The sequence below is a fragment of the Felis catus genome, chromosome D2 (genome assembly GCF_018350175.1).
Source record: "Felis catus isolate Fca126 chromosome D2, F.catus_Fca126_mat1.0, whole genome shotgun sequence".
NCBI classification, from domain to species: Eukaryota; Metazoa; Chordata; class Mammalia; order Carnivora; family Felidae; genus Felis; species Felis catus.
The window spans coordinates 70,101,418-70,232,068 of NC_058378.1; the positions used below are offsets into that span (position 1 = coordinate 70,101,418).

Consider the following 130,651-nt stretch of genomic DNA (forward strand, 5'->3'; position numbering starts at 1 on the left):
CCTCGAGAGAATTAGGTTCTAGAGTCGAGCCTCCCAGGTCTCCAGCGTCCGCTGGTCCTTTCAGTTCAGATTCTACCCTGGAGAAGAGGCCGTGGCTCGTGGTGAGTTCCTCCCAGAGCTCATCCTCTAAGCTGAGGTCGGAGACATTCTAGGGGAGTTAACTTTTTTGAAAGAAGACAAGAGTAACCTTTCCAAAGGCCGTAACTTAAAAGGTATGTTAGAAACCTAGGGGAGTAACTCTCGTGCAGGCAAGTCATTAGAATTAAAAGGAGTGAAGGCACAAGTTGGGAGGGCAAAGAGAATTTATATGACTCGATCACCTACTATGTGCCAAGCCCGTCAGATTTGTTTTTTTAGTTTCAGTAATCAACACTGATCACACAAGGCAGAAATATGCAAGATGGCATTTTCTGAGTCTGCATTTACCCAGCGTACCCACCCATCTAGAATGAGATAAACCAAGTTTTCAAGGTAGGGCGGGGAAAGATAATGAATGAAAGTTAGCCACAACTCTTAACGATCACAGTCCCGAAAAGACTCGTGCTAGCGTTACAGAAGAGATGTGTCCGTCGTCCCTTCCCTGTTCCCATCCCCTGATAGTTTCTTTTTCCTTCTCTTCTCCTTCGTACCTAAAATGCTGCTTCTTCTCTCAGGAATCCCACGGCCTCCGCACCCTCCAGATATATCTCCGTATTACCCACTATCGCCCGGCACCGTAGGACAAATCCCCCATCCGCTAGGATGGTTAGTACCACAGTAAGGAGTTCCATTTTTTTAATTCCCTTTTTGTTTCTTACATGGGCATGCTTATTATTTATTCCGTGCGTGTGTATGTGTGTGCGTGTGTCTCAGAAGACGGGTTGGTGAGGGAGGGCCGCGGTGGGATAGGTTGCAAAGATGCTCCTTGAGGTGCCCTGTGGGGAAGCAGGTGAGTCAGTAGCCATTCAGATGGGTTTTGTAGGAGAAAGGTCATTGATACTTAGCATTCTGAACCCACAGTCCCCAAAGACTCTAGGCTTCTCTCTGTGAACAAAGGTGCCCTTAAGGTACTTGGGGAATTGCAAAAGGCTCTGAGGGCTTCTATCAAAGGAAGCTGATCATGGCACTTCTACCGGTGGCAGCCCACAGTGGAGTCCTGTCATTCATTGGTTTGAGGCGTCACGAGACTGGGAACAGGCATAGCGTGATTTTGGAATCCAGGGGTGAGAGTGGAGGGTTATCCTCTCAGAAACCCCTAAACCCCAACACCATCCCGACCTTTACTCCCAAGGCTGGCAATAAGAGTGGAAAGGTCTGTCTGTTGAGAAGTTCCAGTATCCAGCTAGGGTCTCCCTGGGGTTCTTGGTTCACCTGATTATGAGGGGCTGGGGTGGGGGGGGAGGGTCTGGAATCCCCACTCCAGCATGTGGGGCCTTCCTGAGTGTCAGCTGGGATTCCTGGCGGCGTGCAGGTCTGCAAACTGCCTTTTACGATTGGTCTTCCTATCACCCAGTCTTGCTTTTTTTTTTTTTTTTTTTAATTTTTTTTTTCAACGTTTATTTATTTTTGGGACAGAGAGAGACAGAGCATGAATGGGGGAGGGGCAGAGAGAGAGGGAGACACAGAATCGGAAACAGGCTCCAGGCTCTGAGCCATCAGCCCAGAGCCCGACTCGGGGCTCGAACTCACGGACCGCGAGATCGTGACCTGGCTGAAGTCAGATGTTTAACCGACTGCGCCACCCAGGCGCCCCCAGTCTTGCTTTTATAGTACCATCCACTAACCTTCCTTAGACAACTTTTAAAAATGTGTGTTTCAAAACCAGAGTAGAAAGGCCTTTAATGCATAAGCATACTGGGCGCGCGCGTGCGTGCGTGTGTGTGTGTGTGTGTGTGTGTGTGCGTGTGCATGTGGTCTCTGTTTCGTGATTGTGTTTTTGTGTATGTGTTTCTCCATGTTTATCAGTGATCTCTACTCTAGAAAGCAAGGACAATTTGTTGTCTTCACCAGAATACCTCCTGGTAAAACTCTGAACTTTGGGTCTTGGGGAAGATGCCCTTTCAAAGTTCTGGTGTAGTTACCTACCCCCCTCCTGCCCCCCGCCCCAGTCTACCCTTTTTTCTCTAGTTGAACAGACACTGCCCTGCTGTGTGAAAAGTAGCTTGTATGAGATGGTAGCCATACCAAATACCAACCATGGCTGTACTTCCTGTTTCTTTCTTTCTCCTTCGTTTTGTTTGGCAGGGTAGACATGGACGTGAGTTTGGGTCCCGTTTCTTTCTCGGAAAATGGGGCCATTCCTCCAATAGTTCTCTGTCATCGGTTGCCCTGTTCCGCTGATGGGGAGATATTTGAAGGCTAGATAAAAAGGAATAGCCAACTCAGACAACCCTCTGTCAGAAAAAGTTGTGTGTCTTTCATGAGGATGCTATTTTGCATGTTGCTGTATTTTTTAATTATTGTAATGAGGTGTGATTGTCTATTGGTTACCCACAATTCTTCTTGGGGACTCTCCCCCCGGTAACTCTTGTCAACACTTGTTAATTTGACAAAAGGCTACAAATTAAGCTCTGTTAATTTAATGTTTTCTCACCGAGATCTAAATACCGAAAGAGGCCCAAAGCGCAACTGAAGTCCTTTGATTCACTGTACTTTATTTTGGTATAAATTTACATTCATTATTGTTTTCCTTTGGATGTGTAGCCCTCAATTAGTGTGATGGCTCCATTAAAGCAAGCGAGACTTCGCCTTTAATTATTACAACAAAACACCTAGTTTCAGCTTGGGGAGAGGGTCTCTATTGACATAAGCAGAGGTTATAAAATTTAATTAGCCATTCCTATCAGATTTATGGCATTCAAATTGTTCTGTGTTTCTTCCCTTTGATCCTTCCTGTACAATCCCCAAGATTTTTGTTCTGATCAAATGAGAATAAAGCTTACTGTGCAGAGAGAACTTTCCCTTTTTCTTCTTTTTCTTTCCCCCTCCCCCCCTTGTTTGCACTCTCTTACTTTGTGCCCCCCTCTTTATAGGCAAGGTCAGCCCGTGTACCCAATCACGACAGGAGGATTCCGTCACCCCTACCCCACGGCTCTGACTGTCAACGCCTCCATGTCTAGGTGAGTTCCAAGAACGGGCGCCTCCGACCAAGTCGACCACGGGTGACTTCTCGGAAAGTTCTCTGGCTAGCTACCAGGCCATCCGGGGGCGGCTCCTTCGTGTAGTTCCAGTGGTGTAAGACCCAAAGGGCGCGTTAGGCTTTATTCCTAGGAAATACTGAGAAATTAATCTGGACTTGTAAGGTAGGTGATGTTGAAGTCTCGAGGTCGAATCTCGGACTCCATCAATGGAGCGGTTTTTCCTTAAGAACTTAAGAAGGCCAGAAGACATAGATAGGACCTCGCGGAACTTACGAAAGTGTCATTCCTCCGTTGCCCCATGCTGGGTAAGAAAGGGAAGGGTGAGGGTAATTTTATTATTGTGTAAAGGACAGTTTGAGGAAGGGTGTGCCCTTTTCAAAATCCAGACTCTTCACTGTCCACAAGCAGGGACACCCCTGCCCAAACACAGCCCTCTCTAAAGCAGCACTGTCGTGTAGAATTGTAAGGTGAGTCCCGTATGGAATTTTAAGATTTTAGTAGCCACAGTTTTTAAAAGGTTAAAGGGGGGGGGGGGGATTAAAAAAACCCCAGGTGAAATTCTTTCTAATGATGTATTTTGTTCAGCCTAATATTGTCAAAACGTTATCATTTGGACATGTTATCACTGTAAAGCAGCTACTAAAGAGATGTTACATTCTGGTTTGTACTTCGTTTCTGAAATCTGATACGGAGTTTGCACTGAACAGCACAACTCAATTTGGACCGGCCACGTTTCAAGTACTCAAAAGCCACGTGTGGCTGGTGCCTACCATATTGGCCTGTGTAGCTCTAAATTTTGGAAAGTTAAAAAAAAACAAAAAAATCACGTGTGTGCAGAGCAAGAATTTGAAGAGAACCCATCAAATAACCAGCAAAGAATTCCTACACCCTGACAAAGGACAGAACGATGTTTACTCTCCTTAAGAAGGGACCATCTTCAACTTCTAATTCAAATATTGTGGCTTAACAACCTCCACCCCGACTTCCCATACTTTGTATGAGATGTTTTGCCACGTGGACTTGGATATAAATGGTGAATTCTTCTGTTAAAAAAAAGAAAAGTCGTGTGTGTGTGTGTGTGTGTGTGCATTCGTATCTTTTTAAGGCTATCCGTATCTGTGTAACACACACACATATACCCACACATGTGTACCTAGATCTTTCGGATCCCCTGTTCTCCTTTTCCTCCCTCTAATTAATTCTGGCTAATTTTTCAGTGAGTGCTAGTTTATTTACAAACCGGTTGGCAGCAGTATGTTTAAGTAGTCACTAATTGCTCCTAATGATAGTTTTATTTTCTGTTCATCTGATTTTCAGTCAAGTTAATTAAATCGGTGGAGGTTTAGACTTTCCTGATGGGCTGCAACAAGTAATCCATTTTGATGATGGCCCATAATTAAATTAGCATGCATTACATGGCAAGGATGCTGCCCTAGCGTCTTCCCCCAGTCTCTGGAGTCAGCATGGGAACCCAAGGCCAGAGGAAGGGACTGGGGAGACAGGACAAGACAGCTCCTTTTCCTGCTTACAAGACCGTGATTTCCGGTGGGGGGGGGGGGGCGGAGTAAGGATCACTTTCGTTTAAGAAAAACAGGCCGTAGAGCCCACCTAACATTTGTCATTACACCACGGAGATCACGTAATTTTAAAGATCCCACTTCCCAAGTGTGATAAACGATCTCCGTTTCAAAATCCACCCCAGCATTGGTGAGGCGGGAAAATGCTTGTGTGTTCTCTTCTCCAGCGAGAGGAGGAAGGTTATATTCATTAAATAATGTCATCACAACCTTGCAAAAAGCATGGGAACGAATAGGGAGTCTCCCAGGAGGAGAACTGCTTCTGAGCGGCCCCTAATCCACAGCTCATCTTCCCGGCAAACCAGCATTGACGCCGCGCACCTGATTGTTTCTCATGTTTGTTTATTCGGTGCGTTCTAGAGGCTAAAAGCAGTGAAATAATCGGAGGATAGGGATTGGGGTTAAGCTTATCGATTGAATTATCATTAGGAGGTTAGTCGATGATTTAGAGGTGGGCAGGGGGGTGGAGGAAAGGAAGGAAACAGTGGGAGGAAAGGTTAGGGGCTCAAGGTGCAGGGGGGAGGCCGCCGATTCCCCAGGTAGGCCTTATGAAAGGTAGCTAGTTAAAAAGCGTATACAGCAAATTAAATACATTATTGTGGTAATGGGGCGACAGAAGTATAGGTCTATTATACTTATGGCAGTTATAGGAAATGTAGGCAGCTTGCCCTGTTCCAGAACACCCTTTGATATTCATTCTATTCAGCAGCGGGGCCAGGACTTCTCAGAATTAAGTGATGGGTCATTATACTTTAAACACCATGGAGAAGCCTAGATTGGCAATTAAACAGCTCTTGCTGACACTCACTTGTGCCACCCTGTGACCCCCTTTAGATTGAGATGTTGGAGCTCCGGGCCCTCAGCCCGCTAAATTGGTGCAAGGCTCTTCTCCTGACGAGAGCGGGCTCTGAAATCTGCCGGCTTCAAAGGGAGAGAGATCATGTATAAACCATAATGTGGGTGCACCGTGGCTCACAAAAAATAAGGCAGGAAGAGATGAAATGTTACAAGTGCAAGGGGGAAAATGAGAGAATAATGACAAACCTAATGCAACTCAAAGCAGGATTGTTGCACAGGAAAATGCATCCCACTGCTTGTGCATAAAATCAAGGCCGGCAGATGACATCCAGTTAACAGAAACGTGTCAACAGTGAAGTGAAGTGGGCGCGAGCAAGAGAGGAGCCCCTGAGACAGCCAGAAACAAAAATTAGTTGTCCTTAACAAGTTAAGGTTCATCATTATATTCTGGCTTGGAGCCATAAAAGCAGACGGGGGTATATAATGAGCTGCTTAGAATTTTTAGGGTGTTTATTGCATTTCATGAAATAGTTGTCTGCAGAAAGGAATTTCTTAAGCAAAGGTATGCATCTAGATCCGCCCCCCCCCCGCTACCCCACCGCCCCGTTTCTTTCTCCGCTATGCATTTTTCAGATATATGAGTATGTGTGTAGGCATGTGAACTTGGAAGCATTCGTTCCTCATGGCCGCGTCGGAAATTTTGCCCCACCCCAGAATGTGCTCGAACTGTGGTATCTGCCTGTGGTGTTTGCTGTGGACACACACGCACGCGCGCACACACACACGCACACACACACAGTATTTTCTCTCTCTCCCTTCTCTCACCCTTTCTATCTCTCTCCCCACCCTCCCCCTTCTCTGTCTCTCTCCCTCTCTCCCCACCTCCTCTGTTTCTCTCTGTCTCCCTCTCTCCCCACCTCCTCTTTTTCTCTCTCTCTCTCATATGTCTGTACACATATTCTCATTCAGCAAGAAGAGAACATATGTATTTGAGGAATGTCAAGCCTTTAAAATTCACAGTAAAAGCTGCCACTCTACCCACCACTTCACCCAAGGGCTTCCAAGAACACATGTTCTTAACTTATGTTTCCTCAGAGGCCCTTGCGCAGTGGGAAGGAACAGGGTGTAACATAGGAGCCCAAGTGCCTCCCGAGGGTTTGCTTTTCATTTTTTCACAGAAAGGGAATGGAGATTGTTTGGCTTTTTTGTTTCTCTCTCTCTCTCTCTCTCTCTCTCTCTCTCTCTCTTTTTCTCCCCCCCCCCCTTTTTATACCCTAAAGGATCTACATGGTTCTTATTAAAAAATCATGTCATTGTTACCAAACTCTGACACTGGCTTCCATTTGTAAAGGCAGTGGCAGGAGAGGGCCACATCAGGATGGAATTTCTGAGTCAAATGTCCTCTGTGATTCTGAGCCCCTTCAAAAATCTACATCATTCACTGGCATTTTCTCTGTTGATCGACGAAGATGCAGTTAGTACTTTAATTTTTTTGTTTTACCCTTTTGCACACTAACATTTGCTGCATTATTTGGATTAAACAGAAACTGGGTTCATCTCCAGTCCACATATGAAAAGCCCCTTGTAAATCTAGGATCCTCTTGAAATCCCATCTTGATAAACCCTTGTTACCACTCCCAGTTGCCACCGCACTTGGCTGCCTAGAGAGCAGGTGTCCGTTCTCCGGATGGTGCGTGAACTGTTCTGGCTTGGATTTATTAAGAAAGCATCAACTGCTTGACCCGGGTTCTCCTTCACCTGAATAGCACCCGGCTTGCTCACGTGTATAATCTGCCTGGATTGGAGCCTGGAGGCAGCCATTTTGGTTTCGTTCAGGGTTCTACCCCTGTGCCCCTCACCCTACTATTCTCTGTGGTAGTATTCTTTTAAAAAGGGTGGTTCTTGTAACCCAAGCATATCAGAAAATGTGAAAGCTGTTTGATCCAGTTGTTAGTTCACAGATGGGCCAAGATGAACCTTTTACAGTTAGCACGTGGGGCGCCTGGGAGGCTCAGTCGGTTAAGCGTCCGACTTCGGCTCAGGTCACAATCTCGCGGTCCGTGAGTTCGAGCCCCGCGTCGGGCTCTGGGCTGACGGCTCGGAGCCTGGAGCCTGTTTCGGATTCTGTGTCTCCCTCTGTCTCTGACCCTCCCCCGTTCATGCTCTGCCTCCCTCTGTCTCGAAAATAAATAAACATTGAAAACAATTTTTTTAATTAGCTCTTTATGTTCTGGCTAGTCTACACTGTAGGGAAATGCCAGTTCAGGGCCTAGGGGGGATTTCAAAGAACTTTCTTAAAAACGGACAGTTTTAGAGGAGAAAACAACCTCTATGCATATATTTACAATTTTGATAGTCATTTGGAAGGCCTTTGAATGCATAGGCAGTCTATTACGTAAAAGTAATTTAGGAATCCTAGAATTTTAGTGCGGGAAAGGGTATACAAATCAGAATTCAAAGCTTCATTTGTATGTGTGTATAAAATACAGATTTTTCTTTCTTTTTGTTTTGTTTTGTTTTGTTTTGTTTTGTTTTTTGTTTTGCATCTTTCCCTAAGAGGATACAAGCTAATTATTTAAAATGTCTGTGACTTACGATGAGAATCAGATGGGAAATATTTGGATTTTCCCCGTCTCTCTGCCTCACTTTCTCTCACTCCTGTCAAAACGATGGAGGCACATCGGCAAAAGAAAAAGAAAAATTTTATTGCACTCCATCCACAGAACGAGGCCCTAATGAGGCCTGCGCAGCATTGTCAAAAATGTGTGTATACTTGGACCACGTTAATATTTTATTTAGCTGTCAATATTCAACAATAGATTTCACCTTTCATTCTAGAGCTGATTAGGACTTAGGAGATTGTCTTCTTAGATGCCACTAATAATGCCTCAAAAAACAAGTACACGTGTGATTTCCAGCAGGTAGTCTAAGCCTCCTTTTCCGCCCAAGTACATCCGTTATATTTGTCTTTCGCTAAAGATGTTAAAAATCATAATGTCTCTTGTCAGTAGCAATAATGAAGGGGAAGATTGGCTTTAATGACATTATGAGAATCATTATGTTTAATTTATCGCTAATTAATGCTGACAGGTTTCATATGCCTTGGGTTGCTTTCATGTGAGTGTTACGTGCTGGGTTTTTTTTGTTTTTTTTTTTTTAATTATGTGTACACATCCCTCCCCATTCATTCATTTTGATTCTGACGATTTACACAGCTTCCTGTCTTCCAGGTTCCCTCCCCATATGGTCCCACCACATCACACTCTACACACGACCGGCATCCCCCACCCGGCCATAGTAACGCCAACCGTCAAACAGGAATCCTCCCAGAGTGACGTCGGCTCACTCCATAGCTCGTGAGTGTTGTTGATCTTTTGGCCGCTCTTTCCTTCCCCATCTTGTCTAGCCCATTTGTTGATGCGGTGGCCATTGGGTGGTAGTCCGGCCCATGGTTAGCCAATGGGGCGTGTGCCCCTGGGAAACACCCGACTTGGGTGGCCTCTGGACTCTGAGAGAGCGCAGCGCTCACGGTTGGCACCAGTGTGGGTGTACTTGCGTGCTTGGGCGGCCTGGGGTTCGCAACCACGTCCCCGTCTCTCACCCACCACGGAACGTTGAGAGGCCTGGCCTGAGAGCACGAGAAACCCCCGTCGGGAGCGAATCGGCCACGCTGTGCCTTCCCCTCTGCCTTGGGAAAATTGTGGGTCTGAGACACTTGAGGAAGTAATTACGAAATCTCTCTCTTCCCCCCACACCCTCGCTAGGATGTTTTCGTTCCGTTTTCCAGGGTGGAGAAGACTAAAAGTGGAAGCGTGCTTCTCGTTCAGGACTGCTGGGTTTGGGCGTTGAGCAGACAGGGAGACGGGTTCTCTGCTGTGGAGGAAGTTGGGCCTTGCGATCGTTTACTGGGTTGTGTCTGTCTATTCTGTCTATATCCAGAAAGCATCAGGACTCCAAAAAGGAAGAAGAAAAGAAGAAGCCCCACATAAAGAAACCTCTTAACGCGTTCATGTTGTATATGAAGGAAATGAGGGCCAAGGTCGTGGCCGAGTGCACGTTGAAAGAAAGTGCCGCCATCAACCAGATCCTGGGGCGAAGGGTAGGTAGTTCCCTCGCTGGGCAGAGGGGGACGAACGGACTGGGGCCTGGTGGGTCGCATGACACAGTGTCCCCGTCCCTTCAGTCACGTTCTGACTCCTTCAGTGGTCTTCATGGAGTCAGGACCAGAAACCCACATTCGAAGGATCTTCTGAACACCCACCGCCTTCATCCTCCCCCAGCCCCAGAGAGAGCGCAAACGAGAGCACGAGAGAGATGACCCATCAGGTTTCGTTTCAGCGCTCCCGTTAGTGCCAGGACCCTGCAGATCAGACCCGTTTCTCATCCCCGGCCGCGGTGTAGTTTGTGATGTTTTGCATGCCTCTCCCCGCCTCTGTGTCCCCTCCAGTGGCACGCGCTGTCCAGAGAAGAGCAAGCGAAATACTACGAGCTGGCCCGGAAGGAGCGACAGCTTCACATGCAGCTGTACCCTGGCTGGTCTGCGCGGGATAACTATGTAGGTGTTCGTTTTTCTCGGAACTAGAGTCTGTGGAGATGGGTCGAGTGTTCATCTGCCCAAAGGGAGCGCTCCCTGCCAACTTGAATCAGGCCCTCCAGTCTGCCCACTCCTGGGACAGTAGCGTCTTGCCCAAGCGCCAGAGTGGGGGGTGGGGGGGGGGTTGTCTTGGCTCCCAGTATGGCTCCATCAGCGTGCCATAGTTCCTAAAGGAGGAGGGAGGAGACCAGGGTTCCGTTGTTCTAGCGTGGGACCCATGGGGCTGACTCGGGGCTGTCCACACCTTCTTGCCCAGGTCTTTGAAGAGACGTAGCCCTAGGATCTTCCTGACTGGGGCTTCTGTGCTTCTCAGCACCCCAGGGGCCTTACAGGGAAGACCAGGAGGTAGGGGTGGAGAGAGAGGGCTTGGTTCCCCACACGTCTTCCAACAGTCCCTTGGCCTTTAAGAGGGAAAAACAAAAGTTGTCCGATGGCCGTGGCGCGGTACAAGTTGAAAACCTAGTTTGTCCTGAGAGGAGCATGATGGGAGGATCCCTGAAAGCAGCCAAGGGTCGTCACCCTCTGGAGGGGTAGATGAAATGCCTCAGGGCCCAGGAAAGGTAGGAAGGGGGGCTGTGCCGAGTGACGTGTCTTCCTGGGCTCAGTGCGGCCTGCAGGATTTGCCCAGTTTCCCCTCTTGGGTTTTGGAAAACACTGTAGGATTGTTTCTACTTACCACTGGGCTTGTCATACCTGTGATTCCTGTTCTCTCAGAAACTGGCTCTCCTCTGGAGACCTCTGTCCCCTCTCCCTGTTATCTCTTGATCCGAAGTTTCCCCAGTAGCGTCCTGGGTGGGCTCTCCTCTCTCAGTGGAGGAGATGTCTCTTATTTCGCCCGAGACGTTAACTCCACGGTATCAGGTTTTATAACGTGGTCTTGAACCGTCCACTCTTTGGGATGGGAAAGACAAGACTTGCCCGAATGCCAGCAGTGGTCCCTCCTCCGATTTCTTGTCAGTGGCGTGGAGCCACGGAGGATTCTTTCACCGGTCAGCACTCCCGACCTAGCTCTCCCACGGACGATGTCCGTGGTGAAGACGCTCTCCGTATGTGGGTTGAGATCAGTTCAGTAGGTGTGGGTTGTGAAGGTAACTGCGCATACAGCATCTGGGGACTCGGAGTTAAATCGGACGCGTTTACTCTCAAAGCCTACCTGCCATCAGGAAGCCACAGACATCCACGTGACTACGTGGGCCCCGAGTGGCCGCTATGTTCTGCTTGCTTTAGCTGTTTCTCCTACCTTTTGACACGTGCTTGCTGCCTGCTCTTCGAAGGGGGTGTGGAGAACACTGAATGTTGGGCTTGACCCCCACGTCTTCATCACTGCCCCCCACCCACCTCCCTCTGAGCCCCCCTGCCCTTGGCTGGCAGCCCAAGACCGCTCCCCCTGGGAGCTGAATCCGTGCCGATGCCTCTCCCTGGAATGTCGGCCGTGGTCAGGGCCCTTGTCATTCAGAGATGGTCACACACAGGGTCTTAACTGCTTGGGACCCTTTACGTTTGTCCTCAGCCTGTGTGCCGTGGGGAAGCCTTTCTTCTGGAGTAGAAAGGAAGAGGAGGAGAAGGTTCGTGCTCACCCACAGGCTTGCTGCTCACCCCCACCTGACCTCGAGGTGGAGATTTACAGCCGCAGCCTCCACATGAGCGGCCGTCTCATTCCAGGACCCCTGTTCTCCTGGTTTCTTTCGGGGCAGAAGCTCTTAAGATTTCACCTCCAGCTTCTGCCTGCTTCAGACCCAGTTCTTTGAGTGATCTAGGATGTTGGCACAGAGACAGATTCTGTTCTGCTGTCGATATCGCTTCCCCAGCAGAGATTTGGGGTCAGGGTAGGGCCTTCATGTACAGCTTTGCAGAACGCGCACTGCACAACCCTGCAGAGTGCCGTGTGCACTCTGGTCTACGTGCATGGTGCCCCCTGGAGTTGGGCAGAGGGACACCTCCACAGAGATACAAGGCCAACTTTGGGATAGCTCCCAAAGAATGCTGCTGTTGACCTCCCTGGGAGTCAGTGAGACAGGTGTTGCCCCGGGCTTTTCTTGAAGTGCTTTCTAGGTTTTAGAAGGTCCATCAGGCCCTGCCAGTGACTTCAGCTCAGCTCCGTATTCAGAAGAGGTTTAGTGTAATAAGGGAAGCCTCTGACAGGACTTGAGAGACCGTTTCATTTTTAAAATTTTGTTTGTTTATTTATTTATTTTGAGAGAGAGTGTGCGTGCAAGTTGGGGAGGGGCAGAGAGAGAGGGAGAGAGAGAGAATCTCTGTCAGCTGGGAGCTCAGAGCCCGATGTGGGGCTCAAACTCACAAACAGATCATGACCTGAGCTGGACACTCAACCGACTGAGCCACCCAGGCGCCCCAGACTTGAGAGAAAGTTTAAAGGTAGATGTAGATTTGGGGCTGAAAGAGCTTTATTTCTTGAATGGGGTACTGTGAGACTCCTGTCAACAGTGGCTCCTTACACATGGCTGTGAACACACACACACACACACACACACACACACACACACACACCCTCCTCCCTCCCTCCTGTGCCCCAGGAAACAGTCTGGAACAGAGGTCAGAGTCAAAGGTTTTACGGGTTGGACTGTGGTGGAACTTGTTAACCTGGGGAGTTGTCCTTAACTGACTTGACATAGAAGTTTCTATACGTTACTCTGGTCATTGTAAAGTCCAGAAAGTCCTGGAAAGTTTCCTGAGCCTCTTTCACGTTCCTGCTTGTCCAGTCAAGTGGTAACAGAAAGCTTTATATCACTCCTTAGCAAAAACAGGATTGAGGAAGACAGTCCCACGTGGGTCGTGGGACTGGGCACGTTCGGGGGCACAAGAGAAAACAGCGTGGTCCCGTAGTGCTCTCTAATGTGTAACCTAAACTGACAGCCTTCCATGGGGACTAGAGCCTCCGACCACCTTTCAGAATATATTGCGGGAGATTGGAACCGGGTGAGCGCTGTATTAACGGAGGTGACCGCGAAGCCCTTGGGTGTGTGGGTGCCAGCACCGCCCGGAGTTGCACCGCTTTCCTGTGCCTGCTGTTCACTCCCGGCTCCTAAATACGCTGGAACTCGCCCCTCCTGCCTGTTCCTAGATAGCCAGGCAGCACTTTGCTGCTCCCCTGGGAGGGGCCCAGACACGAAGATGGGCTGTCGAGGCTCACGAGAAGGCCCCGTGAGCTCCTCTTTTTAAAAAAAATTTTTTTTAATATTTAAGCCGCTCATCAAGGAACATGAAATGTGTCACAGTGTTTCAAACTCCAGGCCAAGACAGACTTCCCGAATGGTACGTGCCCGGAGATCTGAGAGAACAGAGGGGCTTTCTCTGAGAGAGACACTGTGGCCCTGAGCCCGTGGATGAAGCAAAAACCACGGCGTCTGCACCCTGAGGTTCTAGGGCCTCACGGGTTGCCAGGTTTACCCCCTGTGACTCGTCTTTTCTCTTCCGGACTTGCCATCAACACCCCTTGAGCACTTTTGGGCAGAGGCAACATTTAGATATTCTGAAACAGACAGAAGTGTGGGCCCGTCCTTTTACTGGTGACCTTTCAGACGTACCGGGCCTCTGACTCCAACAGATAGATCTGATTCCAGATCTACGGAATTCCTCCCTGTTCCCGTGCCACAGCCACAGCCACCAGCAGGCAGTAAAGGTCCCAGGCTGGAGACTGTGAATGATCCCATGTAACTGATCCCCTGTAATCAATGAAAACCCTTCCCCAGAGGGCACGGGATTAAATACGAAGGCAGCACAGCCCCGTAGGTAAGCGCTGTGGAACCCAGGCTGCCTGAAGTTCCCACCCTGGCACCTGCCTTGGCTAGTCATGTGAGCTCAGGAAATTCACGTAACCCCTCCGTGCCTGAGTTTCCTTACCTATGAAATTGGAAGGGGGGCGCCTGGGCGGCTCAGTCGGTTGAGCGTCCGACTTCAACTCCAGTCATGATCTCACGGTTCGTAGGTTTGGGCCCCGCATCGGGCTCTGCACTGTTAGCACAGAGCCTGGAGCCTGCTTCGGATCCCCATTCTCTCTCTCTCTCTGTCTCTCTCTGTCTCTCTCTGTCTCTCCTCTCTCTCTCTCTCTCTCTCCCTCTCTCCCTCTCTCCTCTCTCTCTCTCTCTCTCTCTCTCTCTCTCTTTCTCTGCCCCTCCCCTGCTTGCGCTCTCTTTCTCTCTCTCTCTCTCTTTCTCTCTCTCTCTCAAGCATTTTTCTGCCCCTCCCCTGCTTGCATTCTCTCTCTCAAAAATAAATAAGCATTAAAAAAAGAAGAAGAAGAATTGGGGCACTCGGATGGCTCAGTCAGTTAAGCGACGGACTTCGGCTCGGGTCGTGATCTCACAGTTTATGGGTTCGAGCCCCGTGTCAGGCTCTGTGTTGACAGCTCAGAGCCTGGAGCCTGCTTCAGATTCTGTGTCTCCCTCTCTCTCTGCCCCTCCCCAGCTCATGCTCATGCTCATGCTCTGTCTCTCTCGCTCTCTCTGGAAAATAAATAAACATTAAAAAAAATTTTTTTTAAAGAATTAAAATTGGGATGGTGCTGTAGTACCTGTTGTATAGGATGGCATGAGGGAAAAATGAGTCAATATGCATAGCGCATTTAGAATCATGCCTGGCACATAGTATGTGTTCAGTAAATGTTAGCTGCTATTACTAGTAAAGCCCCAATGAAAGCTTTTTTTTTTTTGATTTGAGTATGAGGACCTCTTGGCTTTAATAAGGAGGAGATCTGCGTGGGGCAAGGGGGCTTTCTTAGCCCACATGGCCATCTCCACATTCATCTGTCCCTTGGCTGTGCGCTCTTGGGCCGCTCCCAACCCTGTCTCTCCACACCTCCCTGAATCTTCCTTAATCCGTTCTTTTCTCCCCTGCTATGGAATCAGATGCTCTGGGTCAGGTTTGAGGATGCACATAGGTAGGTGGGGAAAGAGGTCTTTCCCTCACCCTCTGCTGACCCCTCCTCTTCCCCTTCCAGGGCGTGTGTGTCCCTCTAGGGGGTCAGAAGCATTCTGGGCGCTGTGGGTGTGGATGGAGACAGCGCTATGCTCCCCTCTTTCTGCCTGCCTTCCAGGGGAGCCCAGATGCCCTCTCCCGTCTGTTTCCTGAAATAATTGCTTGCATTTCATCTCTTCATCCAGGGGAAGAAGAAGAAGAGGAAAAGGGACAAGCAGCCAGGAGAGACCAATGGTAAGTTAGAACGAGGAGGAAGGAGGAAGGAGCGGTACTTACGAGGACCACTCTTTAACGTTAGGTTTCTCTCTGGGGGAGGCAGGAGAGACTCAAGGCCAGGAAGATGTGGGGGAACCCATCTTAGCCAGCCTTTTTTGTTTATGCATTTTAATTAATTGCTTCATGACTGCCCTTTTAAAGCTAGTAACATTCATTGTTGCATGAAAAGCACATTGTAATTCTAGTGGAATGTGTTTTAAAATAACTGGAGAGCCTGTAACAGGAGGGAGGGAGGCATGCCTATGCGGGACGTATGCAGTCTGCTTATTTTGTGTGTGTCTGTGTGTAGGGATGAGGAAGGGGCCGCGGGAGGAGGAAGGGGTGTGTGTGAGTGTTTGGTATTAACTGGGCTGTTCCTGAATGTTCTGATGCATGCCTTTACAGTGGTAAATTGCACCCGATTTAAATTAAGGAGGTTTGTCATTCTCTAGAAGAAATTAGAAATACTGCATAGGCAATCTCAGAAGGTCCCCTTGGAGAAGGCCAGGCTTTTACAAACAACAACAACAATTTTGAAGGCTTTGTATAATTTGTTCTTTTTTTTCAGAACACAGCGAATGTTTCCTAAATCCTTGCCTTTCACTTCCTCCGATTACAGGTGCTAATGTCATTTTGAGTCATTAAAATAGTCGATAAACTGTTTTTTAATTTTTCTTGCCATTATAGTTTTATTAACATTAAACACGTATGACATTTGAACATCCTTTAAAATGACCATCTACACGGTTTCGTATGTTTCGGTAGATTTTTTTTTTTTTTTTTCAGTTGCTTTTGTTGTTTTTTTTTTTTTTTTTTTGGTTTTTTTTTTTTTGAATTTAATTTAACTTTTGCTTTGTTTATTTATTTATTTTCCCCATAACAGTTGTTTAAGCAGTGATGACAGTGACTTAGTGTTGAACTAACTGTGCAAATTGAATATGCAGTATTTCTTTAAAAGAGACTGGTTAAAACAAAAACAAAAACAAAAACCAACCAAAATGGAAGGAATTCAGTAATAAACCTCCTTAATCTAATGGCATTTTCCGTTGCTCCCACTAAGTTTTCTCACGCAAGCATGCATTCGCAGTATGATTATTTTCTCCTTCGCTTTTTTTTTTTATTTTAGTTTTTTTCTTCCTTTTGCTTTTCTGCTCTTAATTTGCAAACCCACTAGCATTTTACTGACTGTACCTGCTTAAAAGCTGCTATGAGCTTCTGACTAACCCCGAACAGCTCATTCACACTGCCTGTTCACCATCATTTGTTCTTCTGTTAATAGTAATGAAAATCGGTTTAAAAAAAAAAAGAAAAAAAAAAAACCATTTCAAAAGCTGCAATATCCCAGTACCACAACCCTTTTCTTTCTTTATTTCTTTCTGTTTTGTTTCGTTTTGTTCTGTTTTTATTTGTAGTTGTTTTTTTTTTCTTTTAAACTGTTGTACTCTGAGAAGAGAAAAGCATGTTACAAACTTAATTCCCTCCTGCGCTTTATTTTCTTCTTTAAGAAAAACAAATTGAGAGAGAGCTAGAACCAAAAGAAAAAGAAACAAAGAGAAAAAAAAAAAAAGGAAAGCAGAACCAAAAGAGGAAAACTATTATTTAAAATTTAGTTTTTCAGTATCTAACTTCCCTTTATCCGTTCAAAACGAATCGGAGAGACAGTCCTTAAAGAAGGGATACTGCAGCTTTATTTGCAACAGCTAATGTCACCAGTTGAATAAGAATGTGATTTTTACCTTTTTTTTTTTTTTCTAATTAAAGAAAGTTAAAAATCGAAAGTCGATATTTTGTAATCAGTAACCAGGTCATTGATTTATTCCCTTTTTTATTTTTATTTTTTTCTTATTTGTATCTTTCTCTCCCCCCCCCCTCTTTCCCCCTCTCTCTCTCCCTCTCTCTCTCCCACGTCCTCCTCCTCTGCTCGCTTCTCTCTTGAACTCATTCAGACCTGAGCGCTCCTAAGAAATGCCGAGCGCGCTTTGGCCTTGATCAACAGAATAACTGGTGCGGCCCTTGCAGGTGTGTATAGATTTCCCAGATTCGCTGTGCTGGTTTGCAGCTGGTCTATTCGGTCCTTTTCTCCCCCCTTCTCTGGCCTGTTGCTTTGTAGCTCTGTGTGTTGGTCTTAGGAGACACGAGGGTGCGGGACACTGCTCTGTGAGGGATGTGCTTTTTCTCCCCGCTGCTGCTAGCCAAAATGCCACTGTAAAACAGCATCATTTGTGCCTCCTCGGGTCAGCGACAGCCAGCCCCAGCGCGCCCCCTCCCAGGGACTGTTGCCTGCCAGCCCCCTTCCTCATGACAGTCCAGGATGGGGCTCAGTGACATCCATCGTAATCCTGGCCTAGGTAGAAGCCAACAACGTCACCTTTTCCCCTCCTTCTCTCTCTATTTTTATTTATTTCTCCTCGTTGTTTTTTGGTTTCTGGTTGTTGTTTTCTTTTTTTTTTTTTTTTTTCCCGTGTGTGTGTTTTATCGTTTTGTTTTATTTATTTTTTTTTTTCCTTTTGACTCATAGAAGTCTTTTTCTTTCATGTCCTTGGTGAGGAAAGAATCAAATAGAACCGAGGTGCTAGAGAAGACGAGTCAGCTGTAGCTGAGATGACCCATCCAACCGAGCATGACCCACCATTGTGTTGTATTTTTTGTGTTTACCTTATGCTAACAGATGCAAATACTCCAAAGAAGTGTCGGGCACTGTTCGGGCTTGACCGACAGACTTTATGGTGCAAACCATGCAGGTATATTTACCACTGTGAGGCCTTTGGGAAAATCAAAGCATTCTGTCCTTCTGATACCTTAGTGTGTCGATATATTTTGACCTCATTCCCATCTACTTCCCCCCCTCCCCCGGCATCAATGACTAATGATCCTCATCCTTCAAAATTTCCTTGCTAATTTTATGCCGTGTCCTCTCCCCACTTCCTCCTTCTCTTTTCCCCCCACCTTGCTCTTGCAAATACCATATCCGGATCCCTGGTAGGACTGAGACCACAACCTTAACAGACCAGGACGGGCACTTACCCTTTTGCTTTGAAAGCCAGCATCCTGGAACCGGCCCGGTCCGTGGCATGTGTGCTGAGCGTAGAGAGCCACCATTTCCAGAGGTTTGAATGAGCTCACACCTGGCAGCAGTAGCATCCCCGTGCACTTGGGAGTCGAGACCCTTGCACAAGGGCTCCGGGGCAGGCGTTTTTGGTTGTGTTTTGTTTCGTTTTTCTTTTACGTTTCAAAACCACATGTCTCTGTACAGAGGAGTCTGGTTAGCTTGACATTGTTTTACAGTGCTGAAAAGAAGCGTGGCATTGAACGGCGTGCACCAGCTGAAGGGCTGCAGGCGACGAGTCATGCAGTCCCATACTGCAGCGTTGCTAGCCTGCAGAATTAAAATATATATTGTATATACTGAGAGAGAGAGAGAGAGAGAGAGAGAGAAAGAGAGAGAGAGAGAGAATATATTGCTTCCAAAATGAATTAGAAGAGTGCAAATTAAACACCGTGTTGCACCTGCAGGTTTCCACCCAAGCTGTAATTTCAGGGAAGGTGTAGGTACTTCCTTCTTGGTGGAGGGATACCAACTCGTTCCTGTCTCATTTCCTTTCCTTTACTGACCACCTTTGGTTAAATTTGTTGTTTCTTTGTTCTGATACAAGCAGTCTTTGAATTTGGAATATTATGATGGTAGGTATCTCAACTCCCCGAACACGCTTCCCTGTTTGTAGTGCCTCCTTGTCACGTGTCCCTCTCCTCCATGCCTCTGCCATGTGTTCCGTGTTTAGACATTAGATCAGACGTCCATCCCATTAACGTGCATGCCCACAAGTCTCCCGTGTCTCTTCCCCTCCCCCGATGCCTTACGAGGGACCGGCGAAGTGCCTGGAGTCGGCCAAACGTGTAGGGGAGAGAGGGCCCCGAGCATCTTTATTGAGACAGAACCTCACAGACAGCCCTGTGCCCACTGAGCGAGGATTCCAGGCCTTGAGAGAGATTCTGCAGTCACCCGTTCTGTGACATGGCAGTGTTCACAGAGGTGACAGATACCAGTCCCACGCAGTCCTGGGGTCTTCTGTGGGCAACAGAAAAGAGATTCGTGATGAAGTAGATGAAGAGAGTTAGGTATTTAAATTAGGCCTACCCAGGGAAGACAGGGCCTCTGCTTACCCTATCTAGGCAGCGAATCTGTGGCAGAATTTTATTTGTGCCGAGTAGGAAGATAATTAGCTGCGGAATCCTGTTCTGAGACGCCCTGTCATGGTGAAGGATTAGCTAATCGCGGGGCTCACTCCTGAGAGGGTTTCTCACGATCTGTAGAAACGTATGGTGAGGCCATCGTGCCCACCTCGCAATATGGTGTGTCGCCTAATTTGGGGGTGGAGGGGGGTGAGTGGCGGTTTATGAAGACGAAGAAGCCCTTTTTGGTTTCAAAAGCACTTGCTTCAAGTTAGAGGTGACATCCCCCGCGCCCCCAAAAGTTACCATTACTAGCATTGGCCCGGACGGACATCCCCTCCTCAGACACAGCCTGCACCTTGTTTCAAGCCAGGGTGTGGTTATCTTCCTCAGAGGCCAGAAGTTTCGTTGACCTTTTTACAGAAAACAGGCAAAACCCAAAATCTTTGTAGCTGCCCCATAAACACGATTTTCAAAAGTGCAGCTCTGAGGGGCCGGCTGTCGGTACGCAGGCCCCTGTCCCTCCTCATTCCTCGGGGTTCTTTCCCCCCTTGGCACACCGTTAGAACTTTCCTGCTGGCCACTTTACTTCTGGTGGGGATGTTTTCCCTAAAAGCATTAGCAGATGCGTTTTAGCTGGTTGAAAGGGCGTAATTCCAAAACAGGATAAGGAAGAACCCTTAGCTTCCTTTCCGAGTAATTCCATGAGAAGCTAGAAGTGGAATTTTAAAAGGCCACCCCCTCGACTGGAGACGGAGCCCGCGTGGGGGAGGGCAGGCGGATGGGTTTTGCCCCCTGCTCCCCCGAACTTTTCCTCTTTGCCAGGATCTGGCCCGATGCTCAATCAGTAGGACAAAATGTGCTTTCAAGAAAGAAAAGCAGTTTGCAAAATGAGGCGTTTTCTGGCCCGTCAGAAACGTGTGTGTGTTCCAACTGCCTTTTGCTCGGCCACCTGTTAGAAGGAGTGTCTCGCTGTCCTTCATGGTCTTCATGTCCCATGTTCAAAATGCTTCCACTCATCCCCTCGATGTAAACCTCCGTGTCAGAAGGAGGGCGGGAGGGTGAGGGGAGCGCCAGAACCGCTCCCAGCCAATCAGGGCTCTGCTCGCTACACAGGGTTTCTAATTTTATTTGACATTTGAGGACATTTTAACGAGATTCTGTTTTGAGCCCACCAAGTTGCTTTCCCATCTTTTTACTCTGCCCTAATATAGCATGGAATGCTGCTCGACGTCACTCCCTTGTTTCCTGTTTCTCCTTTTCTCTTCCCCCTCCTCCCTCCCCTTTGTCCTTGTTCTCTCTCACTTTTGCTTATGACCCGCCCCCCCCATCCCCACCCCGCCGTCCTCCCATTTTTTAAAATGCATGGACATCTTAGTTTTTTAAGCATGTTTTTGATCTGCAGGCTAAGGTGGTTTAAAAACTCTGAGAGGCTTAATTATTTATCTCGCTTTCTGGGATGGGAGCAGAACCCACAGTCTGTTTCCGTCTATCCCAGAGGAGAAAAGGAACCTTTCCAAACTGAAGGTGAGGGGGGCTGCCCTCGCACCCCTAGAGTTCCTTCCCACCCAGTGGGGGATCAGGTAGGCCCTGAGGCCTCCACCCAGTGGGCCTCGGCGCCCTCCGGGAGGCAGGGAAGGCCAAGCATGCTCCCTCCCACCCTCCCTTCCTCCCCACCCTCCCGCCATCTCGCTGAGTCCACACCCCACGCACTGAGGGGCATGAGCAGACACCTCTGGGGGCACAGACCCGAGGAGGAACTCATTACACCCCCTTCCTTTCAAAGGCCAGTGACATCTGACAGCGGCTGCCTTCAACCAGGCAGCGTCTTCCCGCTTTCCTGGGATGGGAAGCCGGCCGGCGCTCACACACTTGTCGTTAGAGTGTTATCAGCCACCGTTTTAACTGTGTTCAAGGGCTCCTTAGGTCAGCACCTTCCCTGTATCTGCGTTATTTTTATAGCATGAGTGGGACTGATGCCCGGGATCACGTTTCCTACCAAATATCATCCCATCGGACTGGGATTAATAGTCGGAAAAGCTTTGAGGTCACATGCTCAATTTCTTGAATCGATTTCCCCAACCTTTTGATGAGAAGCAAGAGAGGCTCTGACATTCTCATTCCGGTTTCTTATGTAAACGAGAAGCGTAGAGGGGAGATTCTGGTTTTGGTCGGGGCAAAACTAGGCTTTCCGGCTTAACTGCTAATCCCGATGACCCCCAAACCCCAGACGTTCCATGCTGTGATTCCCTGGTACTTCTTCTTCGTCGTCACTTCCTTACGACACGCTGCGCCCTCCGTCCACTGGCCTCGGCATATTGACAAGGGCAGGATGCCCCTCCGTCCCATCCTCACTGTCTCTCCTTCCAGCCTTCTCACTCTGGGTTGGGGGAGGGGAAGACCCCAAATCTTTAAAAAAAACAAACCAAAAAAAAAAAAAAAAAACCAAACAAACCCAAAAATCAACTTTGAATCATAATTTAATCCACAACCTGCAGGCCATACAACCAGTTATTCTTGTTCCTTTGGATCATTTTCTGTTTTTCTTATTCTTCCCCCTCCCCCACCTTTGTTTATCCTCTTCTACCTGTTTTTGGTGGTTTTGTTTTTGTTTTTATTTTTTTGTTTTTGTTTTTTAATTTATTTTGTTTTATTTTTGTTCCCCCCCTCCCCCTCCTCTCACCTGATTCTGACCTCTCTTGATTTGGTGTGGTTCTTAACAGACGAGCCCAAAAGCTCTCTGGGCGCCGGCAGCCTGGCGGTGGTGGCCGTGGTGGTGGCGGTGGTGGTGGCGGTGGCGGTGGTGGCGGCAGTGGTGTAAAAACGTCTAAGCCTCTTGCCTAGCACTGCCTTCCGCTCTGTGGGCTCAACAGTCAGAGTTTCATATTGATAGGAGGCGCCTGGGGAAGGAGCTCTCTTTCTCTTTTGCACACACACACACGCACACGCACACACTCAGAGCACCGGGGGTAGGGTGGTGGCGGTGGGAACGGAGGGGGAGATGCGATGGGCCAGCCAGGGGACGTCCAAGCCGAAAGAGAAAGCACACACGTGTCAGGGGAATCGCAGCGCGGATGCAGCCGGTTTTCTGGCCCACGGGCGCTGCATCATCAATCCAGTCTAGTCTGCTCAGTGGTATCTGGGCCCGGGTCGGGTCGGGTCGCGGGGGCGGGGGGGCGTTAGTGGGGGGCGAGGGGAGCAGGTAGGTAGCGGGGGGGGGGGGGGGTGGCGCTCCACCAGTAAAATGCCGTTTGCCAGAGCAGGCTCAGACGGGGGGCGGCAGTGAGGCGAGCGTGGCACCCCCCCCCGCCCCGCCCCCGGCGTAACTACCCGTCCCGCCCCCTCCCCTCCCCCCCGGCCACGGGGCTTGCTGGCTCTTGGGGCACAGGTGACTCGAACTCGGCTCTGAGCAGTAGATAACGCTCTCCCTTGGCATCTTTGCCCCCTATTCACGGAGAACTCTCTCCCCCCTGTTTCTAGGAGAAAAAAAAAGTGCGTTCGCTACATACAAGGTGAAGGCAGCTGCCTCAGTCCACCCTCTTCAGATGGAAGCTTACTAGACTCGCCTCCTCCCTCCCCCAACCTGCTAGGCTCCCCTCCCCAAGACGCCAAGTCACAGACTGAGCAGACCCAGCCTCTCTCGCTGTCCCTGAAGCCCGACCCCCTGGCCCACCTGCCCATGATGCCGCCGCCGCCCGCCCTCCTGCTTGCCGAGGCCGCCCACGGCAAGGCCCCCGCCCTCTGTCCCAACGGGGCCCTGGACCTGCCCCCCGCCGCCCTGCAGCCGCCCGTCCTGTCCGCCTCGTCTCTGGCGCAGCCGTCGACATCTTCCTTACATTCCCACAGCGCCGTGGCCGTGGCCGTGGCCGGGACGCAGCCCCAGCCGCTGTCCCTCGTGACCAAGTCTTTAGAATAGCTTTAGCCTCGTCAGCCCCGGTTGGTTTGCGTAGTGTTGCGTTCCGCTTCTGTCCACCCCCCCCCTCGCCCCCCAGCACCCCCCCCAGCACCTCCCTCCCCCCCCCCCCCGAAAGGTTTCGTTTTGTACTCTTTTAATTTTGTGCCACGTGGCTACATTAGTTGATGTTTATGGAGTTCATTGGTCAATATTTGACCCATTCTTATTTCAATTCCTCCTTTTAAATATGTAGATGAGAGAAGAACCTCATGATTCTACCAAAATTTTTATCAACAGCTGTTTAAAGTCTTTGTAGCGTTTAAAAAATATATATATATACATAACTGTTATGTAGTTCGGATAGCTTAGTTTTAAAAGACTGATTAAAAAACAAAAAGGAAAAAAAAAAAGAAGCAATTTTGAAGCAGCCCTCCAGAAGGAGTTGGTTCTGTATTATTTGTATTAAATACGAGCTTGCGAACCAATCATTTTACATCTGGTTTTTAAACCATAAGGGCACGAGGAATGCAGTGCCGTTACTCTTTTTTTTTTCTCTGTGTGAAACAACTTTAATTGTGATGTTACTTGTTATTGTTTAAATGTACAGAAACAAAGGGTTAAATGTGTTAATATACCTTGTTCCATGGTGTTGTTCTTTTGGGGGGAGGGGGATGCTACTCAACCATTAATGGAATCACAACGCTGTTGGACCAGTAGTATTTATTGCTTTAGAGATTGCTCGTCGAACCTGTATGTCGTCCCTTTTAAAATATGTTTTCCTTTTTCTTGAAACTGTATAAAGTTTTTTTCCCCTTAGCATAAGCATCTTATATATAACAACTCATTTGTACAAGGTTTTTAAGTTTATATATAAAATGTGTATATATATTTTTTTGTTTCTCTTTTTGACTTTTTTTTTTTTTTTTTTTTTGGCTGTATGAAACCCAGATGCCGCCAAACGGACATTAATAGTTGCATTTAAGGATCAGTAGCATTAACGAAAGTTGCTTTAAAAGCCATTATGTAAAACAAGACTTGAAAATTAGTGAGGGAATTTTAGCGGACGCTGTCTGAGCAGCAGCGGGAACCACCCTGTTTCTCCTTTGAACCCACAGTCGCCAGCTCTGTGCCCTTAGGACGTGGCCCGACTGTGTGCAAAACTTTATGTGCCAAAATTCTCAGTGACTTTAGCTTTCTCCCTCTTTTCGATGCTGTAATTTTTGTTCATCATGTTTTGCTGTGATGTTACATAGGTAGATTTGTATGTAGTTTTAATGTCACCTATAACAAGACGTGTTTGGTAGCAGATTGTCCAGAAAGCATTTTAAATGAAGAGGTATCAAACCCTTAGGGGCCAAAATTCTGTATATTAGATTACTCTTAAAGGAAAAACCAGCTGCCGCTTTTATGTACACGTATTCCATACGAGTAGGTGGCAAACTTTAAAAATAAGAAAAACCCTAGGCATGTTGATGTTGCAAAATGCTGTATAAAGCTGACACCTGTTCACTCAGTGCCATTGTAGTTGACATGAAGCGATTGTAAGACTGTCTCCGATTTTTCTCTGGTTTATTAAAATGCTAACTATAACATTTTTTGTGAATACTTTGAATGTTTCCTAACAGTTGTGATGTTACCGTTCCGTTTTATGCTCTTATTCCAATTTCATTTTTAATGGTTTGGAAGCCATTTTTGTAATGAATAAATGTTCATGCTGTACAATATCTGTAGCATGCCGTTCTGGATTAATAAAAGCAACTTAGTATGTGCAGATGAAGGCTGGTCACTTGTTTCTGTGATTTGGATTTTGCCTCTGGGGAGGCTGAATCTACCTTCCCCGGGACTACTGTCTTCCCAAGCCAGACCGTGACACCGGACCGCGTGGTTGGTGTGGGTGGCGGGTTGGGACTTGGGTCTCAAAAAGTGGCCTTGCACTCCTCTGATGGGTCGGGATGGTTTCCTTCCCCCACTCGTTCCCAGTGCCTCTGTGCCTTATCAGTGTCCCTGGTTGGTTCCTTCCTGAAAGCCAAGCACAGTCCCAGAGTACATGGCGCTCTTCTGGCTCTAAAACGGCCATCCTGGGGACACTTGGGTGGCTCAGTCGGTTGAGCGACTGACTCGATTTCGGCTCAAGTCGTGATCTCGCAGTTCGGGAGCTCGAGCCTCGCGTTGGGCTGTGCCTGCTTGGGATTGGGCTGTGCGCTGACAGGAGCCTGCTTGGGATTCTCTCTCTCCCTCTCTCTCTGTTCCTCCCCCACCTGTGCTCTCTCTCTTTCTCTCAAAATAAACAAACTTAAAAAAAAGATTTTTAAACAGCCGTCCTGGTATATCTTAGAGGTCCTTCTCACGGTGTCCCGCAGAAGGGATTTAATTTGGGATAATGACACGTAGTTAGTTCACCAGGAATCGATTTGAGACACCACATCATTACCACTGATGTGAAAGTGTTCTAACTTCTTTCTGCGAGTTGCATGCGGGGAGAGATGGCAGGGTGTCGGATGGCTGCGAGCCTTGTCGAGCAGGAAGGTTTCCAGAAAACTGGACCAAGACGAGTCACTCAGAGTCTTGTATGGAAGGGTCGTGCGGTCCGTGGGACTCACGTTCTGTGGCTGTGCCCTGGCGAGGGTGCAGGTTCATCATCATCATGAACCAGGGGCCGCAGTGAAGACCTGGCGGTCGTTTCTCCCGCCGGCTAGGATGGATGGACGCACAGGTAGGCCCCCCGCTACTGGAAAGTTCGTGTTAGGCTTCTTCGCTCTCACGAAAGCGCTATGTTAGCACCTGTTTTCACTAACTGAAAGAAACCCGGAGAGGACTTTGGCTTTCGCGAGAAAAAGGCGAAAAGTGAAAATAGCGACCAGTATTTGGCCGCGAGGCGTTGCAGAGGCAGCGAGAGTGGCCCCGGGAACGACAGTCAGCATCTCGGCGTCAAGCTGCCGCCACTCTGAACTGTGTCTGTGAGCACCTGTGCGCCCCTCCGTTTATTCTGTGCGTCCGGAACGAGGACGTGTCCTAAGGTATCAGACGAGGCTCAGGGAGGTCATTTGGGGGTCTGGGAATGCTCGAAATTTTCCCCTATAAATTCGTGGTAATTGCTGCTTCGCTTGACGCCTGGCTTCAGCTTTTACCCGAGGTTCCCTAAGACTGCGCTGCTCCGGACAGCGGGGGAAACCTGTGTATGTTCCACTCATCTAGGACAACTGTACCTTCCGGGGACGTGATGATTTCAATGGGCCTGGAAGCTGTTCGTGTTGCTGCCGTCGCTACTTGAGGCCACGCGGTGTTGTCATCGAGGGCTTTAAAGTTCCTGCGCTTTGCTCGAAGCTGGTTTTGTTCTGTCGCCTCTCAGTGATTTCGTTTTCGCTGTGCTTTGTATTCCCAGAGAGAAGTGATTCTCGTCGCCCTTCCCCATTTTATTTTGCGCACTGGGCCCAGAGTGACCTTTGAAAACACAAATCGGAACAATATCTGTCCTCTGCGGCCGCGTGCCAAGTCTTTATGTGTCTTTTCTCGTTTAATCCTGAACATTACCACCTGTGCTCGATATTATTTCCCCTGCCCCCCCCCGTCCCCCCACCCCGCGCTTTATTTTCTAAAACCGGGTTTAGAAGCTCTGAGTTTGTGTCTTGTCCAAGGCCACGCAGCTAGTAGGGTGGAGGGGCTGGGATTTAAATTCAGATCTGACCGCAAACTGGCGTTCTTCACTTATGCCTCCTTGTGTCGTAAGGCTGGTCCTCCTCCCAGAGTGATGGGACAGTCCTTTTGAAGGGTGTCCTTGTTTGCCCCCACTTCGTCCACGGCCCCACACACTCACCCACACCCTTTGTCCCCTCTCCTGGAAGGTTCTGCTCCGCTCCTGCAACCCCACTTCCTGCCTGGGTAACTCCTCATCTTTCAGGCCTGAGCGTAGACAAGAGTGAGCGATGTCTCCCTCCTATGTGCTCTTCCGGCTTCCTGTTTTTCCCTCCCTTTGATCCCCTCGCCCACCGTGGTGTCAGTGGATGTTGTCTAGGCCACTAATAGTGCCACCTAGCACCACTGACATCTTTGGTCGTGGGGGACTGTCCTGTGCATTGTCGGATGTTAGCATTCCTGGCCTCTTCCCCCTAGATGCCAACAGCACCCCCGGCACTAAGACGTCCAGAAACTGTCTTCAGACTCTGCCAAACATCCCCTGGGGGGCAAACTCGTGCCCCGTTGAGAACCGTGGCTCTAGAGAGCCCTCCCAAGAGGAGGAAACGTGGCTTTTAGGTTCACCGCTCTATACTAAGGTCCTGGTTCGGTGCCCGGCACATAGAGGGTGCTTTGCTACATATTTGTTGAAGGAAGGAAGAAGTGTGGTTAGCCAGCTCAACGTGCGTATCTTGAGAACCAGAGAATGGCACCTTAACAGAGTGCTTCCGAATTTTGTGTTCTTCGATCTTCCTAATCCTTCCTAATCCTTTCAGCCATGCGGGAATGAGGCTCAATGCCCTTGTTACAAAGGCAAAAAAAGAAAAAAAAAAAAATTGGGTGGAGCGGGGAGGGGATGATCCCTCTGTCTTGAGCCAGCCTGAGTGAAGATCACTTTTTAAAATTCAAAGTGTAGGGGCACCTGGATGGCTCAATCAGTTAAGCGTCTGACTCTGGGTTCTGGACTCTGGATTTTGGCTCAGGTCATGATCTCACAGTTTGTGAGTTCAAGCCCCGCATCAGGCTCTGCAATGATTGAGATTCTCTCTCTTTCTTTCTCTTCCTCTGCCCCTCCCCTGCTCTCTCTCACGCTCTCTCTCTCTCTCTCTCTCTCTCTCTCAAAATAAACAAAAATATTCAAAGATAGGTCACCCAGCTTCATGTTGACTGCCTCACAGCTTTGAACAGTAATACCCTGGGGCCCTCCTCCCCCTGACAGGGAACTTCCTTTGCCCCAAGCCTGTCTTTCTCCACAGTTTAGGTTCCAGGCTCCCAGAGGCCAGGCCAACTCCCTGACCTTTAACACTCTCTCTCCATCTGTTGGGTTTCTTCTGACCTCGGAAGTTCATTTCTCATCCGAGCATCTTTTGATTTCACCCATCTGTGGGCGTGTTGTTACTCAGAGACCCCGAGACCACTTCTAGGAGCTCATAGCCCTCTGATCTCTGAGCCACATCACCTCTGCCCTCGGATGAGACCCGACCAAAGAAGTTTGTCTGTCAGGAGAGTATATAGTTTCCTGTGGCTGCTGTAACAAATTAACACAAACTTAGTGGCTTCCAACGACAGCTCTCCCAGCGCTGGAGGCTGGAAGTCCGGAACCCAGCTGTTGGCCGGGCCTGTTCCCGTCGGAGATGCTGGAGGCTCTCCCGGCGGCTGCCTACAGCCCTGGGTGTCGCTGGGCTCGTAGCCAAATCACTCAACTCTCTGCCTCCATCTTCACACCGCTACCTTCTGTGTGTCTGTCTGGAAACTTCCTGTGCCTCTCCCCTTGAGGATGCACGTGATGGATCTAGGGCCCACTGGGATCATCCTGGCTGAGCCACTTCCTTCTAGATCCTTCACTTAATCACACCTTGGGCCAGATAAGACAATACAGGTTCTAGGATTTGGACACGGCCTGTATCTGGGGGGGGGGGGGGGGGGGGGGGGCGGGGCGGAGGGCAGCATTCAGCCCACTACGGAGGCATTTGCTGATTCTGGGAGACTACAGAGTCTTAGCACGGAAGCCTCCAGAATGGGCAGTGGTACTGCTAACTGGTGGTGGTTTGGGACAGATCCGTGTAGAAAGTGGTTTTCCGTTTTCGGTAAAGGGAGGTTTCGTTGTTTGTTCCGATGATGTGGATGCGTGGAGGGTCAGGTAGGTGCCTTTCATCCGGATCTACGATGTGAAGAGAGGACAGACCAAGGAGCAGTGCAGAGAATCTGAGCTTGGAGACTCTGAACACCGGCCTCCCGCCCTGTGTGTCCTTGGGCAGTTCCTCCAGCTCACAGGTGGCGACAACAGAACTCGTTCTGACAGATTCTTGTGAGGCCGTAATTCAGCACCCGGAGTGGGAAACCATGGTGTTTATTGTTATTATCAAAGTACAAGGCCAGTCAGAGCTATTTTTTCCCCCCATTATTTCTCTTCAGGATTCTGTGAGTCCTGCCCTCCAAACCCAGGTTGGAGAGGGGGACACTTTGATGTGGAAGACTCATCTCGGGTTGAGGGCCCCCGGGACGCTGTGACTCACCGACAGTTCGCCATCTCGCCCGAAACTCGATGGCTCCATAAAAATGGCTTCTTCTCTTCGGGAGGCCACAGCACTAGCTGGAGTGCTTTTTGTGGTATGGAAATGTGTTTTTAATTAAAGCCCTTTGGAAAGAAACGAGGGAATAGCTGAGGAATCTCTTGTGAATGGTGGCTCGAGCAAATGTCAGAAGCCCGGGCTGGGAATCACTGAAAAACAGGGCACAGATTTGACTTTCTCAAGAATTCCCATCTGTGGTTGGCGTCTTCATTTTCCGTTTCAGATGTGGCCCAGTGTTCCCAGGCGTGGGGCGGCGGCAGAGGCCCGGTGTGGGTCTGATGGGCACCGGCCGATTCCGACTCTGGAGTTTGGAGATTTTTTTTTTTTAAGGTGGCATTTCGTGAGTGCCCTTAGTTGAGCTGTAAGCCCGTTGATTCACTGGTTCATTCAACGACTAATCCTCGAGCACCTGTCTGCACCAGATGCTGTTCTGGGCTTGGTTTTTCCCTCTGAGCCGAGTTCTGCACCCTCTTACGGGACAAAGGCCACCAACATCCCCAAGGCCTGGACAAGCTGCTCATCTGGAAAGTGGCTTTATACAAGGATGAGGGCAAGAGGGTGTGCTAGAAACTCCACCTGTGTTTTTCATTTAACCCCCGTGGGATAGAAACCGCTCTAATGTTCATTTGACAAGGGTAGAGAGTGAGGCCTACGGAGGTTAAGTGGTTTCCTGAAGGCCGTGGATCTGGGAAATGGTGAGCCTAGGATTGGAACCCCGGCAGCCTACCCCAGGAGCTAGCATCGCTGAATACGACGCTATACCGCTCCTCACAAAGACACAGACCATCTGAGTCGCTGGAGAGAGACAGAGGGTGGAGTTCATCTCGTTCATGGACCTTGTGAAAGGTTTTCGCTGGGAGGCAACATGTGTTTTCTCTCCCTGTCTTTGCAGGAGTTTTTTTGTTTTTTGTTTTTCCTCGGTCTGGTTTCTGTGCATGTAATAACAATAAAAACAGTCGATAATTACATGGATTGAGCTATTTTGGACTCAGTGCCAAAATAATGTAGGTTCCTAGAATTGGAAGAAAATTAGAAGTGTACGTATTATAATGCCGGATATACATATTATATCTGTTTCTGGGCTTGTGGGTTGCAACCCCTTGTGATAGGTTAGGAAATCAATTTAGTGGATCGAGGCCAACATTTTAAAGACACAAAATGAAACTGAATTAAAAAAAAAACCCAGAAGTCGGGGCACCCGGGTGGCTCAGTCCGTCGGGCGACCGACGTTGGCTCAGGTCATGATCTCGCTGTCAGTGAGTTCAAGCCTCGTGTCAGGCTCTGCGCTGACAGCTCAGAGCCCGCAGGCTGCTTCGGATTCAGTGTCTCCCTCTGTCTCTGCCCCCCCCCCCCCCCATCGCCCGCCGCGTGTGCTCTGTCTCTCACTCTCAAAAATAAACATTAAAAACAAAACAAAGCAGAAGCTTTGCCCCTTCTTATCTCTCAGCTTAAATGAAATCTATATTAGTCAGATTAGGCTACACTGTGCTGTAATAACAAACCAACCCTAAAATATCAGTAGCTTTATACAGTAAGGGTTTACTGCTCAGCCGGCTCAGAGACGTCCCCCGGTCCCGTGGAAGAGGGAGGAAAAGCAAGATCACCAGGACGTTTTGCAGACATGTAATCGATGACCATCACTTCTACCTGTATTCTATGGAAGAGAATTCAGTTGTGAGGTCAACCTAAGTCCAAAGGAGGCTGGGAAATGTCGAGAAGCACACAGGTGTGAATGAGCGCCCTCCTTCCTTCCTGTCCCTTTTTTTCTTTATCAGAGCACCCCTCTCTTGCCCTCCTAACACTTCCTTGCACATGTCACACACACAGCTGTGGAGTTATTTGCTTTTTTATCTGTTTTTCTGCAAATGGTCATTCTTCCTTTCTCTCTGGACCAGGGATTGTCAGATTATAGCCGGCAGGCTAAACCGGGCCTGGGACCCGTTTCTGTAGAGCCGTGAGGGGCAATTTGACATTTGTTCAACAGTTGCAAAGGAAGGAGAAGAATTACTTTAACAGAGATGGCTTGTGGCCTGTAAACCCCCAACTATTTACTATTTGGCTTTCACAGAAAAAGTCTGCCAACTCCTGCTCTAGGAGTTAAGCTTCTGGAAGGTAGGGATGGTGTCTCTTTGCTTCCCCCTCTGTCCACAGAGCTCAGAGCAGAGTCTGATACCTGGTAAGTGCTCAGTAAATATTGTTAATGAGTAAATGACACTTTTTTTTTTTAAGGGTGTCATTTGATGAGCGTATGTTTTTCATGTCCGTGAAGTCTACTTTATCAAAATCTTTTATTTTATGGTTAGTGTGTTTAAATCCGACTTAAATATTGTATCACTCCAAACTTACGAGCACAGTCTCCTCTCTTGCAGAGGAGTTATTGTCTTACCTTTCACATTGAGGTCCCATGATCCGCCTAGAATTGATTTTGGTGTATGTATGATATGAGGTGGGGGTCAGAGTGGTTTTTTTCCTAATCCTTTTTAATTTTTAACTTTTTTGTTTAAGTAATCTCCACACCCAACAACACGGTGCTCGAACTTACAACCCCAGGATCAAGAGTCGCTCGCTCTACCCTCTGAGCCAGCCAACTGCCCCAGAGTTATTTTTCTGTCAACATACATCTGGTTGGCCTCGCATAATCCATATGGCAGTATGATTGCGGATCTGTTTCTTGACACGATGCCACCGACCTTTTCTGCCTGGGTGCCAATACCACATGTTTTAATTACTGAGCCTTCGTAATAAGTCTTACTATCTGATGAGATCAGATCAGTTTTGTTCCCCATCAAGATTATCATGACTTCCTGGCCCTTTGTATTTCCATATACATGTTAGCATTGGCTTGTGAATTTCCATACACGCACACACAAACACACAACCTGCTGCATTTTTTATTACGATCGCGAGGAATCTGTTGTAATAATTGGGGGAGAGCTGACATCTTCACAATATTGGGTCCTCTCATCCATGAATGGCCTGTCGATTTACTTGTGTATTTCTTAATTTCCATCAGCAAGATTGTATAAATTTGCCAGATCTGCCATAACAAAATACCACGGATGGGATGGTTTAAACAGCAGAAGTTAATTTTCTCACAGTTCTGGGGGCTAGAAGTCTAAGATCAAGTCGTTGGCAGGTTTGGTTTCTTCCAAAACCTTTCTCCTTGGCTTGCCAATGGCTGCCTTCTTGCTGAGTCCTAACATCGTCTTTTTTTCTGTGTGTGTCTGTATCCATTTCTCCTTTTTTAATGTTTATTTATTTTTGAGAGAGAGAGAGAGGGAACCTATGCACGAATGTGGGGAGGGGGAGGTCAGAGAGAGAGTGGGAGACAGAGAATCCCAAGCAGGCTCCAAGCTGTCAGCGTCGAGCCGGCACGGGGCTCAAACTCTTGAACCCGTGAGATCATTGCCTGAGCCAAATCGGATGCTTAACCAACTGAGCCACTCAGGCACCTCCAGTTCTCTTCTGATAAGAACACCACACCCATAGGCTTAAGACCCACCCACATGACCTCCTTTTAATTTACCTATTTGGGGGTGGGGATGGAGGTAGATGCATTTCAGCCCATAACGAGTGTCTTATACTTCTATGGAAAGAGGTTTTGCATGTCTTGAATTAAATTTGCTCCTAGATATTTGATGTTTTTTGCAATTATTTTTAAATTTCTGTGTCCTCACTGATTGTTGCTAGTGTGTAGAATTCTATTTGACTTTTGTATATTGACCTTTTCATCCAACAGCCTTGCTAAATTCACATGTAAATTCTAGCAGATTAGCTCTAGCTTCTTTTGGATTTTTCTACTCCCATTATTTTATCTGCAAATACTGTCCATTTTATTTTTTCCTTCCTGATCTGTATACTCTCTTCCTTGCTTTTTGTTTTCTTTATTGTGCTGGCAAGAGCCTCCAATAGAAAGTTGAATAAGAGGGCTGGTATCAGGCGTCCTTGTCTTTCTTCTGAACTCAAGGAAACACATTCACTATTTTACCATTAAGCATAGTATCAGCTGTAAGTTTTTGTAGATTCCTATTTTGTAGATCAAATTAAGAAAATCCTTGTCTAGTCTTAGTTTTTTGAGAGCGTTTCTTATGAACTCATTTCAAGGCTGAAAAGATGGGCCACGGTTAGATTATACTTGTAGCACATTTATCTGACAAAGGACTAATACCCCAGAACTAAAAGAAACATTCCTAAACATCACAAGAGAAGGAAGCTTAATGAATTGAAAGTGGGCAAAAACAACGCAAAAGAAAGCAAAGCAAAACGAAACCAAACAGGACTAGGTAATTGACAAAAAAGGATATCCAAATAGTCTATGTTTAACTTTGGTAGAGGACCGTAGCAGTTTTTATGGGATTATGAAGAATTCAGGTTAAGCAATGCTAACTTCCTCTGGATTCTAAAGGTAGCAGTGATGCCTGCTACTTCCAATGAACCCTGCGCTGCCTACCCCCTCCTCCAGATTCCTGTTAGCTTTATGAGATCAAGTATGGAAGGAAGTTGACAGTGAAAAGAGTGGATGGAGTGGGGCTTCTGGAATGACCTCTAAGGATAAATGATACTAAAACCCGATTAAAATCCTGTTAACAACTGTTCAGAGAATACCCTCCTAGAAACCACTCTGGTATCTATACGTGCTTTCCAGGGTGCAAGAATTGACCAGGGGGGTGGGGGTGTAAGTAGGAAATCGTGGGCATGTTAGTGACATTAGAGACTACTTTTGGTGTCAGCCAAAGGTAGTGGAAGGGTTTCTTGCTTAGCCCCATCCTCCCTGGGGCATCCCAACTCCCAAGAGGAAGGCGTGTAAACAGGTAAGTTCTATCCTTCTGGGTAGGAACTCCAGGAGGGCTTGGCAGGCAATAGAGTCAGACTGTCTCGTCTCTAAGAGCTGGAAGAAGGACCGGACCAAAGAAAGTGAAGACAAGGGGCCCCAAGAGCGTCTTCCTACCTGAAGCCACACAGCTGGGTGCTGGCAGAGGCTGGGCTAGATGCCATGATTCCTCCCAATCTAGACCAAGATCTTTCTAGTGACTACCTGCTGCCTGAATTCTCCGCTTTGGCTTTGATGTGGGGAATTTTCATTCTGCGGCCAGCTCCGAGGTTTGTTCCCAATCTTGGGTCCGTGTCTGGGTTTGTGACTCCACGGTGACAGAGGACCAGATCCGGGCTCTCCAGCTGTATGTGGGCACCTCCAGCTTGCCAGGCACCAGACTAGGCTCCCTGGCGTCTAGGACAGCATGTGCTATTTGTTCTGGCCCCAAATGCTATGACGGAAGCTATCCCCTGTCCATTGTCACGGGAAGGAGCTAAGTGACACATGTAGCATCGGTCGGCTGAAAAGTGGCTCCAATGCGACCTACGACTACAGAGCCAATTCTCTTCAGTCAACCTGTGAAGAAGAGTCTTCAGGAGGAACTGAGCCCTGACATTTCTTTGAGGTTGGGGAAAAGTTGTCAGGACTAGGCTGGACTACGACATCTGCCCACCTGTTCCGTGGGGACCCTTGTGTCCCGTGGCTGCCAGCCCCTGGGGTTAGGGGGGTGCGTGGCAAGCGGACACTAAGGGACTCAGTCACCGGGGCTGAGGGGGCCTGGATGCTTCTCCTTCCTTGGGTCCAGGAGCTGTGACCTCACCTGGTACCGCAGCTGTGGTGAGCGGTGGCGTGAGATCACAGCCCCAGCCAGGCCTAGACGCGGCCCCCAGATGTTCAGCCCCGGAGGCCAGGTGGGTGGATAGAGGTCTGTAACTGCCGGGGCCTGGCACTGGGGGGCTCCTGAGTGCAGCTTGCTGAGGTGATGCTGGGTAAGTCTCACTCCTCGCGCCTCAAGGCCCGGTCGGGTCTCTGAGGAGGAGGGCTCTGGACTTGGGAGGAGCCTGCCTGGCCTCTGCAGACGGGCCTCCGTTCTCAGAAAGGGGCTGGGCCCACCCTGCCGCATCCTCCCACCCCGCCCTCCCCCATGCCCCCCTCCACCTTATATAATGGCACATTATACAACATCGCAAAGCAGGTGGTATTTTTAAAGACAGCAAGTGAGCATTTTTTTGGCCTAAATTTGGGAATGAAACAGATGGATTTTTAAGACTCTGGGCTTTTCCTATGAATAGTAACCGTTGTTCTCCTCTGCTTTTTAAACACCAGTTTCAAGACCACCTCCAGCAACCAATCAGCACTCTATTTAATTATAACAAAATTCTTAGCTCTGTCTGCTTGCTGCTCGGACAAGTGGGGGGCTCTGGATCAATTTCTGGAGCCAGGCGGACTTGCCAACAACAATTTTCCTTTTCCCAGAGGGCCTCGGAGGCCTGGAGCAGCTTCCAAGGCCTTCCTCTCCGGCCTGCTCAGCGTGGGCTCCCTGACAGCGAGTTTGAAAAGGGTTATAGAGAGGCAGATAAATGCCCGGCTTGTTGTAGCCTCCTGACAGCGCCGACCCCCGCGCCAGTGAGCTCATGCCCGCCTCATTACGCTTGGTGCCAGATTTTTTCCATTAGCAGGTAATTGAGTAGAAACGAACATAAGCGAAGTTTGTTTCATCCCTTGGATTTTCTTGCTGGGGTTTGAAAGAAAAACACTTTAGCTTCGTTAGTGGAGGAGTGTCCTTGAAAACGTATTTATGTTTTCCAAGTGATTTGTCACTTGGTAGGTGTAATTAGCTCGCTCCCTGGGCCTCTCTCTTCTTGGTTTTTATTCTTGAAGGGCCACAATATCCAGAGAATAGGAGCTGGTTTCCTGGGCCCCCCTGGCTGGCTGACACCCAGTCTTACGGGTGGATGTGAATGGTAGGTAGCTGGTTTTTCTCTCTCCTCTCTCTTTCTCTCCAGTACACACACACACACACTCTCTCTCTTGCTCTTGCTCTCTCTCTGTCTGAAAAATCGCCAGTAGGCAACCCTCAAAGCCCTACTTCAGGCTTCCCTGGCCCCTACCCTTCACCTGGCCGTCACCTTCACAGGTGCTCCAAGTAGATGGTGCCCTTGGCTGGAGGGTGGGAGTGGGGTGGGCGGGGAGCCAAGCAAGGCTTTGTCTTTTTTATTTTATTTTATTTTATTTTATTTTATTTTATTTTATTTTATTTTCTCTTTTCTCTTATTCTATTTTATCTTATTCTATTTTATCTTATTCTATTCTATTCTATTCTCTTTATTTATTTATTTTCTTTGCCGCTTGCTCTATGTGTACCCCAGCCCGGCTTCTGATTTCACAGTTTGCTATTCCAGGAACAGATGTTGAGTGAGGCCTGATGCCTTCCTGCTTCCACCTCCCCGGCTCCTGTCTCAGCCGGTCTGTTTTCAGTTTCCTGAAGATTCCCTATCGCCTCCCAGCCTTAAGTTCTCCATTAAGGCTGGAGCTTTCAGAGGGGCGTTAGTTTGGGTGGGGGGAGGGGAAAGGGGGGATGGCAGGGGGCATGGTCTCCACACTCAGGAGTATTCATCTCACAAGAAGCACCCGGAGGAGAATCCTGGCCTCCGTTTCGGTCGCGAGCCCCGCTGTGATGCTGGCGCGTGCTAAGGACCGTCACCTCAAAGAAAAGGTAAGGAAGCGCTTGACTGTGGACAACATACCGCCATGCGTTCTCAGCGGTTCCATGGGCCCCATGATCCCCACGGTGAGAATCATCCCAGCAGGCGTGCAGGGCCGATGAATCGATACAATTTAAAGCAAAATGTTTCCAGAACCGTTCACCCCTTCACACCCCTAATATAGAAGTCTTTCTGAGGGGAAGAAGTCTCCAGAAACGTGTCACTTTCCGATGAGCAAACTTAGCTCACGTGTCTGTGTTCCTGTGGTGTTCCACCACCAGTGATGATGAGCATAGCTAACAGGTTTACATCCCTTTCTGTGCCAGGGCAAGGCGCCCTTCTAGGCGGGGCGGGTGTAGATTTGCCCAGAGCTAACATTCCAGGGGAGGGTGGGGAGACAGACAATGAGCAAGTAAACAAAAGGGCCACTTGAGATTCACAAGTCGGAGCTGCAGGGGAAATAAACACAGTGACAGGCTGGGTCATAACTCGGGAGGGTCAGGGAAGGCCTGACCCTCAAGGAGGTGTTATTTCACCTGGGGTTGGAAAGGTCAGAGGGACTTTTGGGTCTGTCTCCCATGTAAGGCGTGAAACCAGCTCACGTCACCAGCGCTCAGGCCTCTCAAAGCTCTGGCAGCCACTCCATTTCACAGACGGGCACACTGAGGCTGGGGGGGCCCTGAGGGGGGTGGGGGTGGGGGGACCAGGAACTGGAGCCTCTCCGATCCCCAAGCCTGTGTTCTTCCTTTTTATAAAAATAGCTCTACTGAAATATAATGTGCGTACCGGAGAACTCTCTTGTTTTAAGTGTACGAGTCAGTGTCTTTGAGGAAATTTACAGAGTTGTGCAACGATTACCACAATTCAATTTTAGAACATTTTCATCACCCCGCAGAGGTCCCTTCTTTGTCTTGTGCAGTCACGCCCCGCTCCCACGCCCAGCCCCGGGGCAACCACCAGTTGCCTTTCTCTCTGTGTAGACTCCCCTTTCTTCCCGGCACCGTCTTTTGCGTCCGACTTCTCCCACTGGGGGGAGTCCGCTCTCCTTCAGGGTCACGGTGGGGGTGGGGGGCGGGGAGGATTCGATTTAGGGAAAAGTCTCCCCAAAGACGGCATTAGAAACCAAGGAATACGATGTTGTTGGGGAGAGTTGAGCGGCCACCAGCTAGGGTGATACACCTAGGAATACTTTTGCCCCCGAGAACCCATGGTCTCCCTCTGGGGCTTACGCCATCCTGTGGAGAATGCGAGACTTCGCGTGCGATTTCTGGGGCCCGTCCGTGTCGTAGCGGTGCGTGTCAGAAGTCAGGTCCTTTTGGGTGTTAGGTGGTGGTGGTCCGTGGCAGAGATCCACGGCGTCTTTTCCCTCCGTTCACCAGTTAATGGACTTTCGGGTTGCCTCCACTTTTGGGCCATCGAGGTTTTTACCCTTGAACGCCACACTGACGGGCTGCCTTCTCCCCATTGGAGGAAAAGCCTGTGGGGCCTCTCAGCACTGCTTCTGAAGGATGAAATCGTCCTCAGTTCCCTTGTCTGTAGACTGCGGGTAATAACCTTCAGGCCGTGGGGCTGTGGAGGCAAAGATCTGCACGTCCTATCCGCCCGGTGCCCGGCAGATGGCAACAGCTCAGCCAGTGTGTGTCAGGGGCCCTCCCCACCCCTCGTTCTTCCCGCGGGGTAAGGTGCCCCCTCTGAAACCTCACCCGTGGCCTTCCTCCCAGCTCCAGCTTCAATCTGTGTCTTCTCAGATTATGTAATGTCTGACATGATTATTTTCTTTCTCGCTGGTGTTATTCAGGTCAAACCCAACATTGTTCCTTAACAGGAATCTCAAGTATTTCTCTCCTCTTGGCGCTCTTCTTCTGGTCTCTGGTTGATACATTTCCAGGGACCAATTGATATCATCTGCCGCTTAGAAACTAGGCCTCCTGGGGAATGGGGCTGGGTGGGGAGATCACATGGCCCTGTTGCAGCAAAAGGAGCACTGGGCCGCGAGTCCAGAGACCAGGCCTCGTGCCCAGCTGGGCTGAGTGGCCTCTGGGGCCAAACCCCGGAGGCATTTGAATTAACTTTTTCTTTTGGCAAAAGGCATCCTCTTCACGCATGCTGTCCTCAAAGAGGCCATGAGAAATTGCCTTTGAAAGTGTCTTGTAGGGGCACCTGGGTGGCTCAGTCTGTTAAGAGTCCGGGACTTTGGGCCCAGGTCACGATCTTGTGGTTCGTGGGTTCAGGCCCCGCGTCTGGCTCTGTGCTGACAGCTCAGAGCCCGGAGCCGGCTTTGGATCCCGTGTCTCCCTCACTCTCTGCCTCTCCCTCTTGCGCTCTGTCTTCTAAAATGAATACAGGTTAACAACAACAACAACAACTAAAAAAAAAAGTGTCTCTTGTATCAGATGGTGAGGCCCTTAGAAAAAGATGGATAGAATGTATCCCCACTGTTGTGTGGGGGCCTGCCTGGTGATGCTCTCCTGTTTGGGGGATGGGTGGGGAGGGGAGGGGAGGGGAGGGGAGGGGAGGGGAGGAGGGGCAGGTGTGACCACAGAACGCTGGACAGTCTCAGGCTCCTGCCTCTTTCCCTTAAGATCTGTAAGAATTTGATGTGGGTACTGGGCCCAGTGTGGCAGGGGAAGAGGGACACCGTGGAACTGGCCTGAGTGAGCCTCACCCTGAGACAGTGTCTGCCCTTGTAAACTCCTACGCAGTGAGGGCCAAGGGAATGCCCCGTAGAGGCAGACCCGTGACAGTTGTGTCCCCTGCACATGATTTCACCCGCTCCCGGCCTCCTCGGCCTCTCCCCTTGCCCCTCCCTCCGCTTCCCCGCCGTTTTCTTGTTTTCCACGGGCCAGACCTGAGGAGTAGGGGCAGGTAGGGCGGGACTGTTGGGGTCAGAAAGGACCCCTTCCTGGCAGCCACCGAGCATCACGATTAGGAGGAAGAATTCTGGTGCCAGCTAGCCTGGGTCTGGGTTCTAGCTGGCGGCTTCCCTGCAGGGCAGGGTGGCCAAGTAGAGGAACCTCTCTGAGCGTTGGTTTTCTTGGCTGCGAAGTGGAACTAAGACACTGCCTCCTTCTGGGAGGCCCAGATGAGATTAAAGTGCTTGAGCCAGTGTTTGACTACCCCACGAACTTTAGTTATTATCACTGCTGTCTGGAGCAGGAGAGAGTAAGGCCTGGCCAAGTGGAGGAGAGAGACGCAGTTGCCTGCATGATGTATTTTTGGAAGGCCACCAGACTCAAACTTGCAGAACACTCTCGTCACCTGAAATCCCCACCCCCGAGAACCCACGAGGGTCCCGAAGGCCCCCTCCGCCTCTCAGGTTCCTATTCAGACGCAGATAGCCCACAGGAGGGTTTATGGCGCCACCCTCTCAGCGGAGGTTCAGAGACAGAGAGGATGTGTGAGGCCCAAAGGGGGGTGATGTCCCAGAGCCAGGAACTTGTCCGTCCTGGCCCCCCGCTCCTGAGCAAGCACGAGGGTCAACTGTCTGGCCTTGAATTATCCCGATTAAAGGCAGACATCAGATCAGGTTGTTCATAAAGGGTCTTAGAGTTGGAAATGATTTTTTTTCCCCCTAACACAATATTTTCTTCTAGAAAGAAAGAGAAAAGAGGGTGAGTGGACGGATAAATGTGTGCATGAATAGGGGGTCGGGAAACTCGGAAGCTCTCATACTTTTATATTGTTTGTCTTCAAAGCAACTTGCCATCCCATGTCTTGTCGTCTTGTTTGAGAGAGAAAGTGACTTGGTCTCGTGACCAAGGGGCTGGACCAGACCAGTTCCCTAGCCAGTGCACTGATAAATGTTTAACAACTAGCACTTTGTCGGGGAAAGCCCTGACTTGTAACATGTTCCAATTGCTATGGTGTAAATCTCCTACCATGGCCAAGGTCAATCTATCCGCGTGACCCCATTGTATACAGGGTTGGGAAGAGATGATCATAAGCATGCCATTAATGTGGTATTTCCACCACGTAGATACAATAGACATGCGTGGCCTCAGAAGCGTAGATAATAGTAAAATCAGCAGTGCGTTTTGAGTGGTTATCACCTTTGCTGTTAATATAATTTATTGGGTTGTAAATGCACATAATTCTTAAAAACCTGCTTGAGGCACACGGAAAGATGACCACGTGACCACATGAGGAGAGCAAGCTACGAAGAGAGGGCTCAGGGGAAACTAATCCTGCTGGTAGCCCGATCTTGCATTTCCAGCCTCCAGAACCGTGAGAAAATAAATTCACGTGGTTCAGTGGGAGGAACGAAAAACTGGCTCGCAAAATTACTGGAAATTCAACAATCAGCTCTCACAAGCCGGTCGGAGCTGGATTTGGTATTCTGCTGCCTCCAAACCATGGGCCAGTGGGAGTCCACGGAAGTTCCTCAAACCAAGCCTCCCCCTTGCCCATCTCTGAAGTAGTCCAGTTAGAGGACACCCACTGCAGGCCCGGCCAAGATGGCTGCCCTCATTACCCGTCCGTTGAGTCCTGGGCGTGAAGGGGAAGTGGCCAGGCTACGAATGCATCCTTTACCGTGCGCCACCTCTTCCAAGGAAGTTGGGCTTGTCCTGCCTGAGTCGGGACTGCTTCAGGAAGAGGAGTCAAAGGCACTCAGCTTTCAGCCTGTTCACTGCTTGAGAAAATTCTAGCAACTCTCACAAAGGGAGGTTTGTGTGAAAGGAAAAGTGCTTGGGGGTCCAAAGAAATCAGAGTGGGGAATTCCACTTTCCTTCAGGGATATTGAAGACAGAAGTTCCAGAGGCCAAATCTATTCCCTTGACTTCCTGTCAGGGGAGAAGGGCATTGTGGGTAACCTCCTCCCAGAACAAGAAGCGAGGTCAGGGCCGAGGCCCCATGCAGGCTTGAGGCCTGCTTGCTCCTGTGCTCTGTGCTGGGCCCGGCCGTCGAGAGAGCCGGCAGGGAGCCCTTCCTTTCAGCCGCCTCTCTCCCGCCTCACCCATGACTCCCTTGGGCTTCTGCCTGCTCCAGGGGAGCCCATGGAGCATTATCCTGGAAGAAAGCCATTAGGGCTGAATGAGCAGGGTCTGCTTTCTGAAGGAGCCGCTCTGCTGCCCCAGTGACTGCCTGGCTCCTGGCCCTGGGCCATTGTGGAAGGACAAAGCTGACACACAACAATCCCACGACAATCTCCTCTCAGCCCTTTCTTCTTTATTATTGTTATTATTACCTTTCAAACACTCCAGCTTCTTGGGCTCGTTATCTCTGGTGAGGCCTTTGGCCAAAGTGTATGGGGGCCACTTCTCCCTCCTTTGCACCCCCTTGCCCTCATAGGCCCAGCTTCACTGCTGTCTCTTTGACAAAATACATAAAACCGATACTGATCGGTTAACATACATGACATCTTTAAACTTTAATCCATTTTCCCTCTCTCAACGCGGCGGGCCGGCCTCTGTAGAGGTGCCCATCCATTGTTCCCTGTCAAAGCCTTCTTGAGTGGGTTTCCCACTGAGTCACTTTTGTGTGAGTCAAATCAAGATTATAGGTAGCGGAGAAGAAAAAGCTGAGAAGAGAAGGTTAGCCCCTCATTTTAGACTTTAAGAAAAATCTGCCAGCAGGGGCCAGTCGGAGTGGGTAATGCACATGAAAGGCCAAGTCCAAGCTGGGTCGCCTGTGTCACAAGAGGAGTTTTTCAGGGAGAAGCACACAAAACACACATTGTCGTGGTCGCACACAGAGACATAAATTTAGGAACATGTTCGCCCTTCGCCTGAACATAGTTAGCTCTGATAATGAGGAACAATGAGCAGGAATGAAGCCTCCGGGATTGAGTAGAGCGAGCATTGACACTTGTTCATCCCACAAAAGTGGCTTCTCTCTCTCCTCTTTTTCTTATCTCCCTCCCGGTGCTGAATGAGCCTCGGCCGCTCACCAGTGTCCTCCCGCACCCTCGCCCAGGAGAACGGTGGAAAGGTCAGGTGTCCGACAGGAGGACAGCTGACCTCTGTGGCTTGGTTGGCTCTTCCGGATTGGACAAAAAGCCATTCTGGCACCTGAAGTCCCTTGGGGGAAAGCTCCAGAGAGGGTGCTAAACTTTCTCAAGGGACAAGATGGCCGTGGGAAGTTGGAATGGGGGTGCCCGGGGCTCAATCCTGGCCGTACCACCTTCTGTTGTGGGATCCTGGTCACTTACTTCATCTCCAAGTGCCTCAGTTTCCTCTTCTACTATGAGATGATGATACCGCCTCAGGGCTTGACAGGAGGATGAGATGCCTATAAATTGCGTAGCACCTTGGAAGTACTCAGTAAGCGTTGTGCGTTAGTGGTACTCACGCGTGATCAGAGTTAGTGGCTAGAGTAGTAAGGTGTGATAGTACTTTCAGACAACAAAAACCTTTGCAACAAGAGGAGTTAAGAGAAAAACGATTTGGAGATCACCCTTCAATTAATTAAAAAAAGCCAAGTCCCCAGAAGCTGCCGTTCCCTAAATATCTTGGTGAACGAGGCTTGCATCAGATGGTCTCCAGCGTGGTGGTTAAAAGCCGGGTTTGAATCTTGAGTCCGCCACTCCCTGGCTGGTTGCATTTAGGAAACCTACTTTATCTCCTTCAACCTCTGTTGTTGGTTTTTTCCCCATTAAAAAAAATAAATAAACGTTCAGTTTGCATACGGTAATATTCACCCCTTTTAGTGTGCCAGTTCTATAATTTTTACAAACATATGCAATTGTGGACCCACCACCACGATCAAAAAACCATGTAAAAAATAAAAATAAACGTTGAAAAAAAAAATTTAAAAAGGGGCGCCTGGGTGGCGCAGTCGGTTAAGCGTCCGACTTCAGCCAGGTCAGGATCTTGCGGTCCGTGAGTTCGAGCTCCGCGTCGGGCTCTGGGCTGATGGCTCAGAGCCTGGAGCCTGTTTCTGATTCTGTGTCTCCTTCTCTCTCTGCCCCTCCCCCGTTCATGCTCTGTCTCTCTCTGTCCCCAAAATAAAAATAAACGTTGAAAAAAAAAAAAAACCATGTAGAGAATATTTCTAAAACCCTCCAAAAATGCACTCTTTGTATTCAATCCCTTCTACCCCCCACCCCAACACCCCCAGCAGCCACTGATCTGTTTTCCGTCCCTATCATTTTTCCTTCACGCGAATGTCACATAAATGGAATACACAGTATGTGACCATATAACTCCAGTTTTCTTTCACTTGGCAAACTGCATTTGAGATTCAGCCATGTTTTCTCCCTGTATTGCCGAGTAATATTCTGTGGTTTTGAAGAACCCGTTTGTTTCTCCATTCTTCAGCTGAAGGACATTTGAATTGTTTCCAGTTTGAGGCGATTGTGAATGAAACTGCTGTAAACATTTACATACAGGTTTCATTTCCCTCGGGTAAATACCCAGGAGCGTGCTTGCTGGGCCATATGGTTGGTGTATGTTTCACTTTATAGGAAACTGCCAACTTGTTTTCCAAAGTGGCTGTACCACTTTGTATTCCCACCGGCGATGGATGAGAATCCCAGCGGCTCTGCGTCCTTAGTGCTTAATAGTATCAGCTTTTAGGGGTGCCTGGGTGGCTCAGTCAGTCGAGCGTCCAACTTCAGCTCAGGTCACGATCTCACGGTCCGTGAGTTGGAGCCCCGCGTCCGGCTCTGTGCTGACAGCTTGGAGCCTGGAACCTGCTTCGGATTCTGTGTGTGTGTGTCTCTCTCTCTCTACCCCTCCCCTGCTCGTGCTCTGTCTCTCTGTGTCTCAAAAATAAGCAAAAACATTTTTTAAAAAATTTAAAAAAATATTATCAGCTTTTAGACCGTTAGCTATTCTAATAGGTGTGAACCTTGGTTTCTAATCTGTAAAATGCAGACCATAGCTGTGCCTTCATGGTATTTTTGTGCATGTTAGTTGTTGTGGTCTATGTAAAGCACTTAGCCTAGCACAGTGCCTGGCAGGTAAGGGGGTTGCTGAATGCAAGTTGCATTACTTACTCTTCTGTCCAAGCCCCACATTCTTGCATGTGATGGATACTGTACATTATGCTTCTCGAGGCCCCTTCCCTGCGTGAGAACATCGGCCTATGTTGGTTCGATTGCTGCAGGGCTCTTTGAAGAGACCACTTTGTGTCTCTTTAAAACCAGGCTCTGTTTTGTCTCCCTGGCTCTGTGCAAAGGGACCACGCAACAGCTGCCGGCTCCAAGCCAGGCCAGTCCCCAGGCGCTCCGAGGCCAGACTTCGGTGAGCAGGCCGTCTGGGCAACCCTCCTGCCACCGCCTGAGGCCTGGGGGTTTTTCTTGGCCTGCTCTCACCCCTGCTGCTGGCCATTCCTTGCCTGCTTGCCCTGCCAGCCCTCAGCTCCCGGCCGGAGTCACAGGGCTCTCCACGCTCGGCTCCCTATTAAATATGGCTTAACAAAAAAAAAAAAAAAAAAAAAAGCAAAACGGGTTTGTGAATCAGTCTCTGGGGGATTTGGCCTGTGAGGTATCATGGAGGGAAACAAACTGTACAAACACTCCTTTCAAAGCGTGGCTGAGCCCTTGGCCTAATCACAGTGGTCATCGTGGAGGCCGGAGACGAGGGCGTTCATTCCCTTTCCTGACAGCAGCCCCGTGGAGAAGTGTTAATGTGCCAGGTAGCCCTGATATTCAGCAGCAGCCCAAGTTCCCAGGGCTTTGGGCAATCTGGCGGCAGGCCTAGAGATACGACACAACGGGCTTAAGTAATCCAGACAGCAAACCTAAAGAAATGTGGGGCAGATGCAAAGATATCGGGAGTTCAGCCCCGGTGTTAGGCAATGTGCCTAAATAATGCAAATGGCTTGTAGATAATGGGTGACAGGCTCAAAGACACGAGGCAGTGGGCCTAAAGAAACCAGGCGCTGAGCTCAAGAAGTCATGTTAGGAAGAAGGAATACAGGGGACAAGTCCAAAGTGGGGTCACGTGGCATTGCTTATATGGCACTTTTGTGTGAATGAGAAAAAGTCACCCCCCTCTGGGCAAACACAAATGTGGTCCTGTGGGTGCCCTACTTTGGGGAGCAGAGCATCCCCGTGGCTGGATATTCTTTGGCAGGACACGTCATGGCCAACATCCACGGCAGCCCTGGGTCCAAGGGCCCTATGTTCCCCTAATGCTCCTCTGGGTTTCTTTCCAAGTGGCTTTTCATGGCCATCAGATGTGCCCCACCTATGAGTTAAGCTCTGAGCAGGCCCTCCTGGGTCACTGGGATTGTCTTCAGAGATCATGGCTCTACAGTTTCTGGGGGAAGAAAGAAAGGTCTACCAACAAGGGAGCTTGAGCTAATAGCCAAAGCAAAGCCTAGTCTTGGAGAGCCCTCAGCGTGGGGAGGGAGAGGCAGATCCTGAAGTCATGATGGCACAGGGATGGCTGTCAGCAAGAGACTGACACCTCCAGCCTCCTCCTTTGTCCAAGGAGGAACTGAGAACGGCAGGGGCAAGGACCTGGTAAGGGCCACGGAGTCATTCAGTGCCAGAACGCAAAGCAGAATTACAAAAGGAAGACAACTTGAACCTCCCTTCTCTTGGCTTCTGGGGCCCACACTCTCTTCGTTCTTCTTCTGCCTCTCTCTAGCCATTCCTTTATGTGTCTTTGCTGGATGGCTCCTCCTCTTTCGTACCCCCGCCCCCCCCCCACCCCCCTGCCGATGTTGGTGTATCCGGGGCTCTGTGCTCTGTCCTCTCCCTCCATGTTCTCTCTCGCCAAGAAATCTCATCCAGACCCATAACGTGAAATGTCACCTAAAGCAGAGGATGCCCAAATCTGCATGCCCAAGCGTGTTCTGTCCCCAGAGCTCAATCTTGCGAAGCTATCCTACCAGGTGACACTTCCCTCTGGGTATCTAATAGGCACCTAAAAATGAATAGGGCTAATAAATCCTGATCATCTGTCCTAAGCCTTCTCCAGCCTCCTGTCCCCCCTCATAGGAAAGGACACTTCCATCCACCCAGTTTCCTTGAGATCCCTTTTCTTCATCCCATCTCCGTATCCAACCCATGAGCACTTTCTCTCAGTTCTACTCTCTAAACATGGGCAAGTCCAAACAATTCTACCTTCTAACATGGGCCCATCTACTTGTCTCCATTATCCCTATGACCAGCTTGGCTCAGGCCCACATTACCTCTTGGGCTAACACAACGGCCTCCTAACTGGATGCTCCACTTCTCCTCTTGTCCCCACCCCCTCCAACCATCTCTACAGGTGGTTGGGCTAATCTTTTAAAAACATGAATTCTATCACACCACTCTCAATATAAAACTCTCCAATGGACGCCACTCCCCTCGACTAAAATAGAATCTCCTGATCATGGTCTGCGGGGCCCTACACAAACCAACCCTTGACTATTTCACCAGCCTTCTCACAAACGTTCCATCCCATTAACCTTTCTTCTGTTGTAACCTCCCATGTAAGGCCCTTGGACAAGCCGTCCCATTCTTGGAATACTCTTCCCACTGACACGAGGCTGGCTTTTTTTTTTTTTTTTCTTTTGTCATTTGGTCTCAGTTCCATCTCTAGAGAAGACTTCCTCGTCTATCAATCTCAGTCTCAACTATCTACCTGATCAAGCTCTATCACATTATTTTTACTTTCCATGTAACACTCATCACTCAGATTATTTTTCTTGCTCTCATAGTTCCTGTCCTTTCCTTCTACAACGCAAACTCCCTGAGAATAGAGGGTTTGTCTTTTTCCCACTGGTTGGCAGAGTATCTGGTTTATTAAAGGTGTTCAACAAATATTTGTTATGTGAACAAATAATTGAACGAATGAATGAATGAGTGAGCACTGGATTTGTAGACTGAGAACCTGGGCCCCATCCATCTGCCCTGTGTCCTTGAGAAATATATTATTATTCATTAACTCTGCACACTTTCCAAGACCCTGCTGTAAGAGAGGCCGATGGATAAGAAGTCCTTGCCATGAGAAGTTAACAGAGGGACCCCGGAACCAGCCCAGAGGAAGTGATATCTAAATTGAGTCCTCGAAGACTAGGAGGTATTGCAAGAATGGTCTGGAGAGAGGGAACAGCAGGTCCAATTTCCTGAGATGAGAGAGAGAAAGCATATTTTGTTTCAGGAATGGAGAGGAATTGTCAATGGCTGGAACCATACAGTAGAAAGAATCAAAGAAGGAAGTAAGAAGGATGGAGGAAAGGAAGAAAGGAGAAAGTAAAGCAGGCAGGGAAAATTTGAACCTTGTCTTCTGGAGGCTTCTGTTTGGAAATCAGGAGGGAAGAAGTCCGGATCCTGTCCTTGGCCTTCTCTTGTCCCAGTCCTCCAGCCCTAGCTACTTGGACGGTCCCCTTTTGGTTCTCCCCTATGCCTGATGAGAGCAACAGAGGACACTCCAGGGTGGTCTCGGTCTACTATAATCCCCCACTCATCTGGACAGTTCTTTACAATTCAATAGGCTCCTTGAACCTCAATACAACCTTCATTTACAGAAAACTGAGTCCCAGAGCCAGAGGGATTTGCTTGGAGCTCCAGAGCTGGAATGAGAACCAGCTTTTTGGCCCTTGGCTGGAGCTCTCCATGCTGTGCTACAACCTCTTTTCTCCTGAAATATGTCTTCTTGGGCAGAATCTTCGCCTCCACCCAGGGAGTGTGCTATGAAGGAACTGAAAGCCTGACCTGGCACTTTCCAAGGGCCTCCTGCTGTGTTCCCTGTGCTCCAAGAGCTTTGTACAAGCCATTGGTGCCATTGATGGCTCTGGGCCAAGCTGACGGCATCTGTTCTTACTTAAAGTATTTATTTTGAGAGTCAAGCGTAGTTGAGCTGCATATTTTTTGGCCGAACCAGGCTGGCGATGGACTTGGCCTGTGGTGATGCCTGGGCTGTTGAGGAGACCCAGAAGTGGGTCCCCTTTATTAAGAAGGCCTTCTCAGCCCTGGAATTAGGCAGCTGCCCCATTTCTTCCCAAGTCCCTGGTGTATGGTGTTATATTCATGACATACTAGCAAGGGATGAGCGGAGCCAGGGAGGGGGTCCATCCTCTCCTGGCTCTCCAAATCATTGCATATCCTCGGGCAGATTTCTCTGTTCTGTTGGGCCTCCTGTGTCACGTGGAGACAACACTACCTGCTTCACAGAGTACCTAGGAGTCGCTGCGAGGTAAGTGGGAGAAGTGAAAAGTGCTGGTCAATCAGAGGCAGTTGTGATGATTGGTCAAGTGGCATGTGGGGTGGCCTGGATGTTTCTTGGCCCTTGCCTTAGTGTCTCGAAGACACAATGACTCACTGAGCACCGGGTCAGCAAGACAGCTGTCACTGTCCTCAGCAATGAGAACCTTCATGTGAGCTTTTAATAACAATTTTGAGGGCCAATGTCATTAGGAGCTGTGGTGCCAGGCACTGTGCTTCACAGGTGTTGTTTTGTGTAATGCACATGAGCGGCCCCAGACGTCAGGATGATTCCTCCTCAATTTCTCTGGAAAAGCCAGGGCCATGCTGTTTGCCTTTGGGGCAATTCCTATGATGCTTCTGCATTAACCCTCCAACATGGCGGCACTGTTGGACTTCCCATATAGGTTAAGAAAACTGATTATATATTTACTTACTGGGAGCAGCCATTTATTACGTAGGGTGAGGATGGTTAAAAGGGACACTAGGTTGAAGAGGGACGTTGGGAAAGACCCAGAAAGTCTACTTTGAGTGCATAAGCAGTGTCAAAGAAGCAACCTTGAGATTAAGGGTTGGAAACATGGAACACAAAGGAAGAGCGTTAGAAGTGTTTGTGTAGAGGGAAGACTCAGGGCCAGGCTGCTGACTTCAAGCACCTGGACAAGTAGAGATGGAGGAGAGAAGGCTCAGGCTGTTCTCGAGGCTCTGGGGGACACAAGGGTCAGAGCAGAGAAGGTTTTTCCTCTGTAAGAGCCTTATGATGGTGGAGTGAGCTGCTTCCACTGGGGCTGGGCTGAGAGCACTCTCCCTGTAGTTTTCTCTGTAAGAGCATCCATTTTTTGGAATCCTTATGACTGCCGTTAATGTGAAAGTGAAAACAGGAGGGTGCCTATTGGTGCCACTATGTAGAAGGTTCCCAATTCTGGACAAAGGCTGCACCAAATAATCTTTTTAAATTGAAGTGTAGTTGACACGCAATATTGGATTCGTTTCATGTGTACAATACAATGATTCAACGTTTATATATGTTATGAAGTGATCAACACCATAAGTCTAGCTGCCATCTGTCACCATACAAAGTTGTTATGATATTAGGAGCTCTGTTCCCTATGCTGTACATTACATCCTCTGACTTGTTATTTTATAGCTGGAGGTTTTTACCTTTGAATCCCCTTCCCCTATTTTACCATCTCCTTACACCCTCCCCTCTGGCAACCACCATATTTTTCTCAGCAGCCATGACTCTGTTTCTGTTTTGTTTGTTCCTTTGTTTTTTGTTGTTGTTGTTTGTTTTAAGATTCTACTTATAAGAGGAGTCATACAGTATTTATCTTTCTCTGTCTGACTTGTTACACGGAGCATAATACCCTTTGGGCCCATTCATGTTGTCACAAGGCAAGAATTAATTCTTTTTTTTTTTTTAAAAAAAATTTTTTTTTTTTAACGTTTATTTATTTTTGAGACAGAGAGAGACAGAGCATGAACGGGGGAGGGGCAGAGAGAGAGGGAGACACAGAATCGGAAATAGGCTCCAGGCTCCGAGCCATCAGCCCAGAGCCCGACGCGGGGCTCGAACTCACGGACCGCGAGATCGTGACCTGAGCTGAAGTCGGACGCTTAACCGACTGCGCCACCCAGGCGCCCCAAGAATTAATTCTTTATTATGGCTGGGTAAAATTGCATTGTATTTATATACCATATCTTCTTAATCCATTCATCAATCAGTGGACCCTTAGGCTACTTCCATACCTTGGGTATTCTACACAATGCTGCCATGAACGTAGGGGTGCATGCATCATTTTGAATTAGTGTTTTCCTTTTTTTCACATAAATACCCAGAAGTGGAATGGCTAGATTGTGTGATAGCTCTATTTTTAATTTTCTGAGGAACCTTTATACTGTTTTCCATAGTGGTTGCACCATTTTGTATTCCTATCAACAGTGCATGAGGGTGCCCTATCTCGGCATCCTTACCAACACTTGTTATTTCTTGTCTTTTAGATACTAGCCATTCTGACAAGTGGGAGGTGATATCCCATTGTGGTTTTGATTTGCATTTCTGATGATTAGGGTTGTTGGTCATCTTTTCATGTGTCTGTTGGCTATCTGTATGTCTTCTTTAGAGAAATGTCTATTTAGGTCCTCTGTCTATTTTTTAATTGGATTGTTGGTTTTGTTTTGTTTGATATTCATTACATAAGTTCTTTATATGTTTTGGATATTAACCCATTATCGGTTATATCATTTGTAAATATCTTCTCCCATGCAGTAGGTTGCCTTTTCATTTCATGGATAGTTTCCCTCACTGTGCAAAAGCTTTTTAGTTTAATGTAGTCTTATTTGTTTATTTTTGCTTTGGCTTCCTTGCCTGAGGAGATAGGTCCAAAAAAGTATGCCAACACCGGTGTCAAAGAGCATACTGCCCATGTTTTCTTCTAAGAGTTTTATGGTTTCAGGTCTGACATTTAAGTCTTTAATCCATTTCAAGTTTATTTTTGTATCTAGTATAAGAAAGTGGTCCACTTTAATTTTTTGGCATGTAGTGGTCCAGTTTTCTCAACACCTTTTACTGAAGGGACTGTCTTTCCCCATGGTATATTCTTGCCTCCTTTGTTGCAGATTCATTGGCCCCCTAAGCATGGGATTATTTCTGGATCCCTCTACTCTATTTCATTGATCTATGTGTCTGTTTGTGTCCTAGTACCATATTATTTTACTCACTTTAGCTTTGTAATATCGTTTGAAATCAGGGAGTGTGACACCTTCAGATTTGTTCTTCTTTCTCAAGATTGCTTTGGCTCTTTGGGGTCTTTTGTGGTTCTATACAAATATAATATTATTTGTTCTAATTCTGTGAAAAATGCCATTAGTTTGATAGTGATTGCGTTGAATCTCTAGAGGGCTTTGGGTACTATGACCATTTTTTTTTTTCAGTTATTGACTTATTTTTAGTTATATCTACACCCAACATGGGGCTTGCATCCCTGATCCTAAGGTCAAGAATCATATGCTCTTCGGACTGAGCCAGGTAGGCACACTGGGTATTATGAACTTTCTAACAACATTAATTGTCCCAATTCACATGCATGATATATTTTTCTGTTCATTAGTCATCTTCTTTCATCACTGTCTTATCGTTTTCGGAGAGTAAGTCTTTCACTCCTCGGTTAAATTTATTTCTGGGTATTTTTTTCTTTTTAATGCAACTGTAAACGGGATCGTTTTCTTCATTTCTCTTTCTGATAGGTCGTTATTACTATATATACATGCAACAGATTTATGTATATTAGTTTTATACCCTGAAAACTTACTGAATTCATTTATTAGTCTCAAATGATCTTTTAAGTAAGAATCCAGGGGCGCCTGGGTGGCGCAGTTGGTTAAGCGTCCGACTTCAGCCAGGTGACGATCTCGCGGTCCGGGAGTTCGAGCCCCGCGTCAGGCTCTGGGCTGATGGCTCAGAGCCTGGAGCCTGTTTCCAATTCTGTGTCTCCCTCTCTCTCTGCCCCTCCCCCGTTCATGCTCTGTCTCTCTCTGTCCCAAAAATAAATAAACGTTGAAAAAAAATTTTAAGTAAGAATCCATTTGAATTACCTTCTGTTCCTTAAAGGATGCTAAACATATTTGTTAAGGAAAAGATGTTTGTGCAAGGGGAATAATTGAGGAGTCTGCATTTGCAGATTTAAAAAAAAATTCAAAATCAATTTTATTGTACCCAAAACAGTGGAATTAACTGTGCATAATAAACTATTATATATATATATATATATATATATATATATATTAAACTATATATAATAAACTATTATATATATAAATATATATTTATATGTAAATGTAAATATGTGTATTTTAAGTTCTCGAAAATAAAGTTTGTTTTCGCAGATAGTGATAAAATTAAAACTGCCTACTTTAGCAACATCAAAGGCTCAGTGGGGCAGGCAAATGACTTGAGTAGGGAGAGCAGTGTTTGACTTCCAAGCATCTTAAGGTCAGGGACCTGCCAGCTGCCTTGTTCAGTGCCTAGCACACAGTATTCCAGCACGTAACACAATGCCTGGCACATAGGAGATCCTCGATACATATTTGCTGAGTGAAGAAAGTTATATTATTGTGTGAACATTCTCATGAGTGTGCACATACTTTAAAAAGCATAATTGGGAACAGCCTTTCTGAAGGCTGATTCACCATAATCCGCCTTAAGGAACCTGGTTGTTTCCCGGCATTTTTATCAACTACGTATTCTTTGAATTTAAAAAAGTGTACTAATTTTCCAGATATTAGGATGTGTCTTGCTTTTAAATCTTTCAATTTTTATAAATAAAGGCTCTTCTTTCTCCTAGTGAATTTAAAATTTTCTTTTTATAGCTTCCACACACAGAATAAATTCCATATTTCAAAACAGCTATCATGTCTTTTGTTTAAAAAAAAAATCATGTTCTTTACAACCATGTTGTTTTTTCCTGGCTAAGCATTCTCATTGTTAAAAAAATTTTTTTTTTAAATATTTTTATTTATTTTTGAAGGAGAGAGAGAGAGACAGAGCATGAGCAGGGGAGGAACAGAGAGGGAGACACAGAATTCGAAGCAGGCTTCAGGCTCTAAGCTGTCAGCACAGAGCCCAATGCGGGGCTCGAACCCACGTACCGGGGGATCATGACCCGAGCCGAAGTCGGACGTTTAACCGACTGAACCACCCAGGCGCCCCTCCTTAAGCATTCTCATTGTTTAGATGTTGATCTTGAGCTATTATGATATTCCAGATCTTTTACCATCCTAATTATCATCTTCTGGATTTGATTCAATTTGTGCGTGGCCCTCTTCAATTATGGTTGGTCCTCAGCGTTTATTGTTAGACTATGCTGACATACACAGCCTAGAGGATAGAGTAGGACAATCACCTTCTTTGTCTTAGGTCTCTATTTTTTAGCCTAAGAATATATTGATTTTATTTTGGGGGAATTTATTCATTTAAAAATTACACATGAATATTTTATCTTCTAAAAGTCAATTAATCAAAGAATATATAACAATGTATTAAACTTCTCATTACCTTCCCTTCATTCCCAATCCTTTTTTTTCCCCCCCTTTTTGAGAGAGTGAGAGCGTAAGTGGGGGTGGGGGGAGGGGTGAAGGGAAAGGGAGAGAGAGAATCTTAAGCAGATTCCAAGCCCAGCACAGATTTGGAGGCGGGGCTCGATCTCACAACTGTGAGATCGCTACCTGAGCCAAAATAAAAAATCAGACGTTTAATAGACTGAGTCACCCAGGCACCCCCCCACCTATTCCCAATTGTATTCCCCTCCCTAGAGGCCACTTTTCTTCATTTGTATGTATGTATGTATTTATTTATTTTTTTTGGACAGAGAGAGACAGAGCATGAACGGGGGAGGGGCAGAGAGAGAGGGAGACACAGAATCGGAAACAGGCCCCAGGCTCCGAGCCATCAGCCCAGAGCCTGACGCGGGGCTCGAACTCCCGGACCGCGAGATCGTGACCTGGCTGAAGTCGGACGCCTAACCGACTGCGCCACCCAGGCGCCCCCATTTGTATGTATTTAAACATATATCTAGGCTTTTGTTTCAGATAAACATATTTTTATATATTCATCTTGTTTTGCTGTCTGTTTTTCATTTAATTCTTTTTTTTCTTTTTAATGTTTTTATTTTATTTTTGAGACGGAGACAGAGCATGAGCAGGGGAGGGGCAGAGAGAGAGGGGGAGACACAGAATCCGAAGCAGGCTCCAGGCTCTGAGCAGTCAGCACAGAGCCCGACGTGGGGCTCGAACCCATGGACTGGGAGATCATGGCCTGAGCTGAAGTCAGACGCTCAACCAACTGAGCCACCCAGGCGCCCCGTCTGTTTTTCATTTAACAGTATTGCTTGAAATTTTTCACGTGTGTACATATATTTTTTTAAGTGGCTTCATGGTACTCCTCAATGTGGACAAGCTATGATTTATTCATGGACTGCCATACATTGACATTGAAGTTGTTACCATTTTATATGTTTGCTATTGCAAACCGTGCTCTGATGAACACCTTCATGCTCTGACATACATTCAAATGGTTCCTTATCCTAGATTTGCAGAAGTGGCTACTTGAGTGCATTTAAAAATTTTTCATCATTATTGCCAAATTGCCTTTCAAAAAGACACCAAGGGGCACCTGGGTGGTTTAGTCGGTTAAGCGACCAACTTTGGCTCAAGTCATGATCTTGCGATGTGTGGGTTCAAGCCCCGCGTCAGGCTCTGTGCTAACAGCTCAGGGCCTGGAGCCTACTTTGGATTCTGTGTCCTCTCTCTCTGCCCTTCCCCCATTCACGCTCTGTCTGTCTCTCTCAAAAATAAAACAATAAAAATAAACATTAAAAAACAAAAGACACTAAAACTAGGGGATAAAAAAGACACCAATAGCTCACGAGAGTGCCCATTTAATTGCATTCTCACTAGCACCAATATGATCAATATATAATTTTTATTAAGCTGATTGGCCAAAATTCATAAAGTAATAATTTAATAATGGCGAAATTGAGTATTTTTTAAAAATATGTTTTGTTTCACCATTTTTGTATCTATTGTGAATTTTGTGTTCATATTGAGTCATTTCTAATAACATTTCTCTTTTTCATGAATTGTTTTTAAAATCACATTCTTAAACTCTTCCAAATTTTCTTCCTTCCTCTTTCTCTTCTCAAATATATCCTTCCTGAATCCTCTGTGAGTCTACTAACATAAGCTTATAGCTCTATAAGATTGAAGTATAACTGGGGCGCTTGAGTGGCTCTGTTGTTTAAGAATCTGACTTCTGATTTTGGCTCAGATCATGATCTCACAGTTCGTGGGATCAAGCCTCACATTGGGCTCTGCACTAATAGTGTGGAGCCTGCTTGGGATTTTCTCTCTCCCGCTTTCTCTGCCCCTCTCTCACTAGTTCTCTCTCTCTCTCTTTCTTTCAAAAAATAAACAAATAAACATTGCCATTTTAGGTTGGTTCCACCCTTCCTGGAGTCTATATTTTCCTCTTTCTTGGTTTATTCTGTTGTTTCATTAGGGTACAACCTCAAGTAGTTTCAAAGAGTTACTGTAAGAGGTGAAAATTTCAAGTCCTTGTTTATTTGAAAATGGCTTTATTCTACCACTCGACACTTTAATGACAGTTTGGCTGGGTATAAAATGATATGAACAAAATAATTTCAAAGGCATCATCTCCTGGTATCTAGTGTGCTGATGAGAAATATGATGCCAGTCAGGTTGCTGGGCCTTTAAATCCTCTGAAAGTCACTTCCATCAAAGGGGGGCTTGCAACAATGAAGAGAAGTTCAACAACAATTGCTGTCCAATTTTGTGCACCTCAGAGATCAAAAGCAGCAATCAGCAATCAGAACACAGATCTGATATTCTGAAAACAGGGTCTTTTTTACCCACCCTGGCTTCTGCAAGCTGTGTGCAAGCTGCTGTAGGAATATGTGCACATCTGCCTTCCACCTGGCTGGGGATGGGGAATGGGTAGCTGCTGCTGTGCCAAGAGCTGAATTGGCTGAAATTAACCAAATTTATTGTGCAAGGCTTCAATAGACTCCAGAGTCCCAAAATAGTTACACCAGGGGCACTTGATTGCTCAGTTGGTTAAGCATCTGACTTGGACTCAGGTAATGATCTCATGGTTTGTGGGTTTGAGCCCCTCGTCAGGCTCTGTGCTGACAGCTTGGAGCCTGAAGGCTGCTTCAAATTCTGTGTCTCCCTCTCTCTCTGCCCCTCCCCTGCCTGTGCTCTATCTCTCTCTCAAAAATAAACATTCAAAAATATTTTAAAAATTAACAAACAAAATAGTTACATCAGATAGATTCGGCCACTGTGATTGTTGTCTAGTAGGAAGATTTTTGTGTTTCCTCCTCTGCCATTTTCCCAGGATCATCTGTGTAGTTATTCCTTCTTAGATTTCAATTACATGATATTTGATATTCTCTCACAGATCACTGTAGTTCTTTTCATTTACAAAATTATTCTGAGAGCACCTGGGTGGCTCAGTCAGTTAAGCATCCAACTTTAGCTTGGGTCATGATCTCATGATTCGTGGGTCTGAGCCTCACATCAGGCTCTGTGCTGACAGCTCAGAGCCCGGAACCTGCTTTGGACTCTGTGTCTCCCTCTCTCTCTGTTCCTCCCCTGCTCATGCTCTGTCTCTCAAAAATAAATAAATGGCAAAAAAAATTTTTTTTAATTAAAAAATAAAAAATAATTCTTTCCTTTTTATTGGATCATTTCTTTGCTCTATCTTTAGTTTACTTATTAAAATAGCCAAATATCCAACCTGCCATTAAATCTATTTTTAAACATTTTAGATTGTTTTTTTAGTTACAGAATTTTTATTCTTTTTTTAAAATGGTTTTTAGTTCTCTGCTGAGATTTCTTCCTTTTGCTTGTTCGTGTTCATATGAGCTTCATATTCCTACTTGCATTAGTTACTTTAAAATCTTTGTCTGCTAATTTCTACATCTGGTTAATCTTGCAAGAAGTCTCCAATGATTGCCTTTTCTTTTGGGGATGAGTCATAATTTCCTGCTTCTTCCCATGACTAGTAATTTTGGATAGTGTCCTGGACATTTTGAATGATACATCTTAAAGAACTTAAAAGATTCTGTTACAATCTTCTGAAAAGTATAGATATTTTTGCTTTAGCTGTCATTTAACTCAATCAGACTCAAACTTCACATTCTAAGTCTTCTATGGTTGTTGGCTTAGCTGGACCTCTTGAAGTTGGCCTCACACCAGCATAATTCAGGAGTTAGCACAATTCATTTATGAAATGGAGGCTCCCCTTCTCTGATTCTCTCCTTTCTGACTTTTTCTCTCACTCTTTAGTTCCTGTGGTCATCACAAATTCTGTCTTGTGGATCCTCAAACCTGTGAGACTGTGGGTTTCTATCCAAGATTTAGTTAGTTGCCTTACCATCTGTCCTCAGGTGAAAAGCTCTAAAAATGAGAAATTCACTCATTGCTGCTTCCTTCTTCCAAGAATTGACTCTCTTCCAATTCCTGCCTGGTTTTGGTTATTCTTCATGTCCTTTAATATATATATATATATATATATATATATATATATATATATATATATTATAGTTGGTACCTGAAGGAGGTTTGTACTAATAGGAGGTACTCTGCCATTACCAGAGGTTTTCCCCATACACTTTTAACACATACTTTTTCTTTTACTTTTCTGTTAATGTCTAAATTACATGCACGTGCGTGCACACACACACACACACACACACACACACACACAAGATAAATTCTAGCTTGCTTTTACTTTCCCGCCTCCCCATCTTCTCATGTTCTCATGTTGACATCATTTGAAATTTTCCGAATATTAATTTTATACATTTATTTATGCATCAAAATTATTTGCATTTAACTATACATTACGTAAAACTCTGTCTTGAATTCCTCATCCACTCCTTTCTTGTTTTGCTTTTTCTAAGTAATTATTTCAGAGAATATAAACATGGTAAAGTTTGTGATTTTCTGATTGTCAAAATAATATTTATTTTGTCCTCCCATTTGAATCTAATTTGAATGGATATGATTTTACAGGTGAAAAATTACTTTCTCACACTTTTGAACATATTGCTTTACTGTTTTTCTATCAGTATGCTATTGAGAAGTCCGATTCCAATTTTATTATTATTTTTTGTAAATGAATGATTATTTCCTGCCTGGAAACCTTATAGGATCCCCCCCCCCCCGACTCTAGCCTCAGTTTTATGAAGTTTTACATGGTATGTTTAGCTCAAAGTCATCTTACTTTTCTAGGAACTTAGTGGTTCCATCATTATGAATGATCAGCTCTATAAAATTATTTTTTCTATTAAAAGAAAACAATTTGTTTTCTCTGCTCTGTTTCCTTCATTCTTTCCAACTAGAAAATATTTTTTAAATGTTTACTTATTTTTGAGAGGGGAGGGAGAGGCAGAGAGAGGGGGACAGAGGATCCAAAGCAGGCTCCACGCTGACAACAGAGAGCCCAGTTGCAGGACTTGAACTTGCCAATTGTGAGCTCATGACCTGAGCTGAAGTGGGACACTCAACTGACTGAGCCACTCAGGTGTCCTCCAACTAGAAATTAAAACAAACAAACAAACAAACTTTAATGTTTTTATTTTATTTTTGAGAGAGAAAGACAGAGAGTGAGTAGGGGAGGGGCAGAGAGTGAGAGGCAGACACAGAAACTGAAACAGGCTCCAGGCTCCTAGCTGTCAGCACAGAGCCCAAAGCGGGGCTTGAACCCACAAACGGTGAAAGCATGACCTGAGCTGAAGTCAAATGCTTAACCGACTGAACCACCCTGGCGCCCCCAACTAAAAATTCTTTTAGTTGAATGTTGGAAAAACAGAATCTAGACTCCACATCTCAACTGTTTTTGTTCTATTTTAATCTTACTGTTGTTTTAAATTATATTTTGCACAAATGCCTCAACTCCGTTTTCTACATGATTAAATTGCTCTTCGGCTATTTCATGCTGCTTTCCAAGCCCACCTCGTAATGTTTTTGTGGCCAAAATTTTAATTTCCAAGACTTTTATGGGATTCTTTTTTTTTTTTTTTTTTTTTTGAGATCTTAACTGGACCAATTCTAAAATCTTTTTCTGGTGCCTGAGTTGGTTCCTTTAGTTCTAGCCCTCGTGCTTAAGGTGAGCACCTCTCAAATGTTTGTTCCTTCTCAACGGCCCCTTTCCTTTTATGTTCAAGATTCTATGTGTGTCTGCCTGTTCCTTTTAAATGGGACTTGGGAGCGAGATTTGGGAGGCCAGTCTGCAAATACTTTATCTTTATGGTGAAGTAAAGAAATTAGACCACAAACTTAAATCACGTCTTTGACAACAAAACTCAAGAGAACTTAAAAGGAGAAATGTGCAAGACTCCCGTCCAGCAGAGTGTAGACATTGCACCTCGAGAAATATCTGAAAATGCTGACTTTTCCCCATGTTGGGAACATGGTGCAGGAATAAAGTTTCCAGAGAGCAGGAAAGGCAAAGATGACGATGGACTTCCAAGAAGAAAAGCTCGGTGCTTTGGCGAAGGGCCCTTCTTATTTAGAATCATCGTGTACTTTAACGGGCCATTTGTAGATGACATTGAATTCCGCAACGCAGGAAGGGAGCAGGCTTCGTGTGGCATAATTGGGCCCAGCAGAGTATAACTAGTGGGGACCGGAGGACCTGACTGTCTCCCACTCTCTGCCCTCACATCATCTGTGTTTCCCAAGACCTGAGAAACAATGGAAATGAAATGAATGCTAGAGCCGAACATTGCAAATCGCGGTCCTGCCTGAACAGCATTATTTCTCTTGGCCCAGTTTCCCAGGGCATACCGCTGGGCCTAATTTCTGTGCTCACATATTCTGCTGGGACTGCAGACCCTTAAGAGTACGAAAAGAACATAGGCAGTGTTAGGAGCGTGAAAAGCCATTCAGCACATTGATGCTTCTCTCTTGTAATACGGTCTTTCCCCCAGGATAGCATCTAATTGCTACTTGAACAAACCCACTGTCTTTACCTCAACAGCCTTGCCCAGTAGGCCATTGCAAACATTTATTATTCTTTGAGTGACAAAGCTCTTCCCATCTATCTCTTCTGAATTTGTTTTTTTTGAACTTCCTCTTCTGCCCCCACTCCTGTCATAGAGGCAATATCAAAAGTAGCAACATGCATTGATATTATCCACTCTGCTAAAGATCTTGTGTACTTCAGTGATACCCCCTTCCATGTCTTTTTTGAGGTTGGAGGATTTTTTTTTAACCTTTCAGTAACTTGTACAATTTTCTCAGGAAATCAGCATGAGAGAAAATATTTGCTAACATCTGACTTCCCTTCAACCAAATCTACCTGCTCTGGAAAAACTGCCAGAGAAACACATTTCCAGAAGGTTCTTTTTGGAGACAAAATGGTTGTCTTATTTCCCTGACTATTTCTTAATGTGCTCAGAGGAAAGGAAGGATGTCAAGTGTTTATTCTGATGATTCAAAGAAGGAGCTGGAACACGAGCAAGGGGGTCTTGGAAAGTAATGCTTCCACCTGATAGGGATAGTTGCGATTTATATGGAGTAGCCAGGCTAAGTCAGGCCTGTACTACAGAATCTCCTAACCTCATAGCAACCCCACAAAGTGGATCTTATTATCGTTACTATTTAATTTTTTTTAATGTTTATTTATTTTTGAGAGAGAGAGAGAGAGCGCGAGAGCACACGAGCAGGGGAGGGACAGAGAGAGAGGGAGACACAGAATCCGAAGCAGGCTCCAGGCTCCGAGCTGTCAACACAGAGCCCGACAGGGGGCTCGAACTCACAAACCGCGAGATCATCACCTGGGTGGAAGTCGGAGGCTTAACCGACTGAGCCACCCAGGCGCCCCTATCATTACTATTTATAGGTGAGGAACCTGAAGCTACATATGTAGAGATAATAATAATAAATGGCGACTTCCATTTAGGGAGCATTTGCAACATGCCCTGCATCTGCCTGTCTCTGTTTACATAGATCTCACCTAATCGTGACAACAACTCACGGGGCTTTCTGTCTCTGACACCCTAGCTTACCATTTCCCTATCCGATCACTTTGACAATTATTGAGTCTTTTCATGTAAGATTTCCTCACCGCCTGATTTCCACTGACTTCCGAAATCCTTCCTGCTATCCAGTGCACTGATAGGCCGAGCAAAATCCTTAATTTCAGAAGGCCTTGTCCATTGCCTCACCTAAGTTTTAAAACAAACTCCGAACGTCAACCGTGGTAGGTGGCTACAGCCCCATCTCCGGGCAGGTCACACGATCCTTGCTGATCGGTTGGAGTCCTCCTTCTCCCTCGTCTCAGTGATTGGTTCAGTGATGGGCATGTGACCCAAAGCCGATCAGGATCCTTTCAGGACTTCTCTGTAGAGCCGGTAGGAGGATAATCTCTTTCCTTCGGGTTTTGTAAATTGGGTGGAGGTGAATCCGAGGCCGGTAGCTGCCATGTTCCTTGCCACCTGAAGGAAGTCTGTACATCAAAACCAACCCAGAGAAAAACAGCTAAAAGATGAGGACACAAAGATTTAACAGTATCTTTTGAGCTTTCAGATCCAGCTAGCTCTAAAGGCAATTCTACCCTCCGGACTTCCTTGTGAGAACAACAAAGAAACATCCCTTCTTACTTAAACTGGTTTGAGTAGCCTTTCTGTCCCTTGCACCCAGTGGTGTGCTGGTAATCTGGCTGTCTATGGAGAAAAGAGAAAAAGAAAATTGATTTTTACTGTTTGCCAATTACCGTGGTGTAAATGCTCCCGTTGTGGCAGATTTTAAGCTGCCGGGGTCTAGCCAGCAGCTTGCCAGTTTCTGAATGGTTAACAATTGGCTTTTGTGAGCAGGTACCGGCCAGCACCAAGGGAGCACTGGGTGCAACTGAAAAAGTCCCTGCTAATTTGCTTTCCCGCAGGGCTGTTGAGATGAGAGGGGAGGCAGCCAGGGCACTTGACCAAGCTGCTTCTGCCCTTCTGCACCCCAGAAAGTTCTCAGATTCTACAGGCACTCCTAGATGGGGGGGTGGGGGGTGGAGAAATGCTCCCCGTAGCACCACCTGGCAGACTTTTAATTCAAAAACTTAAACTTCCGCCATTGTGTTTTTTGAAAGCGTAGTTTACGGCCACCCGCCTCATCGGAATCACCTACTGATCTGAGTCTGCATTTGTAACACGTTCCCCAGTTGATAGATGTACCCCATGCCCTGAGCACGAGCACTGCTATTCTCCCTCTGGTTTGGTGCATGTGCTGTGTGCTCAAGTAGGCCTGACATGTCGCTCAGTCCTGCATGTGTCTTGCCTGTGCCTCTCGAAAGAGCCCTTTGGTATTTTTATAACATGGTCATCTCTGTCTTGCGTGAGATCTAGTATTTCAAGAGGGAAAGGGCCAAGGGGCAGGGAGATGAGAGGAGAATGTGGGGGATTGTTCACTGATAAACTCATGTTCTTTCTCCTCTCACTCTCCACTCTCAACCTCTACCTCTGCTTTCTTGTATTTTCCTCTTAATTCTCTTTTCTTGACTCTCTGCCACTCAATTTCCATATCTATGAAATGGGGATAGAAAGACGAGCCCATGGGGCATCTGGGTGGTTCACTGGGTTAGGCATCCAGCTCTTGATTTTGGCTCAGGTCATGCTCTCACGGGTTCATGGGTTCGAGCCCTGCGTTGGGATTTTTCTCTCTCCCTCTCTCTCTCTCTCTTAAAAATTAGCCCATAGGGTAAAGAGGAGGAAACTGTCACACCCAGCACCCAGTACCTGGTAGCTGCTCAGTGCCTCTCAGCGTCACCTTATCCTCCCTTTTTCTTCTCTTTTGGTAACTGGCTGTTCCCTTCAGTTACTGTAAGAGATCTGATGGACCTACAAACTGAGACAGGTGTCTTTTTAAACCCATTTCCAGGTTTCTAGAGGATGCACTTTCTGTGTTGATATTTGTGGATTCTGCAGTTGATTTAAAAGAAAAAAAATTTTTTAATGTTTGTTTATTTTTGAGACAATGCAAGAGACAGAGTGCAAGCGGCCGAGGGGCAGACAGAGGGAGACACAGAATCCAAAGCGGGCTCCAGGCTCTGAGCTGTCAGCACAGAGCCCGACGCGGGGCTCCAACTCACGAGCCGCGAGATCATGACCTGAGCCCAAGTCGGACGCTTAACCGACTGAGCCACTCAGGTGCCCCATGCAGTTGAGTTTTTAAATGACGATGTCATCTTATTGACCGGTTTCCCGAGGAGGTTTCCTTGGGTTCCACAGATGGTGAGGAAGGGGAATGGCTGGTCTGAGAGCCTCTGGTCTTTGCAGCAGCAGGATCCCACTTGCACCAAGGGCAGTGACTCACCCTGTATTAATTGCACTGCAATTATCCCGGGGAGCCTGAGTTTCCTCTTGATGTCTCCTGTCTGGTTTCCTTGTGACCCGCGCAGCTGTCTAATAGAGATGGCTCTTGCGACTTCTTAGTTAATGTGGTTCGTTATTTCCAGCGCTGCCTTCTGCCTTCAGTGGCTGGAGGTTTTTCCGACTCTGACTTGGAGACTTTCATGAGTTGTGTCTTCAATCAGAGCTTGGTGCTGCCTGCATTGTCTGTGGGAAAAATTTCATTTGCAAATCAGAAGAAGTTCACAGACTGTGTCGCCGTGTTGCTTCGCGAGACAGCGTTTTCATCTTCTGCGCGGCTCTCCCCAGTCACCTCCACGTGCCTTGGATGAGGAGAGAAAAGTCCCTCTCTTCCAGACCTCAACGAGAGCTGCGTAGACAGAGCAGGAGGCATGAATTTGTTTGCTCCTCAGCCGTGCTAATTATCTGCAGAGGGCTGCGGAACGAGGCGGTGTCTCTTCTCCCCGCGGCTTGCCACACGCTGGGTCATGCCACAGAGACCAGGATGTCTGGAGCCCCTAGAAGCTTCTGATGTCAAATGTCTTTAGGAAATTACAAAAATCAAAACTAACTCACCTCAAACTTTCTATTCCTCTCAAAACTCAGCAGACACTTGGATGGCTTTGGGAAGTTTCTGCGGCTCCCACTCGCCCTTTTCTCGGCTGAGGCCGAATGCAGCCCCGAGCCTGTAGCTTCTTGTTCAGGGACTACTTCGTGACTCAACCAGTTTTTATTGACAAGCGAACGTCTTTAACTCTCTATCAGAAACAGGAGGTCGTTTAGAAGGAGGGTAAAAGCCTCTGTGATCTTAGGGTTCATTTTCATCATCCAGAATGATAGCTGGCCTGGATGTAATGAGAAAGGGAGCCTCCTTAGGGAGTGAAAGTGGCAGTGGTAACGTCTGGACCCAGGCAGGGAGGGCCCCAGATGCTGGGGCCTGAGAGGAGCATCGGGCAATGCCTAGGGAGGCCACCCATTTCCACACAAGAGCCAAGATGGTGGAGAGGAGGCAAAAGGGAAAAGAAGAGGGCAGAGCGAAGTAGACAGATAGTGGCAACATCGGAGCAATCACATAGACAATGGGGGGCTTAGAGGTGAGGCTGAGGGGACAAAGAACAGACTCCCAAACAGCAGAGGCAGAAGCCAGCGAAGAAGGGGGAGACGTGGGATAGTCCTGTGGTAAGGAATACGGAAAACCTTGCCCACCTTAGCAGTCCCCCAAGACGCTGGCTGCAACCCCTTGGACTCTGCTCTGCGTGAGGGTTCAAGGGCGGGAGGTTGTAGGACAGTGGTCTGAATGGTAGCCTCTAAGAATACCTCCTTGTCATACTCAAAGAGCTGAGCTCTCAGCTATCCAGGCAATTCCTGAGATCTGGAACACTCCATTTCCCAGCAAAGATGAACGGTTAACGCTTTACGTCCGAAGACACGATTCCCGTCTTCAAGGAGCTGACGTGAAATTGAACAGAGGAACATTAATAAAAACTCTATGATGGCTCATCGATGACAATGGTCAAACAGCTACTACACACATATTCATCTCTGTGTTGGATGCTCTATTTACCTGGTCGATGATTTTCCTCGAACTTCATGAGGTGGGTATGGAGTAGGCTGTGGGGGTTCAGACAAGGAAATGATTGTGGTTGGATAGTCTCAGATGGTCTCCTTTAGGGCTGGTATTGAGCAGGATTTGAAGGATGAAGAGAACTCAGAGAAGTGGGATACACTTGGGGGTTGGTTTGTGGTAACTTTTGAATCATTCCTTCATATATTGATTCTCCTCAAAAGTAATGAATACATCCCACTCTCCCAGTTTCCCGTGCCTAACTGGGTAATTTCCATCCATCCCTTGTACCTAGATCGGAGAATTGCATTTCTCTGGCTTGGTGAGGGAGAGCAAAATGATGGCGGCTGCAAATAACTCCTGTTGGCAAGACCTCCGGGGGCCAGAAGAGGAAGTCTTTGTAGTTGAGGCTCTGTGACTCTGTGGAATCATGGATTGAGGTCCAGGGTGATGACAGCTCTTGGGAAAGCCTCTTACTAGAGATCAGTGTGAAATTACTGGCCATATGGGTTTCAATCTATAGTAGCTAACACTTCCTAGCTCAGGAACCAAGAAGTAAAAAATTTGAGTAATGACCGCCCATCTACTACCTAGGTTTTCAGGAATGAGAATGCTCTGTGTTTTTAGGGACAGTCACTAGGAGACCTTGAACGTGGCCTTTGTATTCCAGGGTCAGTGCTTCCGAGTGTCTCTTGAGCTAGTTAACGAGACCAGAGGTGAGCTGGAGTTGGTGTCCTTTCCTTTTCTGAAGAAATGAATACATAAGGGTTTGCGTTTTGTTTTGTTTTGTTTTGTTTTGTTTTGTTTTGTTTTGTTTTGTTTTTGAGCTACTTTTCTTCAAACCAGTTCCCCGCAGAGCTACAGAAAAGATGTGCTGAAATGTCCAGGGTGGCTGATGTCGAAGTGTAGACTACCCCGTCAGTGACCCTTTTGGACCCAGAGCCCGAGTGTGGCCAATTCAAGTGGAAAGCAGTCATGGAGCCTCCGCCGTGTATCTGGACTGAGAGAGGAGCCTAACGTGACAGAGTCCTTACTCCCAGGCAGTTTACAGCCAAAGGGGAGGGATGAAGGATACACACAGTAACTCTGATACGAAGCCAATAGGCCGTGTGCGTGTCAGGGGCTCACATGCAGAAAAAGTTACATCCGATTGGTGGAGGTCTGTGGTTCGGGGGGGATGGAGCACACCGTCATGATCTTTGAGGGGCACCTGGGCGGCTCAGTCAGTTGGGCGTCCGATGTTGGCTCGGGTCATGATCTTACAGTCAGTGAGTTCAAGCCCCGTGTCGGGCTCTGTGCTGACAGTTCAGAGCCTGGAACTTGCTTCGGATTCTGTGTCCCCCTCTCTCTCTGCCCCTCCCCTGCTCATGTTCTGTCTCTTTCTCTCTCTCTCTCAAAAATAAATAAAGAAGACCTTTGAGGACATGGGGCACCTGGGTGGCTCAGTTGGTTAAGCGTCTGACTTCAGGTCATGATCTCACCGTTTGTGGGTTCGAGCCCGGCACCAGGCTCTATGGCTCAGAGCCTGGCGCCTGCTTCAGATTCTGTATCTTCCTCTCTCTGCGCCTCCCCCACTCATGCTCTGTCTCTCTCTGTCTCTCAAAAATGAATACATCTTTAAAAAAAAAAAGAACTTTGAGGACAGAATAACATTTGAGAGGACACTTGAGGCAGAATTTCTTTTGTTACTGTTTTATGGCTAAAGCTTATTTACTATACTTTAAAGTTTAAAAACAATACATATTTATGAGAAAATATTAAAAAGCATATAGAAGAAATGCTCATAATCTCAGCACCTAGAAGAAAACAGAAGTAACATTTTGGTGTATTCCTTCTAGACTTTTCTCTACGTACACATGTCTACATATTCACACACACACACACACACACACACACACACAGGCACACACACAGACAGAGTTCACAAAATTGGGCTTATACTGAATAAATACTTCTGAGGTCCTACTCAACAGAATAACAAGTTTTCACATATCATTAAATATTCTTTAAAGCCATGGTTTACAAAGTCATTACATACTTGTTCCATAATTGATTTGGCCATTTTAGTCCAATTAGACATTCAGATTGTTTCCATTTTTCTCCCAGTCAAGTTTTGCTGCATCTTCTTCCACACGAATCAAGTAGAAAAAGTTTTGATATGCAGAGATCAGGCGTGAGGGTAGAGGTGGAGTGGGTAGAGGGCAGCCCGGGAAGAGGAGTGGGCGTGAGCAGGTGTCTGGAGGGGCAAAGCATGGAGATGCGTGGAAAAAGCAAGATGTGCCATTTGGTTGGAGGGGAGGTGACTTTAGGAAAGCGGTGGGCAATAAGGTAGGTCTGGCAGGTTGTAGAGAACTGTGACCGGCAGACATTGGCCGAGAGGCGATGGGGAACCGCTGACAGCTTTCGAAAAGGTCAAGACTGAATCGGAAGCGTTTAAGGGGGTGAGTCTGAAAGTCGAGTCAGGGTGCAGTGCAGGGAGGGTGAAGGGAGATGGGTTAGGAACTAGGGCAGCACAGCTCGGATGAGAAGGAGAGAGTGGTTGGAGGCCGTGACTCTGTGACTCAGAAGTTCATTGGGAATGCGGCCAGCGAGGACTGAGGCGTCAACGGACCGATGATTTTGAGGTTTAATAACTTGGGAGAGTGGAGAAAGCCTGAAGACATTGAGGCCTGGCAGGGGTAGCGACTTGTCCAAATTTGTGACCTTGTTAGGGGTTAGGCAATGCCAGAAACCAGATGCCCTGCCTTCGCGTGTTAACATGGGGAACGTGAGCCACCCAGCGTTAGCTGTTAGACGTGGTGGGGCCTGGAGCCCGTGCCTGAGAGCAGGTCAGCCTCGGGTGAATGTCTGTCAGCGTGGCGTTGAACCTCATTTGCTTGGTGGGACGCGTATTGGGGACTGTCCAGTGATTAGGTAACAGGTGCCCCCCTCAAAAAAAAACACCACCCACCAAAACCAAAGACACAAAAAGGAACTTCTTACTTCGTTTTTTTCAGACTTCGTTCTTCACCAGCAGAGTAAGACAAAGAGGCAAGAGAGGCATGTTTGTGGCTTCAGAGGGCGGGCCAGAGAGTTCTCTCCTCACGTGGGAGGCCCTCTCTGGATCTGCAGCCCCCGCTGGTCCTCGGTTTTGGTAGCATCGCCTCTCAAGCCACGCTGGCTTCCTGGAGCCCCCGGGGCCACCCTGGAAGGTGTGCGTCACTCGTCCCATTGGGTGGACATCTCGTTAGGCTGCTGTGCCAAGTGCCCTTTTATCTCATGTTTAAATGGTAGTTTTTCCTCTGATTAGTTTTGCCGTATCCAACGGCTTTCGGCAGCTTCAAAAATCAAGACCAGCGCCTAATAACAAAAAATAAAAATAAGAAGAGAAAGAAAAAGAAAAAGAGAAAAAAAAAGAAAAAAAAAGCTCACCTGATCTCCCCAGCGTTTCACTGCCGCTTTGGAAATTGAGAGCCGTGCGTGGGATATTGGCGGCTAACAACCGTGGAAATAAAAAATGATTTTTGATCTCAAGGCCTAATATTATTCATATTTTTTATAGCCTCAAACAATGTCTTCAGATAATTCAGGTAAAGGCAAGCCAGAAACAAAACAACATCATAAAGGCATTATTACATACAGACACTTTCAGCTACGCTACACGCCTCACAGTGTCTTTGAACCCTGGATGATGAGAGAACCGTTTCACACTCCAGGGAATACTCTTGGAGCTGTTTTTACTTCAACAGAGGGTAGTGAAACAAAATTCTTTGGCTTCAGATATGTGCTCGGCACCCGCTCCACAGAGTTCTCTCCCTTCCTGTGTGTTTACCATCCATCAACGATCAACGACTCCATTTGGGAGGCCACGGGAAGGGCTGTGGCATTCCCAGGTGTGCTCCCCACCTGCGGAGCAGGGTCCTTAACCTTGGGGCCCGAAGATCTGGGCCAGCCCTCTGAGTGGGTGGGGGTTATGGAGCCGAGAGCACAAAAGCCTTTCATCAGGGAGAATTTGGCAACGGTGTCTTTCCACGCCCTTGTTCCTCCCAAAATAACACTGGCCAGCTCCATCCAATTAGATGAGGGCTGGGGACTGGGATGTGCTTCGAAAGGACAGGGGAAGCAGAGAGAGAGAGAAGGAAGATTCTCTTGGGGGAATCTCTCCCTCCTTATTGAAACTATCCGTTCTCTGGTTTGAAAATGCCAGTAACGTCTCAGCCAAGGAATGCATTTTCCTTTCCTCCCTGCCTCCCGTGTTCTACGGTCAGAGTTCTTTACTCGGCGTATTAAGTTCAAGTCTCAGGTTCTTAAGCTAGACTTCCCAGCTGCCTCGGCCTGAGGGGTCACTACTGTCCTTCCCTCCCACCGCATGGACAGCCGTGGCTCTCATCTGGTACCTGCTGGATCCTTCCTACAATTGTTCGGTTTGCCTGGCGGTGATGGTATACCTCCTGATCTTTAAGTAGATTGCCGGAGGACAACGTTGATTTCGCCACCTCTTTTCTCTTTGTTCCTCAGCAGCATCTAACAGTTCCTTGCAGGGGGTTGATATCCAGTTCGTGTGGGCAGGTCCCGTGGCCACTGTTTCTCCATCTCACAAAGAAGGTGAGGACTGAACCCACCGATATGAGTTCACGTAGGCAGAGTCACAGGTATGCAATTAATTCCGGAAGTTTCAACGCACTCTAGTGTTGCAGGTATTTCGAGAAGGGCAGGATTGACCAGGACGTGATTTCCCCAGCCAGCGTGTTTTTCACGGTCCGGCCACTGCCACCTCCGTGAGAAGCCTTCCGTCTTGTTCTGAACCAGAGCGACGACCCCGCTCTAAGCTCGTAATATCTGTGCCATTCAAAAGGCAGTTGGCCCACACGATTTTTTGTATCTTTCTAAAAAAAGTTTATTTATTTTGAGAGAGAGAAAGACAACACAAGCGGGGGAGGAACAGAGAGAAAGAGAATCCCAGGCAGGCTGTGCAGAGCCCGATGCAGGGCTCGAATCCACGAACCGTGGGTTCATGACGTGAGCCGAAATCAAGAGTCGGACGCTTAGCGGACTGAGCCACCCAGGTGCCCCAGTGCACACAATTTTGTATTCTAGATTTGCTCGCCCATCTCACTGCCGTTAAAAAGCCCCAGGGAGATTAGAATTGTTTCTCACGTGGTATTCACACCCTTGTTCCAACATTCTTCTCTGTGTGTCCGGCACGGCTTTATCATGTCCTCTGCCGTCAGTAACCGTGTGTCCAGTGAACTGACCCGATCTGCTTTCGTCTCTGAGAAGCCTGCTGGGGTCTTGTGAAGAGGGAAACCTCTTATTTATCTGGAAAGCGTCCACAAACCCCTGGAACAGCAAGAGAAACAAATGCTCTCAGTTTCCGTTTCTGCCCCATCCGTTCCTTCCCGAGTTGGCTTCCCTGCCCTCCCTGCACCCGCGAACGGGCAGTCAGCATTTTCAACTGGCTTTTCCTCCTGGGCGACATAGTCCCCAGCCTTGGACTCCGTGTGTGTTGAGCTAGAACAGTCACTCACTGGAATCTAATTTCAGTTCTACAGAGGTTAATTTATCCTTTTTCAGGCTATGTACTCATTTAATCCAAAATTACCCGGCTACTAGCCTTCTCGATAGCAATTACACCCTACGAAAGCAAACTACTGAGCTTCGTGTATTGCTAATGGCCTTTCTTTCCCTAGTTTTCCTTAGGGATAAAGTTGAATGGGGAAATTAGTCGCATTAAGCTGGAAAAATAGTGAACAAAATACATATTTTATATTTAAAAAAATCCTCCTGCTACCAATTATGGTCTTTATTAGAAACAGGTATTTTCACATTATGGGGCTTGTCTTTTTATTAAACAGAGCAAACCCAAATGAATAGTTACTTAAGAGGATCTTTTAAATAAATACTCAAGTCCATTTTAATATCTAATAATAGTGGCTGCCTCAAGTATTCAGATTTTAGCATAACCGGCAGGAAAACTGTTTGATGTTTTAATTATGTCCCTGAAAATGCTGAATGGGTTATAAAAAGCAATTTGAAGAAAATAAAAAAAGATTTTTTTTTTTTTTTATTATTAGTGTTTTGGGAGAGAAGACCTTTTCCACATCCCATTAAAAACCTTTCTGCATTGTAAAAAGACTGTCTGCTGATGCGTAGGCCAAATAAGCACAGGACTTGCATCTGTTGTAAGTGTTCTCATTTGGGGAGAAAAATCTGGAAATTAAAAAAAGAAGACCTCAGAGGAACAGTATTCTGAGAGGGGGGAGCTGTGGAAATTGATCATGCCTTGAAAGAAAGAAAGGAAGAAAATCTTTTAATTACATTTAAAATTAGCCAGAGCCTCGTGCTTGTTCCCAGGAAGGTTCCCGGGAGGATTGGAGTGTTTCTGATGTAACTTGCTACCCCGGCCATGGCTGATGTCATCACTTCAAAACCCCACCTGGAGGTCTGGACTGTGGAGCAGGCAGTGGGGACATTCCCAGGCTAGATCCCCTGGCCTCAGGTCATTCTCCTGGGCAGGACTGGGGAAAGCTGTCCCCGAGGGGAGGGAAGCAATGAGAAGGGGAGACATTTCCAAGGAACGGAACCAGATGTACACGCTGCGGTGAAGGTGATTGAGGCTCAGCGGCGGCTGGGCCCATAGAAGCGGGAGAGGGAAGGCTGGATTTGGGGTTAACTCTTTCTTCTCTCGGTAGGTGGAGGCCTGGTCTGGTGCGGGCCTGGCTCCCAGGTAACATTCAAGCCTTCTTCCCAACGGCCAGATAGGAGGCACCCTGAAGAGCTCAGGGAAATAACCCTCCATGAGGCAAAATGAGCCCTTTCGCTGTGTGAGCTGCCCCGTGCGGGTCTATGCAGCGCTCTCCCCAGGGAATTCTAATTCTCATTCCTCTTCTTATTTCCAATCACTTTGCCCAAGCTGCATTCCAGACCGATGACCCTGTTGGCGGTGGGAACCCATGCATCGGTATTTTCTTAAAACTCCCCCGACGAGGGGTAGCCAGTCTCGAAGAGCAGGGCCAGCCCGGCTCCTACCTGAGAATCACGTGGGCAGTGTATACAATGTAGATTCTGCTCCGCAGGTGTGGGGACGGCGCCCGAGGAGAGCCCGCGCTTCTCGCTGCTGGGTGGGCCACGCTTTGAGCCAGAAGACTGCAGCTTTCCATTTGCGGTTGCTTCTATTTCTGCCCTTTAGACTAAACAATGTATATTTTAAGGGATCAGGATCCTAAGCGGGTCTCTTTAGAACAGGGCCTTGTAGCACAGTGGTCTGTATTTATAGTGCAGGTGGATCCTGGTCCTCTGAGACATTTTATTCCATTTAGATAGAATGATAGTCAACTAAGTACACTGATTTGTCACTGGGTACCAAGGAATGCCACCCTCCTTGTCCTCAAGGATCTTAGTTTTTGTTCACGGTGCCTTCTTTGAAGCATTTTTTTTTTTCTTGTGCTGGCTGTTGTTTGGAAAAGCAGGCTCGATTTGTTTCATTTGTTTATCAGCAAATATCAACCACCTCCCTCCTATTTACAGGCACTGAGCTGGGAGTGGGGGAATGACTAGCGGAATAAGACAGTGTTGCGAGTCACAGTCGAGGAGGGCTAGACTCTCACGTTTCGCGGAGTGCTGCTGACACGCTCAGCTCGCTTAGGGCTGCTGGGTTGTTCTCACATTTGCCCAAGGATCTGAAGTGCTCATCCTCTCAATACCCCTTAACATTTAGCTATGACACCATGCATACCCCAGAGATGACATGATGAGAAGGAGCCCACGGGGTCACTGACGCTGTAGGAGATGTGTGCAATGTCATCTCTTTTAAGTTTTGCGGCAGCCCTGCGAGGTGGGTGTTATTATGCCCATTTCACAGATGGAGAAGTATAGAAGCGTTATTCAAATGTATTCAAAGTCATGTAGCTCTAAGTATCGATAAGCTGACACCATCGTATCATTACAAGGATCTTTTTTCCCTGTCTTCCTGCAGAGAACAGCTGCAGACTGAAAGATGGTGAAAGCTACAAGGCATTTGAGGACTAACCATTGTAACAATAGCTGCCAACCCCTCCTCTTTGTAACTGAAATGGATTTGCAACAACATTTGTCGGATGAACAAACAAAGCGCCTGACTTAAAGAACACTACAAATTAAAATTGAGAAGACATCACCCTTCCTGGACGGTATCAGGTTAGCTTCCTAGATCATGAAACTCCCAAGAGCAAACGATTCATTTTATTGGAATAGTAATTATTATTATTACACTAATTAGCATCAGTAATGTGCCCAGCACGGTACACTTAGTATACAGCACTTCATTTAATCTTTACTATGACCTTTACAGATTAAACAAAGAGTGAGGTTCAGAGAGGTTCTCTTGCCCACTGCCCCAGCTGGCAAGTGGCAGAGAAGAGATTCAAACCCAGGACTTGGATTCTGAAGCCCAAACTCTGCCCGTTGTACCACACGGCCCAACGTGCAGCTTCCTTTAGCGGCTTGTATACGATGGTTTTCCTCTTGTAAGCATTTGAAAGCCTTTGCAGATGCTGTTGGGGCTCCCTCACACCTGCAGACAGTTCCCAGACACAGTCGTGGCTTTGTGGTCTCTTGGCCTGAGGCATTTTCTGGCCTCTTGATTGACAGGATCACGGGGCGAGGGGAAGTGCAAGAGAATGAATGCCCCAGAGAGATCCTCAACCAAGGAGGGTTGGGAATTGGTAGATTGATCCCCCAGCTTCCTTGCCTCTCTGACGGATAATTCAGAAGGATGCTACACCGTCTGCCGGGGTCTGTGTGAGACTGAGCCCCGGTCATGCACGCAGGTACCCTGCTCAGCATCACACACTTTGTTGGTCCCACGTCCTTCTCCCTCGTAGCGCTTTCTTGGCGTATCCCTTAAATACACTGCTTATGCCCAAATATTTTCCTTTGGATCTACTCCGGGGAAAACCCAGGCTAAGGAAGATACCACCTTTTCAACGTCCAGAGAAGTTAAAAAGCCCACCACGGTGACCTGACCTGAGAATCAAGAAATGATTACAATTGAATGTCTTCTTTGATGGAAGAGAGGTCTTCCTTTTTTCTCTTTATGTCTCTAGATGGAAGGCTGGCTGGTAAAGAGTTCGCATCTAGGTGGTCTCCCCGCCCTTTTGGAAGGGTGAGTGGATTTCCTGGAGTCACGTGGCTTCTGCCAAAGTGGGGATTTCCTGTAGAGTTTTGACAGATGGTGAGGAAGGTTTATCTGGATGCCTTTGCTCCTGGCGGCAACCAGATGCCGTGGGTTTCAGTGCTAAGGTCGTCAGGTGCCTGCTGCATGCTCTCGAGGCCTCAAAGTAGGGAGAGGGGATGCTCAGAAGGACCCAAACGTGAACCTGACTATGCCACCCTCTAGAGCTTGCAGAGCAAGCACTTAATGCCAACAGGGGGTGAAAGAGGAAGCAGCAAACAAAGCAGGAAAAATGACAGGGGTTTGGTAAATCAGGGTTGAAACACTAGCTCTACGATTATTCTTTTAGTCAATTCATAATTATTAAGTGTCTACTCAGTGCAGGCTGGAGTGGTAGAATATTTAGCCTTGATCATCCAAGTGCTGTGCTAGACATTTCTCCTTTAATTACTGGATAGAGGGTGTCCTGAAAGGTCCAGGGGAGGGGATATGGCTAGAATACCATGAGACACCTGGGAGGTTTGGGACAGTAGTTAATTAACAATGGATATAAAAACATTTCAATATTTTAACAGCTTTCTGGTCATACAAGTGCATGATCACTGAATATACGTCTAGTATCTGGTACTCTGCTAGGTGTTGGGAGAAAAACCTGTAAAACTGAGCAGATTTCTTTCTTATTGTGTGGGGAAATAGACTGTGTTCAATTCATCGCACTAATGAGCGCATCATCATAAACTAGGATCGATGTTCTAAAGGAAAGAAGCTTTGCTAGGAAAGTACAAAAGTTCAGAGCCTCACACGGTGCTGGGGATCAGAGAAGGCTTTCCTGAGGAAGGACATGAGCCAACGCCTGCAGGAGAATTAAGTGAGGAGTGGAACAGGAACTTTTCAGAGAGGGGACAGTATTCTCAAAAGAGTCCTGGGATGGAAGGGAACATGGTGTATTGGAAGGATGGGAAGATGGAAAGAAGGTCAATGTGGCTTTGAGCAAGGGGAGTAGGTGGGGGGAGTGGTTCAAGATGACTTCAAGGGCATGCCCGGGTTGGGGGGTGGATGTGGCCGGCGAGGCAGGGCTTTGTGAACATCAAAATTTGGGGTTTTAGGGGTGCCTGGGTGGCTCAGTCGGTTAAGCGTCCGACTTCGGCTCAGGTCATGATCTTGCAGCCCGTGGGTTCGAGCGCCGCATCGTGCTGTGTTGACAGCTTGGAACCTGGAGCCTGTTTTGGATTCTGTGTCTCCCTCTCTCTCTGCCCCTCCCCTGCTTGCACTCTGTCTCTCCAAAAAAAAAAAAAAAAAAAAAAAAATTTAAAAAATTAAAAAAAAAAGATTTGGGGTTTCATCTCTAGGACCACTGAAAGGTTTTAACAGGGGGAGAACACGAGCAGATTCGGTTTTGAAAGGATCACTTTAGCTGTGGTTTTGAGAATGATTGGGGACAGGAGTTAAGGGTCCCGGGAACAGGTAGGAGCTGGGCAGGAGGTGACGACAACCTGCTCTAGGCTCGTGGCAGAGGAAATGGAGGGGACACGGGAGGTGATAGATAGGGTGCAGATTGGATCGGGAGGGCGTGGTGATGGTGCATCTTGAGGGGGTTTCCTTGGTTTCTGGTTCCTTTAACTGGAGGAATGATGGGTGATGAGTGGTGCTCTTCACTGGGATTGAAACACCAAAGGAGGATGAGTCCTGTGACCTTGGGAAATCTCATCCCCTCTCAGGGCCTCAGTTTCCTCATTCGGGTCTCCAATTCCCTCCTGCTGACATGGACAGGCAAGGACAACCGAACCTGCACTAAAGGCCATCGGCATCTTCAAAAAGAACTCCAAGCTGTGCTTTCTAGGTCATGGTTACTTAAAATATTAGAATATAAAAATTTTAGGTCTCCTGTCCTGTTTCATTCCCAGAGCTACACATATTAGAGATAAAATTCTTGAGTGGTATTCTTTCATTTTTCTACTCCAATGAACTTCACCTCCTGTGGGGGAGAGGAGTGGACGTACACGTCTTGACATGAGCTGATAATGTCACCCTCTGACGTTGCTTACTTTCCCTGGTTCTCAGAGTTCTTGTTCATGAAAAGAGGGGGTTGGATCCGGTGAACCCTGAGGTCCTTTCCCGTGTGCACGTCCTCTCTTTCTTTCACTTTGCTAGCTCATTTGTTAGCACATGACGTTGCTCATGTGAGCCTTCTGGTGCACTTATTAACTTGTAGGAAGGGCTGGACTATTTTGCTGGGCAGGCTGGGAAATCTCCCAGGAGACTTTGCTGTCAGGTACGCAGGAGAGGGCGGGATGTCCTGGGCCTGGGTCAGGGACGTTTTTGGTGGGAGGCCGGGCAGGAAGCTACATGCCCCAGATTTGTGAGGGGACACCTGCTAATTCTTTGAGGATTGAAGAAAAAGAGCTTGGCCCAGGCTGAATATGAAGGGAAGGCAGAGTCAGGTCTGGACTCCCTGAAACCTAGGCATCCTTTGTCTTCGCTGGAAGGGAAAGCGTTGATTCCCCTCCAGTGCCTCGGAAGAAGGCTCTGGGGTGTGCGGTCGCAGTGCCTTGGTGGGGCATCCCCCCTCTCCCCTTTTGTGTTATTTAGTGTACAAATCCATTAGCATTGCTTTTTCTCGGGCATCCAAGATGCTACAGCCTATCACTCAAGTCATTGACATGGCATTTCAGCCTTTCTTTGGACGACAATTGTGTCTTTAGTCAAAGACCTCTTGACAAGAGAAAATGGGAACCCAGGATGGAATAATGCAGCCGAGTGCTTTCGTACACCTGCAGAATGCGACTCTGTGCGCCATTATGTCCCAAATTGTTGTGCTGAAAGATTTCTCTTGTTTACATCTCTTTATACCCCAGCATTTAACCTTGGGGCTCCGCAGACGGAGTCCCCTCCCCTCACCTTACTGCAGCATTTCTTTCCTTTGTGGCCCACATTTTATGTCATTATGTCGGCGGCGGTCATCACATTTGTGTTTACTTAGCTGCGCTGCGGGAAGGGGCTTCTGCCTGATTCCCTCCACTCTGGTGACTCACTTTAGGTCATTACCGACTCTAATCTTCTTGGTTTCTTTAGAGACTGCGCCCCCAAAATGAAAGGGAGGAGGCACGTGCCTAAAAACCTAACAAACAAGAACGTATTGAAAGCGGCGAGGGGTCATGATCTTGTCCCCGGAGTGCCCATGCGAGTAAAGGCAACACAGACATGTTAGGAATAAGCCACAGTTGCCAACGTGGCGAGGATGCGTTGGTGGTTTTTAGCCCATTGAGGGTGGGCTTAAAACAAAATTTTTTATTATGGAAGATTTCAAGCACCTACAAAGAAGAGAAGGCAGTGGGTGGGAACGTAAAATGATGCAGCCGCTTTGGGAAGCAGGTTGACAATTTCTTAAGTTGCCAAACAGAGAGCCACCACCTGACCCAGCCATTTCCACTCCTAGGTATATACCCAAGAGAAAAGAAAATAGATTCCGTACAAAAGCTTGTATACAAGTGGTTGTAACAGCATTATACATGTTAGCCCCAAAGTAGAACCAACTTAAAAATGTCCATCCGCTGGTAAATAAAATGTGCTGTAGCCACGTGATGGAATAGTATTTGGCCATGAAAGGAAATCAAGGTGTTGATACATGCTGCACCGTGGATAAGCCAGTCACAGAGGACCTCGTATTGCGGGACTCCTTATACATGGAACGTCCGGAATAGAGACCCTGTGGAGACGGAAAGTAGATGAGTCGTTGTCTAGAGCTAAGGGTGAGGTGGACTTCGGGGATTATGGCTGAGGGGTGCAAGGTTTCTTTTTGGAGATGACGAATATAAGACTGTGCTGATGGATGCCCAACTTTGAACCTACTAGAAGTCTTTGGATTGTACGCATTAATTGGGTGAATTGTATGGTACAGAAATTGTACCTCAATAAAACTTAAAAGAAAGAAAGCCAAGAGCTAGAATAGTATGGCGAAGCACAGGTGCTATTTGCTCAACTTCAATTCCAGCCTAGAGCCAACCTTGTGTATCCTGCGTTTTCACCCCCTCCTCTCGCACAGTGATGTCATTTTGTTGGTATTTCAGTCTGTACCTGTAAAAGACAAGGGCACTTTAAAAAAATATGATGCCAAAGCCATTATCACATCTTAAATTTAACGATAATTTCTTTAAAAAAATTTTTTTTAGTGTCTATTTATTTTTGAGAGAGAGTGCAAGCTGGGGAGGGTCAGAGAGAGAGAGGGAGACACAGAATCCAAAGGAGGCTCCAGGCTCTGAGCTGTCAGCACAGAGCCCAATGCGGGGCTCGAGCTCACAAGCTGAAAGATCGTGACCTGAGCCGAAGTCAGACGCTCAACTGACTGAGTCACCCCAGCACCCCATCCATAATTTCTTAATATCATCAAATAACCCGCTGTTCAGATTTCTACTTGTCTTTGTTTTTTTCCCCCAGTTGTGGAATTCTGACTCTAATTGTCTCCACATTGAAAATGGTTGAAATATCTTTAGGTGTCTTTTAATCCATAAGTTCTCCCTCCATTTCTCCCCCTCCCCTCCCCTTTTCTCTTCTTAGTTAAGAACCAAGTCATTTGTCCTACAGAGGTTCCACAGTCGACTTTGCTGTTTGGATCCCCGTGGTGAAATTTAACATGTCCCTCCGTCCTCTGTGCTGCTCGCAAGTTGGTGGCTCCACCCAGGGCTGTGATGAGATTCACAGGTGTATTGTGTCCTTCCATCAAGAGACACTAGGTGTCCAATGATCTCTCTCTTTTCTAACAGCTCTTGATGCCAAGGCTTGGATCCATCAGTTCATCGGGGATGGTAAGAATTAAAACACACACACACACACACACACACACACACACACACGCGCGCGTGCACACACGCAGGCACAATTCCTTCCCCATGTATTAAATGAATTCAAAGTTCTTGATCCCACTTCCCTGCACTCATTAGAGCTAATCCTGTCCTGACACATGGATTCGTGCTCTTTGGAGAAGGAACCCAGCCAGCTGGGAGGTACTCTGAAGCTTCCCTTTCCCCAGAGCCCAGCGAAGGGGATTCAAATTGTGCTATGTGGGAATCAGAATGTCAGACACCTGGTCGTCTCCTGCCCCCTTCTCCCCGAATGCCCGTGCCTCTGGCCTCTCTACTCCTCTCCTGGTACACAGCACCCGTCTACACCTCCATGCCTTTACTCACGCTGTTCTCTCCCCCTGGGTTGTCTCTATTGTCTACCTGATTTGTTTGCTCACCTATTCACCCAACATTGATCGACCACCTGTTATGCACCCGGCCCCATGCCAGGAACTGAAGATAGAAAGATAAGGAAGAGTCTGTCCGTACCCTTAAGAAGCTCACAGTCTGTTGAGTACAGGGGATGGACAAGGAAAGGGATACTCCTGAAATTCTTCTTATCATTGTAGATCCAGCTCAATTATCACTTCCTGCGTGAGGTCTTCTCCTTCCCTTCCACTCCTCGAGCAGAACTGGCCATTCTCTTCGAGTGACCCCTCTGCCCAGGCTGCGGCTCTAGTATTTTCCACATCGAGGCAGAGTCAGAATCATGGCTGTCTGTGTTGACTGCATGATCATGAGCTCCATTGAGGAAGCTCTGTATCCCACTTACCTTTGCCTTTTGTTTCTATAACTTATTATGTGTTCTGGAGCAAGTTACCGAATTTCTCTTTGGTTGTCTTGTGTGTAATATGGAGCTGACCCTAGGACCTGCTTCCAAGGGCTGTGTGGAGGATTGAAGGGATGGTTCACGCGTAGCCTTCGGGTGCCTTTGTTATCATCTCTAGGCTCAGCGAACAGCTCGGCGTTCGCCAAATATTTGCTGAATCACTGGCTGATTGATGAATGAACGGGATGTCATCTTCACTTTTAATTAATTTACAAATTTCATAAGCAAGATGAGTGGGAAAAGATAGTTAACAGGGCAATGGGGCGTAGAGAAAGGACTTTGGATGGAGAGCTAGAGGACTCAAGATACTAGCTTCATCGTGTGTCCTCTAGAACTGTGGTTCTCAACTGGGGTGACTGTGCTCCCCCCACCCAAGGGGTCATCTGGCGTTGTCTGGAGATATTTTGGTTGTTACAACCGGAGATGTGGCATCTAGGGGGTGGAGGGACGCTGCGAAACATCCTGTAATGCACGGGAAAATTCCCTCTGCGCCATTGCCACCCCAAACTAAGCATTATACAGCCCCAAAGTGTCGATTAGTTCTGAGGTTGGGAAACCCTGTTTTATTTTATTTTTTTATTTAAAAAAAATTTTTTTAATGTTTATTTTTGAAGGAGAGAGACAGAGTGTGAGTGGGAGAGGGGCAGAGAGGGAGACACAGAATCAGAAAAGCAGGCTCCAGGCTCTGAGCTGTCAGCATAGAGCCCGATGCGGGGCTCAAACTCACGAACCGCAAGATCATGACCTGAGCTGAAGTCGGACGCTTGACCGACTGAGCCACCCAGGCGCCCCAAGGGAAACCCTGTTTTAGAGCCTTCCTACGCGAAGTATGGTTCACAGACCAGTAGCATTTGTATTATCTGGGAGCTTGTTAGAAACACAGAACCTTGGGCCTAAGCAGAGACTTAATGAATTGAAATTTCCAATTTAGCCAGATCACCACTATGTGATGTATATGCTCACTAATTTTGAGAAACAGTGTTGTAGAATGGTGCTTCTCAATTTTTCATGCTCATTAGAATCACCCGGGGGCAGTAGAGGTGGTGTTAAAAAATCCCAAAGCCTAGGCCACGTCCTATAATCTTAATTAAATCAGAATCTCTGGGGTAGTGCCCAGGCATCACTATTTTTAAAGCTCTCCTTATTGATTCCAATATCATCCAGGGTTGAGAATCACTGATCTAGGAGCTAATAGTCTGATGGGGTGGAGAGACCTCTCAGTAGATTGAAGTGCTTGGCGATAGCTGGTTTTGAAAGAATATAGCCTGGGTGGAGGACATTAAACCATCAACAGGGACTAGTTTGTTAGGAGCTCTCAGAGCCCAGAGCCCCCACTAAGACAGGTGTGACCTTGGGCAAGTCAGTCATTCCCCATGCCTACCGTGAACCCCATGTCCAGTGTTGTCTCAGTTTCTTTGTCTATTAAGAGAAGATCTTCAAACTGCCTTCTACCTCAAACCTTCTGAGTAGCCCGTAGTGTTGGTTTAATGGGGGGTTGGTGCATGAATGAACAAGTGAATGAAGGATCTTACATTATGTGAAACAAGTGACCTAGACCACAGATGCTCTAGGAGTTCAGGAGTAAGGGCTTACTCATCAGTGACGGCTTTGTGGAAGAAACAAGATTTTAGTGGGGCTCTGGGACAAACCCTCCAACAGAGGAAGAAAACACATCTACTTTCTTTTCTTCCTGTTGGGGAAGGGATCCTCCTTGGGCTTAGTGCCTCCAAGGTGACACATCAATCTCGAACATCTTCCACCCTGATTTATAATGAACACGGGTCCCTGTTTCAGCATAGCTGTATGTCATTAGCAGCCATTTTTAGAGATCAGCAGGTAGGGGCTTCTCTCCCTTATGGGGTTGCAGGAAAAAAGGTTCCACAACTTTCCACAGCCCCTGCCTCCTGGTGCTCTACGCGAAGCAGGAGCCCGGTTCCTCTGTAACCCCCTGCACATTAAAGCTCTTCACTTCTTAAAACAGATGATGGCTTTAAACGCCAGAATGAAGGGTTGGAAATGGACTTAACCTCATCAAACGTTTCCATATCTGATCTTACCTTCCGAGCTGTGGATCCTGGCCAACATGAAAGGGTTCCATTTGCCGGCTGACTTTCAATGTGGGGTTATTTTTTTCTCTCTCAGAGTTTCCCTGTCATGCTAGGTCGAGGAGCAGGGTAGGGATGTGGTTGGTGCTTGGAGGTGGATGGCCCTGTTCCTAGTATTTGGGGAGCTAGAGAGATGGAAAATGTCCCCCCCCCCCGCCCCCATGAGGCTCATCGGAGGACTTCTGCCAATTTCCCTGGGAAAGAGCTAAGTTGAGAGAAGACATTTTCTTTCATTGTAGGCCAGCATCCAAAACTCCTTATATTTGGGGAACTCTTTGCCCTATGAGTCTTGGAGGGGAGTAGATGTGAGAAGGGACCGTGCCCACTCCTCTGGCCCTCTCGGCAGCTAAGGCTGGGACGTGTGACCTGGGCTCAGTGAATCAGACTCCCCATAGGAACCCCATTGGAAACCCTGTCGGGGAACCCCATCGGAAACTCTGGGTGCTGCGTCACAATGCCAGCTCTGCCACCATTCTTCCCTTTTCTTCCCCTCCCTATCCTCCCCATCTCCTGGGCAGCTGTGGGTCGTTCCTTACCTCCAGCCACACCTGGTTCAGCGCTGGTCTTGTCTTCCTTGTCTCTGGTGACCCAAGCCTGGCACAAAGCCCCAGAGACACTTAGATGGTGGGATAAGGCAGGCAGGGCCAGGATTAGGGTGAGGCCAGCAAGGTGTGGAACGGACTCAGCAGGGCCTTGCTCTCTCTCTCTTATGAAGTCTGACTTCTATCCTACCAGCAATGGGAAGCCACCGTTAGGTTTTAAACGAGAGGGATTTGTGAGGGCAGTTGGGAGATTTTTGTGATCAACTCTGCATTTTAAGATCATGGCTGTTTCTGTTGGAGAATGGATCCGTGGAAGCAGGAAAGCCAGGGTAGTGATTTAAGCTGGAAGTGAGTTATCTGGACCAGAGTGGTGGCCCCCTCCATCTCCTGGGTGCTTTTTTTCCATGGCCTGCTTCTGGATTCTTCCTTGAGACACCCAGCTCCCCCTGCTGCCCGAGGGCACGCGTGTCTACCAGTGAACCCACAGGTGGCGGTGGGGGGTCAAGTTTGAGCCCTCAGCTGGGTAGTAGGGGGAGTTTTGAGGGTGGAGGCCCGCTCTGTCCTGGTAATACAGAAACAAACAAAAGTAACACCTGACAAGATATCGTACCCTTGCAATCTTCAGCTCTTCAACTTTGAGGGGCTTTGAATGTCTTTGAGACCAGATGCCTGAGGGAGGCGTGGCTCTCCCATGCCACACTCTGACAGGTGACTGTTGAGCGTAAACAGGTTTCACGACAGGAGCCTCACTTTCTCCCCAGACCACTGATCTCCTCTTGGGCAACTCGCCTGGATTTTCTCCTTTCTTTTTGACTCTTCCGTGCTGTTCCTGTGGTATGACACCAACCCTCATGGGGCTGCATACATGGGTCTGGGAGCTAAGTTCTTTTGGTGGGGCTGACCCCCGGATGGATCTCGCTCTGCGTCCCTGGGCCCTGGGATGGAGGGAAGCAAGCCTCAGTACTGGGTGAGAATTATCTGGAGTCCTGCTGTCAGGGTGAGGAAGGTGCCAAGTTTCTGGGCATTGCTCTCACTTTTCAAGTGGTGCCTCCCAAGGTGCTCGACCTTCTGTTCTCCCAGGAGAACAGACCGACCAGAGTAAATCTGAAGCAGAGGGGAGCATGGCTGGAAATGACCTTGGGCTGGAGGTCCCCATAGGAAGTCATCAGCCCGTCAAATCACCTTCCTCTTTGGCGCCGGCTTTGATCTCTCCTGAAATCCAGGTCAAAGCCAGGCCTCAGGCATCTTTCCCCAAAAGCTGTGGCCGATGCACCTTTGCCCGCCTCCCCTCGGCCCCTGGACAGCAGCGGGTCCTTCTGGGTTCCCGCACTCCTGCGGAGTGGTGGGGAGCTGCCCGCTGGCACCGAGGCCGAGCAATTAAGAAACTGCATTTTTCTCCTCCTCGCTTCCCTAATTGTTATTTTTGTCCCTGCTTTCAAACCATCCCTGGTTTTCATTTCATCTTGCCCCAGCCTGGTGCGCCCGGCAGAAAAAGCCAGCTTGCTCAGTGGGAGGCAATTTTCCCAGCGTGTCCAGCGATAATTCCAACACGACTGCTTTGTACATATAATTATAAAACCAGGGGCCACCAAAGTGCACCTATAGAGCAGAGTCTTGACTGTTCTTGGTTCTGTTTTAATTATTAAGCCTTAAAGCAAAAACTAGGTTTCAAAGAAAACTTTCTGTACAGTCCTCAATAGAGTTAAAGGAGGAACATTTTAAGCTGATGAGCTGACACTTGTAGAAGCAAATATATTAAATAAATCATGATTCGTTTTGGGGGCAAAGTCTGACTTACATCAACTCTGGAAAAAATGGATCTTAATGAGTGACAGTTGGGTGTTTTCTGTCACTTCCTGAGGTAATGGCCGCAAGCTGACATTGCTCAGTGGGTGTCTCATACTTCTGAACAAAAGTTTTTTGGAGTGAGATAGACAAGGTAGAAATCCCAAGGTGACTGGGAGGAATGTCTAATGAGTGGAAAGACATATTTACTGGCAGTCTGTGTGTAAGCTGTGACAGTTGACAGAACTTGATTGTAACAAATATAGTTGATGAAGAAAAGGCTGACAGACTGGGAGAGGGGGCCGTGGTTGGGGCGGGGGAGGGAGGGAGTCAAAAGCCCTGCCTTGGCTGAACCCTGTTAATGGTAAGTTGGGTGGATACAAAGCTCAGAGTCATGAAAGGGAGTCAGGATCTCGCACTGATGTCTAAACACAGAAATGTGTTGAGCTTGCAGGAGGTGGTAACAGCTTCAGATCTGCTGACCTTTTGGCCCATAACTTTAGAAGCTAGTGCCTGGGACCAGACGATGACCCCAGCTCTAGGGACATATGTAAGTTCTGTGGCTTCTGGACCCGCTCTATACCCATGTCTGCGGCCCGGGCAGGTCTGGGGTCCTTAATTTACAGGTGCCTCACCTGGGCAGCTATCATGACCAAGAGCCACTGGGTTCTGGCCCCAGTGGGCACCAGTGAGGCTCACGTGGACGTGGGAGGGGGACGGAGCAACGAGGCCCTCCGTAAGCTTCCACTGACGTGTGCCCCTTACCTCCTTCATTCTAAGGTTCCCACCCCCCGCTCCGCTCAATTTCTCCTCTGCACCCCACCCCCTCTCTGTCCCCAGCACAAAAGGAGTGATTGGCCTCGAAAAAGCAGAGCTGCCTGGCATATTAAATGATGACACTTTGTAACTGACTGGTCAGGGCTTCAACAATCGGCTTGCCAATGAGCTCTGCACTTCTTCCCCCAGGCAAATGTCACACTGAAACTAAACAGGATCTTTTTTCATCCTACATGCTGTTTTCTATGCCACATATTATTTTATAGTTGAAAATAGGCTAACTCTTTAAAATGCACGGAGTCTGCTGTACTTTCATCGTGGGCTCATTTTGGAGGAGAGGCTGGCTGGGAGGGAGTGGGAGCGGGGAGAAGAGAGAATGTGTCGAGCGGTGATGAAGGTTTGGTCAACATCTTGACCTTGACTTTTTTTTTTTTTTTTTTTTTTTTTTTTTTAAGGGATGACTAAACGAAGGTAAAATTTAGAAAATTTTAAGGATTGGGACAAAATGGATGGAGGTGAGCAGAGCAAGGGAGACTAACGGGCCACGAGCCTCGCCCATCAAGATAGGAAAGTGATTTGTCTTCATCACCATTTTCCTATTTCCGTTGACCAGGGCGAGTATTCCTCACCTGCGCGTTGGTTTTCTATCTGCTCTGTGATTTGGGAAATGGGACCCATTCCTGGTGAACTCCTCAGAGCTGAGGAAGGTAGCAGTTTCCTGACTTTGACGTTGCCCCCAATGAAATGGAAAACCCTTTCCAGTGATGTTCACGTGACCCGCTTTCTCCAGGTGGGTTCTCGTCAATTTGATCCACTGCCTTGGGAAGAGAGGTTGGATAAGACAAAGCTGAGTGGAGTCCTTCCCAGGCTATGAGATATGGGTTGGCTCAGTGTCAAGGCTCTGACTTCATCGACTTCAGCTCAGTGGGTTAACTTCCATCATGGACCAATGATTCCTGAAAATGTCTCCTGTATGGCACAGTCACTTGGGGTGGTAGATGGGTGGGTATGATGACTCATCCAGAAGCTAGGCCTTCTTATCAACGGGACAGGAATTTTTGGAATGAGATTCGGAGCATCGGGGAGGTGGGAGACCAAGTAGAGAAGGCCCTGTAGGTCAAGGAAGAGGGTGCATTTGGTTTCGGTTGACGCAGTTACATTTTGGGGAGAGACGAGACACAACTGTTCTCTTCTACCCCAGAGGCACAGATCGGTTGTTACATATTTTCTGTTGTTACATATTTTCACTTGTTCTTAACTTGAGCAAGAGACCTTTTCTTGCTGAGCTGCAGCACCCTCATCTGTGGAATAAAGTCAGTCTAGATAACTTTGGATGTCTCTTCCTGCTCCAAGGGTTTTGGATTTCATGACCCAACTTAACAGGTTCCAGGGCCCTCTGCCAGGACATGTTCTTTTAGTTGGTAACATCTTCAGGGCCAGTTCATTAGCCTGCGGCTCTGAAGCCATGAGGCCAGACTCAAAAGAATTTAGGGATGAGCACCCAACAGTGTCCACCCAAAGCCGAGACTGCCTCGTTTTGGCTCTCTGGAGCTAACAACTACCCGCAGACATGCTCCCCATGCTGACAGCCGGTGCCGGGCCGGCCCAGGAGGCTCCTGGTGAGAGGGACCCTACGGGGAGTTCTCCAGGAGTGGGAGCGGCCCCACTTTCCTGCAGAGGGCCCGGTAAGGCCGCCTCGCTATAGGAGCGGGAGGGGCAAGGGGAGGGGCCCCGCAGCTGGCTTTGGCCTTACCTTTCCTACGACAGGAAAGGGAAACCTTTTCTCGAGCCTCCTCTGGCTCAGCGATTTCTCACTTCTCCAAAAATCGCTTTCGTGCGCCAACCCCAGCTTCTAGATCCAGCACTCGCCAGCCCCAGAGCTGGGGTAGAGCGTGAGGGCCCGCGGGCTGGCTGGACTTCCAGCCTCTCCTTGGCTGCTAACCAGCTGTGTCGGGAAGTCTCGGCCCTTGCACGGGTTTCAGCTTTCTGTTGTGTACATTTACCAACAAACGTGTAGTTTTCTGATTGAAGTGGTGGAGGGACCATGTCGTTCACCTTCTCGACCTCTCTCTGCGCCCCCATCAGCCTCTCCAAGGCATCCCTCTGGGGTCCCCGGCTTATGGGGGGACGTGACAAGTGCATGGCCACCCAGGCCCTTGGGCCCACCCCTCCAGCTGCACCTGACTTCCCCTTACCTTCTGCCTGAACTCGTTCCCAGCAGAGGAAGGAAGGCACAACCTCGGGGTTCAGCAGGTGGAAAGTGCTTTTCCGGTGTTCTGTTGAGTCTGCAGTGGACTGGATGGAGCTCAGTGGGATCTCTCCTTTCCTTGAAGCCTCAGCTTATTTTCGGCTCATCCCAGATAAGCACATTCTAGCCATTCTGGCTGCTTGAGGTCCTGCCCTGTGCTGATGGGTGGAGACAAGATGGCACCTGCTAGGCTTAGCCACTTGCTGTCCAGGCCTTTGTCTTCCCCAGGGGGAGGTGGGTGGAGAGCAGGAGCAAGTGGAGGTCTGGGCCCAGGCCCCTGGTCTTGGGAGAGCCCTCCACGCTGGGGAATAGTGTCCCTTGCTCTGGAGAGCAGAGGCATCGTGCCTCTGCTACCACGGCACACCTAGGGGATGCCAGAGGTTGAAGGGATTCTAGACACAGTTGCCCTCCCTTGTGCAAGCGATCTGAATCCTCTCCAGAAACGTCGCTGGCTGCAAACACGGGAGCAGGGCAGCACGAAGACGTGAGACTGTGCTATGCTCCTTCCCCTGAACGACAGCCACTCCAGGAGGCGGGGTCAGTGGTAGGTGAGAGCTAAGCTGTGCAGAACGCTGGCTGCAAACCACGCCCTGCGTCCACACGCTTCGCACAGTTCATCTCGCTTCATATAGCAACCCTCTGAAACGCATCTCTCGTTATCCCTGTTTTATAGACGAGGAAACTGAGACCCAAGAAGGCTAAGACAAGCGTTCAAGATCACATCTACAGGGAGGAATGGAAGGAGACCCGAAACCCGGGGTTTTGCCACTCCCCGGGGACCAATCTGTGATCCTTTCTGAACTATTACATCTGTGGCACAGCCACAGGCCAAGGGGATGGGCTGCACTGGATTTCTGTCCTGCTCGGACGCTTCCCAGCTGTGCCACCCCGGACACACCAGTTCCTGCCACAGGGGGTTGTTCCAAGGACGTGTGAAACGCCGAACGCCCACGTGCATTACACACCAGCCGTCCTGCAGTCACAGTGCTGGACAGTTGGGGTGCCGACTGTCAGGTGTGTCCCAACCCCTCCATGCACATCATTGTATCTAAAGGTCGCGACCGTCCTGTAAATTACTCATTTTATCTCCTTTTCCCTGATGAGAGGAATGAAGTGCGGAGAGGTCAGGGAATTCACCTGAGATCACACAGCCAGAGGCACAAGTAGCTGGGAAGCCAGGCAATCCGACTGCTCAGGCTGCCTCTATCGCGTGCTCTTTTTACACGATGTCACGAGTTCAACCCACATTTGTGGAATATTTATTACGTGTCTAGTGTTGTGTTGGGCACTGAGGCTACGATGGTGAGCAAAAAATCAGATGTGGTTTCTGGTCTCTGATACTCCAGAAAGGTAGACTGCAATCAAATGTGTGCCAATATATGATAAACGTGGAATTGCAACTATGGAAAGAGTTTATGGAGGAAAGGAGCGTGGGGCTCTACGAACCTGTAATAGGAGTCTTGACCCAGTTGGGTAAGGCAGGGAGGACTTCCTGGAGGAAGTGACAATTCATCTGAGATCTAAGGGGTGGGTAGGAGTGAGGTAAGTAGCTGGTGGTGTCGACGGTGGGGATGGGGTGTGTAAGGACATTCCATGCAGAGGGAATCTAAGTATGGAGGCTCCTGGCAGGAGGAAGCGTGAACAGGTGCGTAGAGCATGGCGGAAGGCAGCACTGGCTACATAATTTGCAGGGCCCAGTGCCAAATGAAAATGTGGGTCCCTTATCACAAATTGTTAAGAATTTCAGGGTAGTGAGAAGAGGTACCTGCTATTGTACGTGGGGCCCTATGTGGCTGCAGACATGACATGCCCATGAAGCCAGTCCCAACCAGAGAGAAGGCTGGGGAAGGAGTTGGGGCAAGTCGTAGAGCCGTCAAAGCCAAGTTTAGGATTCTGTCTCTATCGATCTGTTTCCAGAGGGTCGCTTCTGGGTAGAGAAGCGTTTAGAGGGGAGTCAGCTGGGTGAGCTCTTAACCCTGAGGGCTCCGGCGGGTCCTCGACCTCCCCAGCCTGGCCAGGTCTTCTCCTGTGTGGGAAAGGGAGAGTGATGCCCACCCACATGATGATCAGAATTTGTGAACAAGCGCCCTGACCTTGGAGCCTTCTCATGGCTAATCTGCATGGGCCTGACACAAAGGGTCCACGATGGGGGCTGGTAGATGAGCGTGACTCCCTCCAATGTCCCAAGCCAAGGAGGTAGGGGGGCAGGTTGTGTGTGGGAGTTTCTAAAGAGCTTTTTAAAAAGGGGGACCCCGGAGTTTAGGACGTTGCAAACCAAATCCCCTTTTGCTTTTGTGTTCAATTTCAATGCAAAATGGCTAAAGTATTTATCCAAATAAAGCAAAACCAGCCAGAACTGTCTCTTCGGAGCCACAGAGAACTTTTCTGAGCGCCAAAATCAATGACTTTACCCCCGCCTTCCCCCAACCTGGGGTGTTGTATGCAGACAGACATTTTACTGTGACAATTATAATAGCTCAGTTGGAAATTACCGTCTGGCTAGGCAGCTGAATCTGTGCCTGGATCCAGCTTCAAACACAGGTATCGGGGGCAAATTAGCAGCGACATCAAGTTTTGGATTTTATAAAAAGTGCCAGGTTGGGAGAAGAGAATTGTTCCTGCCGCTGAGGGTGAAGGTTAATATTCCGGGCCTTGGCTGCCCGTGTCCGGGGCTCCCCTACCCCACACGGCAACTCTAAAGACCGCCAGGCACACTGAAGCTCATTATATTTTCTCTCTGCATAGAACTCCCCCGCAACGCCCATGCTCTCTTTGATTGCCATGGAGAAGGACCAGCTATGGGTCCCAGGATGTTGGAGAGCTGTCCTTCCCTGCCCCGTGGCCCCCTCACTCAGAGGAAGGGCCCTGCCTCCTCCCAGGGATTTCTGGGTCTGGATGGCCAAAGACCCGGGTGTCTTCGGGGCCTCGTAGTTTAGGTTAATTACGCAGAGGGCAAGGCATTGGCGCCTCCTCTCTGGGATGGTTGGCAAACTCGACTAGACTCAAAATGAACCGCTTTGATTCCATCTGCAAAATTAGATCAGATTTGATAAAGTAAAGATGTACCCTTTGAAGTATTCCCTATCAACATAAGTGCTAAGAACACTTGAGTGAAGGAATTTGAGCAGTTTTGAAAGCAGCAGCATAGAAGCTTCAGTGAGGATTGCAGCTAAGGGCATGCCCAGAAGGCACGGGACTAACTGCATCTATCCTGCAGGCAATAAGCAATTGCTAAAGATTCCAGACTTCTCAAAGTTCAGAGTTCAGCATGGAAAAACTTTGTTGAACTTGTGATAGGCTGGGCTCTGTGGTTTGCATTCTGTTTTCAGAGGCTCTCAGAGTCCCGGCAGTTTTTGTGTTTCTGTGCCGCCTCGGCACGGCAGGAACAAGGCTGGGTTTTTTTTCGCTTTAGCTTCCACGCAGAGGTAGGAATTAAGCCTTCATATGTTTTCCCGGGGTATGGTCCCTCCAGAGCTACAGGGCAGGACATCAGTGGGTGAAAAGTGTCTGTTTATCCAAATGAAAGCCAGAAGATCTGTGTCAAAGCCCAGCTCTGTCACCGTCTAGCTGTGTAACCTTGATGGAGTCCTTCCGTGTGTCCAAGCCTTCGTTTCTTCATCCTTCTGACATTCCACTCCGGCTACCGGTTACGGTCCCTTCCATGTGCCAATAATACCTACCTCTCCATTGAGCTCTACCCAAACTCCGTTATTAAGCCCATGGTAGGTGCTGGGGAGAAGATGCTACATTAATCACCGCGTGGTCCCTTCTGGTCCAGCAGGGGACAGACAAACCTGAACGAGGGCTGTAAGAGAAAGTGTCGGGTGTGGCAATAGGTGCACGTACAAAGGGCTATAGGAGCTCAGAGGAGGGAGCAATTGATTCCACCAGGGGGGGAGCCAAGGAAAGGCACAGAGGCGAGAGAAGAGGCTCAGAGCTGATGAGCTAATGAACAAGAAAGCATTTTGCAATGTGCGGAGGGTTATAAAAGGTACGCTCTTATTCCGATTTCGGGTATTACGAAACAGCATGCAATCTGGATTCTTTTCTCTTAGCTTGGACTGGATTGATGGTAACTTGGGAAGCTCAAAAGGACGAAAGGATATAGTAAGGGCTGGAATCAAATAACCAATGTTGAAGGGAAATTTAAAAAAATCCACGAAATCTTGAGAGAGGCCAGTGGGAGGGTACCTCACACTGACTTGCTGCCGTTTGGGCTCCCGAGGTTGGGGGAGGCGGCTTGCGTGCTGTATCCTGGAGGTCTCGCCTACCTTGAGATGAGCTGGAGGTCCAGATCTTGGCTCCTGTTGTTGGGAAACCCAGGGAGGCCCCGTAAGTGCACCATTTCCCCCTGTATTATGGGGTGTAAGAGTAGTGAGAATAGGCATCCTTGCCTGGGTCCTGATCTTGGGTGGAAAGAATTCAGTCTGCCACCATTAAATATGACGTTAGGTGTAGGTGTTTTGTAGATGTTCTTTACCAAGCTGAGAAGCTTCCCTCTATTCCTAGTTTGCTGAGAAATTTTTATCATGATTGGGCGTTGGATTTTGTCAAATGTTTTTTTTCTGCATCAATTGATAGGATCACATGGTTTTTCTTCTTTAGCCTGTAGATGTAGTGGATGGATTTTTCTAATGTTTGTTTAGGTGTGAGAGACAAAGAGACAGAGAGCAAGTGGGGAAGGGGCAAAGAGAGGGAGACACAGAATCCGAAGTAGGCTCCAGGCTCTGAGCCGTCATCCCAGAGCCCGACACGGGGCTTGAACTATGAGATCATGACCTGAAGTCGGACACTTTATCAACTGAGCCACCCAGGCGCCCCAGGATTGATTTTTGAATGTTGAACCAGCCTTACATACCTGGAATAAATCCCACTTGGTCACGGTATATAATTTTTTTTCTCCATATATTCTGCCGGATTCGATTTGCTAATACCTGGCTGAGGGTGTTTGCATCTATGCGCATGAGGGACATTTGTAGTTTACTTGTACGGTCTTTATCTGGTTTCAGTATTGGGAGAATATGAGCCTCATAAAATGAGTTAGGAAATAGTCCATCTTCTATTTTCTAGAAGAAATTCTGTACAATTGGTACTGATACTCCATTTTAATACACCATGAAGGCAATTCTGATTTTTTTTTTTTTTTAGTTAATCTTCTAAACTCAGAAGTCGTTTTTGATTGCGATTGGGAAGATGGCTTTGTATCACACCCTGAGCCTGGGGAGAACAAAACCACAACCCGGTTCCAGCTGTTTTAATCTAACCCACCTGAATACAATTGCTGCTTTACCATGCACTCCCTTTGGGGGTCTCAGTCCTCACTCATGCAGTGGTTCATGCGGCGCATCTGGGGCCCGTGCTGCACGTGAGCACGCCGTGTGACAGGTGTCACCTACCCAAGTAGCTCCATTCGGTCTCCACCCTCTGCTCCCCCCTCCTCACTTCCCCTTCCCTCCTCCCTCCTACTCTCGTCCTTGACCTCGGGCACGGGTTGAGTTTGGCATACTCCTCAGCACAGGGCATAACATCATGGCACCCCCTTTCTTTCCGGTCTTCACGCGCTTCCTCCCGCACGGCCGGTGCTCATGCTAATAATGTGTCTGACATCCTGTCACTTTCCTATTGCTGCTGTAACAGATTAGCACCAATAGGGTGGCTTAAAACAACACACATCCATTATCTTACCGTTTTGGAAGTCGGAATCCCAACGTGGGTCTCACTGGACTAAAATCATTTGTTGGCAGCGCTGTGTTCCTTCTGGAGGCTCGAGGGAAGAATCTGTTTTCTTGCCTTTTCCAGCTTCTAGAAGCTGCCTGCGTTCTTTGGCTCCCAGCCCTCTTCCATCCTCAAAGCCAGGAATGGCTGGTCTAGTCTTTCTCACCTGTATCCCTCGTACATTCACTGTCCTGCTGAGTCTTTCATTTGCAAGGGCCCTTGCGATTACATTGGGACCACCCGGCTAGCCCATGACCGTTGTTCATCTCCAAGTCAGCTGATTGGCAACCTTAATTCCCTTTTTGACATAGAACATGACACAGTCACAGGTTCTAGAAATTTGGATGTAGACATCTTTGGGGGTTGTTATTCACACAGATACATAGGGACTGATACATTAGGGACATGGGCATCATTTAAAATATACAATGTTATTTTGAGTGTGCAAGAATTCTTTATGTGTATGAATGGAATTGGACGATCAATCTCTTTCTGACTCTTACTTTTTACTCCCAAACTACGTTTTTAGGTTCTACCCATGTTTTATATATAGATAGTATGTTACTCCTAACTCCTACAATGTATTCCATAATAGAACCCCCCCCCCATCTTCTTCTGATTCATTTCCAAGTGACGGGCACCTAGATTGCTTCCCACCCCCCACTGTTAAAGACACTGTTGTAATGAATAGCCTGTGTCTGTCCCTTGATGGACCTGGTTGCATTTTCTTACTTAATTTTCACCAGGTAATGTTAGAGAGCTCCCTACAGTGGCTGCCCCTGTCTATACCACCACCAGCAGTGCGCCGGGGGCCTCTTTCAGCTTTGGGCTGCTAGCTCCTACTATTTCCCAGCTGAAAAACAGCCAGGAAGGGGAGGAAAAGCAACATTAACTCAGCACGTACTATGTAACCTACTAGATGGACACTTTCCGTTTTTATCCCCTTTCATTCTAAGATGATCCTAGGTGGTTGATATAATTGAACCCGCTTTAGAGCTGGATAATGTAAAGCCGAAAGGGAGTAAGTTCTTTGTCCAAGGTCTCATGTTTAGTAAGGGCTAGATCCAGAATTTGAATCCAAGTCTGGGCTAAGCATTCATCCTCGGCGCTCCCATCAGCCCCGGACACATGTTGCTCTCCACACGTTCAACTCATTGTCTAGGAGGGTGGTTAAGAGCATGGGCTTTGGAGCCAGACTTCAGTGCAAATGCTGGTCCGTCACTTAGTAGCTGTATGATTTGGGGCGAGGAGCCTAACTGCTGGCTGTCTCCGTTTTCTCATCGGTAGAAGGGAAGAACATCCTTCAGTTCGGTTTGCAAACCACTCGGTAGGGTGTGGTGCACCAAGGGGCTAAATAAACGGTAGGTACTGTTGCAATATCGCACCTGTGTCTCCCCACCTACCCTGGACTCTAAGCTCCTCACAGCCAAAAACTGTGCCTCATCCATCCATGTATCTCATTCACCATAGCAGCTAGTACAGTGCCTGGCTCACTAACAACTATTGAAATACTCCGTGCCACAGCTCATTCTAACTAGGGTTGACTATTTCCATAGCCCGAGTGGTGAAGGGTCTTGGATCTCCAGGCTATTGACAGGGTAAGGGGAGATGAGGGTCTCTGACCCCTATTCCTTTAGTGATCTTTCTAGACCTCACTCCTGTCTTTATAATATGTGTTGCTTCTGGTCCCCATCTCTTGCCCCTGTCTACCCTGTCTCGTAAAGCCCTGTTTTTGCTCCCCTCGGTGGAACCAAGGTGCTATTCTGTGGGTGTTGTACAGGTTTCCCCCACCGGGGGTGGGGTGGGGGTCACATTGCCGTCGGCATTGCTTTTCCTCCTCTGCCCGACTCATGGCTTGCCTGTCAATTAGGAAATCCTGCACCTGTGTGATTTCCTTGAGCGCTTAATAAAAATTGGGCGATTAGAGAACCTCAGCACTTTCTTAAATAGTCATTAAACAATCATTACAGATGGAAATAGCTACAACCGGCCCGCTGCGAGAGGGAGCGTGTGGCTCCTAACGACATAATCCTTTTTCAAGTCAGAACGAATGTGCAATCAAAGCACAAAAGGGAACAGTTTCAAAGTTCTGAGCCTTCTTAGGCAAAACTATAATACGTCAACCAGCCTAAATTGGCGGCCGAAATGTTCAATGCGAATTGATACATAACATAGTGTTTCAAGTAACGCAAGGCTTAAGCCAGGTGTTTTTGGTTTGGTTTTGTTTTCTTCTCTCTCGCTCCTTTTAGGGACGTCCTCACAGCCTTTCAAGTCTGGGCACTGCTGTCTGTCTTAGCTAAGCTGGAGACGCTCCGACTGAGACAGGTTATAACTTCATAGTTGAAGCAGGTCCTCAGGAGGCTTTCTTAAGGCTGCTGGGGTTTGAAAGCTAGATCCGATATTTAAGAGCTGTGTGACCTCAGGAAAGTCACCTAGTCATTCTGACCCTCAGTTTCCGCATTGTTCAACAGCAGATGATAACAACCGGCTGCATAAAAAGCATTTATTAAGTGTTAGCGGAATTATTAAACCCTGTTTTTTGAGGCGGGTGCTCCTGCAGTGGAACGCGAGTCATTTCACCGTGAAGGCTTCTCTAGTCAAAGACATCAACTCTCTTCCACGTTCCATCGGTTACCATGCCGGAGGGTGCATACGAATCAAAGGGACTTGTTTAAAACGCGCATCCCTGGAGTCTACTGGGAGTGATTCTCTTTCTGAAAGGAGTGGGACCCAGAAACCCCTCATTTTAACAAGCACCTAAGTGATCTAATGCAGATGGTTCAAAGGCTACAGTTCCCAAAGAAATGAATTAGACACCCACAGGGAGCGCTGGGGCTATCGTCAACGTGTATCTTACTGTGGATAATTCAATCAGATTGCTTTCCGATGAATGCCTAGAACCAGCCATCCTTGAAGGAATAGCAGTTTTGGTAGCTTGGTGGGAGAAAGGAGCAATCCTGGTCACCAGACATACTTGGAGAACCTCAGTTCTAGATGCCGGGCGCTGGACAGCCAGAGGCGTCAGCAGGCAGAGTCACATGCGCTCCTGGAGGTGGAAGTCGTCATAGATAAAGCGTGGTTAACTTGTAGTGATTCCCTCGACTTGCTCTGCGGCAAAGACCAGCCTTCATGCCATGGAAAATCTTTTTGCTTCCTTTCGGTTGTGGATGGCTATTTCCTATCAGGGACAGCACTCTCTAAGGTTGTTTGATGCTTTTTCAGACACACAAGGTGACTTCTTAAGCAAAGTTACCGTTCCGGTGTATCTTTTGTGGTCTGTCTTCCTGTAGGTATCACTCACTTAGTCCTGGGGCTGCAATCCCCAGGGTCTCTCTGGCTTTGGAATGTTAAGTAATTTACAAGTCTGACCTTCTGAGTCAGGACGCACAGAAGCTGTGAGTTCTTGCCGGATGTATTCCTGATGGTCTGGTTGTCCCGACTGGTAGCCTGGGAGTTCAAATCAGCACCTACTGGTCAGCAAGGCAGAGGGCAGCAGGGCAGACAAGGAGGGGCTGGAAGAAGGGTCCAGAGCGCAGGAAACAAGGACAGTTATGCCTTGGTTGACCTCTTGACAAGATTCTCTGCAGAAGGGAAGTGATGGCAGTGATGTGGCAGGGAAAGTCCCAGACCTTCAGGTTTAGGAAGACATTTGTCCCAAATGTCAGACATGCAAAGTGTGAAGAATGTGAAGACTTTTTAATTTTACCTATAAATAAATTGCAATGTATATGCAATAAAACTAAGCCCATGTCTTGGATGAATTTAGTTGATTCAGGGTATTGATTGGACAAGATCTGATATCTGAGAAAAATTTTGTTGAGAGCTGAGAGTAGGGATGAGGTGGTCTGATCAGTAATAAGAAAAGGTACAATTTAGGGTTAGCTGCAGGCATCAATTTCATTTCCTTCACATTTGTATTTCTGTTTATAAAAGCAATATATGCTCCTTATGGAAAACTTTGGGAATAGCCTTCAAATATATGTTCCAATCAACACACTCACACACACACACTCACACTGACATACAGTCATATACATAGATTTTTATAAAATTGAAATAATGCTCGAAGAAACTGGTTTGTAGTCTTCCTTTTTTCACTTGCAATTATGAAAAAACCCTATTTTAATGCAAATTTTTAATTCCCTACTTTCAATGGCTCTGTTGCGATGTGTCATTATTTATTTATTTAAAAAAAATGAATCCCTGTTATTAGGCACTTGGGCTATTTTTATTTTTTCCTACTACACAGAATTGTGGTGATGAAAATTTATATATGTAGATCTTTGTACACATTTCTGATTATTTCCTTGGGGGTGAAATTCTTAGGATTGCTGAGTCAAAGGATATGCATTTTTTTTATGGTCTTTGGTATATATTTGTCAAATTGCTATTCAGAGAAGTTGTTTCAATTTTCGTTTCTACCAGAAGTCTAGGAGGGCACCCATTTCCCAGCCTCCCTGTCACCACGACATATTGCTATGGATTGCTTTTAATGTATCTTGAAGTTCTTTAGACAACTCATAGCTACCTTATCATTTTCTGCCCGATCTCCAAATGGTTGTCAGCTAGAGTTTGGATGAAATTATGTGTTGTGCCAGTTTTCTGAGATGGGGACAGATGTGGGAACTGCTAATTTTCTTGACCTTGAGGATAAGCACTTAGAGTAAGAATTGTCCTGCCCCTTCCCCAGTAAAGAATTAGAACAAATCCATCATCTCCTGGTTCCCCTAGGAGACTAATCAGATTAAGGCATCCCTAACTGGGGTGGGAAGCTCTTTATTTGCAGAAGGATGCACATTCATTCAGACGGTGCCAGAAATAACCCTCGCATCTCTAAACAGATGGGGACAGATGCTCAGATGGGGTTTCAAGTGGGATCAAGTAGGGTCTGACAAGAGTTGTATCGTTTGCTCATCTTCACGGAAGTTTCCGTTTTCCGGACTTCGGAATTGCTCGGAAAAAGGATATTTGTGGCACCGCACGGTCCCCCCAGACTGCCCGCACCGAAGCCCACTCTGAACTTATGACTCTTGGGCGCCATGGTGACCCCAGCGCCAACGGGCTGTGAAAACACTCAGGACAAGCTTTCCCTGAGTTGACAGGAACCAAAGCCTGCTGCGGCGGCTAATGTCTGCATCTGTGTGGGAGACAGCTGCCCTGGGGCCTTCCTGAGAATGCCTTGCTGGCCTCTTCTGACGGAAGCCAAGAACAACAGATTAGCACAGAGGTACTGCCACCTTCCCCTCTGAGTCAGGATGCGTGAGAGCTGTGAGTTCTCACTGGATGTATTCCTGATGCTGTGGTTGCTCAGATTGGTAGCCTGGACGTCCAAATCAGCACCTGCTGGTCAGCAGGCCAGAGGGCAGCAAGGCAGACAAGGAGGGGCTGGGAGAAGGTTCCAGAGCGCAAGGAAGCAAGGCAAACGTCTGCTTCCAGCTAGAAAGGAGTTAGAGTAGACCTCAGTTGGGAGCCAGGAGGTCTGAGTTCGAATCCTCACTCTGCCATCACGGGGCTGTGTGACCTCAGGTAATCCACGGAACCCTTGGGGCCTCACCGTCCTCAGTGGCCAACAGAGGACGTTGTTGGCCAAGGTAAGGGTGTTTTTAACTTTGGCTGTCTGAGCAGGAAGAAAGGCGGTGAGGGAAGATGGAGAGCAAAAGGAAATGAGACCTTTAGAGCAATGCTTCCCAACCCTTTTCGTGTTTTGATGCACGTGAAAATACTACTACCAACCGCCTCTCTGGGGTAAATGGAGGAGGCTTCTCTGAGCCGGAGGCACCACGCTGGGGGCTCCGGTGTCTTGAAGGCTGAGGACATTGCTATCTCAGGCGCCTCCAAGGGGATCCTCTACCACAGAGGACCCGAGCCCTGACAAAATGGTGCACACCTCAGGACTACGCTTCAAATAAACAGAGACTGTCCTGAACCATGAGATGGGGGTGAGATAATCCAACCGTAATTCACTCATGGCGGCTTCTTTGATGACCTCTTGGGCAATATCAAATTCCTGCAGAGATTTTGTCATCGAGTCTCTGCCCGCTGTTGCTGCCTGTTGGTGGGGGTGGGGTGGGGTGACCAGGAATGAAGATCCTTTGGGAAAGACTGCTCGGGAGGAGGGAAGCCCAGGGCCCCCACATCTGACCAGTTTGATCAGTGCTTTAATCCCGAAAAGCAACCCTACATCCTCTTCCTGTCTTCAGTCTTTGGGGGACAAGTTCTTGAAGCCAGAGGCTTGATTGAAGGGATCAGGCATTCCATTTGGGGGTCCTGCCTGTCTCTGGCTTTTCCTATTTTGTAATAACAGGCTTTTTAGTGTGTCTTATTTATTTTTTCCATCCATCCTAAGAAACGATGAGGTAACCGGGCCCAGATAATTGCCGCACACCTGCAGGACGCAGGCCTGGTGCCATGAACGCAGTGGAGAGAGCGTCACGCCCCTGGCCACACAGATCAGCTGGCCGTCCCGCCCCCTCCTCCTGCACACCTGCAGAGGCCCGTCACTTGGGACAGGAGGGCCTATTAGGGCTCTTGTAATTGAGATGGGGTGAGGGAGTTTACCCCGGCTCCTCTGGAGTGGGAGAGAAGGAGCCGGCTTAGATGACAGGAAACCGTCCCCTCTGCTCCGTGCAGCGGACTGAGAAAGGTGGCCTGGGTAATAATGGGGTTAGCTAATCCTGATAGTCATAAGGGTAGGAGAGTCCATCATCATAATCACGGCTAATGGACTCCAGATGGAGAAATATAATTGTTCTCATTAACATGGTTACACACACACACACACACACACACACACACACACACACGCACGCATACCCATGCACGCGCACTCAGAGGCCCATTCTGCCCACATACCTGACTCTGATAAGGACTGTCAGATAAGAACAGCCCACACCACAAAGCTAGATGGAGGGCATTGTCAATTATTCCTTCCCTGTTTCCCCCTTCCACAACATCCATGCATACGTAATGGTTTCATTAACCTCGAGACTCCTGTAGATGAGTTGAAAACCCAGGCTTACACGGCCAATTAATTGGCTGTACATTTTGCACGGCGTATGGAAGTACATTTCTCCTGCCCCTTCAATACGGCCTGGCTTTTCGGCTGTATTTCATAAGTGTTAATGTAATGTTGCTGAAAGGAAATATGGCCCAAAGCAGGAAACTTCCCCCCCCCCCCCCACCTCTCTGGGATGCAGCTGTTCATTTGGTTTGGGCTGTTAATTCAAACCACTCCCAGGTGCCTATTTCATATTATCTCTTGTTTAGGACAAAATAAAATGAAACTGTCAAAACCTCTCTGCCTCGCTCAGCGCTGGGCTCAATAGCCCCATAAAGAGACCCCGGGCGAGGAAGCAAGTTCTCCGAGCAAGTGCTCGAGAGAAGGGCAGGTCTTCCAGGTGAAAGTTTGACCTGCAACAAATCCACCTTCCCCAGAAAGGCATCATAGGGGTCCTATAGCAACTTCATTCCTACCTCTGGGCCCTGGCATTTGACCTTCCTCACCAGGAATGCCATTCCCGCTCTGTTTCCTGCTCTCTTGCAAAGTCTCCTCCCTGCATCTCTCCCTGAGCACTCTACTTTTCCGGCTGAGACCTGTAGTAGGTGCTCAGTAAATGTTACGCGTTATTAACATGTCTACTTCTTGAAGCAAGTCGGTTGTTCAGGGCTCATAAAATATTTAATAGAGGAAGAACTCTCAGGTGGATTCACCCATGATTTGCATGTATCCCAGAATTCTATTTATAGCCACACTCTTGCCTTTTCTATAACGAATGCCTCCCTAAAGTGGACATTTCTCTCTGCCATCTGCTGTTGGCCACTCTGCCGTTGTGCCAGACGCAGACGCTGAGGGAGGGGCTGGGAACAGCAGGAGGGGAGGACAGATGTCTTTGCTGGAGTCCCAGCGTCCTCCCAGGGAGAAAGGTGCATCCTTTTAGGATGTTCTGTTAGGATGTTCAATGACTGTTTCCTTTTTAGCCAAAGTGATCTCTCACTTCCGGCAGCACAGGAAGAATGGCTCCTTTGGGTGGTTTTTACAGCTGAAGTTTCTGGGTCTAGGTTAGGTAGTACCAGGTACCCCTGCTAGTGAGAAACAGTTCCTCTTGCTGACTGAGTTTCGATTCCAGTCCCTGGTCCACTCGGGGCCTCTGATCAGTGGGGATCTGAACATGTCCCCAGCATGGTCCTGGCAAACCTTGGTCAGCTGTTGTTTGACAGGAAGGAGATGGGCCCAGTGTCTTTACTTAGTGGCTTTCTAGAAGAGCCACATCAAAAGCAATTCTGCCTCCACGCTTCACACAGGCCACCGGATCTCTCTCTCTCTCTCTCTCTCTCTGTCTCTCTCTGTCTCTCTCAAGTCTCTGGCTTCTGTGAGAGACTGCCAGCCAGGGAGGGTGAGGCCAACGTGGCCACAAGCACACTTCATAAGTGAGGCAGATTCCTAGGAAACAGGATTTCATAAGTGGCTGCCGGCAAATGCTAAGTGAGATGCCTTTTTGTTATTGTTGTTGTCATTTTTAAGTATCCTTCAAAGGATCTGGCCACCTCAGACTCATGTCTGTGCTGTTCTCTAAACCGTTCAGAGACTAAGAGCATCCGTGCTCTGGAGAAGAAAGCGTCGCACCATGTGTTAGCGAGCACGTTTTGTATTTTTGAGCCACTTTTTCTGTAGCCTGGGGCCTGATTGATTTTAGGTTCAGCCTAACATCTTGGCCCGAGATCCTGTGGAGAGTTGGAGAGACTTAAAGAAACAATTCAGACCCAAAGCCCTTGTTTTTTTTTTTTTTTTGAGAACTGACCCTTCCATCTGTTGACAATCAAATATTGAACCTATTAAGAGTGGCAGGTCCCCAAGCTGGGAGGAAGGAAGGAATTTCCCAGAGTCCCCGGAGACAAAGGACCTTTTGACTACACCTGGGGGTGAAGGGTGACCAGCCCAGGTCAGACTCAGCCGGGATCAGATGAGCGGGAGCAGCTGGTGGGACAGGAGCGGGGGTCTGCCTCGCTCAGTCCTGCTTTGCCGAGTGAGGGGGCGAGGAGAAGGAGCGTGTAGAGAGCGGATTTGCCAGGAGACACGCCCGAGTGTGGACTTGGGGCCCCTTGCCGGGCCTCCCTGTGCCCCTCAATCGTGCTTTTCCATGGTCTGTGTTTGTGACCTCCTCCCCCACCAGACCTTCAGCTCCTCAACAGCGGGAGCTCTGACTCCCTCCTCTCTGAAGGGCCCGGGATGTAGCCAGTGTTCATGGAATAAATAAATGTGGAGACTCATAAAGGGGGTTTCTCAGAGCAGGGCCACAGCTCGCTCTTGCAACACATCTGCATGAATGAGGGAAGTCACCCCTGGAGGCAGACATAGGCCTATGGGCACATGGGTTGATGGGGGAAGCACCCCCTCTCTTGGCCGAGTGTGTTCATACAAGGCGCATTTTTTTTTTAATTTTTTTTTCAACGTTTATTTATTTTTGGGACAGAGAGAGACAGAGCATGAACGGGGGAGGGGCAGAGAGAGAGGGAGACACAGAATCGGAAACAGGCTCCAGGCTCTGAGCCATCAGCCCAGAGCCCGACACGGGGCTCGAACTCACAGACCGTGAGATCGTGACCTGGCTGAAGTCGGACGCTTAACCGACTGCGCCACCCAGGCGTCCCAAGGCGCATTTTGAATAAGGGCACACAGTGGCCATCCTTATGATTTAGAAATTGGGGCCGATGTCCCAAGCCCCGTCCGTTGGGACATCCTGGATCACGGTGGGCTGATGGATGGTGGTCTCTGAGTGGGGTGGGAGATGGCCAGAAGGCAGCATCTTACCCCTGCGGCAGTGACCGCCCCCCCCCCCCCCACCAACTTTAAGGTCTGCACGTGGGCTGTCTGGCCGCCTTTTCCAGGGTCTTCTCTCAGCCCCCACCATCCTCTGGCTGTTCTGTTAGCAACGCTGGGCCCCTCTGGTCTCTTTAGCCAGCGAGTTCACCAGTAGCCTTTTGGTTCACACAGACCTAGTCTGGATTCCCGGTTCTTCTCCTTGCCCACCTGCGAGTCCTTTGGAGGACGTTTAATGTCACCCCAGCTGCACAACGGGGACGTGGCGAGGCCATGTGAAGAGGTTGTGTCCGCAGGGCCCAGGACCGTGTTGGACGAAGAAGTCTTTCCCAAAGGTGTGCAGGAAGGCCCTGCCCACCCGAGCTTCACCATCAAGACCACATATCTTCCATTCTTCCTGCCCAAGACCCCCTTCCACACCACTCACGTTTTTGTTCTGAGGTGGCACAGAGCCGGGACCTTGGGAACAAATGGACCCAGTGTTGACTGCAGGCCCACAGTGTTGATGGGCTTCACGCCGGGTCCCTCAAGCTGAGGTCAGCTGAGAACTGTCATGGAGGGCTGCTGAGTTGGCGATCAGATGGATGGGTGGGGACTGTTCATTGTACTTCTCTTACAGTTACTCTTTAGTATCTAGACGTGGCCCTGTCTTCACTGCTCTGAAGGATCCTGGTCCTTTTGCCACTTCTCTTCCCGTTTTCTTTTCCCCATGGTGCCCCGTCAGAATGAGCTGTAACTGTGAGGATCCACTGAGAGAACCACATCCACTTCCCTGCCGATGTGAAGGAAGTTAAGAATGCAAAGCTCGGAGCACAAAGAGTAGAGTTCGTGAATTTCTCAGCGCAAGCCCAGCATATGAACCATAATCTGTGTATTTATATTCTCAGCTTTCCAGACAGACAGTGGGACAGGTCGAGGGCAATTCTCGTTCCTTCTCGTGGGAGTTACATTCCTGTCCAGCATGCAAATGGAAAATAACCCTACACTCTAGCTACAAAGAAGAAGAACATGCTGTTTGGGCAAAATTGTTCCTAGTTCCATCTTGGCCAGCTCTTGGCGCGATTTCTGCCGGCCACGGAGCGACCTTTCTTGTTTCAGCTTATTCAGCGGTAAAATGGGGCTGGCTATCCCCTCTGCCTCGCCGGCTTCGCGGTTAGGAGTTTTAAAGAATTTTGCCTTGTTTCAGCGGATCTCGTGTGGCCCACTAGGAATACGTGCTCATCAGAGAAAGGTGAGCTGGCAAGCCCTCAGTTCTAGTCTTCTCTGATACCAACTTTATACCTCATCTTCCGTTTCTTGACTCTCGGGTTCTCAGAAACTACAGTAGGGATTTCATTGCAAAGGCTGTCTGCAGAGGCCCACCTCAAGAAATGAATCTGCTAGTTCTCCACTTGCCAAGGGGAAATGAGAACAATCCCTTTACTACTTCCTTTTTATTTTTTAGATCTTTACATTTTTATTTATTTTATACATTTTTTTATTAGGCCTCGTAGCAAGAACTATCAAACTCCACCCATTGGACCAGAGTCCCCTGTGATGTTACTGAAAGACATGTCCCTCATGTAGCACACGACCTACACTTGTGAGTTCACCGGCCTCAACCTCAGGCTTTAACAACGTGGAGTTACTTCCTTGGCGTATGGTTATGGGAAACGAAATGAGTTGGTAGGAGGGAAAAGTGTTTCCAGAACAATAGAGTGTTGCTAATGCCAACCTAGAGTAACAGCAATGCTTCGTCGGCTAACGTTTCTTTCGCTTGTGAGTAACTCATTCGAGATGGAAGGGGTTGTGGCTCTGTTTATGTGGTTTATGTTTTGTGACTTATTTCTCAGCTTAACACGGGCAGGCGGTTCAGGGACCTCCACCTATTTGAAACGTATTCTGTTCCTATTTCTCAGAGCCCTACTCTCTGGCAGCCTGAAGTACTGGTTCAAGTTCGCATACAGGCAGAGTATTTGGGGACATCAGAGGGAGCAACCTTTTCACCAAGGAAGGGAAGGGGCGACAAAGGAGAGGAGGAGGGAAGTGCTAAGTATTGTACCTTGTCCATAGAGTTAGGCCAGGGATGAATTGATCCCTGATGACACGCTGGAAGAAACCAAACAAACAACCCTCCCCCTCCCCCTCCTCGACTCCACACACCAGAGGACCCGGCTTTCATTTAACAGTCAGTCAAATGGTGAGAAAACATTAGGCCTCCTTAATGATGAAGAAACCAAATATTTCATCCGGTCGGGTCTGCAGTGAGTCAAGGGGAAGAGGCAGTGTAATGACCAGGCTTGTCCGTGACCATTTGGCTTGTAGCCATCATCAGAGCCTAGGACTGCAGCGAGGAAGGACCCAGGGATGAGCTGGGAGCCACACACTCGGCCCCGTGCTCCGTGCAGTGTAAACAGCCAGTACATCCGGGTGCCTCATGCTCTCGTACCTTAGAGTGAGGGAGGACACAAGGCTCGCTGAAAGATGACCTAAGCCTGGGGAGTGAGTTGGAAGGAGCAGCAGATGATGAAAATGGTTGGGTAGCGTGGTGTCTCCTCCAGCATGGTGGAAACGGGGCTGGATGGGTCGCCTACCTTCATAGGTGTGAGGTTTGCATTCTTTCTGAACCAGAACGCTCAGGGTCGACTCTGGCCGTGGCAGTTGGGGGCAGTGTGGTCCACTGGCAGTGGTGTCAGTAACACAGGAACAGCAGTAGCCACACGTGGAGAGTTTATCGCCGGTCGGAGGAGCTGTTTGGCCACGGCCGACAAAGGGTGATGGTGGTTTTGCTGCTTAGCACACGTGCTTTCTGCTCCCCTCTCTTTGGTACCGCAGACTGCCTCCCATGTCATGGAGTCGGTATCAGCCCTAATACGGCCTCTTCCTGGCCATGTGATTGGTTATGGAATTAACATACAGCTCAGGCGGGGCCAGTTGGAGTCCTTCTCTGAGACGAATATATGGATACCGGGAGAAGGAAGCAGCCCTCCTTCTGGTTGGATAGCTAGGCTTGGAGGCTGTACTTTTGGAGTTTCTGGTGGCTAGCCTTTCTACCTCCTGGAGAAAGTCTGTCCACCACAGGAAAGAGCTGGGTCACTATCCAGAGAGAAGCGGAACTGGGACACGGAGAAAGAGCCTGATGACTTCACTTGGGCCCCTGGATCCAATCACGATTGAGGCCAGATGCACCCTTGTGTTCCCAGTGAAAGGAGCCAAAGAATTCTTGGTGTTTGTGTGAGCTAATCTGAGCCGGGTTTCTGTCACCTGAACCTGGACAGTCTGGAAGAGGTGGGGGTCAGGGGTGAAGGTGGGACTGAGCAAGTGAGAGGTCAAAGAGGAAAAGGAAAGGAAGCAGAAAAGAGTGTGACCCGATGGCCCTCGTTAGGAAGGGGTGGGGGAGATCTACTCTGGTTTTCCGAGACTCCATGAGACCTGACCTTTGAGAAAGGACACTCATTGTTGAAAGGAAGACCTCCTTTCTTCAGGGAGTCAGTCTCACGGCTCCTGGAATGCAAATGTCCACAGACATTCAAGTCCCCTCCCCTGGTCCCTCCAGGCCACTCCTCGGCTGACCAGTAAGACCCTTCATGAATGACATTTAGTTACGATGCTGAGGGTAAGCTTGGGAATTGGACAGACTTTGATTTCTAACTTCAGCCCTTATCAGCAGAACAGCCTCAGGCAGATTACTGATGCTCTCTACCCTCAGTTTCTTCATCTTGAAGATGGGGCCAATAATTATATCCACCTGACTGCAGTGTGGTGAGAATCCCATCACCCAGTGCACAATTTCTCATGAGGGGGGAATGGTAAACTAGATTAGAAGACACCCATAGTAAGGAGGAAAACTAAGCAATTTAAAGCATGACGATGATTTACCGGGAGGACCACGTTAGTACAGTGAAGATTTTTTTAAGTGACATAACTCGAGGAAGAGTCTAATTTCTAGAAAAGGGAATTAGAGGTCATGTACTCAAAATAATTGAAAGCGGGGACGTGAGGAGACATTTGCACAACCGTCTTCCTAGCAGCACTGTTCCCAATCGCTCAACGGTGGCTGCAGCCCAGGTGTCTACCCACAGATGAATGGGTCATCACAACATGGCGGACGTATGGGTAATTGCTCAGCCTTAAGAAGGAAGGCAATTTGGACACCTGCTACAACATGGATAAATCTCGAAGACGTGATGTTAAGTGATACAAGACAGTCACAAAAAGGCAAATACTGCGTGATTCCACTCCCAGGAGGTACAGAGAGCAGTCAAATTCTTAGACACAGACAGTAGAGTGGTGGTTTTCCAGGGGATGGGGGAGGGGGAATGGGGAGATGTTGTTTAGTGGGTACAGAGTTTGTTTTGCAAGATGTAAAAAGTTCTATGGAGGGATGGTGGTGATGGCTGCACCACTATGGGAAGGTACTTAATGCCACTGACCTGTGCACTTGAAAATGGTGAAAGCGCACATATATTAGGTTATGTACATTTTAACCATAAAATGGTTAAAAATGGTGACAGTGTGCATATTTTATGTTATGTATGTCTTACCACAATTTTTAAAAAGGAAGTTAGAGCCACGTGTATAGTAAGGATGCATTTCCATTTCGACAAAAGGACACAAGTTTTGTGTACGTGTTGAGCAAAAGGCAGAGTGAGTCACACCAAGTGGCTCCGGCGATTCTCTGTGGGGGTGAGTAGGCCGGGGGGGGGGTGGGCAGTGTTGCTTGAGACACTTCAGTGTTGTCTAAATTGTTACCACGACCAAATATTGTTCGTGCCATTTCAACGAATAACATTAAATTATAACTATTTGTGTTCTACTTGGACACTTTCAAAGTGTCTCTTGGACTAAAGAATGCCGGGGCTGTTTTGGGAAACAGTTTGGCAGCTTTGCAAGTGGCTTATGTTACCTTATAATCCAGCAGTTTGCCTCTTAGATACATACTGAAAACATATGCCCCCACAAAAACTTGTAGGCTCGCGTTCATAGCAGCGTTCTTCATAATAGCCCTCAAATGGAAACAACCCAAATGTCCATCAACCGATGAATTTTGTGCTAGTTGAGAAACTAGCAGCACAAACACAATGGACTATTATTCGGTAATAAAAAGGAATGAAGTCATGTTACAGGCTACAGCCCGGACGAACCTTGCAAACATTATGCTCAGTGAAATAAGCCAGACACAAAAAGACCACATACCGTCGCATTGCGTTTTTATGAAACGTCCCAAGGAGACAAGTCCACAGGGGCTGAACGTAGATCGGGGCTAGAGGTGGCGGCTAAAGGATGCGTACTTTTAAGAACTGCAGTAACCAAAGTATTCTCCAGTCGACTCCCGTTGACATAATTCTGTCAATATTCTAATTTTTTTTTCAATGTTTATTTATTTTTGGGACAGAGAGAGACAGAGCATGAATGGGGGAGGGGCAGAGAGAGAGGGAGACACAGAATCGGAAACAGGCTCCAGGCTCCGAGCCATCAGCCCAGAGCCCGACGCGGGGCTCGAACTCACAGACCGCGAGATCGTGTAATTCTGTCAATATTCTAAAAGCCATGGAGCTGTTCGCTTTATGTATTTATTTATTTATTTTTAAAGTTTATTTACTCATTTTGAGAGAGCGAGCGAGCAGGGGAGGGGCAGAGACAGGGAGAGAGAGGATCCCAAGCAGGCTCCGTGCTGTCAGCGCAAAGCCCGACACGGGGCTCGAACCCACGAACCGTGAGATCATGCCCTGAGCCGAGACCGAGAGTCGGACGCTTAACCCACTGAGCCACCCAGGTGCCCTGAGTTGTTCGCTTTACATGGGTGAACTAGGGGCACCTGGGTGGCTCAGTGGGTTAAGCGTCCGACTCTTGGTTTTGGCTCAGGGCATGATGTCACAGCTCGTGGGTTGGAGCCCCCCGTCAGGCTCTGTGCTGACAGGTCAGAGCCTGGAGCCTGCTTCAGTTTCCATGTCTCCCTCTCTCTCTACCCCTCCCCCTGCTCATGCTCTGTCTCTCTGTCTCAAAACTAACTAACTATCTATCTAAAACATTAACTGGGTGAATTGGGTGGTTTATGAACTACATCTCAGTGAAGCTGCTATAAAACAAAACAAAACCCAAGCCTTTTTGTAAGTTATAAAATCAGTCATTTACATCAAGTTTGGGAGGCAGATATTAAATGAGGAAACCGACCTCAAAAGCTAACTGAGGTCCCTTGAGAAGGAGGAGAATTACTAAAGTCTGGCAGGATTACTGTTTTTTTTTTTCCCTCTTTGTATAATTCCCACCAGTAAAATGTCTCACAAAAGATGAGATCAAAAGGACGTGTGAAAAAGGAACCCAAGCATTCCTCATCTAGGGAATACACCCACGAGCCACGATACACGTCAAGTGGACTACGACTCAGCAATCAAAAGAGGCAGGTGACGATTTGCGCAACAGCCTGGATGAATCTCAAGTACATTATGCTGAGCGGAAGAGGCCCAACTCGGAGGCTGGGTACCGTATGATTTCATTCCTACGACACTCCGGAAAAGGCAGAACCGTGGGGACACAAAACAGAACAGGGGTTGGGAGGGAGGGAAGGGTTTGATTTTCAGAGGCAGCCCAGGGAACTTTCTGGAATAGTGGAAATGTTCTGTATCGTGATGATGCTAATGACAACACAACAGTAAGCATTTATCAGAACTAGTGCAACTGCGCTGTAAAAATGGTGATTTTTACCATGTGTAAGTTGTAACTTAAAAAATGGGAGAAAGGACACAAAGACCACTTGGATGTTCAGGGGGGTTGGACAGGCACGGGGAAGAGATATCTGGCCAGGGAATGGGGGCTGTCACCGTCCAGTGACCCTCATGTGACTCATAGGTCAGTGGGGTTTCCTAAAAATTTGTAGACGCAGACCTGCAAATCCCTAAAACGTGTAGATGGTGTCAGCTCTCGGGCCCCTTTGCCTCCAGCCTGTGCACACACACGGGCTTTTTGCCCCACATCTGCCTGCAATGGTTTCCCCAGAATCCGTTCACATCAGGCCTCCAGGGTTTGGCTGACTTCACAGAGGGAAGGAGTGGGGCCACAGGAAGGCCTGGGCCTGGGTCCCCGCCATCCATCCGGCACACTTGTCTTCCTTCCCTTCCATTTCTGCTTCCTTCCCCTCTTCCCGGTTTGCTCCTGGGAGCTCCAAATTCTTTCCCTTCGTTACACGGAGGAGCTGAGCCCCCACCCCCGCCCCCCCTCCACACTCCTTCTCTCCAGAGAATTTCTCCAAATGATCCCAGTACCCAGCAGAACAAGGGAGCTGCTTTGCATTAAGAATGTCTTTGGTGGGGCGCCTGGGTGGCTCAGACGGTTAAGCATCCAGCTTCAGCTCAGGTCGTGATCTCTGGGTTCACGAGTTCGGGCCCCCGTGTCAGGCTCTGTGCTGACAGCTCAGAGTCTGGAGCCTGCTTCAGATTCGGTCTCTTCTTCCTCTGCCCCTGCCCTGCTCGTGTGTGCGCTCGCGCTCTCTCAAAAATACAAAACGTTAAAAATAAAAAAGAATGTCTTTGGAATTCGAAGTAGAAAACTTCCTCCCCCCTATTAAACTTGATATTTGGGACGTGGACATTAGCCAGGATGAGCACACCCCACGCCTTTCTGAGCATGCAGAGAGGACCCAGCTCTGGCTCAGGCCTCCACCTGCTACGGGGACAGCTTCTATAGATATGGAGCCAGCTGCCCACCGACACAGCCACGATGCCGGTCTCTTCCAAGTGCACTGAAGGGCAGGTCCCAACATGGGCTCTGCGACACCCCAGGTTTCTCCCACCTTCAGGAACCTGCCTTGACAATTCATTACAGCAATTTGCACTCGGTATTTCCTCTTGTCCACGTTTTCCTTTATGCTCACAGCCCCCTGCCCCCCTTCACTTCCTCCATTTGTCATCTCTGTCAGAAAACAGGCCCTGATTGTTTCAGGCCCAAAGCCTCAGCCGGAGCAACCCCAGCCAGCCCTCATCACCCTGCTAATTACCAGCCGGGCTGCAGGAACCCCGAGGTCCTCCGGGGGAAGGGCCTGCCGGCTCCCCAAAGAGGCCGCTTGGGGAGTGACACACAACCACCCCCGGCCTGGTCCTTCTTCCCACTCCGAGCCCTTTCCCCTGGTCTCTGGGCGAGCATGAAACAATTTCCTCTTTTCACGGGGGGCTCGATGGCAGGCAGATTAATGATGGCGAGCCCAGCTCAGAGGCCAGCCTGCCAGAACCATGTGCGGGGCGTTCCGCAGTCCCCACGGTGGCCTGCAGGAGGGACCGTCACAGGCAACAAAAGACACAGCTGAGTTCCCAGCAGTGGGAGCAGCTCTAACCTGACCCGGAGTTCCACTGTGGGAATGACCTTCCACCTCCGGCCCCTCCTCCCTGCTCCCCCAAACCTCCCGCCCCTGGGCAGCCAGCCCTGAGGCTCCTTGATGCTTCTAGAAATAAAGCACCGGCAACAGCTAGCGGCCCAAGCCGTAAACACCCAGAGTCTAGCATGGCCCCCATTAAGGCTCTGGCTTGGGGCTAGGATGGGTGGCCGAGAGAACGAGGCTCTTTTGCCAGCAGCTCTCTGCCACCGGGCTCTGTGATAAAACTACAGGCAAGCCCAGGACTAGTCGGGAATTTTCAGGGGGCTGTTTCTTTTCTTCCTTCAGTGACGTTCTTAACAGACTGGTGTGCAGGACTGGCTCCTCAAAATGGGAGACAGTTGGTGCCTGTGTGGGCCCGATGGGTATTTGCTTTGGAAACACCCAGCATGACAGGGTCTGTGAAAAAAGTCTCAGCGGTCAGGGGGACCAGTCAGGTGTCTAGGGAGCCAGCTGTGCTCCGAAGGGCAGCCTGCAGCTCCGGAGTTTCCTGGGAGGGCTTTGCAGCAGTGACTGTGGTATTGAGAGCAAATATTGGTCCTGGGAGCTATCCCCCTTGATGGAGGGGAAGCACTGCTCCCCATTTATGGGACTCTCCCCATCCAGAAGACTGGTTCAGATGCCAAGTTCTCATGCACCGGCTTCCTCGCTGGTGGGATCCTTAGTTTGTTGGGTTGGGCGTTCTTCTGTGGCCAAGTTGCCCGCTTAGATGGTCAGCTCCAGGGGGACAGATAGCTAAGGCCCCACGTAGTACTATGGCCAGGTGTGTACAAAAGGAAGTGGGATGGATTTGGAGAGCCCAGAAGCGTTTTGATCACACAGTCATACATGTACATTTACACACACAGCCCACCTCCCCCCCACACACATACCTCACCCACATTTCCACCATATCTTTGCCATATTGGTGTTCCTTAGCTAACCTATGTTTTGGTTTTTTACGACCGTGTGACTGTTTTAGGTAGGAAAACAGCCAGGCTTCCTCCCAGTCAGATCTCAGATCGTCTTAATGCTTTCAACTTAGATTTCCTATTTTGTCTCATATCAGCATGACCACACCTACTGTATTTTTATCATTCTTTTAACATTCTGTGTCATTTTGTTATCATTTTGAATTGTGAATAGCATCAAGCTGGATTTCAAAAATCTGACAGTCTTAGACTCCCCCTAAAATAATTTTGTCCGTTCATATTTATTGAGATCAAGAATATTTAGACTTCTTTCTGACACTTAAGTTTATGTTCTCTAGTCTTCATATATTGATATTTATCATGTTCTTTTTTGTGTATTAGGATAGAACTTTTGAGTTTTGGTCCAACTTATTTTTTTTCCCCTAAAGTTTAGAAATGTCTTATCTTCAGGGCACCTGGGTCGCTCAGTCGGTTAAGCATCAGACTTTGGCTCGGGTCGTGATCTCACGGTTCGTGAGTTTGAGCCCCGTGTCGGGCTCTGTGCTGACAGCTCAGAGCCTGGAGGCTGATTCAGATTCTGTGTCTCCCTCTCTCTCTGCTGAGCCTCCCCTGCTCACTCTCTGTCTCTGACTTGCTCTCAAAAATAAATAAACATTAAAAAAAAATAAATAAAAAAAGAAATGTCTTGTCTTCTGGGGATAGGAATGACTAGACTAGGAGCCGTGAGACAGGGCTTTATTCTGTGTGGTCATGAACTAGTTGTACAACTTTGGGTAAGTTACTTCCCCTGTTTGGGCTTCAGGGGTCTGTGCCACAATGAAATAGTTGGGTGAAATGATTCTGAAGGTCTTATTCACCCAGGTGTTAGCATGGTGTGATTTGGGGGTCAGTTGAGGTCCAGCAGAAGCTCTGGTCTCTCCAGGGAATGTGCACCTTCACAACGGAGGGAACATCTCCACAACCACTCTTCCGTGGGGCATCTGCTGCCCGGAGAACTCAGACTTGAACCTCACTGGGACAGCTCATCTTTCCAGGGGGAAGTCAGGCTCAGTTCCTCCCTCATCCGGGTCGATCACGAGTGGGATGTTTGTAACACAGCAGTGCCTATGTAAAAATCCTCACACGTTAGCATGTTTTATTGCATGATAGAAGCCTTTATTGCTCACCAACTACAGCGTTCTCCCCTATGTTTCCTTGCAGTTAAGCAGGTCAGGTGACCCAGCCTGGCCAATGGACTGTGGGCCCAAGTGATTTCTCATTATGAAAAGTGTTTCACTTTTGGGTCAAAGCATTTAAGAGCTAATACCGGACCCCCTACCACTCTCTTTTCCTGCTTCAGTGTCCAAAGACACACACGGATGATGGAGCTCCTCTGCCTGGGCCCCCGAGTGACTGTGTGGACCAGAGTTCTCTGCTGACTTCCTTTGGACATGCAGCATTAGCAAGAAATAAACCGATGTTAAGCCACTGAGCTTTTTTTTTGTTGTTTGTATTTTATTTTATTTTATTTTATTTTATTTTATTTTATTTTATTTTATTTATTTTATTTTTTTATTTTTGTTTTTTAAGCCACAGGTTCCATAGCCCATTCTAACCATTAGATGTGACAAATGTATTGAGGCCATTATGAAGCATGTGCAGGCTCTGTCTCCTCAACCTGGATATAAAAGGTTCGAGAATAGAGGATGACCAACCTATTTAACTCATTCCTTTTACCCTGGCACTGGTAGCGTAAGTCGCCAGAACCCAGTTACAAACTTGTGAAGCTCCCCCACCTCGGAAATGTTCCAAGCGTTAGCTCAAGGCACCTCTCTTTCCATGTCTCCTGCTTGCAAAATCTTCATTCACCTCTCATTGTGCAAGGGGTAAACTTCACAATCCCCGACACGGTCACCGGGTCCCGCACACCCTGCCCCGCCCCCTGCGCCGTATCCTTCCTCACTGCTCTCTCCCTGCTCCCCCACCCTGTCCTCTCTCAGCTCCTCACACGCCAGGCTCGCTCTGCCCTAAGACATTTGCACAAGCTGTTCCCTGTGCGTATCATGCAACATCCACAGCTTTTCTCCTGGGTTACTCCTAACCATCTTTCAGGTTTTAGCTTTGGGGGGAATATATGCTTTTCTATTCAAGCATAGTTAACATACAGTGTCATATTTTTTCAGGGGTACAATATAATAATCCAACATTTCTATACATTTCTCAGTGCTCATCAAGGTAAATGCACTCTTGGGGCGCTTGGGTGGCTCCGTCCGTTAAGTGTCTGACTTCGGCTCAGGTCATGATCTCGAGGTTTGTGAGTTCGAGCCCCACGTCGGGCTCTGTGCTGACAGCTCAGAGCCCAGAGCCGCTTCTGATTCTGTGTCTCCCTCTCTCTCTGCCCCTCCCCTGCTTGTGCTCTGTCTCTTTCTCTCTCTCTGTCTCTCTCAAAAATAAATAAGCATTAAAAGAAAGGTAAGTGTACTTTTTTTTTGACAGAGAGAGAGAGAGAGAGAGAGAGAGAGGGAGAGAGGGAGTGCAAGCAGGGGAGAGGCAGAGGGAGCAGGAGAACTAGAATCTTAAGCAGGCTCCGTGCCCAGCCCAGAGCCCTATGCGGGGCTTGCTCTCACAACAGCGAGATCATGACCTCAGCTGAAATCAAGAGCTGGATGCATAATTAACTGAGCCACCCAAGCGCCCCAAGGTAAGTGTACTCTTAATCCACTTTATCTATCTCACCCATCCCCCCACTCTCCTTCCCTCTGGCTCTTAGGGAATATTTTTAATGCCCTCCGCCAAGTCAGGTTATGTGGTCTCACGACATTGTCTTCCTCATGCCGTGCTCAAGGTATAATCTCAATTGTGATTAAATAATGAGTCGTGCAATTATTTGCTTAATGTCTGTCTCCTCATTGAAATCTGAACCCCAAGGGAGCAGGGATGATGTTCCTCTGGTGCCGAGCACAGTTTTAGGCGCACAGAGGTCATGAAGGGTGATGAACGAATGAATGGTCGGCCCTCAGGGTCTGGAGGAATTTTCTCCAAATTTTAGTGTGCAGCAGAAGCACCTAAGGGGCTTTAAACAAATAAATAGATAGATAAATAAGTAAATAAATAAAATACACTTATTATATATAGCTTATAATATGTATGTATTTATTCATATAAAAACATACGTATTGAAAAAAATTTTTTTAATGTTTTTATTTATTTTTGAGAGAGACAGAGGAAAAGAGAGACAGAGTGTGAGTGGGGGAGGGGCAGAGAGAGAGAGAGGGAGACACAGAATCCCAAGCAGGCTCCAGACTGAGCCGTCAGCACGGAGCCCGACGCGGGGCTCGAACTCGGGAGCCACGAGATCATGACCTGAGCCGAAGTCGGATGCTTAACCGACTGAGCCACCCAGGCGCCCCACAAACATACATATTTTAAACTGGGGCAAAATATACATAACATACAATTTTAAACATATTCAAGTGTGCAGGTCAGTGGCGTTAAGTACATTCACATTGTTGTGCTGTTATTGTCACCGTCGACCCACAGAACATTTTCCATCTTGCAAAGCTGAAACTCAATACCCCTTAAACAATAACTCCCCATTTCTTCCTTCCCTTGCTCTTGGCAACCATCATTCTACATTCTATCTCTATGAATTTTTCTGCTCCTAGAGGAAACACAATTTCCTCTAGGAAATTAAAACCCAAATTCTTGGCCCTGATTCCCCAGATTTCAGGTTCTGTCCATCTGGGGTGTAGCCTGAGAATCTGCATTGCTAACAAGCTCCCAGCTGATGGAGATGCCGTAGGTCCAGAGACGTCCCTTTGTGAACATGACTCTGGAGAATCCAGGGTAAATACCTCGTAGTAGGTTTTTGTCACATCTCCTGCAGCCCCTGAACACATTAGGAGTTCAGAAAATGCTGGTGACAGATGGGTTGATTACACTCAACTACACATAGAAGGACAAGTGGGTTCTTTTGGCTAAGACAGAGGTCTCAATTCTACTTATTGTATTCTCCTGGGAGATTAAAAAAAATTATTAAGGGATGCATGCACGGGTGGCTCAGTCAGTTAAGCATCCAGCTTTGGCTCAGGTCCTGATCTCACAGTTCATGGGTTCAAGCCCCATGTCAGGCTCTGTGCTGACAGCTTGGAGCCTGGAGCCTGCTTCAGATTCCACGTCTCCCTCTCTCTCTGCCCCTCCCCAACTCTGTCTCTGCTCTCTCTCTCTCTCTCTCAAAAATAAATAAAACGTTAAACAAATTTAAAAAATTATGAGTATCTGGGTCTCACTGTCGGTAAATAAACTAGAATCTCAGGGAGTGGGGTCCAGGCATTAGTGTTTATTGATGCTTTCTAGGTGATTCTGTTGTGAAGCCAGGCTTGAGAATCACTAGGCTAAGAAAGAAGTGCGAGGAGGATGATCAGAGGAGGCAGTTGGAAATTAAAAAGACAAACACCCCCCGAGACCGCACCCCTTGAGTTTTGTAGAAACACCTTTGTGACCTGAGCACGGAAATTATTATTTGCCCAACCATTGGGGAGAGGAGACACATCTTCCCAGTGTAAAAACCCCTTCTCTAGGGACCAGTTATGCTGTTTTCAGAGATCTGGAGTAGCGGGAAGAGATATCAGTACGGGAGCTGACCTCTTTCCAGCCAACTTCCCCCGGAGCTATTATTTCCGGACATCACCTCCTATTTCCATGAGTGTACAAAGTCATCCTCGGGTATACACTTCAGCCTTCTCCTACATTTGCTCACATTCACAGCCATCACCATTTAGTTTTCTCAGCAATACTGGAATAAAGTTCTTCTCTTTATCCATTTAGGGAACGTCTTGGTTAATGTGCAGTCCATCTTGCTAAATTAAACGTGGCTGAGGCTTCATTCTGCAAAGGAGTCTGCTTACCAGCTTTTTCAAGTTCTGGCCGACTGAATCCCGGCAGCATTCGTTATAGGTCCGCACTACTCAAAGTGTGGTCTGCGGACCACTGTTAACCAAGACCTTGTACTGTTCTGCGATACAGAATTTGAGAGTCAATATTTAGACACGTCTATGGCACTCTGACGATGAGGTGGCATTTCATTCTGAGTGTGTGATCAGAAGATTTGTCTCAGTGAACAGGAACTGACCAATTCAGGTATCGTTGACCTGAGTGGAAAGTTGCATGTGGTTATGAACTATGGATATGTGCCATGGGATAGGGTGCCATGTTGGTCTGTGATTAAACTCAATTGCTCTTTGCCATTAGTGTATTCAAACAGGACTGTATATTTCATTGTGATTGTTTTTTGGCATTTCCTTGATGACTACTGAAGTTGCGTTCCTTTGCTTATGTTTATTGGACTCTTGTTTATCCTGTTTTTTAAAAGCGGCTGTTCAAGTGTTTTGCCCACTTTTCTACTGGGTTTCTATCAGGTTTTCTATCTGTTTCTGTTGGGTTTTCAATCTTTTTCTTATTGAGGACTGGGAGTCATTTCAACATTCTGTATATAATGCCTTTGTTGGACAGATGGAACTAAAAAAATTGATGGACTAGATGGAATTACAAATTACAAAAAGATTCTTCACCCAGATGACTTGAGAAGCAAGAGCACAAGGATTAACCCTGTGGTCCTATTCATGACAATACCTTGCAAATTTCTTTTTTTTTTTTTTAATGAAAAATTTTTAAATTTAAATTTTAGTTAACATATAGTATAATATTCAGGAGTAGAATTTAGTGATTCATCACCTACATACAACACCCAGTGCTCATCACAAGTGCCCTCCTTAGTACCCATCACCCATCTAGCCCATCTCCCACCCACCTCCCTCCATCAACCTTCAGATTGTTCTCTATCATCAAGAGCCTCTTGTGATTTATTTCCCTCTCTTTTCTTTTTCCATCTCTTCCCATATGTTCATTTGTTTGGTTTCTTAAATTCCATATATAAGTGAAATCCTATGGTATTTGTCTTTCTCTAATTGACTTATTTTGCCTGGTGTAATGTATTCAAGCTCTATCCACGTCTTTGTAAGTGGCAAGATATCATTCCTTTTGATGACTGAGTAACATTCCATTGTATATATATACCACATCTTTATCCATTCATCAGTTGATGGACCTTTGGGCTCCCTCCATAGGTTGGCTATTGTTGATAATACTGCTATAAACACTGGGCTGGAAGTCTTAGCCTCAGCGATCAGACGACAAGAAGAAGTAAAGGGTATACAAATTGGCAAGAAAGAAGTCAAACTTTAACTCTTTGCAGATGATATGATATTCTATGTAGAAAACCCAAAAGACCCCATCAAAAAATTACTAGAACTAGTACATGACTTCAACAAATTGCAGGATATAAAATCAATGTGCAGAAATCTATTGCATTTCTATACACCAATAACAAAGCACCAGAAAAAAAATCAAGGAATCAATCCCCATTTATAATTGCACCCAAAACATTAAGATAGCTAGGAGTAAACCCAATTAAAGAGGTAAAAATCTATACTCTGAAAACTATAAAACCCTTATGAAAGATATTGAAGAGTTCACAAAGAAATGGAAAAGCATTCCATGCTCATGGATTAGAAGAACATTGTTAAAATGTCTATACTAACCAAGGCAATCTGCACACTCAGTACAATCCCTATCCATACCCTGGGTATCCATAAGAGATTTTATAGATTTATTTTTAAGAGATTTTTAAGAGAGTAGAAAGAAGAGTTAGGGATTTATACATAATATCCTCAGGTAGGACTATTAAAGGTGCAAGAATAAGATGCCCAATCCAAGTAGTTTAAACAAGAACAGGAATAGATCAGCTGACAAAACTGAGACGGAGTCAGACATAGCTAGATCCAGCCAGCTGCTCAAGGGCTCTCTCTCTCTCTCTCTCTCTCTCTCTCTCTGGTCTCCATCTCTTGCCCTACATTCTCTTGTTGGCTTTATTCCCTGGAATATTCTTTCTTTTGGAGAGAATGGCCCTCAGGAACCAGGCTTACATGGTTCTTACTTGTCCTACCTTGAGGGACACCCTCTGTCTCCCAGCGTCCATATAAATTTTCCCAAAGGACTTTGGTGGGCCATGTTTGGATTATAAGCCCACCAAGGGACCAGTCTGAGTTCTGGACCACCCCATCACAGTGGGGCGGGGGTGCGGGGGCGGGAATAGAACTGTCAGCCTGAGAGCCCCGCCAGAAAATGCTTGGTTCAGGGGGGTCAGTACCCAAAGGAAAGGGATGCTGAGTGGACCCACAAATAATGGACGTTCACAACTTCAACTACAAAGGCAAAGGGGAACCACGGGAAACTCAGGAGTGTGCACATGTTGGCAGAGGAGGAGGGAGATACAACGTGAGAGGTATATCTGGCATCACTGGGTGGTAGGAGCAGGAGGTGACTGGTGGCAAGGAGACATATTAGGTGCATATACATTTAGATATATGGTTCTCTCATTTACTGATTCATCACTTAGCCTCCCAATAAATATCCGTTGAGCACTGATCTTTTGCCAAATGTTCTCTCGTAATGGTATGACCGTGATACATGAGACAGATATAGTCCTCGACTTTATGGAACTAATAGTTCAGTCATTAAATTTCTCAAAAGTGTTTTGTTTTGTTTTGTTTTGTTTTGTTTTCTAAAAAAAGGTAATATAGCCTTATCACTATGCAGGGCATAAACAAAACCAGTGGACTGGGCCATGCTAAGAATTTAGAGGCCAGCAGCCTTTATCACGAGGGATATCTTCCACCAGAGACTAAGGATGAGGTAATCCCTGCTAATAGGTATGGCATTTATCTCTGAGCTTCCTGGCAGCTAAGGCAATAAGGGAAATGTGTTGAATTGCTTCACTCTCATTATCTGATGCCAATTCATCGTGGAAAGGCAAATCTTTCCTTGGGTTCAGTACTTTGCAGAATTTATTAAAGGGCCTATATAAAAATATTTGGAGTAGGGGCGCCTGGGTGGCTCAGTCGGTTAAGCAGCCGACTTCAGCTCAGGTCATGATCTCGCAGTCTGTGAGTTCGAGCCCCGTGTCGGGCTCTGTGCTGACAGCTCAGAGCCTGGAGCCTGTTTCAGATTCTGTGTCTCCCTCTCTCTCTCACCCTCCCCTGTTCATGTTCTGTCTCTCCCTGTCTCAAAAATAAATCAAACATTAAAAAAAATTAAAAAAAATATTTGGAGTAACATCATAAAATCTTGTCTCCTAACCTGACAAAATGACCAGGGGCCTTACACGAGTATTCCACACAGCAGCATTTTGTGCCTAGTCCCCCTCAATTTCTCCCCAAATCAGCTTCAAACAACATGGAATCAGAATAATGTCGTATCCCTTGACATAAAATTCTATTAGGGAAGCCTTTTAAAAACTTCTTTCTGTTGTTTCTGTATCCTCTTCTATATACCTGTGGTTCCACTTGTATATCTGCATGTCTCTGAATTCTGATTATTTATTGATATATCTGTTCCCCTCATCTTCTCTCTACTAGATTTCAGTTTCTTAAGCACAGATCTCATGCCTATTAAAATTCTGTGTCCCCAGTATCTTATCACTGTATCCAGCCTAAGAGGGTGAGTGTGGTGGCAATGGACAGAAAGAACGAAAGAAGGAAGGAAAGGAGGAAGGAAGGAAGGAAGGAAGGAAGGAAGGAAGGAAGGAAGGGAGGGAGGGAGGAAGGAAGGAAGGGAAGAAGGAAGGAAGGAAGGGAGGAAGGAAAGAAGGAAAGGAGGAAGGGAAGAAGGAAGGAAGGAAGGGAGGAAGGAAAGGAGGAAGGAAGGAAGGAAGAGAGGAAGGAAGGAAAGAAGGAAAGAAGGGAGGAAGGGAGGGAGGAAGGAAGGGAGAGGGGGAAAAAGGAAGAGAAAGAGGGAGAGTATTTATCCAAGGACAGAAAAGGAGAAACTTATCAAAGAGGTCCCCAGGCTATGCTGAAAGAGGCCAGTTTGGTCTAATGGAGCACAGGCAGTGAATAACACAAGGGGATTTGTAGGAAGGCTATTCAGGAAAGCATGAAGAGTCAATGAGAAGACTAAACCTTGTTCTGTTTTAACAAAACTTTAAGAACTTGGCATGTTCAAAAAAAAATCAGTGCCCAATGGGGATTTCCATTAAACAGTTATGATAAAGAGATAAAGAAGTCCTATTTTGACTACATCTTCCTATTGTCTCACCAAGGGCCGTGGTGGTCCCTGGGGTATGCTGTTTGGGGACAGACAAGGCCAGAGCCCATGGGCATGACAATCCCAGTCTTGTCCCCGGCAGGCTTGGACAAGGTGTTTCAGGACGGGGGAGACGAGTGCCATGGTGTCACATATAACCAGGGCCATTTTCAGTCTTCTGTTGCTCTTGGCACGCTCTGATTTTGATGGTCCCACCTTATATCATGTCAAAAATGTTAAAAGCACTCACATTATAGCGCCATTTACTTTTTGCTATAAAGGAACTTCAAAGGATCTTTGTGATTCTGCTTTTGAAATGATATGGCTCCAAGTAACTCATTTATTTTGTAATTAGTCATGGTTTTTCAGGTTTCACAGCTAATTGTGCATGGCGAAGCAAGAAAATCTAACCTACAAATTGCATTCAAATGCTGTAAAATTTAAATGCATTCTACAGTTAACAAGTAATGACATTTGTGTATATCAATTAAGCATTTACTTGTCTTTAGTTTGCACTTTGCTTTTAGTGTTTTGGAGCCAATGGTAGTTCAGATCTCAAGTATCTCTGTTAGCCCTTGCAAACAAAGACCGTGGGCCCCAGGCACAGTGCCTGGAGTGTGTCACAGGCAGAATGGCTGGCACATGTCATGTCAGGCTGGACAAATCTCTCGATGTCAGAGATTTGATGTTAAGAGAAGGGCACAGTCATTTTGCTTTGAATCCAGGGCTCACTAATGCCTCTCCATCATGTGAGGGCCTCATTAAGAAGGGGTAGTAAGTTTTATAGCCCACTGTCTTGTTATAAAAAGAGTTCCGGTTCAGACTCAACATTGTATGTAGCCCAGGGTTCACGTCCCGGCTGTGTTCTGGATAACTGAGTAGAATGAAAGAATCCTTTGAACTCCAGGAGGACTTCGTTTCCTCATCTGTGAAATGGAGCCAATGGTAGAAGTCCATCATCATTCCTAAGGCTGTTGGGAGTTTCAGATGAGATAATCTATGAGAAAATTATCTATTGAAAAACACCAGCTTTTGGGGCGCCTGGGTGGCTCAGTCGGTTAAGTGTTCTGCTTCAGATTCTGTGTCTCCTTCTCTCTCTGCCCTTCCTGCGCTCAGACTCTGTCTCGCTCTGTCTCTCAAAAATAAATAAATGTTAAAACGGAAAAAAAACCCACCAGCTATTAAGATGGTGTAGGGCAGTCATTCTTGTTTTAAGTTTATTTATTAATTTTGAGAGAGACAAGAGCGAGAGAGTGCACATGCAAGTGTGTGGGGTGGGAGCAGAGAGAGAGAGGGAGAGAGAGAGAATCCCAAGCAGGCTCTGCACCGTCGGCGAGGAGCCTGATGTGGGGCTCAAACTCACAGAGCGTGAGATCACGACCTGAGCCGAAGTGGGACACTCAACCGACTGAGCCACCCAGGCGCCCCAGGATGGTCATTCTCAATCATGGCTTCAGTTTCAAATCACCTAGGGGGCTTTAAAAAACAGTACTGAAGCCTGGGTCCCACCTGAGACCAATTAAATCGGAATCCTGGGGGAAAGAGAGCGATCGTTGGTTTTTTTAAAGGCAACCCCTTCTGGTGATTCTGGGGTGCAGCTGATGTTGAAGACAGAGGTGTCGAGAGAGGACATCTGTGTCCATGGCTGTAGCAGCTGTGCCCTAACCATATGCATCTTGGCATGACTTTGGCTTGCTCTGGCTGCCCAGCATCTTGGCAGTTGGTTCTGTGAATTTGGCAGACACAGTAGGGCTCATGAATACACGTGCTTTCCTGGCACACAGCCAGGCTTTGCTTCCCGGGCTCGCAGCTCCATGGGGCCACGGGAGCGAGTTCGGGCCAATGGACGTGGGCAGGAGTGATACCCACCGCTTGCTGGCCTCCCCCTACGTGTGGGTTTCCTGGGACTGCCATTTCAAATGACCACAGATAGGCGGCTGAAACAACAGCAATTAATTTTCCCACAGTTCTGGAGGCCAGAAATCTAAAACCAAGGTGTCAGCAGTTTGTTCCTTCTGGAGCCTCTGAGGGAGAATCTGTTCCCTGCTCCTTTCCTGGTGCCTGCTGGCTCCAGAAATCCTTGGCAGTCTTTGGCTTCCAGAAGCCATAGCTTCCATCTTTATGTGACTCCCCTTGTGTCTCTGCCTTAAGCTTCCCTCTTTTCTAGACAAGGACACCAATCATCAATTACCTAAATCCAGGATAATCTCATTCCAGGAAACTTAATTATATCTGCGAGACCTTATTTCCAAATACAGTCCCGTTCACAGGTACCAGGGGTTAGGACTTGGACATTTCTTTTCTTTCTTTCTTTTTTTTTTTTTTTTTTTGGTGGTGGTGGTGGTGGTGGGACAATCTTCAACCTACTATACCCAATAAACAACACAAACCAAACAAAAACACTCTCACAGGTCATCCTCCAGCTGTCCCTCCCCACACGTGTGGGCTGGAGAACCCTATGAGGCTTGGAGGAGGGCGGAGCCACAAGATGGCAGGAGCCTGGATCCCTGCATGACTACTGAACTGTGATGCGTGGGAGGAAGTTGTGTGTACCAAGCCACTGGGATTTTGAGTTGTTACAGCAGTTAGCCCATCCTGACCAACGAGCAGATCTGACACTCTTCCAAGAAATTTATTGTCTGCCCAAGTTGTCTGTGAAGTTAAGCACATCTATAGACAGCCCAAGGCTGCTCACCGTTAGCTCAGGAAAGCATCTTGGAGGACGTCTATTCCCAAACTCCTGCTTCAGCAATGAGGAAATTGAGACTCAGTAGTGGTCAAGGTCCAGTAGTGGAGGCAGGACCCAGTCTCATACTCTGCGTTAGTTTCTAAGACCTGCTGTAACAGGTTTTGTGGCTTAAAACAACAGAAATTTGTTCACAGCTCTGGAGACCAAGCCCACCCTGTTCCCTCTGAAGCCTCTAAGGGAGAAGACATCCTTGCTTCCTCTGGCTGTCGGTGGCTCCAAGAGTCCCTTGGCTTATGGTAGCATCTGTCCAATTTGCCTGCTTCCATCCCCACATGGCCTGGCCTCCTCCTCTGTGTTCCTTCTCTTCGTATTTTGTCCCCTTTTTGTAAGGATACTTGTCATCGGACTTCAGGTCCACCCAGTTAACCCAGGATGATCTCAACCTGAACTCTTTAACTTAATTATATCTGCAAAGACCCTTTTCCCAAATAAGGTCACAATCACTGAGATGGGGGGTTGAGTTGGACACATCCTTCTGGGGGGCTACAGCTCAGCCCATTACTCAACCTACAGGTGGATGCTCTTTCTACCATCATCTCCTTAGCACTTCCTCTAATTGTCTTGTTTCTCATCAGGGTACTAACTGCACATGGTGTGGAAAATATGAAGGATGCCACCAGAGTTCTACTAAATTAAGATTCCCATCAGGGGGGAGGAAGAACTTATTTGGTGTCTGAAATCAGGGTTTGCAAAGGATACGAACACACAGATTGGGAGGGCTACATGCACCCCGATGTTTATAGAAGCACTACCAACAATAGCCAAACTACAGAGAGAGCCCAAATGTCTACTGACTGATGGTGGGTAATGAAGGTGTGGCATACACATACAATGGAATATTACTCAGCCATCAAAAAGAATGAAATCTTGACATTTGCATCGACGTGGTTACAGCTAGAGTGTATTATGCTAAGTAAAACCAGTCAGAGAAAGACAAATACCATATGATTTCACTCATATGTGGAATTTAAGAAACCAAACAGACAAGCCAATGAAGGGGAAGAGGAGGGAAACAAACCATAAGAGATGCTTAACTAGAGAAACACTGAGGGTTGCCGGAGGGGAGGTGGGTGGGTGATGGGCATTGGGGAGGGCGCCTGTGATGAGCCCTGGGCGTTGTATGTAAGTGACGAATCACTGAATTCTAGTCCTGAAACCAATATTGCACCGGATGTTGACTGACTAGAACTTAAATAAAAAGAAAAAGAAAATCAGGGTTTGGCGCCTGGCTTGCAAAGAACCCACGCTCTCCTTAGACACAAGTGAGTCGTTCCTTATGGACTTCCCACCACGCCGGTGCCATCACACGGGTTATTTCATTTGGCTCTCAAAACCGCCAGCAGGAGGGCGGCCGCTGTCACCAGTTTCATCCACGGGAAAATCGAGAGTGGGACCGATCGCCCGGCAGACCCCCAAGACAACAATTGCGTGCAAGCTTCTGGAAGACAACAATTGCGTGCAAGTGCTTCTGGAAAGACCTGGGAAGAGAGAGGAGGTGGGATGGGGAGGGGAAGGCGCCAGCACCAGTGTGTTAGCGGGCGGTGCCACAGGCAACCGGACTTGGGTCTGACTGGGGGCCGCTGAGCGAGGGCGTCGAGCCCATCTCGGAGGGGAGGAGAAGCTCTACCCTTCATCCAGCGACTCCCGTCTGATACCAGTCTAGGGCTAGCTCCAAAGCGTTAGCCCCCTGGCTCTCCCAGCCTGCCCTGTAATTGGGCAGGACAAGCCCCGGTGGCGGGAGAAACCCTCAGACAGAAAGTTGCAGGTGCTCATAAGAGGAAGCCATCGGTGCCAAGAATACGGACAAGGGCGGGGGGACAAGGGCAGCCTGCCCGTGTGCTTTGCCTCCGAAGCCTTAGCTCCTTCCGCCTTGTTCCTCACATCAACTGGGGGGCAGACATGTGGCCCTAACGCCTGCCCCACGGCCGGCTCTGCAACCAGTGCTTCCTGAAACCTTCCAGAAGCCTCAAGGCTTTGAGATCAAGTCCGGAAGATTCTTCCCTTGGATGCTTCTGCAGTGTGTGTTTTTGTGTGATGGGTTCTGTGTGACCCAGTGACATGCATCATACTTGAAATATTTCCACTGCTGACAAAATAAATCAGCTTTCCCCGCCGTAGCGCTCAGCTTATTAGGGGAAAATGGAAAAGGGGCATTAAATATTAATGCTGCATATTTTCCCCTCCCTTGGCGCCTTCTGTGCCACTGATCACTGCCCAGCTAGCGCAGCCTTCTGTCTTTTTTCTCCCGACGATGGTAGGGGACAGAAGGGACCTTTGACAAGGCAGCGAGGGACAAGAGTGGAAAGTGGGACTCCGACTGGTTTTCTAGGTTCCGGCTTTGGCACGCCCCTGTCTCCACCAGACGCCAAAGAGGCACCAGGAAACTTCATCTCCAGTGGGAAGCTTGCCACTGTGCTAGTTTCGGTTGGAAGCGTTCACAGCACAGAGAAAGCGGTGTCTCGAAGGCAAGGTGGTTTCTGAGGAGGCGGGCAGGGAGAACTGAACCTCAGAGAAGCAGTCGATAAGTCCTGAGCTAACAGACCGAGGAGACCGCTGGCTTTGCCCCTTGTTGGTTCACTCACAGCAAGCGTTCGGAAAGGCGTCTCGCTGGTTAGGCCAGGCCACGGCGGAGAGGTGCGGAGGCAGCTTTCGGGCCTCGGAAAGAAAGTCTCCCAGAGACCTTGGTGTTGCGGGAAACCTCCGTGCAGAAATCAAAAACGAATCCTTAAGGAGAATCCTCTTTTAGGATGCTGGGAAGGTGGATTTCTTAGGAATTTTTTTTTTCAATTAATTTTTCATTGGGCAAGTAATGCATTAATCCAGTTCAGTCATTGCGCATAAGGCCGGGGTGGCTTTTGCCCCACTCTCCTTCCCTCGTCCCGGCGCCCTCCCCTCACTGCCTGGAAGGATCACAATCAATGGTCAAGGGGAGGAGCGCTGGGGACTTGTGTGTGTGTTTGTTCGGTTTTTGAGGCTTCTTCTCAGAAGAGCTTCCGTAAATTTCAGGCGAGATCTGCTGTGATTTGGCCTTGTGACTGCTCTCTCTTGTCCCCAGGTGTCCCCCCTCCTCCACTCATGCCATTTACACACAGGCCCGGGACCTCTCTTCCGGTGACCAATCCCCTGTCAGGGCTCAGGAGCCTTTGAGGGCTCCGTGTCTTGTGGCGTCAGCTTTCCACACTTCTCACGATGGTCCCGCCCTGCTCCCTCCTCGTCTCCCTGCCCCCGGTCCTCTGATGTCCGGCCTGGGGTCCTCCCCTCTGGGCCAGCGGATGTGCACGTCGCCGGGCTGGCCTCTGGCCCTTTGCTCATGCTCTTCCCTTCTCCTTCCTTCCTGCTCGATCATGCTCTTATTTCAAGACTGCAAGTCCCCTGGAAGCTTCCTCTTGTCTGTGCTGGTGCCCTGGGTCTTTCTTCTTAGGACTCCTCTGCGGTTAGTCCTGGAGGTTCTGGGAGGTTCTGGGCTGTGTTTGTTTCATTTCATTCCCAGCCACAGGGATCTCAGATCAGGGTCTGTGTCTCAGTCATCAACATGAGCAGTGCTGTGGTGGAGACCTCCCATTTCCCAGGCTGTGTTCCTGGTACTTCACGACGGTCCTCTTTACTCCATTCCTGTTTGTGGCTAAGGATGCCGGACTGGGAGAGGTTGTGTCCCTTGTCAGAAGTCCCGCAGCTAGTACGGGTCAGGGGCGGGATTCAAACCCAGGGCGGACTCCCAAGTGCATGAATGGTAAGAATAAATGTGTGCTGTGCACCTGCTGACGGACTTCTCCTAGTTTTGCTGGGCCAGCGGCCCTTTTTTTCCTAGGAGCCTTTTCCTGAATCCATGGACGATTCCTAGGGGGTGATGAGTCCCCGAATCCGTGGCTCCCTCCGCTTGCCCTCCGCCCAGGGCCTCGGCGAGCTAGGATGTAGAGGGGTTGAGGGAGGGCTGCCTCTCCAGCGGGTGTAGGCCTCCAGGGACCCGGCGAAGCTGTCAGCAATTTAGGGTAAATGAGCATCCAAAGGCCAGCACTGCAGAGAGATCATGGGAAGACATTATCCACGGTTGTTTACAAGTGAGAGTGACAAACTCCTTAGCGGCTTTCTTGAGGAGAGAACACGTGTCCCTTGAGGGAAAATTAGGCAAATTGTGCGCCTGTTTGGGCCACACGGGCTCAAATCCTCACTGGGGAAATTAACTTGTCACTGACTTGGCTGTCACTTGGGCTCTTTCCATGGCCTCCTGTGTTTCAGCATCACTGCAGCCGCAGGGAGATGCGGTACCTCAGCGCTTGCGTGGGGGGCGAGGGGGCTTCGCTTAGGGTGCTTTGCAGGCTGGCTGGAATGCTCCAGCTATTCAGGATAATGATAACCTGTTCCCTCTCCCACACCTGCCAAAGCTCCCTGGGCTCCCCTCCACCGTGCTGCTGTCATGTGCCCCCTCTGCTGCTCAGAAGGAAGCGCTGTAACACAGCGTAAGGTTCCCTGCTTCCAAAAGGATAAACGGCTCAGTGGTCAGGTAAATGTGGAGAATGCTCTTTGCAAGGGTCTTACTGCGGGACTTCTCAGAGCCTTCAATGTGCTAATGTGTTGAATCACTCTCCGAGAGAGGATTATCACTGACCTCAAACCTTTGATCATGGGACCCTTTTTTAGAATAAAACATCTATTTCCAGGGAGTGGTGGTATCACCCTGTGATGCACCGGAATATAGAAAGAATGAGAACAGTAGAGCAGATAAGACCGGGTGAGAAGGTCTTCCTCTGGACCCCTGTTTTCTTGTCTCAAAGCATGGTGGATAGAATATCTTCAGGGAATTGTCGAGAAGGGTAGATGAGATACGGTTCTTGGTGCCCAGTGAGAACTTGATCGACCCTGGATTCCTCTGCCTCCCCCTCAGACCCAACACGGCTCCCCTGTAACAGGGCCCTTCTCTCAAAGGGGGCTCTAAGGCTGACGTGCATTACAGCCATTTGCATATGCATTTTCCCTTCTCACACAAGATCGGGAGCTGCATGAGGGCAGAGGCTGTATCTCTGTTTCGTTAGTCCCTTTATGTGTCAGCGAAGTGCCTGACTCACAGGAGGTGCTTGACGTGTGGTAATTACATTCATATCAAGTCTTGTCGCTTTTTCAGGTACGTGGGATCTCAGGAGTCTAGAGATCTCTTGGAAAATCTTCAGTCTATACATGAATAAATGACCTGGGGCGGGGGGGTAAGTGGGTCCCCCTTTCACTTTTCAATTCAGTGAACCTTGCCGTGCATACATAAATTTTAAACACTCTCCGATTTGGAGGAGGGTCAGTTTGTTTTCTTCTATTCAGGCCTTCAACTGATTGAACGAGGCCCATTTTAGGGAGGGCAACATGCTTCTTCTGGCTCCTGATGTAAATGTTAATCTCACCTTCCCCGCCCCTGAAACACCCAGAATCATGTTTTTTTTTGTTTTTTTTTTTTTAATTTTTTTTAATGTTTATTTATTTTTGAGACAGAGAGAGACAGAGCATGAACGGGGGAGGGTCAGAGAGAGAGGGAGACACAGAATCTGAAACAGGCTCCAGGCTTTGAGCTGTCAGCTCAGAGCCCGACGCGGGGCTCGAACTCACGGACGTGAGACCATGACCTGAGCCAAAGTCGGACGCCCAACTGACTGAGCCACCCAGGCGCCCCCCCAGGATCATGTTTGATCAAATATCTGGGCACTCTATCACCCAATCCACTTGACACATGAGATTAACCATCAAAATCTCCTAAATTCAGTTGCCAAATTCAGTCTTGGTTCTTCAAACCTCTTATTCTGCATATTTCAGACCAGATGCCATTTTCACATCACTGAAACTTCTGCCTTTATGTCCCCTTCCCCAAGTTCCTGTGGAATTTCCTTCTCCCCAGCCTACAGTCCAGTCCAGGGGTCAAGATTGTGCTGTGCAGCCTGATTTTAAATCCTGGCTCCTTCGTTTGCTAGTATTTGACCTTGAGCCTTGGTCTCACTGTCTGAAAAATGAGTCTAGTCAATGTTTGAGTTCTTTTATTTTAATATTAATATTATATTATTTAATATTTTTAAATTTTATTTTTGAGAGAG

General features: G+C 47.8%; 1 protein-coding gene and 2 long non-coding RNA genes across 43 annotated transcripts in view; 2 read left to right on the top strand and 1 right to left on the bottom strand.

Annotated features, from left to right (window-relative positions):
- The window catches only part of TCF7L2 (transcription factor 7 like 2), a 206,737-nt gene extending 177,077 nt beyond the window's left edge, over positions 1-29,660 (top strand). For 8 of the 40 annotated variants that reach the window (XM_023240925.2, XM_023240927.2, XM_023240940.2 and 5 more), the window contains 9 exons: positions 654-756; positions 3,012-3,098; positions 8,710-8,850; positions 9,434-9,593; positions 9,942-10,049; positions 15,209-15,257; positions 15,847-15,897; positions 17,225-17,297; positions 22,929-25,114. In XM_023240925.2, coding sequence (XP_023096693.1) covers positions 654-756; positions 3,012-3,098; positions 8,710-8,850; positions 9,434-9,593; positions 9,942-10,049; positions 15,209-15,257; positions 15,847-15,897; positions 17,225-17,297; positions 22,929-23,364 — 1,208 coding nt within the window. In that variant the 3' untranslated portion in view covers positions 23,365-25,114. Of the gene's footprint in view, positions 1-653; positions 757-3,011; positions 3,099-8,709; positions 8,851-9,433; positions 9,594-9,941; positions 10,050-15,208; positions 15,258-15,846; positions 15,898-17,224; positions 17,298-17,946; positions 18,020-18,934; positions 18,961-22,928; positions 25,115-29,430 lie in introns of those variants that run through there. The other 32 variants (XM_023240929.2, XM_023240935.2, XM_023240938.2 and 29 more) reach the window with 20 other exon arrangements.
- Positions 19,174-20,711, bottom strand: LOC123380917. Its single transcript, XR_006587324.1, has 2 exons — positions 19,440-20,711; positions 19,174-19,344 (listed from the first exon to the last, which is right to left on the bottom strand). It is a non-coding gene; the product is annotated as an uncharacterized LOC123380917 (long non-coding RNA).
- A 6,436-nt stretch (positions 29,661-36,096) lies between the features above and the next one.
- LOC109492703 lies at positions 36,097-114,185 on the top strand. 2 transcript variants are annotated; one of them, XR_006587325.1, is made up of 5 exons: positions 36,097-36,365; positions 37,027-37,117; positions 73,628-73,827; positions 86,135-86,469; positions 88,601-92,446. It is a non-coding gene; the product is annotated as an uncharacterized LOC109492703 (long non-coding RNA). The 2 variants fall into 2 exon arrangements; XR_006587326.1 differs by lacking the exons at positions 86,135-86,469; positions 88,601-92,446 and adding an exon at positions 114,054-114,185.
- Positions 114,186-130,651: the final 16,466 nt, after the last annotated feature.